This window comes from Saccopteryx bilineata, chromosome 9, assembly GCF_036850765.1.
Source record: "Saccopteryx bilineata isolate mSacBil1 chromosome 9, mSacBil1_pri_phased_curated, whole genome shotgun sequence".
Classification (NCBI taxonomy): domain Eukaryota; kingdom Metazoa; phylum Chordata; class Mammalia; order Chiroptera; family Emballonuridae; genus Saccopteryx; species Saccopteryx bilineata.
In genome coordinates, this window is record NC_089498.1 from 94,268,636 (window position 1) to 94,397,904 (window position 129,269).

Sequence of the window (129,269 nt, forward strand, 5' to 3'; positions counted from 1 at the left end):
GTAACCCCTTGCTGCAGCCAGCGACCTTGGGTTCAAGCTGATGGGCTTTTCCTCAAACCAGATGAGCCTGCACTCAAGCTGGCGACCTCAGGGTCTCAAACCTGGGTCCTCTGCATCCCAGTCCAACGCTCTATCCACTGCGCCACTGCCTGGTCAGGCGAGCATTCTAAATCTTACAGGGGCAAAGGCTGGAAGCAAGTGTTAGCAGAGTCCAGTGAGTCTTGCTCTTATGAAGGAAGGGCCACTGCATAAGAGATACTGTAACTACCAGAATTATAACACCAAATAGTTGGGCCTCTGGAGAACTCGAGCAGAAGCCATCTGCAGATAAGCCTTGGTGAGCACAGAGAAGGTCTGGGTGGAGCCAATGGAAAATAAGCAGCACAGTGTTTTTGCATTTCCTGTAAATTCCTATGTAAAGGATCAGTATTAGAAATTTACTCTGGTTGAGAGATGTGTTTCTGCTTTGTTGTGCTTTTGTGTCATGAGTAAATTCCTTTTGGAACTGAGCACTATAGCAAGTATTTCCTTTCACGTGAAGTGGACATGTATAATTGCACTCATATGTCCATCTGTGGTGTTTGTTGCTACATGTGGTATGAGGTAAGCAGCTCTCTGTTCTTCGAAATAGCTAGCCAGTTGTCCCTACACTATTTAATTCACCCTGTTTCCTGTTGGTTTGATACAGCATTTTTATCACATCCTTTCAGGACATTTGATCCTGTCCAAAATGTCTGTTGAGACATTCAGTCCATGCCAAAAGATCCTTGATGTTTGGTGCTGCCAAAACGTCCATGGAATTTGGTCCATGATTCATTAAGCTTTGTTAAAATTGTTATTTTCATTATAATTCATGATGAATTTTGGATTTCATATTTATTCTTGTTTCTTCTTTGCCGCAACCAACTCAGCAATGGGTGTGCACAAAAGGAAGATGCTGTTGGACTTAAGAAAAACACACAAGACAGACACAACATAGAGAAGAGATGGGTACAGGGGACTCCCAGCCACAGTCTACACCAAAGACTTATCTCAGGACAACAGTCTAATTACCAGCCACTTTCTTACATATTTCCTTTTTTGTTTTTATATAGCCACATAAGTTTGTTTAGCCTCCTTTTGTATTAATTATCAGAGGGTTTATTGCGAGCACCTGAGGAAGCTACTGCAAGAAGGGGCCTTCACCAAAGGCTGCTCCAATTGTTTCTCTGCTTCTTGGCACAGATGTTTTATCTGCCTCCAGGTTGGAAGAGCTGCCTTCTTCGTTGTTTGCATCAGTCCCACCAGACAGGTTGTCATTGAGGGTTAGTCCCTCCATCTGCATGGGTGGGGGTTCTAGGTTGTAGAAAGTACCCAAAGTAGAGCTTCATAGAAGGTGAGATATAAGCAAAATCCTGTCCCCGTTTTAACAATTGTCTCATTGCCCAAAGATTGGTCATCAGATCCTGTCACCATATAAGTGGATATTCTGAAACAAGATAAGGAAGAAGCAGAATAATGTTGATTGTCGCTGTGGAGGGCAAAGAAGGTGGATGATTAAAAAAATTAAGAGTAAACAATGCTTTTTTGTATGTTAAAAACAGCTTGAAGCTGTGCAACATTTAAGATTATGACGTCAGACGCTATTCCAAGCGAGTCTCACTATAACTGTGGGGTTACACAAAATGAGGTGTGATTCCAGTCACATGAAGTTTGAGCTGTATCTTTTTTTTTTTTTTCTTTTTTCTTTTTCTTTTCTGAAGCTGGAAACGGGGAAAGACAGTCAGACAGACTCCCGCATGCGCCTGACCGGGATCCACCCGGCACGCCCACTAGGGGCGACGCTCTGCCCCTCCGGGGTTTCGCTCTGCCGCGACCAGAGCCACTCTAGCGCCTGGGGCAGAGGCCAAGGAGCCATCCCCAGCGCCCGGGCCATCCTTGCTCCAATGGAGCCTTGGCTGCGGGAGCGGAAGAGAGAGAGAGGAAGGAGGGAGGGGGTGGAGAAGCAAATGGGCGCTTCTTCTATGTGCCCTGGCCGGGAATCAAACCCGGGTCCCCCACATGCCAGGCGGACGCTCTACCGCTGAGCCAGCCGGCCAGGGCCTGAGCTGTATCTTTACAGTTAGCAGTTCTTCCCTGAGCAGCAACACCGCATTTTCTAAATCTGCTAGGCATGTGTTGATTTCTTGATCAAGGTGAATTTGACTTCCCCATGCTAAACTAGCATTTTCATGCCATTTTTAAATAAATTCAGTAGTTTGGATACTACAACAGGCTACTACTACTCCTGATACCCGTGACAGCATGATAGCAGCGATTAGCATTCCAATAAACCTTTTGGACCGTGATTGTTTACCAAAAGATGAAATGTGTGTCACATCCATCTGCCAAATGTGATTTGGTTCCCAGCCTCGGGGATTAATCCCAGGAGGTGATTATTTGGGATTGTTAATAATTTGACATTTAGGACAGGTACGTACAATGTCTTTAGCCTGTTTCCAAGACAGCTGAAATCTAGCTCGGAGTCCTGTAGAATTAACATGAGTCAAGTCATGAAACTGACTTGCCTCTGTAAAAGCAGGCATAACCAGTTTGTCAGCTGTAGCATTACCTGTAGCTAAGGGTACTGTAATGCCTTGATGATGTTTGCCAGTGCCACTTCCCAGAATACATCCTTGCTGCTTCATAATTTTATGGCTTTGTTTGTTGTGCTGTGGGAAAGTGGGAATATGAATTTCTGCTTGCCATTGTTCTAAAAGATCTCTTCCCCAAAGATTGATAGGAAGTTCTGCAACACAGGGCTGTAATGTTGCAGGCTGACTATCTGGTCCAGAGCAAGAATATACATTAACTCTGTTTTAAACCTTTTGCTGTACCTAGGCCAATTACAGAGATATCGGCCTCTTAAGGGTCCAATTGCGAGGCCAGGAATACAGTACTGATAATAGATATATCTGCCCCTGTATCAATTAGACCCTTAATTTTTTTTTATTTTGTATAGTAATTTCACAGGTAGGATGTTCTTCTAAATTTTTTTTATTTTTATTTTATTTTTTAAAATTCATTTTAGAAAGGAGAGAGGAGAGAGAGAGAGAGAAGGGGAGAGGAGCAGGAAGCATCAACTCCCATATGTGCCTTGACCAGGCAAGCCCAGGGTTTCGAACCGGCGACCTCAGCATTTCCAGGTCGACGCTTTATCCACTGCGCCACCACAGGTCAGGCCTCTTCTAAACTTTTGTGTGTGTGTATTTTTTTTTCTGAAGCTGGAAACGGGGAGAGACAGTCAGACAGACTCCCGCATGCACCCGACCGGGATCCACCCGGCACGCCCACCAGGGGGCGACGCTCTGCCCCTCCGGGGCATCGCTCTGTTGCGACCAGAGCCACTCTAGCGCCTGGGGCAGAGGCCAAGGAGCCATCCCCAGCGCCCGGGCCATCTTTGCTCCAATGGAGCCTCGCTGCGGGAGGGGAAGAGAGAGACAGAGAGGAAGGGGAGGGGGAGGGGCGGAGAAGCAGATGGGCGCCTCTCCTGTGTGCCCTGGCCGGGAATCGAACCTGGGACTTCTGTACGCTAGGCTGATGCTCTACCACTGAGCCAACCGGCCAGGGCTCTTCTAAATTTTTTTATGTTCTAAAGATCCCTGCTTATCCAGGGCTCCCAAATCCTTGTGAGCCGTGGACCTCCTGACTTGACCCAATTGGGATATAGGACAACAATAAAAATTGAGAAATCTGTTCTCCAGCATCTGCTTTCCATGGGATTGAGGAAGACATCAGGACTAAAATTCCCCAGTATAGTCACTGTCAATAACTCCAGTATGAGCTCAGACTTCTTTTGATGTTAAACTGGAATGTTCTAGCAAAAGTCCTACTGTATTAGGAGGTAGTGGGCCACATAAACCAATCTTAACCTTTACAGGGTTCTGTCCAGGGGTTGAAAGAATACCCTCTCTGGTAATAACATTGCTGCACTCCCTGCTGTGGCTGGGGATAATTCCAGGACACGGTGGAGTGTTAGTGCTCCTGAGGAAGCCTGGAAGCTTCCTGCTGCACCGGGTAGGCTCCCTTTGGAAACGGTGTGGGAACACACCCCGCTGGTGGTTTCCCTGAAGTAGTGTTCCAGACCAATGCTTACCTTTCCTACAACGTGGACATACTCTCGGCGGCTTTCCTCTCTCATTCCCTTGTTTTTGTTGAGTTATTCTATTGCCTTTTTTATTATAATTATTTTTAGTATGTCCTAACTTGCCACAATTATAGCATTTTCCTGGAAATTTTTAGTTTGACTTTAATCCTGCCGTAGCTTGAGCCACCATAGTAGCCCTCTAACTCTCAGTACCAACTCCTTGGCAAATTTTAAAGTATCCAGTTAAGTCTAATTTTCCTTTCATTGGGCCAAAAGCCTTTTGGAAATCTTGGTTAACATTTTCAAATGCTAATAGTTGGAGTATAGTATCAGCAGCTTCAACATTGGTAATTTGTTTTTTTAATAGCCTCTTGGAGCTGGGCAATGAATTCAGTATAGGGCTCCGTTGGTCCTTGCAATACCTTTTGAAAAGAGACAGCCGTTTGTCCCTTAAGATTCAAGTTTCTCCCAAGCTTGCAAGCAACATTTCCTAATTTGGGCAATGGCCTGATCGTTATAGAAAGTTGATTTGGGACACCTGCCCCTGCTCCAGAGCCCACCAATTGTTCTAATGAAATAGGAATGTTATGGGCTTTGTTATGTGCAGCTTGAGTTTTGGCATGGTCATGCCACCAAGTCTTAAATTGCAGAAATTCCCCAGAACTTAATACAGTTCGAGCCAAAGTATCCAAATCAACAGGAATTAAGCGAGAATCTTCAGCAAGATCCTGAATCAGGCCATAAGTGAAAGGAGTATTAGTTCTGTATTATTGTGCGGCTAATTTCAATTCCTTCAATATTTTTATTTATTTATTTTTAAACATTCTTTTTTTTATGTTTTTCTTTATTTACAGAGACAGAGAGAGAGGGGTAGACAGGGACAGACAGACAGGAACGGAGAGATGAGAAGCATTAATCATTAGTTTTTCGTTGCACATTGCAACCAACACCTTAGTTGTTCATTGATTGCTTTCTCATATGTGCCTTGACCGTGGGTCTTCAGCAGACTGAGTAACCCCTTGCTCAAGCCAGCGACCTTGGGTTGAAGCTGGTGAGCTTTTTGCTCAAACCAGATGAGCTCACGCTCAAGCTGGCTACCTTGGGGTCTCGAACCTGGGTCCTCTGCATCCCAGTCGGACGCTCTATCCACTGCACCACCGCCTGGTCAGGCTCCTTCAATATTTTTTAAAATGTTTATTTTACTGATTTTAGAGGGAGAGGAAGGGAGAGACAGAGACAGAGACAGGAACATTGATCAGTTCCTGTATGTGCCCTGACCAGGGATGGAACCAGTGACCTCTGTGCTTCAGGATGATGCTCTAACCGACTGTGCCATCTGGCCAGGGCTCCTTCAATATTTTAAAAGCAATCGACTCATGGGTGAATTCATAAACACCACTAGGATTTGGGGATCCACCCCAGGAGCTACTGTCTCTGTAACTATTACTAGGAAAGCCGTCTGTAATGTATCCAAATCTCCCTCTTTGGGCCTGTAATATTCCTTTATGAAGAGCCAATAACTGGTGGAGACTCCCTAGGCACAAAAACAGGCTGTGGCAGGGGCAGCAAAGGTTACGCAAAATCAATGAAAGGAGCAGATGGCGAAGAAGGTTTGTCAACTTTCGGAGCACTTTCAGGCTCAGTGTATTTAATCTCAAATTCTTCATCTCCCTCATCATCATCATCAGTTTGTAAAGGTTCTAAAACCGATTTTACTAAGGTCCAGGTTTGCCAGATAGTAACCGACAATGGAACACCTACCTTAAGTATATAATTCTCTCAACTCTTTTCCAAGTCATGTAAATCTAGACTTTCTAAAGTAGGGAACCAAGTACAATGCTTTTCAATTACTTGTAATAATTCTAAAAGTTTTGCTTTGCTGGCTTTAGCCCTGCCAGCCTTCAACAATTAAGAGACAGCTATAGGGATGGCATTTCATAACACTGTCCCTGTTCCCCAATGTTACCTTGTATTTTCCTGAGGATATTGTTGCAGTAATATAAGGTTATAGTAATTAAATATATAGAAATATAGACCAATATGGAAGATATATAAAAATAATTAAGATATAATATTAAAAGCAATTAAGGAAATTAAAGTTATGCTGTCTGGACAGGAATTAATATAGTGTGTGCAGAAATGATAAACAGACTGTCTTTCATGCAGGGCCCAGTTAGTGTGTGTGTGAAGTTATATACAGATAAGTGGCTTGATGTCATAACTCTGTAGATTAATGTAAACAAGAAGCTTCCCTAGGAATACCTTAAAAGTGGCTTGATGTAACATTTCAGTATATTAACATAAAAGAGCTCCCTGTGAGGAACTCCCAAAAAGGTGGTTTGAGGTGATAATCCTGTAGGTTGACACCTGTTAGAAAGCCTTGCTCAGAAAAGCTAAGCCCCACCCCCACCCCCGCTGCAGTAGTTGCCCAGACTCCAAAGTTGATGTGGACTGTCTCCATGCTGCTCTGAGCTCTGGCCAAAGACAGCCAAGAGGAGCACGCCAATGGGGCCCCCTTAAGCTGTACCCAGGCACGCCAAAAGGATTTGTGAGTAATAAACTGCCTGTGTGATTCTTGCAACTAACTGTGTGTCAGGCGTGTCTTTTCTCCAGTGGCAGTTGGTCTCAGCACTGATAAGTAGAATCCTCATAGCCACCTCGAGTAGTCTTGAAGAGGCTGCCAGCCCTGCTGATGAGCAGGAGTGTCCCACTGTGCAGGAAAGTCAAATCTGGGACGCCTGATCGATGTAGAGCTTGGGCTCTACTGGGACAGATGTCCTTACCACTTTCCTGTGTCAGGCTGAACTGAGGCCTCTATTTCCCCTTAGGATTCAGCAGTTATATCCTTACTTTAATGCTCTGGCAATCCTTCTTCCAATTGTTTCACTGTTCCAATTGGGTCCCTGTTCATCAGGTCCCTGTACAGGCACCACTTGCCGCAACCAGCTCAGCAGTGGGGGTGTATGAAAAGAAGACACTGCTGGACTTAATAAAAATGAACACACAGGGCACAACATAGAGAAAAGATGGGTACAGGCGACTCCCAGCCTCTGGGCCTGAGAGCCCAGATCTCTGCAGCCTTATCGTATTTATTCATGTCTTTATTCATCAAGCAAATTAGCAGAGCCTGGGTCAAATTAACCTAGAACGGATTCAGGTGCAGAGAAGGATGATTAACTAATAGCCTTCAGGTTTGCAGGAAAAGGCCATAAGGACCAGCTGTTTCCTATAAACAATCTTATCAGTGCTTGCCTGTACAGTGTTCTGCCCCCGCAGGACTTGGTGTTCCAAAGTCCACACCAAAGACTTGTCTCAGGACAACAGTCTAATTCCTGGCCATTTTCCTACACTCCTTGTCACGACATTTGGCAGGGTTGCTCTCAAGAATATATCAACCTGGTTATTGGCTTTATATTTGTTATATCTGTTAACAAATTTGGTTATATAGATGTGATTTTGTTATCATCATTGTGAAGTTGGTGGCTATATTTGTGACCACCAAGAACCTGGGTGATAAGTTGATTGCTTGTTAATCTTTCAACATTTCAATAAATTTCCAAATTGAAAGATGATACATTACCATCAGTTTTAAAATATGCAGTGCCACCCCTCTACTGTTACCATGATCGACCTTAGGTACTGATCTGTATATGTTCCAAATTTCTGGTGGAAATCTTGAGCTTCTGTTCATCTGCCTCTGCTTCACCTTCCATGGACATGCACTTTCTTAACGTCTATTAGGTCATCTAAATTTTTTCCACAATGTCCTTTTATTTACATCTTCTAAAGGCATAAATAGACATCCAAACAACCTGGATGCAGTTACAGGTGTTACTATTTTTATTTTACTTGCATTTTGGAGCCCAAAAAGGTTATTCTTCACTATGTAGTGAGGTACCTAAAAGCTGCAAAATTAATATTGATATTTTAGAAGGAAAGGTCAGGCTTTCCTGTCCTGTCCTTCCTTTGAGGAGGGGAGGGAGAAGAATGTAGAAGTTTCTGGCTTGCAAGGACAATGGGTCATTTAGTTTTAACTATAGAGTAAAGGCTGTCTGAGGAACTTTTCTTTTACAATAAGAGACAGAGTTTACATACCACCCTACATTGATTTTGGCTCTTTCTCCATTCCTGGAATCCTGAGAGTAACAGACTTCTAGGCAAAGGAGGGGAAATAGACACTGAAAGATTTGTAAATGTCTTTGATTGTGTTACCTTAAAAGTTTTAATGTTTCATCTGGCCTGTGGTGGCGCAGTGGATAAAGCGTCAACCTGGAAACGCTGAGGTTGCCGGTTCAAAACCCTGGGCTTGCCTGGTCAAGGCACATATGGAGTTGATGCTTCCTTCTCTCTCTCTCTCTCTCTCTCTTTCCCCCTCTCCTCTCTATAATGAATAAATAAAATCTTAAAAAAAAGTTTTAATGTTTCTATGGATTTCCTAAACAAATGTTAGAAGCTTGTGCCATGATGTCATGCTCCCCCCAGCCGGTGTGTGATCAAGGGTATATAACCAGCCTCTGAGATGTATTTGGTGTGCATGATTTGGATCTGCAAATGCCCCGTGTTAGTCATATGCAGCCAGCATATTAATAAATCTCCTTTTAATAAAACCCTTCAAAATTCATCTGGACTTGGTGTCTCTACGTAAACCCATGGAAGTGAGGTACAGTACTTTACAACAACTACAGTGACTGTGCAACAAGTATCCTTTTAGTTGTGCATTTTCATATGGTAGTAGTTGAAATCCATTACACACAATGAAAGGTTAATGCTATTTTTTCCTGTGCAGATACATCTGTGACTTCTCATCTTTCATTGTTAAGGCAATGGAATAATATAACCCAGTACTACACCATGCACAATAAAGAACTGAGTTGTGTTGGTATTGTCTTGAAGGTGCCATCATTGAACAATGTGGTACAGGCACTTAAATAATGAATATTGTTTGAAATTGTATAATAAGAATTCTTTCATCATCTTGAGCACCAGGATTGTGCATAAGAAGTGGTCTCTGATCTGGTCACTTTATACTCCTCTGTAATTTCAATTTCATGCGACAAAGTTGGGTTTGTAGATTGATGTTGGTTTGAATTCTTTACTTGCCTCTTTAATGAGTTAGTTTCTGGTAGCATTAACAGGATCTCTTTATCATGAATATCATGGTAAACTCTTCATAGTACCTGTGATGGTGTAACATTTGGTTCTTCTGCGTATTTTACCTTATTTAGGGTTTTCCTTACCACCACCCCCTTCAGTATCAGTGTTCTGCTGACGTTTTTCTTTCCTATCTTGAATGTATCCAAATCTGACTCGTTGTACATTGGGCATTGCAGATTCTCCTGTCTTCACAGTATCTTCACAGCACCAATACCTTTTAGTACTATCTTTGTTAAAGGAATGGAAATGGCAACAAAAACCATTATAATGAGGCATTGGCTTTTCTTCCATATTGTGCAGAGAATCTTCATGTAAAAATATCATATTGCCAATGAAATATATTTTTTTCTTTTCTAGCTGACCAATGATTGCTGATTTACTGGTAGGGGAAATCTTACTAATGTGTTACTGAATTGATACCTGCTTTGGCCCCACTGGATCAGCCAGTAGGTAGGCACCAGGCAAGGGCATAGTGGTCTGCACTGTCAAGTAAGTGCGGGAGTCACACCTACTAAAGCCTCTCCAAATAATGGCAGACTCTTCTTGCAGTCTGCTGCAATCATACCTTTGTAGGACATTCATTCAAGGAAAACATCAGGCATTAACCCTGGGCAATGGGATAGCTTTAGGGGGTTCATTGGATGTCCGATATTTCCCCCATGACAGTTTCCACAGCTGACTGCTGTGTGGTGGGAAAGCCACACCCATTTTCACTCCTGAACAAGCCAGATGCTCTCTCTGTTTAACTAAGTTGCTCCTTTATTGTCTACTGCTACTGAAAACATGGCCACTGTACCCAAACAAATGCCCAGTGACATAGTAACATTACCATGTGTCACAAGATCCCACCCATGACTTGTTACCCTCTGTGCATTTCTCTGTAGGAATCTTCCTCAGTACACAGAGCTAATTCAAATCCCATTCTTATGCACAATTTGAACCCTGACTCATTTACCTAACCCATGTGCCTTTACCAGTTGGTATACTGAGGCAAGAAGGGTACTTACTCCTCTGATGTTACTAAAAGTATACAAAATGTTGAATACAGTGGTTAACAGACAGAAGCAGAAAACTGTAAATGTTCTTCAGAGAAGAATATTAAATACCTAAATATAATATAAATGCTAATAAGGACAATAAAAATAACTATACTGCAATTTGGTAACAAATGTACAACATAGAAAAGTATAATTTGCAACAGCAAACCTAAAAGTAAAAAAGAGAAAGAATAAATCAGTGCAGATTAATAAAGATAATAGACAATCAGAAGAGCCCTCTCTGATAGCTTAGTTAGAGCATCGTCCTGAAGTATAGAGGTTACATTCAATTTCTGGTTAGGGCACATACCGGAACAGATTGTTGTTCCTGTCTCTGTTCCTTCCTCTCTCTTTGAAAGCAATAAACATTTTTTCTTGGTTTTGTATTTTTCTGAAGTGAGAAGTGGGGAGGGAGAGACAGACTCCTGCATGCGCCTGACCAGGATCCACCTGGCAAGCCTCTTGGGTGTTGTTCCATTGTTGTAATCAGAGCTATTCTAGCGCCTGAGGCAGAGGCCATGGAGCTGTCCTCAGCACCCGGGTCAACTTTTCTCCAATGGAACCTTGGCTGCGGGAGGGGAAGAAAGAGGGAGAAGGGTGGACAAGCAGATAGGTGCTTCTCCTGTGTGCCCTGGCCGGGAATTGAACCCGGGACTTCCACACACAGGGCCAACGCTCTACTGCTGAGCCAACCAGCCAGGGCCTAATAAAAATAAACACTTTTAAACAAAAAAAGACAATTAAAAGAAAAACTATTTTATGTATGAGGTTTATAAAAACAGTGACTACAAAACTAAAATCCAGATCTGAGACTCAAAATGTAAAAAAAAAAAAAAAATGAAGACAATTTAAAAATCATAGAAGCCACTATTCTAAAATAGCAAACAACCAGAAGGGAAAAGAAACAATGAATATTTGGAACCAGAAAACAAAAACTAAAATGCGTATAGTAGTGGGCTCTCTCTGGAGCATGCCTACATCTTTCTTTCCCCTTCAGGTATGCATCTTTACTTTTCTCTCCTAAATTCTATGGGCTCCATGAGACTTGCAACCAAGGGAGCAGCAGGAAGTGGCAGCTTATCTCAGCTACACTCCTGAAAATCTTTTTAATGCCCCCTTAACTGACTGAGGTAACAGCAGCCATGAATTGGCTCATGTCTTTCCTATAACATTACTGGAGTGCAAAACATGACTGCCTAGGATCTCTCTTTTTGCTCCTTCTACCCTAAGTTCTTCCTTTGTTTCACTGTCCCCAGCTTTATTTTTTTTTTATTTTATTTATTCATTTTAGAAAGGAGAGAGAGAGAGACAGAGAGAGAGAGAGAAGGGGGGGAGGAGCAGGAAGCATTAACTCCCATATGTGCCTTGACCGGCAAGCCCAGGTTTTTGAACCGGCGACCTCAGCATTTCCAGGTCAACGCTTTATCCACTGCACCACCACAGGTCAGGCTTCACTGTCCCCAGCTTTAATGAACATACTCTCAAAATGTAAATGGGCTTAACTCACCAATCAAAAGTCACAATAGCAAGATGGATTAAGAAATAAGACCCGCCTAACCTGTGGTAGCGCAATGGGTTAAGCATCGACCTGGAATGCTGAGGTCGCTGGTTCAAAACCCAGGCTTTCCTGGTCAAGGCACATAAGGGAGTTGATGCTTTCTGCTCCTCCCCCTTTCTCTCTCTCTGTCTCCTCTCTAAAATGAATAAATAAAATCTAAAAAGAAAAAAAAGAAAAAGAAATAAGACCCAACTCTATGTTGCCTTAAAGAGATCCATCTCGGCTCTGGCCGGTTGGCTCAGCGGTAGAGCATCAGCCTGGCGTGTGGAAGTCCTGGGTTCGATTCTCGACCAAGACACACAGGAGAGGTGCCCACCTGCTTCTCCACCCTTCCCCCTCACCTTTCTCTCTTATCTCTCTCTTCCCCTCCTGCAGCTAAGGCTCCATTGGAGCAAAGTTGGCCCAGGTGCTGAGAATGGCTCCAGTTGCAGTGGAGCTAAGGCTGGGATGGGCAGAGCATCACTCCCTGGTGGGCATGTCGGTTGGATCCCGGTTGGGCGCATGCGGAAGTCTGTCTGCCGCCCCCTGATTATCACTTCATAAAAAAAAAAAAAAAAGACCCATCTCAGCTTCAAAGACAAACATAGGATCAAAGGAAAAGGTAAAAAAAAAATACTTCAAGCAAATGGTATGCAGAGAAAAGTAAAGCAAATGTAGCAGTACTTACATCAGGGAAAATAGATTTAAATTAAAAAGAAGGTAACAAGACACAAAGATGGAATTTTTATAATAATAAAGGATACAGTTTATCGAGGAGACATAACACTAATTAATACATATGAACCTAATTTGGGAGCACCAAAATATATAAAGCAATTACTTACAGACCCAAAGAAAGAAACTGACAAAAATACAATTAAAGTCAGAGACTTGAATATCCCACTTACTGCAATGGGATCAGAGAAAGAATTGGCCTTAAATGACACATCAGATCAAATTAATTGATACTTATACAACTTTCCACCCCAAAATGATAGAATACATATACTTCTGAAGTGCACATGACATATTTTCAAGGATAGATCATATGTTGTGACACAAAACTAGTCTCAATCAATTTAAGAGGATAGAAATCATAACAAGCATATTTTCTGACCACATGGTTGAAACTGAAAATTACTCATAAGAAGAAAGTGGAAAAAAAAGTGGAGAATAAACAACATACTATTAAAAAACTATGGGTCAAAGAAAAGGGGATCAAATGATATATATAGGAAAATATAAAAATTATAAAATACCAAAATTTAGGAGATGCAGCAAAAATGGTACTAAGAGGAAAAATTATTAGCATAACAAGGCCTACCTCAGAAAACAACAAAAAATCTCAAACAAGCTAACATTGAACCTTAAAAACCTAAAGAAGAGCCTGACCAGGCGGTGGCGCAGTGGATAGAGCATCAAACTGGAATGCGGAAGACCCAGGTTCAAGACCCCGAGGTCGCCAGCTTGAGCACGGGCTCATCTGGTTTGAGCAAAAGCTCACCAGCTTGAGCCCAAGGTCGCTGGCTCAAGCAAGGGGTTACTCAGTCTGCTGAAGGCCCGCGGTTAAGGCACATATGAGAAAGCAATCAATGAACAACTCAGGTGTTACAATGCACAATGAAAAACTAATGATTGATGCTTCTCATCTCTCCATTCCTGTCTGTCTGTCCCTGTCTATCCTTCTCTCTGACTCTCTCTCTCTCTGTCTCTGTAAAAAATAAAAATTTAAAAAAAAAAAAAAAAAAAAAAAAATAGCCTGACCTGTGGTGGTGCAGTGGATAAAGCGTCGACCTGGAAATGCTGAGGTCGCCGGTTCAAAACCCTGGGCTTGCCTGGTCAAGGCACATATGGGAGTTGATGCTTCCAGCTCCTCCCCCCCTTCTCTCTCTCTCTGTCTCTCCTCTCTCTCTCTCTCTCTCTCTCTCTCTCTCTCCCTCTCCTCTTTAAAAATGAATAAATTAAAAAAAAAAACCTAAAGAAGAAAAGGTCAATAAAAGGAAAGAAATAAAATTACAGTGGAAAAAATGAACAAAAAGGCAATAGAAAATTAATGCAATGAAAAGCTGGTTTTTTGAAAAAATAAAATCTACAAACCTCTGGCTAGCTTCACCAATAATAAAAAGAGAAGATTCAGAAATAAATAAAATCAGAAAATAAAAGATATTATAATTGACAACACAGAAATACAAAAAAATTATTCAAGAATATTATGGCTTGGCCCTGGCTGGTTGGCTCAGCGGTAGAGCGTCGGCCTGGCGTGCAGGGGACCCGGGTTTGATTCCCGGCCAGGGCACATAGGAGAAGCGCCCATTTGCTTCTCCAACACCCCTCCCCTCCTTCCTCTCTGTCTCTCTCTTCCCCTCCCGCAGCCAAGGCTCCATTGGAGCAAGGATGGCCCGGGCGTTGGGGATGGCTCTGTGGCCTCTGCCCCAGGCGCTAGAGTGGCTCTGGTCGCGGCAGAGCGACGCCCCGGAGGGGCAGAGCATCGCCCCCTGGTGGGCAGAGCGTCGCCCCTGGTGGGCGTGCCGGTGGATCCCGGTCGGGCGCATGCGGGAGTCTGTCTGACTGTCTCTCCCCGTCTCCAGCTTCAGAAAAATACAAAAAAAAAAAAAATATTATGGCTTGATCAGATGGTGTCACAGTAGATAGTGTCAGACAGGGATGCAGAGGACCTGGGTTCAAAACCCCGAGAGTGAGACATCAGTGGAGGAGACAGCCTTGGCCAGGCTTAGGTCTTACCTGACTATGATCTGCTCTAAAGGGGAGGGTCGGAAGGAGGAAAGATCCAGAGTGGGAGGAGGCCCCAGGCCGGGGAGTGAAGGGCCTGTTACAGGAACATCTCGCAGGAAGGAGATTGTAAACTCATGTCATTTTTTCCTGTAAATCTTGTAATTTCATGCTCCAGGGGACACAAAGTAAGAGAGTTGATGGGGGAGTCAATCCAGCTCCCCAGCCACTCTCCCCCCATTTTCCCCTAGAAGCCTCCCTGCTGCCCACCTCTCCCCACCAGGAAGCAGATGCTTCCTTTCCCCACCCTGCCCATTGTCCCCTCCGACTTGCCTGGGCTGATCAGCTCCACTGAGCCATTCTGTACCCCCACCTCTTCCCCTGACCCCTCCACCTTCCAACACCTTTGGAGGACAAGGAGTATTTGTCCAACCCATGTCATTAGATGGGGAGGGGTTATTAGAAGCAAGGCAGGCATCGCCGTGGGGACTCCTTACTGGTGATCCCCTGGCCACCTACCTCTCTCCCCCTCCACACCCCCTTCCAGCCTCTCAGAACCTTCTGATTTGGGCAAGTCAGACTTTACTTTCTGAATTGAATCTTGAGAAGAAACCCCACCCAGGACACTAATCCTGGTGTGAAGTTCAGGGGCAGGGGCAGGGTGGGGGAGGCCTCGGCTGGGTGAGGGGCTGCTGCGAGGCATGCCTTTCTGAACTCCAGGTTTGCTGGGAGACATGTACCCATAGATAGATATACCAGTGGGTATTTAGATAATCTCCTAAAGCAGCTGTCCTAAAGTAACCTGGATTTCAGCATCCAGGGAGGCACAGTGGCTCTGCAGAGGGGAGGTGTATGTATATATGCTCAGTACACAGGGGCATGCTCGAAGGGTTTGCTGAGGGGCAGTGCATGTGAGTGTGTCCATACCCACCTCACAGGGTCTTGTTGGATGATGCCTATGGTGAGGTAGGAGAGTAGACGTCCACGTGAGGACAGACAGGTGTGTGGGTGGACAGAGGTGAGTGAGCCACAGGTAGGCATGAATAGGTGCGCTGGGCATGAGGCTGCACTGGGTGAGGCTGAAGGAGGTGATGGAATGGTGAGAGATTCGTGAGAAGGGAAGGGGCAGACACTTCGCGAATGCTGTCAAAGTGAAGGCATTGGTCCTTTAATTCCTTTAGTACCTCAGAGTGCCCCAGTTTTGCAGGTGAGGAGCCTGAGTCAATAATGGAACAGCTTGTCCAAGGTCACACCACTGGTAATCACACTGGGATTCAAACCCAGGTCTGCCTGATGTCAGGGCCCCAAGTCAAAGGCCTGGACATGATGGCTCCAGTTCCCAAGGAGGTCTCTGAGAAACCGGGAGCAGACAGGCTTTGTGCTTCTGGAACATGGGTTCGGGACAGTCCCCACATCCCTTGCTCTGAGCCTCCCACTGACCCAGTAGCGGGGGAGTGCAGGGCTGGGCTGACCTTACAAGGACTTCCTGGGTCTCCCTGGTCCCTCACTCCCCTACCCAACCTCTCATCACCCATCTACCCACATTCCAGGCCCACCTATCTGAACTGCTCCTCCTGTAAATGCCACACACTTCCCACTCCTGTGACTGCTGGCTCAGCATCCACACCAAGCCAGTCATGGCCTCTACAAACAGACAAACACAGTCATAACTTGATATTTCACAAGCCCCTCCTTTCAGGTCTGGATTGAATTCCCTCAGTGCCATCCTAGATCCCCTAGACCCAGAAAGCCACCCTGAGCCTCCACCCTCATCCCTCAGCTGCGTGCTCTGATTCCAAGTGAGTGCTTCTTCCTTAGCCCCTAGACCTACCACATAGTAAGGCCTTGGAGCCAGGCTTCCTGGGCTCAAATCCTGGCTCTGACACCTCCTAGCTGTGTGATCTTGGGCAAGTTACTTCACCTTCATCTTCTGCAAAATAGAGCGGATGATCCCTATCTCACAGCCTTGCAGGAGAGAATTAAATGAGATTTTGCCTGTGCAGGGGAGCAGTGTTTGCCTCCCCAAAATATGCCAGCTTTGGGATGTTCATTATTTTAGGCTGGTTGATTTTAAGAACTAGCAGACCTGGGAGAAGCTCTGAAAACCAAATGGAAGGTATCCTATGCAAAAGGCATCGGTGAGGGGGCTTGCCACCTGTAAGGTGTTTCCCACATTGTGCCAGGCCTGCCATCACTGTCCATAGAGGAGCCGTGGCTTCAGTCTGCACAGCCACCTTCCCCTGCTCGCTGTGCTCTTCCTGGGAACCTCCATAACTGACTCTCCACCCCCAACATCATCTTTTGTCTTTAGCTGAAAGAGGTATTGAAGGGGGTGGTGAGCCACTCTGTTCCTATGTCTCTCCCATGTGTACAGGAAGTATACGTGCTATTAAACTTGAAGATTCTTCTCCTGCTCAAAAAAAAAAAAATACTAGCAAATAGGCACCAATGCACCAGCAAAATCATACATCATGATCAAGTGGCATTCATTATAGGAATGCTAAGATGGTAAACACTCACAAATCAATCTATGCGACACACAAGATTAACATCATGATAATATAAGTAAATGCAGAAAAAGAATTTCACAAGATATAACAGCCATTAATGATAAAATCACTCTAAAATGGGTATAAAGAAAAGTACCTCCACATAATAAAGGCCAAAAATAACAAAACCCTTAGTGAACATCACAGTCAATGATGGCAAACTAAAAGCTTCTCTAAAATCAGAAACAAGACAAGGAGGCTCACTTTTCTTACTATTATTCTACCTAGTACTGAAAGTCCTAGCCAAAGTTAATAATAAAAAATAAAATAAAATAAAATAAAATAAGTAAAAGGCATCCAAATTGGGAAAGAGATAAAGCTGTAGGTATTTGGAGATGACATGATTCTACAGATAGAAAACCCTAAAGACTCTAACAAAAAACACTTAGAAAAAAATAAACAAATATGGTAGAGTTCAGGATACAAAAGCAACATACAAATATCCATTGATTACTTACATAGATAGGAACAATAAAATATCAGAGAGATGAAAAAAACCCATTCATAATTACAATAGTAAGAATAAAATACATAGCTATAAACTTAACAAAGCAGGTGAAGGACCTGTATGCTGAAAACTGTAAGACATAATTGAAAGGAATTGAAGAAATGGAAAGATATTCTTTGTTCATAAATTGGAAGCATTAACATTGTTAAAATGGCCATGTTACCTATAGCTATGTACAAATTTATTGCAATTGTTACCAAAATCGCAATGGCATTTTTCACAGAAAAAAAATCTTCAAATTCATATATTATAACAAATGACCCCAATTAGCTAAAGCAATTCTGAGGAGGGGGGGGGAACAAAAAGCTATATACTACACAGGTACAGTAATCAAAACAGTGTGGTATTGGCAGAAAGATACAGAAACCAATGAAACAGAATTGAGATACCAGAAATAAACCCACGTGTATGTATATGGGCAATTAAATTTTGAAAAGAGGCCAAAAACATAATGGGGAAAAAAGTCTCTTCAATAAATGTTGCCAGGAAAGTCACTTGCAAAAGAATGAATATAAAGTATTTGACATTATACACAAAAATGAACTCAAAATGAATTGAAGACCTAAAATAATAGCCTGACCAGGCAGTGGCTCAGTGGATAGAGCCTCAGTCTGGGATGCAGAGCACCCAGGTTCAAGACCTCTGTGTTGTAGTAATATAAGGTTATAATAATTAAATATATAGAAATATAAAAATATGGATGATATATAAAAGTAATTAAAAGGATATTAAAAATAATTATTAAAATTAAGTTATGCCAATTGAATAGGAATTAATATAGTGGCTTAGTGCCAAAACTCTGTAATGTGATAAACAGACTCTGACTTACAAGCAGAGCCCAGTTAGTATGTGTGTGAAGTTATACATAAATAAGAAGTGGCTTGGTGTTATTTACATTAACTTTGTAAATTAATGAAAATAAGAACATTTTAAAAAGTGGCTTAATGTAAACATTTCAGTAGATTGACATAAAGGGGGTTCCCTGCGAGGAACTCCCAAAAAGGTAGTTTGAGGTGATAATCCTGTAGATTGACACCTGTTAAAAGACATTGGCCAGAAAGGGTACTAAAGCTGAGGGGCCCCCTGCTGCAGTAGTCGCCCAGACTCCAACGTTGATTGGACTGTCTCCACACCACTCTGAGCTCTGACCAAAGCCAGCCGAGAGGAGCACGCCGACAGGGCCCCCTTAAGCTGTATCCAGGCACGCCGAAAGAATTTGTGAGTAATAAATTGCCTGTGTGATTATTGCAACTAATTTGTGTGTCGGTCGTGTCTTTCTTTCGGTGGCATTTAACAGTAGCATCCTCATAGCTGCCTCAAGAGTAGTCTCAAAGAAGCTGCCAGCCCTGCTAATAAGCAGGAGTGCCCCATTGCAGGGGGAAGTCGAATCAGGGACGCCTGATCGACGTAGAGCTTGGCTCTACTGGTACAACCTAGTTAGAAATAAGCTCACCAGCTTGGACCCAAGGTCACTGGCTCCAGCAAGGGGTTACTCAGTCTGCTGTAGCCCCATGGTCAAGGCACATATGAGAAAAGCAATCAATGAACATATAAAGTGCCACAACGAAAAACTGATGAGTGATGTTTATCTCTCTGCGTTTCTGTCTGTCTGTCCCTATCTATCCCTCTCTATGACTTTCGCTCTCTCTGTAAAACAAGTAAAAAAATAAAGTACTCTTTAAAAAAAAAAAGACCTAAAATAATAAAACACATAGAAGGAAACAGCCACTAAACTTATAGACCTTGGTCTCAAAGGGGTTGTTGTGAACTTGATCCCAAAGGCAAGGAAAGTAAAAGCAACAATAAATAAATGACCCTATGTAAAACTAAAAAGCTTCTGCACAGCAAAAACAAACAACTGACAACGAAAGAGAAAGGCAACCAGTTTGTCCCTGTCCTCAGAGTCTAACAGTCCCAGCAAAAATGGGAATTACAGCAAGGACGGAGCCGGAAAAATGTCCAGCTCTGTACTTAAGAAGAGCAAGGGGACGAGCCACAGCAACTATCAACCGAGTGAGAGTCGCTAGACCAGTCGGGAAAGCGCGGTTTCTCCACGGTGACCAGAACTGAACGTCACTTCCGGTTCCCGTCCTGCACTGGAATGGGATACCGGGCCGCACGATCTCTACGGCCTCAGGGGCCGCTCAGGCGCGGTGCCCGGATTTCCGCATGACTAGCCCCTCCTTGAGTGCTACGCTGCGTGGTTACCGCAACCAGATTCCTGGGGCGGGGCTGCCATGCACCTTCAGCCAATCAGAAGTCTTTCTTGCGTCTTCCCTCCGCGGGTCTCTTTCTTCTGCCCTCGCCTAGTTTCCCCGGCGAGTAGAGCGCGCGCACATGGCGCTCTTCCGTTTCCGGCACTGTCCACGCGGATCTGAAGAGGAGTTGCTGTGAATGTGGTGACGGCCGCGGTGGCGGTGGGGTCTCCGAGGCAAGATCGAGAGTGGAGCGCAAGGTAAGGCCTCGGTCTGTGTCTCGGACAGTCCATCCCCGTGATGCGCAGGCGCCGGACAGGCGTTTTAGTCCCTGCGGGAGTCGTGCTGTGAGGTTGCGGGAGGCGTGGGTGATGCACTTGTGCAGACACCCTGGAGGGGAGCAGAGGGCGGGGAGAACTGGGATCGTGTCCTGGGAGCAATCCTAGTCAGTGGCTTAAGACCTTGGCCAGATCTATTCTTTCCAAGATGCGCTGCTACCCCCCCCCTACCCCGCCCCCAAGGAGAAAGGCATCGGGGATGTACAAGTTCGACATCAAGGTATAGCAGAGAAGGAACATCGTGTCCTGAAATCGCAGCTATTTAGTTTCAAAATGCCCCTGGAGCCCAGCTCTCCTAAATGCCGGGCAGTAGCATTTCTTGACGTTGTGCTGGTGTCTATGGACTTTCTATTTCCGCTGCTTTAGGGGAGACTCTCACTGACCTTCCGCGGTGCCGCCTTGTGATGTGGCCCTCACTATCGCTGAAGACTTGAGTTTGAATTCCCTCTACTGGTCAGGTCACAGCTGTAGCCATCTTCTGGCACAGGTTAGGCAGACACACGTATTTATTGAACTGAAGATAATTCAGTACCTTAATTACAGGAGGTGATTGCCTCTCGCTCCTCTTTTTTTGTTAAACATGTGCTCATATTGTATGCAGCCAGATTTCTTAAAAAAACTTAATTCATTTGTTCCCGGTTTATGGGCCATATGAATTTTGGGGACGCCCAGAAGTCGTAAGGGTTTCTGCATATCGCTGTGGCCCCCAGTCATAGTCCACTGCCAGTCACATCTCACACAGGTAGATATTTAAGTGTGTATAGGTGATTATTATAATTTAAAAGTTTTACAGAATCAAACTAAAAGTAATACTGTTATCATGTTGGCAAGTTGTCAGACTGCTTTAATTTTTAAAAGTAAAATACCTTAGGCCCTGGCGGGTTAGCTCAGTGGTAGAGTGCCGGCATGGTGTGTGGAAGTCCTGGGTTCAATTCCCAGCCAGGGCACACAGGAGAAGCGCCCATCTGCTTCTTCACCCCTCCCCCTCTCCTTTCTGTCTCTCTCTTCTCCCATAGCCAAGGCTCCAGGGGAGCAAAGTTGGCCCGGGCACTGAGGATGGCTCCGTGTGGCCTCCACCTTGTGCTACCAATGGCTCAGGTTGCAACGCAACAGCCCAGATGGGCCGAGCATCACCTCCTGGTGGGCATGCCGGGTGGATCCCGGTAGGGCGCATGGGGAAGTCTGTCTCTCTGCCTCCCCGCTCTCACGTCAGAAAAATACAAAATAAATAAATAAATACCTTAAAAAAGATTTTAAGTTTGGAAGCCACTTTAGTCCAGTTAATATTTTGGGCTGATGATATGGTAGCTACTAGTCACATATGACTGTTTAAACTTAGAATTTAATTAATTAAAATAAAATTTCAGTTTCTCAGTTTCATTTGGTCCATTTTAAGTTTTCAGTAGCCACAGGTGGTTCGTGGCTGCTGTGTTGAAAAGTGTAGCTATACAATGTTGCCATCACTGCAGAAATGGACAATGCTGATACAGTAAGTGAAGATGGTATACAGACAGAACTGATTTATAGCTGAGCACAGCAGTGAAACTGGGCATCATATTAAGCAATTTCTACCCCTTTGGGTGAACAAATACTTATCTCTTTTTAAAGAAATAAATGTACTGTTTTTTCCTGTTTGTTGTTGGGATTGTAAAATGCTTCCCCTACCCCCACCTCACACAATGTAGGTTAGAGTTACTTGTGAATTGGTAAAAAGCCACCATGGAGACTAAGGACCAGAAGAAACACAGAAAGAAAAACAGTGGACCTAAAGCGGAGAAGAAAAAGAAACGGCATCTGCAGAATCTCCAGCTTGGAGATGAAGAAAGTGCCCAGAAGAGAAACCCCAAAGCTTTTGCAGTCCAGTCTGCTGTGCGGATGGCTCGATCCTTTCACAGGTATATTTAGCTGGATCCTAGTGGTTCTTTCATTTTTTTTCTTTATAAACAGTAGAGGGGTCTCTCCAGGTGACATTTGGATACAGTAGTCTATTCAGCTGTAAAGGACATGGAGGTGCATGCCATGTTTTCTATTTACTAAAATGTAAGAAATCTTTCCTGTGGAAGTTGCCTTAGCTTCGCATCTGTATACTGATTGGCTTTTTTTGCCCAAGAGAAAAGCTTAAGAGTTTTTCTTTATAGAATTTGTTTGTTCGTAAACATTAAACAACTTCTGTGGTAATAGATGTGCTTATGTGTTTCTCTTTTTCCTGGATATGCTTTATATAACTGTAATGTGCAATATTAAATAGCTTATTTAATAGAGCCTTATTATATGCCAAGAAGTGGGAGAGCCAAATTTAACTCCATAGATTCTGCTCTTTAAAATAAATTTTTTAATTTTTAAAATTTATTGATTGATTTTAGAGACAGAAAGAAACATCAGTTTGTTGTTCCACTTATTTATGCATCCATTGTTTGATTCTTATAGGTTCCCTGACCAGGGATTGAACCTGCAACTTTGGCATATCAGGTCAATGCTCTAACGTAGTGAGCTACCTCACCAGGGCATAGCTTCTGCTCTAGTCCATTATGATACACTGCCTTCATCCTTTTTTTCCTTTTTAACTACTGTAATCAACTAATAATGCAACCAATTTTAAAATTTGTATAGTTTTGGCCCTGTCCAGTTGGCTCAGCAGTACAGCATCGGCCCAGCGTGTGGAAGTCCCAGGTTCAATTTCTGGTCAGGGCACACAGGAGAAGCGCCCATGTACTTCTCCACTCTTCCCCCTCTCCTTCCTCTCTATCTCTCTCTCTCTTCCCCTCCTGCAGCCAAGGCTTCATTGGAGCAAAAGTTGGTCCAGGTGTTGAGGACGACTCTGTGGCCTCTGCCTCAGGCGCTAGAATGGCTCCGGCTGCAACAGAGCAACGCCCCAGATGGGCAGATTATCGCCCCCTGCTGGGTGTGCCGGGTGGATCCCGGTCAGGCACATGCAAGAGTCTGTCTGACTGCCTCCTGGCTTCTAACTTTGGAAAAATACAAAAATAAAAATAAAAATAAATTGTATAGTTTAAACATTCTGCACTGTTGAAATCAATCTGTTATATATTACCAAAGTGGTTATTTGGATTGGAGCCAGAAGTTAGCAAGTTAAGTTCTGCTCTCTTTAAAATCTTTACTTATAAGAATAAAACCTTTTATATTTTGAAAATAAATTTACTTTTTTTTTTTTTTTTTTTTTTTTTTACAAATAGAACTCAGGATTTGAAGACAAAAAAACATCATATCCCAGTGGTTGATCGAACTCCACTAGAGCCCCCACCAATAGTGGTGGTGGTGATGGGGCCTCCAAAAGTTGGAAAGAGCACTTTGATTCAGTGCCTCATTCGGAATTTCACCAAGCAGAAGTTGACAGAGATCAGAGGCCCTGTAACAATTGTGTCAGGTAGGAGGGTGTTACCCCAGACTGAAATAACAAGTGTTGCCATTTGAAAAGCATGTGTGTCATGGCCTTATTGAACTTTTTTTTTTTTTGACTGGCAAATGCTGTGGTAATATTGTCACTTCATACTACCTCTTCTGTAGTTTTTCTAAGTTGGCTGTATCTTTAGAAAAAGGTTAAATTTACCTTACTCTGACTGCAGTGTGGATTTGCTAGTGTTCCCCTCTGAATGGTGGCAGGCCTGGACAGGGCAGCAGGGTGAGCACCTGCATTTCCTATATGGCAGGTGCTTCCATTCTGGAGGGAGTAAGGAAGTTTTCCTCTCTTTTTCCTGCATTGATAGATGATGACTTTTCTAAATTTGAGGGAAGATGAAACAAATTCCCAAAATGGCAATGGTAGAATCTGAACTCTCTTATTATAGCTAATAGACAGTTGACCCTTGAACTGCACATGTCCACTTATATGTGGGTTTTTTTCAATAAATGTATTATTGGCTCTCTGTATCCCTAGGTTTCAACTTTATAGATTCAACCAATCATGGACCAAAAGAGTATTTTCTGTTCATGGTTGGGAATCCGCACATGTGGAGGCCAACTCTATGCCTTGTTAAATGTTACCATTTTAAAGATTTTTTTTTTTTATTTATTCATTATAGAGAGGGGGAGAGAGAGAGAGAGAGAGAGAGAGAGAGAGAGAGAGAGAGAGAGAGAAGGGGAGAAGAGCAGAAAGCATCAACTCCCATATGTGCCTTGACCAGGCAAGCCCAGGGTTTTGAACCGGCAACCTCAGTTTCCAGGTCGACGCTTTATCCACTGCGCCATCACAGGTCAGGCAATGTTACCATTTTATACAAGGGAATTGAGCACCTGTGGATTTTGCTACTTGTGGGGGTCCTGGAACTGATTCATCATGTATACCAAGGGATGACTGAAGTTTTCTGGGAGTGAAAAGTTACATGCAAGTTTTCCACTGCACAGGGGTTGATATCCTTAACCCCTGATTGTTCAAGGGTCATCTGTGGTTGGATTGAGGCTTTTCTTTGTATTTAATGGATTTTTGTTATGGTGGTGATTTCTTTAAACTTAGTTTAGAGATAATGATTGTTCCATGAACATTCTGTTACATTAGATTTGAGGATGTTTTTAGCTATAATGAAAACACAGGAAGCTTTGATGGAGATAGAAGCCTTAGCCCACTGTTGAACAGCAGGATCAGGGTCATCATGAAGCCTACTTGTCTGCCAATTCTTGTCGGAATTTTACCTGTTTGAACACTTTATTCAAATGAATAGGCTTCTGGTGATATTTAAAATTAGAGAACATAGCAAGAAAACCAATATGGAATATATTTTATAAGTTTTCTCGTGTGAAATGAACTTCTGGTCTACTCCTGTAAGTGTATACAGTATTTTACTGATGTATTAATATATAGTTAAAAATGTTAGAGTTAACAGATAACAGTTTTCTAAGATTTTTAAAAAAGCTTAATTTTCATCTTCCACTTATAGGTAAAAAGCGCAGACTCACCATTATTGAATGTGGATCTGACATTAACATGATGATTGACTTGGCTAAAGTAGCAGATTTGGTAAGTTACTGTGGTCAGTGTAGGTTTATGACAGGGACTTATAGCAGTGTGGTAGGTGTTTATCCCATGTTGAAGGAATTAAGGTTTGTGATTATTAAAGAAATGATATTATCAGGGATGCAGTAGTTGTATTGGAAATGATGATGGTCATAATTATAATAAAAACGGAGTGTGCATAATGAAATGTATTCTAAAATCTAAAAGCAAGTCATAGGGCAGAGAAAACCTTTAACAGACATAGCTAATAAAAGCTCATTAAGATATACATACATACATACATACATACATACAGTAATAAGCACCATTTCTTGGACCCTTTCTGGGCACTGTGTTAACACCTTTCTATAAACTTAGCTCAGCTGATCCCCAGTATGCCTTAGATGTAAATAGTTATTATCTCCAGTTTGCATACGATGAATTCAAGGCTCCCAGAATTTGTCAGAGGATGGGAACTCTGTTCTTGGATAGTGCCAGAACTTCCATTCTATATGATAAAATAAATACATGGATTGCTCTGGAGAAGTCAGTTTATAATAAATCATCTGTGCAGTACTCAGCATATGGAAATTGTACAGCCTCATTGACATTTACAGAAATGATGTAGTTCACTAATTACTTTTTAAACCAGCAAAAATAAAGACAAAAAAAACCGATTAAGTCATATTGATCAGAAAGTATGGGATAACAGATAACCTTGGTGTGTGTTTGGTTTTTTTTGTTCTTTTTTTGTTTTCTTTTGTTTTTAAAATTTTTTAAATTTTAATTTTTGGGTGTACCTAGATTATAGTGTCCCCCTGAATACCTCCCCCCCTTCCCCTATGTTCCCTAGAACATCCCCATTGCCCTCCTCCCCTCAACGCTCTCCTCCAGGTTTTGCTTTACTGCTCTCATTCCATTGTATCATCCCCTTTCCCTCTGGACCCTTTGATCCCACGTCTGTCTCTATTCTGTTCCTCAGTTCATATTGTTCATTGGATTCCTGAAACAAGTGAAGTCATATGGTATTTTTCTTTCTCTGCCTGGCTTATTTCTCTTAACATAATAGTTTCAAGGTCCATCCATGTTGTCACCAAAATTTCCTCCTTTTTCATGGTACATTGTGTATATGTACCACTGCTTTTTAATCCATTCGTCCACTGTCGTACACTTGGGCTGTTTTCAGATCGTGGCTATTGTAAACACTGCTGCCAAAAACATGGGGATGGGTGCATTTCTCCTTTTGAATCATTGGTGTGATGTTCTTGGGATATATTCCTGAAAGTGGGTTAGCTGGGTCAAAAGGCAGTTCGAAGTTTAAATTTTAGAGGAATCTCCATACTGTTTTTCACAGTGGTTGCACCAGTCTGCATTCCCACCAGCAGTGCAGGAGGGTTCCCTTTTCTCCACACCCTCTCCAGCACTTATTCTGTGTTGTTTTGTTGATGAGTGCCATTCTGACTGGTGTGAAGTGGTATCTCATTGCGGTTTTAATTTGCATTTCTCTAATGATTAATGATGTTGAGTTTTTTTTTTCATATGCTTATTGGCCATCTGTATGTCCTCTTTGGAGAAGTGTCTATTCATTTCTTTTGCCCATTTTTGAGTGGATTGTTTGTCTTCCTGGTGTTGAGTTTTACAAGTTCTTTATAAATTTTAGTTATTAACCCCTTTTATCAGAAGTATTGTCGAATATGTTCTCCCATTGTGTGGTTTGCCTTTTTATTTTGTTCATATTGTCTTTAGCTGTGCAAAAGCTTTTTAGTTTGATATAGTCCCATTTGTTTATCCTGTCTTTTATTTCACTTGCCTGTGGAGACAAATCGGCAAATATATTGCTGCGAGAGATGTCAGAGAGCTTACTGCCTATGTTTTCTTCTAAGATGCTTATGGTTTCACGACTTACATTTAAGTCTTTTATCCATTTTGAGTTTATTTTTGTGAATGGTGTAAGTTGGTGGTCTAGTTTCATTTTTTTACAAGTAGCTGTCCAATTTTCCCAACACCATTTATTAAAGAGACTACTTCATTGTATGCTGTTACCACCTTTGTCAAATATCAATTGTCCATAAAGGTGTGGGTTTATTTCTGGGTTCTCTGTTCTGTTCCATTGATCTATATACCTGTTCTTATGTCAGTTCCAGACTGTTTTGAGTACAAGGGCCTTGTAGTATAACTTGACATCCGGAAGTGTGATACCACCCACGTTATTCTTCTTTTTCAAGATTGCTGAGGCTATTCGTGTTCTTTTTTGGTTCCATATAAATTTTTGGAATATTTTTTTCTATATCTTTGAAGTGTCATCGGTATTTTAATAGGCATTGCATTGAATTTATAAATTGCTTTGGGTAATATAGACATTTTAATGATGTGTATTCTTCCTAACCATGAACACGGCATATGCTTCCACTTTTTGTATCTTCCTTGATTTCTTTTATCAATGTTTTGTAATTTTCCGAGTACAAGTCTTTAACCTCCTTGGTTAAATTTACTCCTAGGTACTTTATTTTTTTTTATTGCAATAGTGAAGGGGATTGTTTTCTTAATTTCTTTTTCAGACAGATCATTGTTTCTGTATAAAAATGCCTCTGATTTCTGAATATTAATTTTATACCCTGCCACTGTGCTGAATTCATTTATCAGGTCCAATAGTTTTTTTATTTGTTTTATTTTTGTATTTTTCTGAAATTGGAAACGGGGAGGCAGTCAGACTGATTCCTGCATGCCCCTGACCAGGATCCACCCGGCATGCCCACCAGGGGGTGATACTCTGCCCATCTAGGGCGTTGCTCTACCAGAGCCATTCTAGCGCCTGAGGCACAGGCCATAGAGCTATCCTCAGCACCCGGGCCAACTTTGCTCCAATGGAGCCTTGGCTGGGGGAGGGGAAGAGAGAGACAGAGAGGAAAGAGAGGGGGAAGGGTGGAGAAGCAGATGGGTGCCTCTCCTGTGTGCCCCGGCCGGGAATCGAATGCGGGACTCCTGCACACCAGGCCGACGCTCTACCACTGAGCCAACCAGCCAGGGCCCAGGTCCAGTAGTTTTTTGACTGCGACTTTAGGGTTTTCTATGTATAGTGTCATATCATCAGCAAATAATGATAGTTTTACTTCTTCTTTTCCAATTTGGATGCCTTTTATTTCTTCTTCTTGTCTGATTGCTGTGGCTAGGACTTCCAGAACTATGTTGAATAAGAGTGGTGAAAGGGGCCACCCCTGCCTTGTTCCTGATCTTAAGGGGATTGCTTTTAACTTTTGTCCATTGAGTATGATGTTGGCTGTGGGTCTGTCATAGATGGCCTTTCTCATGTTGAGGTATGTTCCCTGTATTCCCATTGCTGAGAGTTTCGATCATAAATGGGTGCTGGGTTTTATTTTTTTATTTTTTTGTATTTTTCTGAAGCTGGAAATGGGGAGAGACAGTCAGACAGACTCCCGCATGCGCCCAACCGGGATCCACCCGGCACGCCCACCAGGGGCGACGCTCTGCCCACCAGGGGGGCGATGCTCTGCCCCTCTGGGGCGTCGCTCTGTCGCGACCAGAGCCACTCTAGTGCCTGGGGCAGAGGCCAAGGAGCCATCCCCAGCGCCCGGGCCATCTTTGCTCCAATGGAGCCTCGGCTGCGGGAGGGGAAGAGAAAGACAGAGAGGAAGGAGAGGGCGAGGGGTGGAGAAGCAAATGGGCGCTTCTGTGTGCCCTGGCCGGGAATCGAACCTGGGACTTCTGCACGCCAGGCCGACGCTCTACCACTGAGCCAACCAGCCAGGGCTGGGTGCTGGATTTTATGGAATACTTTTTCTGCATCTGTTGATATTATTTGGTTTTTGTTCTTCCTTTTGTTTATGTGATGAATCACATTGATTGATTTGTGAATGTTGTACCAGCCTTGCCTCCCCAGAATAAATCCCAGTTGATCATGGTGTATGATTTTTTTTTATGTACTGCTGTATTTGCTTTGCTAATATATATATATATTTTAAAGATTTTATTTATTTATTGTAGAGTCTGGAGAGAGGGAGGGGAGGAGCAGAAAGCATCAACTCCCGTATGTGCCTTGACCAGGCAAGCCCAGGGTTTTGAACCGGCAACCTCAGTGTTTCCAGGTTGACGCTTTACCCACTGCGCCACCACAGGTCAGGCCCTGGTTTGTTAATATTTCGTTGAGAATTTTAGTATCTAAATTCATCAGGGATATTGGCCTATAGTTTTCTTTCCTTGTGTTGTCTTTGCCTGGTTTTGGAATCAGAATTATGCTCACCTCATAAAATGAGCTTGGAAGTTTTCCCTCTTCTTGAATTTTTTGAAATAGCTTGAGAAGGGTAGGAGTTAGTTCTTTGAATGTTTGGTAGAATTTGCCTGTGAAGCCATCTGGCCCAGGGCTTTTGTTTGTTGGGAGTTTTTTGATAAATGTTTTGATTTCATTTGTTGTAATCAGTCTATTTAGGTTTTCTGATTCTTCTAGATTGATATATATTTTTTTTACAGGGACAGAGAGAGTCAGAGAGAGGGATAGACAGGGACAGACAGACAGGAATGGAGAGAGATGAGAAGGTCAATCATCAGTTTTTTGTTGGGAGACCTTAATTGTTCATTGATTGTTTTCTCATATGTGCCTTGACCATGGGCCTTCAGCAGACCGTGTAACCCAGGGGTCTCAAACTCGCGGCCCGCCGAACAATTTTGTGCGGCCCGCAGACTAATCCACGAAGTTCAAAATATTTTGGATAAAATTAAGTAAGCCTAGGGGCCTACTTGTATTTTTCATTTCTCTAGCATCCTAGCTAGATATTAGCTTAGTTAACAGCAGTTGTGATGCGAACTACAGTTTCTGGTCGTTTTGTGACACTGAATAAACTGCATGTACGATTGTGCTTGTTGTACTGATTTTTTTTTGTTTTCAACTGCAGTGAGAAAAGTGTTGTGTAACTGTTGCCTTTTGTAGTCCTAGTGCGGCCGCCGAACGGCTGTGATCTTGCTCTGCCCACATGCTGAGTTGAGTTTGAGACCCCTGGTGTAACCCCTTGCTCGAGCCAGAAACCTTGGGTCCAAGCTGGTGAGCTTTTGCTCAAACCAGATGAGCCCGTGCTCAAGCTGGCGACCTCAGGGTCTTGAACCTGGGTCCTCCGCATCCCAGTCCAATGCTCTATCCACTGTGCCACCACCTGGTCAGGCTCCAGATTGATTTTTTTTTCTTCTGTGTGCCTGACTACTAATCAAACCCAGGACATCCGCATTCCAGATTGATTTTTTAAAAGATTATAATTTTCATGGAATTTGTCCATTTAACCTAGGTTGTCTAATTTTTTGGCTTACAGTAAGTTCTTCATAGTGTTTTCTTACAATCCTTTGTATTTCTGCTGTGTCAGTTTTTACTTCTCCACTCTCATATCTACTTTTATTTATTTGAGTCCTCTCTCTTTATTTTTTGGTGAGTCTGGCTATAAGGGTTCATCGATCTTGTGTACCTTTTCAAAGAACCAGCTCTTGGTTTCATCGATCCTCTGTATTGTTTTTTTTGTCTCTGTCATTTATTTCTGCTTTGATCTTTATTATTTCTTTCATTCTACTTCCTCTGGGCTTTTCTTGCTGTTCTTTTTCTAGTTCTTTTAGATACAGAGTTAAATTGTGTATTTGAGCTTTTTCTAGCTTCTTGAGGTATGCCTGTAATGCTATGAACTTCCCTCTCAGGACTGCTTTTCTGTTTCCCATAGATTTTGAGTTGTTGTATGCTCATTTTCATTTGTTTCAAGGAAATTTTTTATTTCTTTCTTAATCTCATAGTTAACCCATTCGTTATTTAATAACATGCTATTTAGTTTCCAAGTGGTTGAGTGTTTTTCAGTTTTTCTGTTGTGTTTGATTTCTAGTTTCATGCCATGTGGTCAGAGAAGATGCTTGATATGATTTCAGCCTTCTTAAATTTGTTGAGACTCATTTTATGCTCTTATATGTGGCCTATCCTAGAGAATGTACCATGAGCACTTGAAAAGAATGTATATTCTGCTGCTTTAGGGTGAAAAGTTCTGAAGATATCTATTAAATTGAGTTGATCTAGTGTGTCCAATAAGTCTGCTGTTTCTTTGTTAATTTTCTTTCTTGAGGATCTATCTAGTGATGTTAGTGGGGTATTGAAATCCCCTACTATGATAGTATTATGTTGATCTCACCCTTTATGTCCAGCAAAGTCTGCTTTATATATTTAGGTGCTCCTATATTAGGTGCATATTTATATGGTTATCTCTTTCTGTTGGAATACTCCCTTTATCATTATGTAGTGACCTTCTTTATCCCTTACCATATTCTTTGTTTTAAAGTCTATTTTGTCAGATATAAATATTGCTACCCCATCTTTTTTTTCATTTCCTTTTGCATAAAATATTTTTTCCATAAATATTTTCATAAATATTTTTCAGTTTATGTGTATCTTTTGTTTTGAGGTGGGTTTCTTGGAGACACCATATGTACAGTTCCTGTTGTTGTTTTTTTATCCATTTAGCTATCCTATGTGTTTTGATTGGAGCATTTAATCCATTTACATTTAAGGTTATTATTGTTATATACTTGTTTCCTGCCATTTTCTTTTTTAAATCTACATTTCTCTTTAACTAGATTTTCCCCCCACTTTGTTCTGTCTACAACAGGCCCCTTAACATTTCTTGCAGCTTTGGTTTGGTTGTGATGAATTCCTTGAGGTTTTTTTTTTGTTGTTATTGTTGTTTTTGTCTGAGAAGCTTTTTATTTCTCCTTCTATCTTAAATGGTAGACTTGCTGGATAAAGAAGTGTTGGTTGTAGGTTCTTGTTCTGCATTACTTTGAATATTTCTTGCCATTCCCTTCTGACCTCAAGTGTTTCTGTTGAAAAGTCCGGTGTCATCCTTATTGAGGCTCCTTTGTAGGTGATCGACTGCTTTTCTCTTGCAGCTTTTAGTATTCTTTCTTTATCTCTTAGCTTTGGTATTTTGAATATCATGTGTCTTGGTGTGGGTCTGTTTGGGTTCTTTTTTAATGGGGTTATCTCTGCTTCTCGAACCTGTGTAGCTCTTTCCTGCATCAATTTAGGGAAGTTTTCAGCTATAATTTCTTCAATCAGGTTCTTTATCCCTTGTTCTTTCTCTTCTCCTTCAGAAACCCCTTGTTTCTCTTCATGTTGTCACAGAGCTCACTTAGAGTTTCTTCAGACTTTTTTATTCTTTTTTCTTTTTGCTGTTCTGCTTCCATGCTTTCGCTTATCTTGTCTTCTGTGTAACTGATTCGATCCTCTTCTTCCAGCCTGCTTTTAATTCCTTCTAGTGTAGTTTTCATTTCTGATATTGTGTTTATCATTTCTATCTGGTTCTTTTTTATGATTTCAGTGTCCTTTTTGATGCTTGTTTTCTCTTTGTTTAGGTGTTGATTATGTCCATCCATTGTTGCTCTCAGATCTTTGAGCAGTCTAACAATCATTATTTTAAACTCTGCATTCAGTAATTTGGTTATTTCCATCCCACTCAGTTCTTTTTCTGGGGATTTCTCTTGTTGATTCATTTGGATTGCATTTCTTTGTCTTCCCATTTTGCCTGTGTATAGACTTTTCCTTTGGGTGTGTTGTTTGTGTAGCTAGCTGAGTGAGTCTGGGGTTTGTATTGTCTGCCTCCAGTTATCAGTTGTGTTGTTTCTAGGTCCTCTTGGGTTGGCATCAGCTGTTTTTTGTAATCTGCTGTAGACTACTTATCTGCTATCACTATTCTTTTTGCTATTTGTGTTGGCATTTTCTATGTCTTAGCTGGGTCAGGTGTGAGGAGCCATTCCTTAAGCTTCCACTCTAACATGGGTTGTTAGGTCCTGAACTGATGCTCTCCATATCTGGTCACTGGATGTGCCAGCCCTGGACCTCTCTGGCCAGAGCTTGGCACAGATCAGTGGGGGTCACTGCCTATGACTGGCTCTTAACAACCTTTTTGGAGCTACAGGTGATCCAGATCTTGTGGCTGCCTCTGGTGGACCTTGGTGCTGTTGTAAATATCAGTTGCACTCTTAAGTTGGCTTTTATATACTCTTGGCTTGGGGGAAGTTCCTTTTAAAGTTCAAGTTCCCCTGAGATCTGCTTTCTGCTGCCTCTTATTGCTGGGTACTTGTTCGGCTCAGTAGTGTAATTAGTTATTTTGTATGGCATTAGATGTTGCTTGCCCCTTAGCCTCAGGTGTTTTTTTTTTTTTGTATTTTTCCGAAGTTGGAAATGGGGAGGCAGTCAGACAGACTCCCGCATGTGCCGGACCAGGATCCACCGGGCATGCCCACCAGGGGGCGATGCTCTGCCCATCTTGGGGCGTTGCTCTGCCGTAATCAGAGCCATTCTAGCGCCTAAGGCAGAGGCCACAGAGCCATCCTTAGCACCCAGGCAAACTTTGCTCCAATGGAGCCTCAGCTTCGGGAGGGGAAGAGAGAGACAGAGAGGAAGGAGAGGGGGAGGGGTGGAGAAGCAGATGGGCGCTTCTTCTATGTGCCCTGGCTGGGAATAGAACCTGGGACTCCTGCATGCCAGGCCGATGCTCTACCACTGAGCCAACCGACCGGGGCCTCAGATGTCTTTTTATCCAGACTTTATTTATTTTATTTTGTTCTTTTTTAAGCACTCAGAAGTGTGTGGTCACAGAGGTCCAGTGGGTGTGGCCTTTGTGCTCCTGATGTGTTGTCTATCTCCGGGCTTCCACTGTTGGGGCCTCCCACGTTTGGGCTCAGGCGCTGCTGGTGCCAACCCATCTCTGCAGCCTTCCTGGCTTCCTCCACCCCTGGTGGGTCCGCCCCAGCCACCGCCAAGGGTGGTATCATGCTGCGGGCTGGGTTGCCCGCAAGCTCAGACCTCCGCAGCAGCTGCCTCTGACTCTGCAGGTGGGGTCACCTGCAGCTGCTTAGACCACCTTCGCTGTGGCCCGGGCCCCCTCCACCTCTAAGAGTGGGTGGGGTTGTGCAGGAGCTCGCACCTCCGCAGAAACCTCTGAGGCTCACATGGCTCCGCTCTTGCCTCAGCAGGTGGCCCGCACACGCCCGCTTGGACCATCTTCGCAGTCACCGGGGCTTAGCCACGGGCAGGCTTTTGCATTCGCTCTAACCTTCTCAGCAGGTGCCAGGGTTCCTGCCTCTGTGTGTGTGTGTGTGTGTGGGGGGTGGGTTACGCCCTCCAGCCCGCTGGCTGGGTCCGCCTCCACATTCGTGCTCCCAGCGGGCCTGTGGGACCGCTGCAGTGGCTGCTGCGGTTTCTGCCTTTATAGGTGGGCCCAGGCGCACTGGCTCGGACTGTCCTGGCTCCTGCAGGCGTCGTCGTCATCCGTGCCCCCCCCCCCTTTTCCCGCCACGCAGGCAAGCCCTCAGCAGCATGAAGGACGGTGTAGCTCAGACCCCAGCACTCACTACCTGTTTCCCTAATGCGCTTCCTGCCTCTAAGTGCCTTTGTTCTGACCGGAGCAGGAGAGCCTCTGATGGGTGGGGTAATTTCTTCCCTTTGCTGGTGTTGCTGCTGTGAGGAAAAATGTTGACTTTAGATTTGGGGTATGATTCAGCCCAGGGGGTTAGTGTGCCCATTCCTCATAGTGTCTCCCCTGTTCCTCTGAGACCACACCCTCCCTTGGCAACTCCAGTTCTCCCAGCGCTCCCCTCTCCCAGATCCCTGGGCAGGTGGCTGTGAGCTAGGCTCTCCATGCAGTCCCTTTAATACCGAGCCTGGGTCTGAGAGTTCTGACTTCTTCTTTCAAACAGTATCTAGGCTCCTTTCTTAGGCAAATACAGTCCATTCGCCCCTTCCAGGCTCCAGGGCTCTAGGCTGGGACTCCAGTTCTGGGGCTGAGGACCCATAACCCACAACTCGCCGGGCACTCCTCCCCACCTCCAGAGTCCCTCCGGGCCGCCATTCACTCCCTCGAGCGGGGCAGGTTTTTCTGCGTCCCTGCCTTTCCTACCAGTCTCAGTGTGGGTTCTTTGGTGGTCCTTGGCTTTAGAATCCTCTTAGTTTAGTCCAAAGTTGGTCTTTCAAGATGACTGTTCTCAAAATTAAGTTTTAATCCACTTTGGTTCTGGGATGTGGGAGTCGGAACATCCGCCTACTCCGTGGCCATCTTGTCTCTGTGTTTGTTTTTTACAGAGACAGAGAGAGAGTCAGAGAGAGGGATAGACAGGAACGGAGAGAGATGAGAAGCATCAATCACTAGTTTTTCTTTGCACATTGCGACACCTTAGTTGTTCATTGATTGCTTTCTCATATGTGCCTTGACCGCGGGTCTTCAGCAGACTGAGTAACCCCTTGCTGGAGCCAGCGACTTTAGGTTCAAGCTGGTGAGCTTTTGCTCTAACCAGATGAGCCTGCGCTCAAGCTGGCAACCTCAGGGTCTAGAACCTGGGTCCTCTGCCTCCCAGTCCGACGCTCTATCCACTGCATCACTGCCTGGTCAGGCTGTGTTTGTTTTTTAATTGAACACTTTCTGGATAGCTGTTTGGTGACAGAGCTACAGATTTTATCCTTTGACCCAGGAAATCTTCTAAAAGATAAAATAAAAAGTAGTTTAATATAGGTGTAATGGCTATGCTATTTTACAATAATATCGTCTTAATTTTAGAAGAAGGCATATAAAGAAACATACCTTTCATATGCATCTATCCCGGTGGATATTGTCTCATGTTTGCCTTTTAGAGCAAGTCAAAGGGTGGTTTTGCCTCTGTTGTGGTCATTCCTTACTAATCATTTGCTTTAGTCCAGAGCAGGAGTTAGCACTTTTTTCTGTAAAGGGCCAGATAGTAAATATTTTAGGTTCTATGGGTCATAGTTTCTGTTGCAACTACTTAATTTTGAAGTTATAGCTTAAAAGCAAATGTAGACAGTATGTCAGTGAATTAACATGGTTGTGTTCCAGTAAAATTTTAGTTATGAAACAGGTGATGGACTAGAGTTGGTCCATAGGCCATAGTTTGCTGATGGTCTGTCTGTTTTGGGATCGTTTCCTTGAGAAACTGTGTCTTCTGTTTTTAGGTTTTGATGCTTATAGATGCCAGCTTCGGGTTTGAAATGGAAACATTTGAGTTCCTAAACATCTGTCAAGTACATGGCTTTCCTAAAATTATGGGTGTTCTCACTCACCTAGATTCCTTCAAGTATAATAAGCAACTGAAGAAGACAAAGAAGCGATTGAAGCACAGGTTCTGGACAGAAGTCTACCCGGTAGGAAAAGAATATCAAATACTAACATGGTAATCCTCTAACAATAGACTGGGTGAGTAGGAGAGATTAGCAAGCATCTCTGTAGGAATTGCCTCCTGAACTTCCTTTACACATCTGTTGATAGTTCCTGGCATAGTTCCTTGAGATGGATAGTCCTGCTGGCCTCCTTGGCATGTTTCATTATCTCTGTCGTCCAGCACTGGGTAGTGTCTGGCTCTGAGTGTTTTAGGTTTGTGACTTAATAGAGTTTGTCCACAGTTTATTGTAGGCATAGAACCAGTAATGGTAGTACATATGTGCTGCCACTCCTCTCTCCCCTCCACATTGAGTGGACCTTTGAGTCACTGTTTTTTGTGCCTAGGAGCCTCGCTGCCATGTTCCACACACGGCCACAACTTGACTGGAGAGCAGTCTTGAAACTAATGTATCTATAACTCTGCCCTCACAAAGCCCCAGCAAAGTGATTCCTGAAAGAAGCCAGAGAGGCTCTGGGAGCACTGGTGCAGTGGTTTGTGAGAAGTCTCCCACGCCTTTATTTTAGTGCAGTTTTAATAAGAATTTAGTTGAAATTAATTATTTATTTTTTTACTATTTAGGGTGCCAAGTTATTCTACCTTTCTGGAATGGTACATGGAGAATATCAAAACCAGGAAATTCACAATCTGGGCCGATTTATTACAGTTATGAAGTTTGGGCCGCTTACATGGCAAACCTCTCACCCTTACATCCTGGCAGACAGGTAAAAAGTGAACGTACATTTTTTTTTCCTTGCCCAGATATTTCAGAGCTTAAGTTGGTTAGGAAAGGAATAATAGTAGTAATTTTGTACTTATTTTTGAATAGTGTGGGGAGAAATGTAGTTGATGGAAAATACTTTTTTTGTATCATTACTTAAAGATGCTGTGGCTTTGGGAATAAAATATGAAATGTTTAGAAAAACGTGAGGATTTTGAAGCATTTAAAAAGCCGCAGGGTGTGACTCCATCATGCTTTTCCAGCCTTTTTGGATCCTGGTGTTTCCGTCACTCAGATGTGTCCTGTGTTCTCCTTCCTTTGTACTTTTATTCATATTGTTTTCTCAATCTGGAATACCTTTCTTCCACCAGCCAGAACCCAAGCCACACTAAAAACCCACATCTAAGCTTAATCTTCCATAAAGGGTGTTTCTGGGTATGTTTTTACTCTTCCCTGACCCCAGGAGCATGCGCCTGCTGTTTCTGGGGTCCTGCTTACGGGATGTATACTACAAAGAGTCTAAGAGAGGTGCAGTCGTGTCTCTTCTGCTTCTGGTGGATAGGAACTGTGCTTCCTTCTGTATTTTCTGTAATTTCTCAGCATGTTTAGTGAACTAGTGAATGTGGTGAATTGACCCGTGACTGGGGAGGTACAGGAACTTCTTTTTTGAAGAGGTTTTCTTTAATATTTTATTTTTTTTATCTTTTTAATTCATTTTAGAGAGGGTGGGATAAAGAGAGAAAGAGAAGTGGGAGGAGGAGCAGGAAGCTCAACTCCCGTATGTGTTTTAACCAGGCAATCCCAGGGTTTTGAACCGGCAACTTCAACGTTCCAGTTACAGGAACTTTGACATTCACTTCCGCCAGATGATTGGGTTTTATTTTTCTAGGATGGAAGATTTGACAAACCCAGAAGCTATCCGAATGAACATCAAGTGTGACCGAAAGGTATCTCTTTATGGTTATTTAAGAGGAGCACACCTGAAAAATAAAAGCCAAATTCACATACCAGGTATTCTTTTGTTGTAAAATGTACTAGATTTGTAGCACTTTTGAGATGACTTCATTTCTCAGGAATACATGTATTGAAAAATGGCCAAACTAGACAGCCATTTTATTGGAGGTTTTAAGAGTAACTCAACTCTGCATTGGCCAGCAAATATACTGATTTGACCGGGCCTCCTGCACTCCGCTGTGTTATTTAGCTAGAGAGGCTCAGTGTGTGTCAGATGATGTCCTTGTCATGGCTGAAGCTTTCTGACTGTGGGCCATTTCTGCTGACAGTTGATTTGTCAGCTGAAGTTACCTTCCTTTTTATTTCTAGGTGTAGGAGATTTTGCTGTGAGAGATATCAGTTTCCTACCAGACCCCTGTGCCCTTCCTGAACAGCAGAAGAAGCGCTGTTTAAATGAGAAGGAGAAGTTGGTGTATGCGCCTCTCTCTGGAGTTGGTGGTGTGCTGTATGACAAGGACGCTGTCTATGTTGACCTGGGCGGCAGCCATGGCTTTCAGGAATCAGTGAGTGTGAAGTTGCAGGACGTAATCTGGCCAGCTTTTATTTACTGAAGCTTTTTAATCTTTATTCATATTTATGATAATGCCTGTTGTAAATATGAAGATACTTAACTGCACCAAGCAGAAAATAAGAGTCATTTCCTCCATACCTCCTTGTTGCAAGGTTCTCAGAGCATCCCCGTTTCCCACTGCAAGCACTGAAGGCAGACTGGTGCCTGTACTTCCATTTCTCTTTATATAAAATAAATGGGTTTTCTAGCTCTCTTTGGTCTTTCTCCTTTTTTCTCTCTAGACATATACATGTTTATTTAGAATATTATACTATATGTAGTGTGGGCCTGATTGGTGGTGGCACATTGAGTAGAGCATTGACCTGGGACGCTGAGGTCCCAGGTTCAAAACCCGGAGGTTGCCAGCTTGAGCACGGGCTCATCCAGCTTGAGTGTGGAGTTGCCAGCTCGAGATCACTGGCTTGAGCAAGAGGCCATTGGCTTTGCTTGAGCCTCTCACCCTGTCAGGGCACATTTGAGAAGCAATCAATGAACGACTAAAGGTGATGCAACTACGAGTTCATGCTTCTCATCAATCTCGCTCCCCCCCTTCTCATTCTCTTGCAAAAAAAAAAAAAGCTGTAGTGTGATTGATATCTGTGTGTGGGTGTGTGTAAGAAAAGTGATATTTGTTATATGGGATACAACTATAAATGCTTTTTACAAGTTTTGGGAGCACCTAAGAATATGTGATTCCATTGTTCCCTGTTAGTATTTGTAGAGCTGCTTTTGTTGATATGCAGTTGTGTAGTGTTTCATTGTGTGGATAAAACTCATTTACTAAAGCAGTCTTTGGAGTGCTGAGGGGCTCACTCCTTCCCCGTTTTGAGCAGTGATGCAGTGAGAGTTTGCACATGTTGCTTTGCTCACTAGGAGGGATCTGAATATGCAATAAATTCCTTGAAGTGAAAGTTTTGGATCAAAAGGTAGCAAAGTTTTTAATGGACTCCATATTTTTATTTCTTTTACTGTTCCTTTTTTAAATTGATTTCTGTGGGGAGGGAGAGAAAAAAACATTGAACTGTTGTTTCACTTATTTATGCATTCATTGATTGATTCTGTTTTTAATTGTATTTATTGGGGTAATACTGTTTAATAAAGTTATTTAGGTTTCAGGTGCCCAATTGTACAACACACCTCTTGTACACCATATTATGTGTTCAGTAACCCCCACCCAAGTCAAGTCTTTGCCTATCATCATTGAAACACAGTTTACCCTCTCTATACCCTCCTCTATAGTTGATTCTTCTATGTGTCCTGACCGAGGATTGAACCAGCAACTGTATTGCACCTGGTTGATGCTCTAACCCAGTGGTCCCCAACCTTTTTTGGGCCATGGACCGGTTTAATGTCAGAAAATATTTTCATGGACTGGCCTTTAGGATAAATGTATCACGTGACTGAGACAAGCGTCAAGAGTGAGTCTTAGACAGTTGTAACAGAGGGAGTCTGGTCATTTTTTAAAAATAAAACATCGTTCAGACTTAAATATAAATAAAACGGAAGTAATGTAAGTTATTTATTCTTTCTCTGTGGACTGGTACTAAATGGCCCACGGACCAGTACCGGTCCGCGGCCTGGGGGCTGGGGACCACTGCTCTAACCAACTGAGCCCAGCTGGGGCTCATTTACTGTTCTGAAATGGGATTTTATTGGGCTGAAACGAGTGCATTCTGTAACATCAGCACCTAAGGCTTCTCTAGCTAAGTATTTAGGTTATCAGGTTGTATGCTTTGTGAACTTTAGAAAAGTTCAATGAAGACAGAAATCAGCTTTAGGCCTTGTTATAAGAATTTTCTTTTCTTTCTTGAGACAGTAGGAAGGGTTTTCAGGAACTCTGTTTAAGGTGATTTTGAGAAAGGAATTGAAACTGGTGTGTTTCTCTTCAGAATCTTTGTGCATTTCTCACTGTCCCTTTCCTGGTCACCTTGACAGGACGAGGTGAGGCCCACCCATGAACTGGTCCAGAGCCTCATCTCCACCCATTCCACCATTGATACCAAGATGGCTTCTAGTAGAGTGACACTTTTTTCTGATTCCAAACCACTGGGGTCAGAAGATATAGATAATCAAGGGTAAGTTTGCTGATGATTTATATTAAAAAGTTGTATTGCAGAAGATATCACCCATAGCTGCCGTCATAACATAATATGGTGGGATTCACTCCAGGTTGTTTGTTTTGCTTTGCTTTGTATGTGCATGTGGTTCTGAGAGCTCTTCACTTAGGTGATGCTTCATGGTGACATTACGTGACATTTCTTTATTTATTTTTTCCATGACATTTCTTGAAGGAGAATTGTGTTTTTAACAGACCCAGACTATTCCTTAACACAAAGTCTTTTCCACAGATTGCTTTTTAGGAGACATGAGGCCACTTGGCTTTTCTTAATGGTCAGAATAGCAGAATAGGCAGTCAGGGAACTTGTTTGTGTGTCTGTTCAGAAGCCATATGTCATGTCTGTAGTAGAAGTTTTATTAAAGTTGTGTTGTAGTATCTCTTGTGGGTTTATTCCCAGTGTTTTGTGACTCAATGAATGATTTTCAGTCTCGATTGGGAATTTGTATACCTTGTACATAGTGGGTATTTTGGTTTTATTGTAGTGAAGTATGACTCCCAATAAAAATCAGTCTGAAAATGATTGAGATGATCTAGTTTATAATTTATTATAAATATATAAAAATGAAGGAAAAAATCATCTGCTGCCCTCTAACTAGCATGGTAATTGAGTGCAGTAGGCTATTAGGGGAAATTCTCTCTAAGCCACAGTCTCATAATTTCTCATAGGAGTTGTGATGATTAAATGCAATAGTGTACATAAACTATTTAGAATGATGCAGATAACGAGTATTCACTAAAAGATCCCTGTTGTTATAATCAGTGTTATTAGCTATTTTTATTTTTAAGTGTTCCTCTGGTCATCCTTGTCTCCATGGATACTCTCTAACATAACTACAGTTATAATTTGTATAAAATTTCTATGTCTATATTGTGAACATTTCTTTTTTTTATACAGTCTTTTGTGTGTGTGTGTGTGTGTGTGACAGAGACAGAGAGAGGGACAGATAGGGACAGACAGGCAGGAAGGGAGAGGAGAAGCATTAATTCTTCATCGTGGCTCCTTAGTCTTCTTAGTTGTTCATTGATTGCTTTCTCATAGGTGCCTTAACCAAGGTCCTACAGCAGAGCGAGTGACCCCTTGCTCAAGCCAGCTACCTTGAGCTTCAAGCCAGAGACCTTTGGGCTTAAGCCAGCAACTCCATACTTAAGCTGGCGACCTTGGGATTTCGAACTTGGGTCCTCCGCGTCCCAGTCCGATCCTGTATCCACTGTGCCACTGCCTGGTCAGGCTTTATATGGTTTTTTTTACATAGTCATCATTTGGTTATTGGTATATTCTAATCTGTCCATTCTCTTTTAGTACAGTTTTAAGTATTTTCCTGGTAGGTTCTTTTCACAGTATTAAGTGCATTAAATAGATTCATAATTTTTTATTTTATCCCGTGATTTTAGCATCTGGGTGATGATATTTTATCAAGTGTTGCATTGGTGATTCCAGAATGGCAGTGCCCTTCATCTGTTACTCCCTCTGCAGGTGTTAGCTGCCATTCCTTAGCAAGGGGCTTTCATTCCACCCTTAATTCTAGTGTCACTATTGACCAATGGGCTCTGTTTCTTACATTGGTTATTATCCTGTCACTGTCATTATTCTTTCTGATGCTTCTATTGTCCTTTTAGTCTGTCTTCTATGTCTTTCTAGTCTTTGAGTACTTCCTGGCTTGCTGACACAACAGGTTCTAGGCTTACTTTGTACTTTCCTTTCTGTGGACTGAGTTTGAGTGACAGTTTTCTAAGGATCACCTGTTTCTAGCTTGGAAATGATCAGTCTTCTAAAAGATCTATTAAACACTTGTTTCCATTTTGAGCAGCTTTTTTTTAAAATTAGTCTTTATTTATTTATTTATTTTCTGAAGTTGGAAACAGGGAGGCAGTCAGACAGACTCCCACATGCGCCCGACCAGGATCCACCCGGCATGCCCACCAGGGGTGATGCTCTGCCCATCTGGGGCGCCGCTCTGTTGCAACCAGAGCCATTCTAGCGTCTGTGGCAGAGGCCATAGAGCCATCCCCAGCGCCCGGGCCACCTTTGCTGCAATGGAGCTTTGGTTGCGGGAGGGGAAGAGAGAGAGAGAGAGAGAGAGGAAGGAGAGGGGGAGGGTTGGAGAAGCAGATGGGCGCTTCTCCTGTGTGCCCTGGCTGGGAATCGAACCCGGGGCTCCTACATGCCAGGCCGACACTACCACTGAGCCAACCAGCCAGGGCTAAAAATTAGTCTTTTTTTTTTAAGGTTATTTCTTTATTGTTGCTAGGGAACTGTACCTGAGTTTGCTTATTAATTGGTCTCATATTTATCTAGTATTTATTTTATATTTCTTTGCATATTTATTGACTGGCCATTTCTAACTTAATGGATTGTTGTACAAACTGAATTATTTTGCTGTGCTTGGTGATAATAGTCTGTGGATGCCGAAGGAGGAAAAACATGTGGATGTGGAAACGAATCGAGTACGGCGGAAAGCGGTTTTTGGAGATGAGCAGGATGAGTCTGGAGATAGTGATACTGAAGATGATGGAGAAATGTCTGATGGTGATAGTCTGGAGAGCAGCTCTAGTGATGAAGCAGAAGAAGAGGAAGATGCCAATGTGACTGGCAAGGTGTGTGTGGCTGGTAAAGGTGTCAGATGTCAGAGACTGGAAGAGGTGGAAGAAGACATTGAGAGGGACATGCCAGCATTTGCTGACAGTGATGATGACCTCGAGAGGAGTTCAGAGGGGGAAGGAGAAGCAGAGGGAGCTGATGAAAACAGCGAGGACGAGGGTTTCAGTGCAGAAGAAGAGAGAGCAATTTCAGAATCAAAGGCTATAGAGAAAGGCAGCAAACCAGGCCCATCATATAGTGATGCTTTGAGTGTTGAGGAGACAAGGAGAAAAGGAACCCACACAATGTCAGATTCAAGCCCTTGCACACCTGAAGAGGTATTTGCCTCTGAAGATGGATCTGAAGAAAGCTCCTCGCTCAGTGCAGAGGAGACGGATTCAGAAAGTGAAGAGGTTATTAGGAAGTACCCAGAGCCTTCTCGAGTGGTCAGGGGTCAGCCACTGGAGTCAGAGAACTTAACTGATGAGACTAGCGATGTGGAAGACTTACTCAAAGAGCAAGATGACTACAAAGAAGAAAATAATTATTCCACAGAAACTTCAGGTATGCCTCAATTTAATTTGACTGCCATTATAAACTCAGCACTGAAATGTTCTACAGATAGTATGTCTACATTCGGGGACCTGCTTTTTTGGATATTTTGTTAACTGTTCAAACACTGTACTTCATAAAGGATTTTAAGATGAAGGAGCATTGAGCTTGAAGCAGAGACAACACGTAAGGAAGCCTAATTGCTATTGTCCTTGGTCCTTTCAGGTGCCCTCAAGTGGAAAGAAGACCTTTCCAGGAAGGCTGCTGAGGCCTTTCTGAGGCAGCAGCAAGTGACTCCAAACCTTCAGAAGCTTATCTATGGGACAGGTAAAGAGCTGTGGTTCAGAGTCAGGAGAATTACAGCTTCTTAGACTGTTTTCTGAAAAGGCAGTGAGGAGATTGGTTGAAGGTTTGAGTGGTACTTTTGACATCCATAAGATATTTCTGGATGACATAGTTTGTATTTAGCAGATGTGTTTTGGTTTATGAAAACCATAAATTAGGTCATATGAAATAGGTTTAGGGTTCGCTGCAAAACTTTTGATGAGCATTCTCTCCATTAGGACATTTTGTACCTTATACAAAGTCCTTTATGGGATTATTTTTTGTAGAATTTAGTGCCAATAAAATATAAAGTGGTGAACTTCCTATAGTGGTCCTCAATTACTTCATGGTGTAGGCCAAAGGAGTATGTCTAAGCTAGGAGCCTTGAATTAGAGGTTGGTGTATACTGATTTCCATTCAGCTGTTGCTTATGTATTTAGTGATGAGGGACTCGACATTTTCCCAGAGAGACCTTTCATGATAATTGAAAGTTTTCCCTGTAAATGTCTGTCCTTCCCCCGGCCCTCTTTCCCCTTCAGTGGACTCTTTGCTGCTGCCTTGCAGGAAAGTGGAAGTCTTCCAGACCTGTTAAGCAATGGTTTTCTAGCTTTTCTCTGGCTGATGTGCTCAGGGGCACCACCATATCTACCACAAAGACGGACCCACAGTTCCCAGCCCCATAGGGTGTAGATTTGTTCTCACTGTCCTATCGTGGTGGTCTCTTTAGTGACAGAGGATAACAAAGAAGATGGTGATGCCGGGGAAGAACTCGGAGGGTTGTTCCGTGTCAGCCATCCGTCCTGGGAGAGCAAGCACAAGGCTGACTCTCTGGACTGCTCTAGGTTTCACCTGGACGTGTCCCACAGCTGGGACTCAGAGGAGGTAAGGCTGAACATGAATGGTATGTTTGATTTATGAGAGGCTTAGAGAATTGTGCTAAAAGAGGGTCATGTGATTTTAATATTACTTACTTGTTGTTTTATAAAGTAACAAGACATTCCCCAGATGTTGGAGTAGGTATTTTATGCATCCTAAACGCTACCGTGTTCTGAGTTGAGTCAGACTGTGTACATGTGTTACAGAGAAAAGGAAAATGCTCAGCTGTGAGTGTGGATAGTACTTGAAGCATTACACATGAGTATTATACATTTAAAATACTTTGTTTTATAACTAGAGTAAATCCAGTGTCCCCAAGTTAACATTTATAATTTGCTGTTTGCAAACAGATGAATCTGTGACACTGGCAATAAGTGCTCTCTCTCTGCTTGCCACTCTCTGGTCACTGTAGTTCATTCAGTTCCCAGACCTGCTGGGCTCAATCCCATCGTGCACCTCTGCCTTACTCCTTTCTTCTCTGGGATGTGCTGATCTGCCCAGGCTGGCTTCTTTGATCATTCAGTGTAGCTTCAGTTACTGCTCAGAGAATTCCACTCATTATCACATTTGCTGTTTTAATTTACTTAGTAGCTTTTATTTATGAGATTTTATATAAATATTTATTATGGTAGGTCCTGGTCAGTTGGCTTAGTGATAGAACTTCGGCCTGGCATGTGGATATCCTGGGTTCAGTTCCCGGTCAGGGTACTCAGGAGAAGTATCCATCTGCTTCTCTGCCCCTCCCCTTCTCTCTTTCTCTTTCTCTCTCTCTCTCTCTGTTCCTCCCCTCCTACAGCCATGGCTTGACTGGAGCGTGTTGGCCCTAGGCACTGAGGATGGCTCCATGGCCTGCGCCTCAGGCGCTAAAAAACAGCTCCAGTTGCAAAGGAGCAAGAGCCCCAGATGGGCCGAGCATCGCCCCCTGGTGGGCTTGCTGGGTGGATCTCGGTTGGGGTGCATGAGGAACTCTGTCTCTGCCTCCCCTCCTCTCGCTAAAAAATATTTTTAAAAAAACAACAAACATTTATTATGGTAAACTTTAATACAGATTTTAAAAAGCCACATAAAACAGTTGTTTAATTGAACGGATTGTGTCTGTCCTCGTCCTTCATTGTAGTCCTTTCTCTTCCTGCAGAAGGGACTGTGACTTTGGGTAATCTCTTCCTTCTTTATATGTGCATCCTCCAAGTTTGCGTCATTAAACACTCTATTTACTTTTACCAGGTTTTTGGGGATTTGTTCTTTACTGTGCCTTTTACATCTTTAAATGTATAGTTTTTTTTCCTGCCCATCTCCCCCTCCCTTCCTTACATTTAATTTGTTTAAGAAACCAAGCATTGCCTGATCAGGAGGTAGTGCAGTGGATAGAACATCGGACTGGGACGCAGAGGAACCAAGTTTGAAACCTCGAGGTCGCCAGCTTAAGTGTAGGCTCATTCTGCTTGAGCACAGGCTCACCAGCTTGAGTGTGGGGTCATAGACATGACCTCAAGGTTGCTGGCTTGAATTCAAAGGTTGCTGGCTTGAAGCTCAAGGTCGCTGGCTTGAGCAAGGGGTCACTTGGTTTGCTGTAGGCCCCTGGTCAAGGCACATATGAGAAAGCAATCAGTGAACAACTAAGGTGCAGCAACAAAGAATTGATGTTTCTCATCTTTCTCCCTTCCTGTCTGTCTGTCCCTATCTGTCCCTCTCCCTGTCATACACACTCAAAAAGGAAAGAAACCAAGCATTTGGTGTGTGGAGTTTCTCGTATTCTGGACTTTATGAATTCCATTGCATCCCCAAGTGCAGTTTATCAGGATCATCTGTCCTCTGTACTTTTTATAAATTGGTGCAGGAAAATAGCATATATCTCTGATGATGGAAATAATCTATGTGTAAACTGGACATGTGGCTATTTGTTGTTCTTGAGCACTTTAAATGTCTACTGAGACAGAAGAACTAAATTTTCTATTTTATTCTTTTTTTTTTTTTTTTTTTTTTCTTTTTCTGAAGCTGGAAACGGGGAGAGACAGTCAGACAGACTCCCGCATGCGCCCGACCGGGATCCACCTGGCACGCCCACCAGGGGGCGACGCTCTGCCCCTCCGGGGCATCGCTCTGTTGCAACCAGAGCCACTCTAGCGCCTGGGGCAGAGGCCATCTTTGCTCCAATGGAGCCTTGGCTGTGGGAGGGGAAGAGAGACAGAGAGGAAGGAGAGAGGGAGGGGTGGAGAAGCAGATGGGCGCTTCTCCTGTGTGCCCTGGCCGGGAATCGAACCCGGGACTTCTGCACGCCAGGCCGATGCTCTACCACTGAGCCAACCAGCCAGGGCCTTCTATTTTATTCTTAATTAAAATGTAAGCAACCATGTGGTTGTAGCTACTCTGGATAGCACATGTGGAAGTTTGATTGGATTTAGGGGTTTGTTTTTTCAGCAAGACTGACTCCTAGCTAATAGTATTTTTTTTTTTATAAATAAATTTTTATTTTAATGGGGTGACATCAATAAATCAGGGTACATACATTCAAAGAAAACATTTCCAGGTTATCTTGTCATTTAGTTCTGTTGCATACCCATCACCCGAAGAGAGATCGTCCTCTGCCACCCTCTATCCAGTTCTCTCTGTACCCCTCCCCCTCCCCCTCTCCCTCCTTCCCTCCCCCCACCCCCCATAGCCATCACACTCCTGTTCATGCCTCTTAGTCTCGCTTTTATGTCCCACTAATGTATGGAATCCTGCAGTTCCTGTTTTTTTCTGATTCGCTTATTTCACCCCGCACAATGCTACCAAGACTCCACCCTTCCGCTATAAGTGATCCGATGTCACCCTTTCTCCTAGCTGAATAATATACCATGGTGTATATGTGCCCCATCTTCTTCATCCAGTCCTCTATTTTTTTTACAGTGATTAACAGCCTTTAAGCAAACTCTTGGCCAATACAGCAAGAATCCATGAATGAGTAGTGTCCTTAACATGTTCCCCAAGTCCAAGTTGGCCCCATCACCATGCCAAATCCCTGAAAAATGCAACCCAACCACAGTTCAGTCTGTTAGGAGCTGTCACAGGGAGCAGGAGTCCAGGAAAGTTCCCCACAGGAAAAGTCCGCATGGCACTGGATTTGTTGTCACCATTCTATGCTTTGCAGCTCATGTCCAAGTCCCAATGACCGCTGCTTCTAGCTGGTAATGATTCAGGCAGACTGGAAAAAGCCATTTGCAGCATGCGTGGATATGGAGCTTCTGTTCTCCTCTGCCTGGAGAGTTGAAACCAGGTTGCTTTTCCCTGGAGCTCTGTGACTGTGGCCTGGTAAAGAGAACCTTGGGATACACTAAGCTGGGTGGCAAAGGTAAATTCATAATACAAGTTGGCAAAAGGAGGAAAGAGAGCTCTAAATTAAGAGTAGGTCTCAGCCTGAAATATGAGTGGGGCATTGAGGTAGGAGGGATAAAGGAAACACTATATATTAAGCAAAGCAGCAGAAAATAGGACTATCAACACCCACAACAGAGATCTTTGAGGGAAGAATAAAAAACCTGACTATTCAGGCAAAACATAGTTAAGTGGCCCTTGTGCGAATAAGATCAGTTTACCTGCTTCTTGGAAGAAATACCCTAGGCTCATCCACAGTGTCATAGATGGGGCCGACGGCCCTGGGCACCTTCAGCCTTCAGTGGCAAACCCCAGCATTCTGGGCAAGGTTAGGTCATAGGTGGCTGGAGCAGGGCTGGAAGAGACTGAACCCAACCTTAGAGGAGCGAGGGGGAAGCCCACCTTCCAGTGTCCCTGTTTCCTCACAGCAGAGGCGTGTAAGCCTGGCAGGCTTTAGCTCAATGACCTTCCTTTCCACTATTGAAGCAGGACCCAGATGGCATCCTATGAGACCCCTTTGGGGTGTTGGAGCCTTTAAGGGTGTATCCTAAAAGCTGGTAGTTCCCCTGATCTCTATTGGGCTTTTTCTGCCTCTAGGTATCTTAAAAGCCATTCTCAGAAGATCTCGCTGAGGGGTTTGAGGATCCCCTTCCGCCTATATAAATCTTTTCCATATATCTGGAGCTATTTGGAAAAAAGACAGAACAGTGTTATTAGCTAGATCTAATAAAGAAGGTAGTAGTTTGCAGGCGAAAAAGATTTGGTGTCTCCTGTTCATCAACATTCAAAAGAAATGTAAATTTTTTTTTTTTTTTTTTAAGTAAAAAGCATGATATGGTAGACCCGTCGGAGTCATTGGCCTGGTGTGCAGGATTCCCGGGTTCGATTTCTGGCCAGAGCACACAGGAGAAGCGCCCATCTACCTCTCCACTCCTCCCCGGCACATAGTTATCTTGTGATGTTAAAGGCTGTTGATCCTCGGTGCCTAGATCCATTAATTTATAAGGATGTAAAATAATGATGGTCTGTTCGAATTTCTCTGTATCATTTACGAACTAGAATACTTCTATAAAGAGATACTTCCCCTCATCTACTGTTTGGTGGCCCAGTTCTGTATAAGCAGGATAAATGCTTGATTCTTTTTATCAGTTTTCAGAATGATTCTCCACAGGTGACATTTAAAAAAAGTATTTTGCACTCACAGATTTGAATCGAGTTCAGTGTTTGCTTCCACTGCACTTGTCATCTTTATTGGTGCTCACATTGATTTCAGCTGTGGCCAGTGGGAGTTTTTTCATGTTGGTCCCTGAGTTCTTCTGTCATGACTCTACTGCTCCTTGACTGCTTGCTGTCTGATATGATAAGGTGTTCCAGCATCCCCTTGTTGTATTTCTGATGCCAGACTCGGAAGCAACCATAAAAAGCCCTCAATCCTAGGCATCACGATCTAGACATAGAAATATTCATCACTATAGGTTGGTCATTGTTATTTGGCAGGATTCATACAGGTATTTCCAAATCAGGATCAGATTCAGAATGGTAGGGTTTTTACTTAACTTTTTTTATCTTAGATTTGTAACTTTTTCCACTAGAGTAATGATCCCGATTGGTGAAAGTAGAAAATTGTATAATTACTCATTTGCTTTCTTTGATACATTATACATGAAACAGCATCAGCATACCATTACATTACTATTAATATGATTACTAAAACTTACGTTAAAGTTTTTCCTCATATGTTCTTCCACTTCTCTTTTCAAAAGTGACTGAATACACCATATTACATTTCTACCAGTGGTGTGTGTGACTGCAGATTTCTCCACATCCTCACCACTTTTAACAGTTTTTATTATTATTATTATCATCATCATTATTGCTGTTGGAGGGGTGTGAAGTGGTATCTTATTGTGGTTTTGACTTGCCTTCCTTGATGGCTGATGATGTCAGGCACCTTATCATGTGCTTATTGGCCATTTGTGTGTGTTGAAGAAATGTCTATCACATTATTTTTTCATTTTAAAAATTGAGTTATTGTCTTTTTATCTCTGAGTTGTGAGAGTAGTTTATATATACAGGATAGAAGTTCCTTATCATACATGATTTACGGACATTTTCTCCCATTCTGTAGGTTGTTTTTTCTGTGCCCTTTGAAATACAAAGTTTTAAATTTTGATGAAGTCTGAGTGTATCTATATTTTTGCTGTTGTTTATGTCCAAGAAATATTATATCCAAGAAGCCAGCACCAAATCAAGGATCAAGAATATTTACTCCTGTGTTTTCATTTAAGAGTTTTAATATTTATCTTTTAAATTAAGGTCTTTACTTCATTTTGAGTCAGTTTTTGTATTTGGTGTGAGATAAATTCAGCTTCCTTCTTTTGCACGTGAAGATCCAGTTGCCCTAGCACTGTTTGTTGAAAAGACTTTCTCCCCATTGCCTTGTGTTGGTACCTTGGGCAAAAAAATCACTTGACCATCAGTATATGGGTTTATTTATTGACTCTTAATTGTATTCTTATGCCAGCATAATCCTGTATTAGCGTTGTGTAGTAAGTTTTATATCAGGAAGTGTAAATCTTCCAACTTTGTTTTTTTAAGATCGTTTTGTCTATTCTGGATCTATGGGTTTTCTATATTTTAGGATCAGCTTTTCTATTTCTACAAAGAAGTCAGCTGGGATTCTGGTAGGGATTGCATTGAATCCATAGATTACTTTGGATAGTATTGCTATCTTAACAATAGTAATTCTTCCGATTTATTAACATGGGATACCTTTCCACTTATTTGGACCTTAAATGTCTTTAAAGAATGTTTTATAGGTTCTGGCCGGTTGGCTCAGCGGTAAAGTGTCGGCCTGGCGTGCGGGGGACCCGGGTTCGATTCCCGGCCAGGGCACATAGGAGAAGCGCCCATTTGCTTCTCCACCCCTCCCCCCCTCCTTCCTCTCTGTCTCTCTCTTCCCCTCCCGCAGCCAAGGCTCCATTGGAGCAAAGATGGCCCGGGCGCTGGGGATGGCTCCTTGGCCTCTGCCCCAGGTGCTAGAGTGGCTCTGGTCGCGGCAGAGCATCGCCCCCTGGTGGGCAGAGCATTGCCCTTGGTGGGCGTGCCGGGTGGATCCCGGTCGGGCGCATGCGGGAGTCTGTCTGACTGTCTCTCCCCGTTTCCAGCTTCAGGAAAATACAAAAAAAAAAAAAGAATGTTTTATAGACTGACTAGGCGGTAGCATAGTGGATAGAGCACTGGACTGAGACGCAGAGGACCCAGGTTCAAAACCCTGACATCTGGCTTAAGTACAGGCTCACCAACTTGAGTGCGGGTTCACTGGCTTGAGTGTGGGATCATAGACGCTCCATGGTCGTTGGCTTGGGCAAGGGATCACTCGCCCCCCCCACCCTCCCACTCTACTCCCCAGCCCCTTCAAGGCACATATGAGAAAGCAATGACTAAGGTGCCACAATGAAGAATTGATGCTTCTCATCTCTCTCCATTCCTGTCTGTTCCTGTCTCTGTTACCAAAAAAAAAAAAAATGTTTTATAGTTATCAGAGTGTAAGTTTTATACTTTTGTTGAACTTATGCTGACCATTTTATTCTTTTTGATACTATTATAAAAGGATCTAGTTTTTTAAAAAAATTTTATTTCTGGATTGTTCATTACTAATATATAGAAATGAAATTTATTGTTCTGTATTAATCTAGTATTTTACAACCTTGTTGAACTCATTTAGTAGTTCTGCTGGTGTTTAGTGGATTCCTTAGGATTTTCTGTGCAGCCACATTATAGCATCTGAATAGAGAATGCTTTCCTTTCTCAGCTGGGTGCCTTTCTTTTTATTTCTTGCCTAACTTCCCCAGCTAGAACAACCAGCGAAATTTTGGCTAGAAGTGAAAGCATATATTCTGTCCTGCTCCTGATTTTAGGAGAAGGCTCAGTCTGTCACCATTAAGTATGATGTTAGCTGTGGCTCTTTAATGGCTGTCCTGAATCATGTCGAGGAAGTTTCCTTCTCTTCCTAGTTTGTTGCGTACTTTTTCATGGAGGCACTATTTTTATTTATTTTTTTGACAGAGACAGAGAAAGGGAAGCCTTCATTACTACACCTTAGTGGTTCATTTATTGCTTTTTCATATGTGCCTTGGCCAGGGGGCTCCAGAAGAGCGAGTGGCCTCTTGCTCAAGCCAGCAACCTTGGGCTCAAGCCATCTACATTCCCACACTCAAGCCAGTGACCCTACGCTCAAGCCGGTGAGCCCGCACTTAAGCCAGATGAGCCCGCACTCAAACCGGTAACCTCGGGGTTTTGAACCTGAGTCTTCCGCATCCCAGTCTGATGTTTTATCCACTTCGCCACTGCCTGGTCAAGCAAGGCACTGTTTTGTTTGTTTTATTTGTTTGTTTGTTTTGTTTGGTATTTGGGTCCCCTGAGTCCTTTATTTAGTTTAATGAAATAAGGATCATCTAGGAACAGTTTGCCTACAGAACTTTTTGGCATAAAATAGATAATGTTAAGTAAATATTTAGTGAGTGATGGTGGATGTAAAGGAATTGAGTAAATGAACAGATTTGGTTTTGCATCCATTGTGATCATGCTAGCCTCGAGGCTCCTCTTGGAGAGTGAGGTTGTATAGAAAAAACACAATTCATAACCAGAAGATGACTCAAGTGAAAGCCCAGGTCTATTTAAGATTTCTGTTAAGTGTGGTTTCGAGGCCTCGACAGTGGATAGCATGTGCTGTCGTCTGTCAGGTTCCCGGGGAAACAGACTGAATGGTGAGTTGTGTGCAAGGTTGTAATCTATGTTTGAGAGGTACCCCAAGCACCCAACACTTCTATATCCTAGACCAGGGGTCCTCAACCCCCGGGCCGCAGACCGGTGTCAGTCCGTGGGCCATTTGGTACCGGTCCACAGAGAAAGAATAAATAACTTACATTATTTTCGTTTTATTTATATTTAAATCTGAACGATGTTTTATTTTTTTTCTGAAGCTGGAAACGGGGAGAGACAGTCAGACAGACTCCCGCATGCGCCCAACCGGGATCCACCCGGCACGCCCACCAGGGGGCGACGCTCTGCCACTACCAGAGCCACTCTAGCGCCTGGGGCAGAGGCCAAGGAGTCATCCGCAGCGCCCGGGCCATCCTTGCTCCAATGGAGCCTTGGCTGCGGGAGGGGAAGAGAGAGACAGAGAGGAAGGAGGGGAGGGGGTGGAGAAGCAAATGGGTGCTTCTCCTATGTGCCCTGGCCGGGAATCGAACCCGGGTCCCCCCGCACGCCAGGCCGACGCTCTACCGCTGAGCCAACCGGCCAGGGCCCGATGTTTTATTTTTAAAAAAATGACCAGATTCCCTCTGTTACATCTGTCTAGGACTCACTCTTGACCCTGTCTCGGTCACGTGATACATTTATCCATCCCACCCTAAAGGCCGGTCAGTGAAAATATTTTCTGACATTAAACCGGTCTGTGGCCCAAAAAAGGTTGGGGACCACTGTCCTAGACGACCTGGCAAGTGTGAGACCAGGAACCTCATCAGTACTCTTCACATGGCTGTGCTCATAAGAGGCATTCACTCTTTGTTAGAATGTTATTATTGGTCAAAATAATTAAGTTTTCAAACAGCCACAATAAGTCTAGAGTAGCAAATAATAAGATCAACTTTATAAAAATGCAAACTGTATTGCCTTAAGAAAACTAATAAACTTTGAAAGTCAGTTGAATTACTGTATTTCTCCATTTATAAAATGCACCCTTTTTTGAAATATTTGGTGTCTAAAAACTGGGTGCATCTTATACAGTGGTTGTAGATTTTTTTTTTTACTTGCATTTCCCACTTTTTCACGTGGATTAGGAGTTGTATGAATTTTATGATGAATAAAACTTGAGTTCAATAACTTTATGTAATACATTTTTTTTCTTCAAATTTCAGGCACCAAAATTAAAGTGCGTTTTATACATGGGGAAATATGGTAGTAACTATCTGTTTACCTATTATTTAGTCAGTGGACTAATAGGGCTTTCCCTACCCACTTTAACCAAGTGCTGGTATTTCTGTGTAAGGCTATGAACAGTATCAGAGACTGCTTTGTGACTGGGAACTGGGAAGAGGACAAAGATGCAGCCAAGGTGTTAGCAGAAGATGGTAAGTAAAGGGCTATGTTCTCCAAAGATGACTTCTTTTTCTCTATTTTCTTCCTTGTTATTAATGGCTGAAAATAGTAGTCCATTGTGAAATGAGTGTCTATGGGTAATATTCTGGTGTTTCATGGTGACCTATTTTTTCTCCCTGGTTAACTGACTCATTAGATACGGATCTTGCAGAAAAGGAGGAAATTTTCTATACATTTTATCATGTATTTGTTAAAAATAGATTTTTGTGTGTGTGTGAAAAATGTACTCACATTTTTTTTTTGTATTTTTCTGAAGTTGGAAACGGGGAGGCAGACAGACTCCCGCATGTGCCCGACCGGGATCCAACCGGCATGCCCACCAGGGGGCGATGCTCTGCCCATCTGGGGTGTCGCTCTTTTGCAACCAGGGCCATTCTGACACCTGAGGCAGAGGCCATGGAGCCATCCTCAGCGCCCGGGCCAACTTCGCTGCAATGGAGCCTCGGCTGCAGGAGGGGAAGAGAGAGACAGAGAGGAAGGAGAAGGGGGGGGGTGGAGAAGCAGATGGGCGCTTCTCCTGTGTGCCCTGGCCGGAAATCGAACTCGGGACTCCTGCACACCAGGCTGACACTCTACCACTGAGCCAACTGGCCAGGGCCCTCATATTTTTATTTTTAATGATAAAGGTAGTGTGCATTATAAAATGTTTAGAATAAAAAGTTAATCTACCATAGTCACCACCACCTGTAAAAAAAATCTTTTGTTAATCTTTGAGTCGTTTAAGTCATATATATATATATATGTAAATATTTTTAGTATATTTTTATATAGTCATTAAGTTTTCTTGAAGATTTTGTGTGGGTTTTTTTGGGACAGAGACAGAGAGAGACAGAGAGAAGGACAGATAGGGACAGACAGCCAGGAAAGAAGAGAGATGAGAAGCATCAGTTCTTCATTGCAGCACCTTAGTCATTCATTGATTGCTTTCTCATATGTGCCATGACCTGGGGGCTCCAGCAGACTGAGTGACCCCTTGCTCAAGCCAGCCAACTTCTACTAAAGCCAGCAACATGGGGTCATGTCTGTGATCAATGATCCCACACTCAAGCCAGCGACCCTGCACTCAAGCTGGTGAGCCTGTGCTCAAGCTGGATGAGCCTGCACTTAAGCCGACGACCTTGGGGCCTCAAACCCAGGTCCTTTGCATCCAAGTCCAATGCTCTGTCTACTGTGACACCACCTGGTCAGGCATATTTTTTATTTTCAGAAGTTAGATTCATTAGAGTGAGAATGGGGATGTAGACATTATTTGTTACATATGTGGAGCTTCAGGAATGACTAAATGAATGAATGAGCTCCCTGTGGGCTTAGCACTGTTCTAGGCACCCTCTGCTGTCATCTACAATTCCCCTAGCATGTTCCATAGTTATATGCTGCTGAGCTTCCTGGTGATACTGTCACAGGTGCTGTCATTTAAGCCATGGGTTTTTAAGTCACTCTCTGCACTTCTGGTTTTGAGGTCCTCACCTGCAGGGCCATGTGTGCTCCTGTGTGCATCTCTGCTGCCATGTCTGTGAGCTGTACTGAAAACGTGGCTCGGGGCTGTGTGGAATGTTGAAGTAAAGTTTTGAAATGTGAATTAGGTTTGTTTACTTAACCCAAACAGGTGCTGAAGTACAGTTTAGCAAGAAAAAGAAGCTTATGTAAGTGCTGGATTTTTCTGGGGTGTGTAGCAGTAGGACAGTAAATATGAAGTTTGGGTTGAGGAACACACTGCATCTGGAGCTGGTTGGTGCTGGTGTGTCACGTACAGGCCCTGCTCACGAGTGATTACTTGGACGTTCTTTTCCCAGAGCTGTATGGTGACTTTGAGGACCTGGAAACGGGGGATGTGCACACGGGAACATCAGACCTGGATGCTCAGGTAGGACTTAGCCACTGACCCCTGATCTGGGGTCAGCATGTTCTGAGAGGGGCCTATTCTGCGGAATTATAACTTGTTTTCCTTGTGGATGAGAGACTGGAGGGATTCCTTCCTGAAAACGTGGAGGGTGGGGATAGATCAAAGGTTGTTGGTTTCTTTGTTCTTAGTCTTTGGAGCAATACCTGTCCCCTTCTTGTGATTATTCAGTCATTAAAGTTTTAGCTCCCAGGTTGCCATCTCCCTCTCCACCATTCCTTTTGCCATCATTCTCCTCTTCTTAAATCATATGTAGAATCTAATGAGCAAAATAAGCCAACAAAGTAGAAACAGACTCAGATATAGCACAGGTTGGGGCACTGGGTAGAAAGGTGAAGGGATTAAGAAAAAATATGTCATGGCACAGACAATCAGTAGTATGGTGATTACCAGAGGGAGATGGGGGGAGGGGGAGGTAAGAGAGGGGAAAGGGACCATAAATGGTGATGGAGGGAGACTAGACTTGGGATGGCGAACACACAATACAATATAGAGATGATGTGTTATAGAATTGAGAATTGTGCTTGTGCACCTGAAACCTGTATAATGTCATTAACCAATGTCACGCCAATATATTCAATGAAAAGGAAAAAAAAAAAGAAAATACTTGTATCTAAGCAAAAATAAATGAATAAATGCCATTTAGAAAAATGAATTTCCTGTTCTAAGATTTCTTTACAACAGTATCAGGAAGCCACCTGGATTGTGGATACTTGCTGTAACTTTATCCCCATTTGGCATTCCCGGACAGACTAAGGATAGCAGCTCATTAGAATGCAGACATCTCAATGTCTCTCTCTGGTAGCAATACATGTTAGAGACCAAGGCTGTGTTTTGTTTTGTTTTCGTGATGATCATAACTTAGATTTTTGTAACTCATTAGAACTTTTAAAATCTTCTTTAAGTTTAAGAAAAGATGACCACAAACTTTTACAACATTTTCTCATCTGGAAATTTAAGATTGAAGATGTAGAGGAAGAAGTTAAGGAAGAAGCTGACCCCAGTGCAGAGGAAAGTGCCAAGAAAAAGCATTTGGACGAGAAGAGAAAGCTGAAGGAGCGGTTTAACGCAGAATACGACAAAGGAGAAAGCACGTACTTTGATGATCTTAAGGAGGAAATGCAGAAACAAGCACAGGTAAGAAACTCCAGTCCCTGAGCCTCATTTCCAGGCTGCAGCACGGGGTTGTTATTACCAACTCCTGTGGCTCTCCACTCCCTGACCTCCTCTGTGCCTCTTACTTGAACTTTGAGGTCAAGGTGCTGATAGTGAGTTGATTCCTGCGGCCGTCTGTTTCATCAGTCAGAAGTTCGCCACTTTTGTACTAACCAGCATTAAGTGCTGAGGAAACAGGTGGCTGAGACACTACCACCACTTGTGAGGCTCTCAGTAGGTTAGTTGTAGAGGCAGCATTGCCTTAGCATTCACGCCACTGCTCCCTGTAACTAATCACATCATTTGAATGAGTAGGTGATTCCTGGCCTGTGTGGCTTATGCACACACACCGGTGTTCTTCAGGAAGGGTTTTCTGAAAGCTCGCCTTGGTCAGCATTTAGGGGTTATTTCAATGTGGGGATTAAGGAGGTGTGTGGAGTGCTGAAAGGTGGATAGTCTAGCCCTCTCGCCTGGGGATGCGGAACACACTCTGAAAGACACAGAAGATCTGTACACCATAGATGGTGAGCACCTTGACGAGGGGGCCTGGCAGTCTCTTGTCAGCTGGAGTGTACCATAGTGGGCCTGTGCAAGCTATTGTGTTCCCCCAGGCATAAAGATGCACCTTTCTTCGGAAAATTTGGGGTCTAAAAACTGGGTGCATCTTACACAGTAGTTGTAGTTTTTTCTACTTGCATTTCCCGCTTTTACGCACTTGTTTTTGTGCTCATTGTTGAAGACAGTGATTCGTCATCAGAGACAGATGAGGACCAGCTAATGGATAGGAGTTTTGACAGTGATGAGGAGTTAGTTGTATGAATTTTATGGTGAATAAAACGTGAGTTCAATAACTTTATGTAATACTTTTTTTTTTCCAAATTTCGGGCCCCAAAATTATAAACTGAGTGCGTCTTATAAATGGGGAAATACATAAGTATATAATTTGTGAGGATGTCACCAAGAGGCTTTGCTTGACATAGGCTTTTCTCTAGTCAAAGAAGTATGTACTGGCTAGTTTTGAACACAGTGGTTCCAACTTTGTGCTGGCCTTTGACAGAAGTACTAAGAAATAGAAAGCTAGTTCTTTAGACATTTAAAATTTTTAATCACCTAGAACCTTGTGGGCCATTATAAAGGACTTCGACCTTTTTACTTCAGAAAATGGGGCCCATTTGAGCAGAGGAGAGGTCTAAGTACCTTTGAAAGGACTGCTGTGGCAAGAATGTACTAAGATGAAAGTAACTCCCACTGCTGGGTAGGAGGTGTGTGGAAGTGAAGGTGAGAGAGTCATATTCTGAGTGCACTGTATTGAAAGGTGGATCAGTAGGATTTCCTGGTGGATTAAATGAGTGAGAGAGAAGGATCATGTACTGGAAGAATTGGGTTTCATGAGTAAGGTAGAAGCTTCTAGTTGGTGTAGGTTTGTCTGGGAAGATGAAGTTTAGATCTGTTAGGTTTGAGTTGTCTTTGAGACAAGTAGAGTGTCAAGTAGTAAGAGAGGAGTTCTGGAGAGACATTGGGGCCAGGGACTTGGAGTAAATGTATGGCCAGTAGGCACGGCCACCATCACAGCCGCCTGGCCCATGCAGGTTCGCATTTGATTTGGACAGACGGTAATGAAACAACGGAGCCAAGAACTGGTGGGCCGTTAACTTTAATCCTAGCTTGCACCCGGCAGGCAAGAAATACAGTGGGAAAACACTTCCCTTTCCATTCAGGGCTTCCAAAGCCACTGACTTACCCGAGTTTCCTAGAATCAAAGGTTTCTACCTCACCAGCCTTATTCACCTCTGTTCCCCATCTCCTTCCTTCTCCCTGCACAAACTCTGCACAAACTGGCTTCTCCTTCAGCACTCCGCCATCGTGGCTGCTCTCCTTCACTTGGCCTTTCTGTGCTCTCCTCTCTAATGCTAATCTCAGGAACTGAGAGAGAGTAAGCTCCTGGTCTGCCCCATTTTATAGTGTAGAAATCAAAACATTTAATCCAATATACAAACAAGGAAGTCTCTGATACAAAGTCACTTAGGGTGGGAAAGGCTTAGTCTTAAAACTAAGCCTTAGGGCAGCGGTTCTCAACCTGTGGGTGTATTGTAAAATAAATGTATTTTCTGATGGCTTTAGGCGACCCCTGTGTTTTGGACGTTCGACCCCCACCAGGGTCGCGACCCACAGGTTGAGAACCACCTGCTTGTTTACAGCCTGTTCCCCACACTCAATGCAAACTATAAGCGAGCAAACCTATATATCATATTTACAAACTTATTTGACCAACAGTGTGTGTAGACAGCAGAGGAGGCCCCAGGACTAACCCTTTGCTGTGAGAGGCTGGGCAGGGAGGACGAGGCAGCAGCAGGGGCAGAACAGCACTCAGGAGATGTGAGAAGTCTCAGAGGATACAAAGTATCACTATAGAAGGAAGTGATGTTATTTCAGATCTTGCTGATGTGTTAACTGTGACTTAAGACAAAAATGACCATTGGGTTAGGAATGTCAAAGCCTTTAAGTGAATCTGGCAGGCATTTTTGTGGAGTGTGGGTTCAAATCCAGCTTTAGGGAATTGAAAAGAATGGGAGCAGAAGAAATGGAGACTAAAACTGTATAAAGCTACTGTGGCATTTTTCTTCAGAAAGAAGCAGAAAAATGGGAGACTAGTTGAAGGAAGTGGATGAATTATAGGATGAGTGAAGTAACAGTCAAGATGTGTTAGAATAACATCCCAGAGTAGGGGCAATGGCTCGAGTGCAAGTGAAGTCTGACATTAGATGGGTTGACAAGTCGTCTTTGGTAGCCACCTGGTAGAACTTTCCGGGACCAGGGAGACGAACCGCTGTGCTGCACTGTTGCAGCCATTAGCCACAGGCAGGTACTGAGCACTTCAGATGGGCCTAAGGAAATGCGTTTTAAAATTTTTATTTAATTTTAATTCATTTTCATTTAAAAAGCCATGTGTGGCTACCATACGAACAGTGTAGAGCTAGCTTATGGGTGTAAACTCTGAAGTACTTTTAGATTGCTTAGCTTTCGAGTGAATTAGTAAACAGCAGCTAAGAATGAAAATGAGGGGATGGATATGGGGTGTTGTGAAGTAACTGGAGGGTGAGAAAACACAGTGTGGACTGGGGAAGTGGAGGGTGTTTGCAGGCCAGCATTAAGGACTCCTTTTTGGCGGCTCTCCCTCTGGGAGCACAGCCATACCCCTCCTCTCTCTCAGGTGTGCATCTCCTGAACTAAGGGTCCCCATAAGACTTGCAACCAGGGAGCAGTGGGCATGGCAGCTCATCCCTGGCTAACCCCTGAACCGATCCCCAAAGCCCCTTTTCCCTGACTCTTCTCTGACAGCAGCCCCGCCTGGCTCCCTTCTGTCGCTGTGACCTGTTTCTCAGGGAGCCGGAGCAGCCTTCACTCAGGCTCTACTGTGGCTTCTTCTGTCCAAAGCCCGCCCTTGTTTTACTGTCCCCAGCTTTAGTAAATGTGCTCTTAGAAAAAAAAAAAGTGGGGGCACCTTTCTGAGTTGTCCACATTTGGTAACTATGGAACAACAAAGAAGAAAATTGTTGGGACATATACTGACCAAATTATCAAAATAGAATATGTATTGTTCTTAATTAGGATAAAGCCAAAATCTGTTTGATTCTTTTATTTTGAAATTGCTCATTTTAAAATTATTAATCTTAACATTTATTAAAAACAACAGCATTGTGGGATTTTTGTCTTTTTTTTCACTCTCATATATAGCTTAACTGGGCAGAATTTGAAGATCAAGATGATGAAGTCAGAGTCCAGTATGAGGGTTTTCGACCTGGAATGTACATCCGAATTGAGATAGAGAATGTTCCCTGTGAATTCGTGCTTAACTTTGACCCCCATTACCCAGTCATTCTGGGTGGTTTGGGCAATAGTGAGAACAGCGTTGGGTATGTACAGGTAGGTACCCTCCACTGTGTGATTGACAATTGAGGTTTTTGGGACATAATTTCCTTGAATAATCTCATTGAAACCTCTTTCCCCTCAGATGCGTCTGAAGAAACATCGTTGGTATAAGAAAATCCTTAAGTCCCGTGATCCAGTCATCTTTTCTGTAGGGTGGCGGAGGTTTCAGACCATTCCACTCTATTATATTGAAGATCACAATGGAAGACAGAGGCTTCTAAAATATACCCCTCAGCACATGCATTGTGGAGCAGCCTTGTGGGGTAAATGTGGTTAGAATAATTTGTTTTTAGGTTAATTTAAACCTTTTCGGCTCTATCATTATAGTTTTGCTTTTTTCCTTTTATGAAATCCCGATTCATAAGACTTTTGTCCGTTTTTAGATTGGAGCATGTATGTAAAACAGATTCTAGGTGTTGTGGTTCACTGTGTATTATTTTCTGTGGGTTTAAGGTCCGATCACTCCACAAGGAACTGGAGTCCTGGCGGTGCAGTTTGTAGATGGCATAATGGTAAATATCTCAGATGTTCTATTTTATGTAGTGTCATATTGTGTTTGAGATGTATCTTGAATATGGGATATATGTACATGAAACTTTGTTGATAATTACTTAATTTTAGTGTGTATAGTAAATTGCTTTTTGCTTTTAATTTTTCTACATCTTTTTAAGTAGATTGTGAGAGGATAAGAGGTAGGTGGAGGAAGAATTATAATGATACTCAGGACTATATATATTTATGCACTTTTTGAACTTATTCTAAAATATTTAAGCAGTGATTACCATGTGCAGAGTACTGTGCTAGGTTCTAGGGATATAGGGGTTACTAATGGGACATAAGACTAGATCTCCTCCTTACCAGGTAATGGCACAGTGGATAGAACGTTGAACTCTGGGACGCTGAGGACCCAGGTTTGAAACCCCAAGGTCGCCAGATTGAGCGCGGGCTCATCAGGTTTGAGCACAGCTCACCAGCTTGAGCCCAAGGTTGCTGGCTTGAGCAAGGGGTCACTTGGTCTGCTATAGCCCCCGGTCAAGGCACATAGAATAAAGCAATCAGTGAGCAACTAAGGTGCCACAACGAAGAATCGATGCTTCTCATCTCTTTCCCTTACTGTCTGTCTGTCCTTATCTGTCCCTCTTTCTGTCTCTCTGTCTCTGTCACACACACAAAAAAGACTACACCCCCATAATGTTGGTTCAGCAAATGTGTTCATACAGTCTTAATTTGATCAGTGAGAGCAAGTTTTATTGGCCCCAAAGAATAGAAAAGAAAACAGAATAATGAACAGATGGAACCCACCCTGGAGATCCAAACTTTAATTTCTTAAACATCATAACCAGATTTTTATGTTCATTTTTATTCCTAATAGGTCATTGTTGTGAAATTATGTTACTATGAAATCACCCTTAGGAAAATACTGACGATATCATTAGCTTGGCTTACGTGCATTTAAAGTTTCAGATTGCTCTTGTTGAAATATTGTTTGCATTTCAGATATTTTTTTTGTTTTAAATTCTTATTATGTGAGAGATGGGGAGGCAGAGACAGACAACCTCATAGGCACTAACTGGGATCCACCTGGCAAGCCCACTGGCAAGTGATGCTCTGCCCATCTGGGGCGTTGCTCTGCTGCTCAGCAACTGAGCTCTTCTTAAGGAGGCCATGGAGCCATCCTCAGCACCTGGGGCCAACTTGCTCAAACTGCTTGAGCCATGACTGTGGGAGGAGAGAAGAGAGAGAGAGAAAGAGGGAAGGGTGGAGAAGCAGATGGTTGCTTCCCCTGTGTGCCCTGACCAGGAATCAAACCCAGGACTTTTATACGCTGGGCCAACGCTCTACTTCTGAGCCAATGGGCCTGGGCCCAGATATTTTTTTTTATCATATCACAAAGAATTGTAGTTTTTCTGATGCTGATATTATTTCTGGATTCAAATTTTGGCGGTTTCCTTTTTAGCCCGATTTCCGGATAGCTGCCACAGGAATTGTTCTTGATCTGGATAAATCCATAAAAATTGTGAAGAAATTAAAGCTGACTGGTTTTCCATTTAAAATTTTCAAGAATACTTCATTCATTAAGGTCTGTATATCTGTACATTCACATATTTATGAATGCATGTACCAGGGCTGGGCAAAAGTAGGTTTACAGTTGTGAGTACATGAAATATAGTGGTACCTTGATACGAATTTAATTCGTTCTGTAACCGAGCTTGTAAGTCAGTCAACTCGTATATCAAACTGCCAATACTGGACTCGTGCGCCAACACGCCAACTAGCGGCAGCTTCCCAAATCACGACGCGTATCTCGGAATTTCGCTCGGATCTTGAACAAAAATACAGAGTCACAGCTCGTATCTTAAAAATTCACATGTTGGTCTGTTCGTATCTCAAGATACCACTGTAGTTTATTCTTGCATTGTTATTTTATTATTTATTTGTATGATATTATAACTGTAAACCTACTTTTGTCCACCCCAGTATTATTAAAGGAGAAATGAAATACTTCTAAAATATAGGTCTAATCATGTTTTCAGGAAAGGATTTTAAATCTTTTATAATCTTGGTCTTTGCTCTTTTAGTTTACTTTCTGTTGGTCTCTATGTTACTTAAATATGCTTAGAAATTTTAAGGTAAAGTAAGAGATCTTCAGTAATTGGGTTATTGCCCTTAATTTCCATGTGGACCATCCTGGAGCTAATATTGAAATGTGTAATTATTTACTGGGCTTTGTTTCCTACCTTTTTGGTTTGTGTTAAGAAAAGAGAGGGCCCTGGCCGGTTGGCTCAGCGGTAGAGCGTCGGCCTAGCGTGCGGAGGACCCGGGTTCGATTCCCGGCCAGGGCACACAGGAGAAGCGCCCATTTGCTTCTCCACCCCTCCGCCGCGCTTTCCTCTCTGTCTCTCTCTTCCCCTCCCGCAGCCAAGGCTCCATTGGAGCAGAGATGGCCCGGGCGCTGGGCATGGCTCTGTGGCCTCTGCCTCAGGCGCTAGAGTGGCTCTGGTCGCAATATAGCGACGCCCAGGATGGGCAGAGCATCGCCCCCTGGGGGGCAGAGCACCGCCCCTGGTGGGCGTGCCGGGTGGATCCCGGTCGGGCGCATGCGGGAGTCTGTCTGACTGTCTCTCCCTGTTTCCAGCTTCAGAAAAATGAAGAAAAGAAAAAAAGAAAAAAAGAAAAAAAAAAAAAAAAAAAAAAAAAAGAAAAGAGAGAAGTTATAGGTTTATGAAACAGAATAATAGAAAAATAGGCAAAGCAGTTCTCGAAATAATTGTTGGCAAGGGTATAGAGAAATGGACACTTATGCACTGAAACACAGGAAGTGGTTTGAGTGACATTTATTGAACATTTCATTAGCAGGGGTGTTTCCATTACCACAGAGTTAGGATGATAATAAAATTTTCTTATACTGTAACATCTGTCTAGCTCTTTTTCTTTTCTGAGTGTGTGCACCTAAATACTAGGAACTGAGCTGCAGCCCAGCCCTGTGAAACAGCAAAGGCTATTTAGTCTCGTTCAGCCTAATATCTTTTTCATCTTCTATTCTGCAGTGATATCAGTGATGGGTATGTTAATGAGCCCAATGTAGAGTCTTAATTAAGTTATTTTGGGAAAAATAAAATCGAATTGTATTCTTTTTGACCTAGTAATTTTACTTTAGGTGGAAAAATGCATTTTGATTATCACTGTTACCACTATCAGTGATAAAATCAAGGATGTATTTGTGAACTAAGAAGTAAAGTATCTCATTTTGTGCATGTGCATTTTTTTTATATATACCTGTAGGGAATGTTTAATTCTGCCCTGGAAGTGGCCAGATTTGAAGGTGCTGTGATCCGCACTGTCAGTGGAATAAGGGGACAGATCAAGAAAGCACTCCGAGCTCCGGAGGGAGCTTTCCGGGCCAGCTTTGAGGATAAGCTGCTGATGAGTGGTAACTATCCCCTGTGGTGTGTTCAGAACAGCATGGCTGTTACTCGCCATTGGTTTCTAGCTAGTGTCGAGCTGAAGGTGTAGCTGGGTCTTTGGAAAGCTGGAGTCAGCTCCGGGCTCCCTGATCTGGAGCATCTTGGACAGTGTGCCAACTCATGCTATATCTGGAGCCATGTGGGTCACTCCCAGTGAAAGTTTTGTATGTTCAAAGGTGGTTCACTTGGTGAACTCTGCCTCCAGATATTGTGCAACCAGCTAGAGAAGTTGGGGTGAATGTTTTATCCCATAGTTTGACAGATGGATGTGCATGTTCTTCTAAAAATGTTAAGTTTCCTCTCCTTCCAGATATTGTCTTCATGAGGACTTGGTATCCTGTCTCCATCCCAGCCTTTTATAACCCAGTAACATCTTTGTTGAAACTAGTTGGTGAAAAAGATACCTGGTCAGGAATGCGGACTACTGGTCAGCTCCGGCTCGCCCATCATGTCAGACTAAAACCCAACAAGGATTCTCTGTATAAGGTATAGTCACGCATGTGCTCTGAGAACAGGTCTTTCAGATGCTATGTATGTAATATTTTCTGTGCTTTGAATTTTCAGGTAGAAAGTCTAACATTAAATTTGAATGAACATGTTGTATATTCATTCATAGACTGTTTCAGAAGGAACACAGGAAAAGTGGTAATAGTGGTTTTCTGTGGCTTGGAAAAGAGACTCAGACTTTTCACTGCATATTCTTTTGTACTGTTTTCCCATCATATATATATATATTACTTTTAAAAACAATGTGCTAATTCTTATTGAAGCAATGTGGGTTTAGGGGAAGGTTTTTTTATTGATTTTAGAGACGGGAAGGGAGGGGGAAGAAAGAGAGAGGGAAAGAGAGAAAGAAACATTGATCTGTTCCACTTATTTATTCATTCATTGGTTGATTGTTGTATGTGCCCTGACCAGGGATCAAGCCCACAACCTTATCATACTGGGATGACACTGACCACCTGAGATACCCGGCCAGGGCTAGGTGCAAGTTTCAATAAACATGTTTTTTCTTCTTTTGTTTTTTTTTTGGGGGGGGGGTGGCAGAGACAGAGAGAGGAACAGAGAGGGACAGACAGACAGGAAGAGAGAGAGACGCGAAGCATCAGTCATTCACTGTGGGACCTTAGTTGTTCATTAATCACTTTCTCATATGTGCCCTGACCAGGGGGACAACAGCAGAGCAAGTGACCCCTTGCTCAAGCCAGCGACCTTGGGCTTCAAGGCCATGACCTTCGGGCTCAAGCCAGTGATGATGGGGTCATGTCTATGATCCCACGCTCAAGCCAGCGACCCTGTGCTCAAGCTGGTGAGCCCATGCTCAAACCAGATGAGCCTGCACTTGAGCTGGTTACCTTGGGGTTTCAAACCTGGGTCCTCCGCGTCCCAGTCCAACGCTCTGTCCACTACATCATCACCTGGTTAGGTTCAATAAACGTTTTTATTGAAGTGTTAACATACCTACAGGAAAGTACACAAGTCAGAGTGTACAACTCTGATTTTTAACACACCCAAATGTGAAGAAATAGAATTACCAGCACAACAGAAGCCCACATGGAGACCTGCCCCCATAACTACCCCTCCTCCACCTTAGACAGTCACTGTCCTGACTCCTGATGTGTAAGTTAGTTCTGCCTCTTCTTGAGTTTTGTTAGACATAGCATATATTTTGCCTGGCTTCTTTCAATATTGTATTAGGAAATCCGTCCATGTTCTTGTATATAGCAGACATTCATTTGTTGTTCTTGTTGAGTAGAATTCTGTTATATGAAGATGTCAGTTTTTCTACTGATGGTCTTTAATTCCAGTGTGTGGCACTATGAATGCTGCCCTGAGCACACATATGTGACTTGTGTGCATGAGCACCCCTTTCTGTGGCACAGCTCCACAAGGTTCACAGCAGTGTTCTACTTCAGTGTGTGGTGCCTATAGTATTCCCAAGTCCCACCAGGCTAGGCTCCCATGGACAGCTCCTCAGAGTTCTGGCTATTCCGTGTCCTTGCTGATAGTTGGCCCCATGAGTGTTTTTTTATCTTAAGTCTTGGTGCCTGTCTGCATTCTCGTTTTCATTTAGAGTTTGGTCTCAGAACTTTCATTATTGTCTTCACAGGTTAACAATATCTTTGAAGTAGTTGTGTGTTTTAATGCAGAATATTTGTTTTGTAATAAGATGGTAAGAATATCCCGTATGCCATTCTGCTTGAGACAGAAGTTTCCCAGGCATCACTTTTTCTTTAACAGAGTTAATAATAAAATTTGAATCATGTTACATGAAGGTCTCTTAAAACACACTACACTTCATAACGTGGTAGCTTTCATCTGGTCTGTGGTGCTTAGTCTTTTTGGAAAGGTGATTTCTTTTATCCTCAAGCATTTTAGATTCCTAAACAGAATGTTGAATATTGTGGATAATGTCTTTAAGCCTAAATTTAAGGACAGTGGAAATATTCTTTATACAGGAGATGTTGACTATGGTAAAGCTCTAGGGCACAACTCTGAACTATTTCTGAGGCAGTTAAGAATTTTGGTCATCTCAATTTAAGCACAGAATTTAAGGTTATTTTAGAATTGAATGTAGAGTGCCTGCTTCTGCTGTTTTCTCAGCCGGCCTTTCAGTAGAAACAACAGTTAAACTTCTCAGGGAGAGCAGGCGTGGGGCCGTGGCTCTGAGTAGAGGGAGAGCCGTGTCCTTGAATCCAGAGAGGCTGATGCTCAAGATGTGAACAGTTACATTATTCTTGTTAGTCTAGAAAAAATCACCACAGTTACTCAAAGGTAAGGCCTGAATTTTTCATTAAAAGAAACTTTGGATTCATCTGCTCTGTTGAGACTCCCATAGTCCCTGCTGTAGAAATGGACACAGTTGAATTCTTGCAAGAACTGTAAATATTATTATATATATTTTGCTGTTTTGCCTAGTGCTGTGCATGCATGTCTATTAAGGCAATCCAAGTTTGATGGATAATTGAATCCTTATTATTATTATTTTTATTTATTTTGTTTTTTAATTTATTAGGCTGACATGGTTTTTTAAACTGTACAGGTCTCAAGTGTACAACTCAATATAACACCAGATACACACCTCAGTGTGCGCCCCCCGCCCAGGCAGGGTCTCTCTCTGTCCTCACAGATACACACCGCAGTGTGCGCCCCCCGCCCAGGCAGGGTCTCTCTCTGTCCTCACAGATACACACCGCAGTGTGCGCCCCCCGCCCAGGCAGGCTCTCTCTCTGTCCTCACAGATACACACCGCAGTGTGCGCCCCCTGCCCAGGCAGGCTCTCTCTCTGTCCTCACAGATACACACCGCAGTGTGCGCCCCCCACCCAGGCAGGGTCTCTCTCTGTCCTCACAGATACACACCGCAATGTGCGCCCCCCGCCCAGGCAGGCTCTCTCTCTGTCCTCACAGATACACACCGCAGTGTGCGCCCCCTGCCCAGGCAGGGTCTCTCTCTGTCCTCACAGATACATACTGCAGTGTGCGCCCCCCGCCCAGGCAGGGTCTCTCTCTGTCCTCACAGATACATACTGCAGTGTGCGCCCCCCGCCCAGGCAGGCTCTCTCTCTGTCCTCACAGATACACACCGCAGTGTGCGCCCCCTGCCCAGGCAGGGTCTCTCTCTGTCCTCACAGATACACACCGCAGTGTGCGCCCCCCGCCCAGGCAGGGTCTCTCTCTGTCCTCACAGATACACACCGCAGTGTGCGCCCCCCGCCCAGGCAGGCTCTCTCTCTGTCCTCACAGATACACACCGCAGTGTGCGCCCCCCGCCCAGGCAGGCTCTCTCTCTGTCCTCACAGATACACACCGCAGTGTGCGCCCCCTGCCCAGGCAGGCTCTCTCTCTGTCCTCACAGATACACACCGCAGTGTGCGCCCCCCACCCAGGCAGGGTCTCTCTCTGTCCTCACAGATACACACCGCAATGTGCGCCCCCCGCCCAGGCAGGCTCTCTCTCTGTCCTCACAGATACACACCGCAGTGTGCGCCCCCTGCCCAGGCAGGGTCTCTCTCTGTCCTCACAGATACATACTGCAGTGTGCGCCCCCCGCCCAGGCAGGGTCTCTCTCTGTCCTCACAGATACATACTGCAGTGTGCGCCCTCCACCCAGGCAGGGTCTCTCTCTGTCCTCATAGATACACACCGCAGTGTGCGCCCCCCGCCCAGGCAGGGTCTCTCTCTGTCCTCACAGATACACACCGCAGTGTGCGCCCTCCGCCCAGGCAGGGTCTCTCTCTGTCCTCACAGATACATACTGCAGTGTGTGCCCTCCGCCCAGGCAGGCTCTCTCTCTGTCCTCACAGATACACACCGCAGTGTGCGCCCCCCGCCCAGGCAGGGTCTCTCTCTGTCCTCACAGATACATACTGCAGTGTGCGCCCTCCGCCCAGGCAGGGTCTCTCTCTGTCCTCACAGATACACACCGCAGTGTGCGCCCTCCGCCCAGGCAGGGTCTCTCTCTGTCCTCACAGATACATACTGCAGTGTGCGCCCCCCGCCCAGGCAGGCTCTCTCTCTGTCCTCACAGATACACACCGCAGTGTGCGCCCTCCGCCCAGGCAGGGTCTCTCTCTGTCCTCACAGATACATACTGCAGTGTGCGCCCCCCGCCCAGGCAGGCTCTCTCTCTGTCCTCACAGATACACACCGCAGTGTGCGCCCTCCGCCCAGGCAGGGTCTCTCTCTGTCCTCACAGATACATACTGCAGTGTGTGCCCTCCGCCCAGGCAGGGTCTCTCTCTGTCCTCACAGATACACACCGCAGTGTGCGCCCTCCGCCCAGGCAGGGTCTCTCTCTGTCCTCACAGATACACACCGCAATGTGCGCCCCCCGCCCAGGCAGGCTCTCTCTCTGTCCTCACAGATACACACCGCAAGGTGCGCCCCCCGCCCAGGCAGGCTCTCTCTCTGTCCTCACAGATACACACCGCAGTGTGCGCCCCCCACCCAGGCAGGGTCTCTCTCTGTCCTCACAGATACACACCGCAATGTGCGCCCCCCGCCCAGGCAGGGTCTCTCTCTCTGTCTGTCCTCACAGATACACACCGCAGTGTGCTCCCCCCGCCCAGGCAGGCTCTCTCTCTGTCCTCACAGATACACACCGCAGTGTGCGCCCCCTGCCCAGGCAGGCTCTCTCTCTGTCCTCATTTGTCCCCCCTTTGCCCTCCTCCCTCTACCCACCCTGCCCCTTCTCTCTGTCTCTAGCTACCCTGTTGTCTCTGTGATATATATGTTTTTTGGTTAATCCCTTCACCCTTCATCTCTCTCTCCTCTGACAATTGTCTGTCTGTTCCCTGTGTCCATACCACAGTTTCTATTTTATTCGTTAGTTTATTGTGTTCACTAGATTCCACATATAAGTGAGATCATATGGTACTTGTCTTTCTCCGCTTGGCTTATTTCACTTAGCATAATAATCTCCAGGTCCATCCACACTGTCACAAAAGATAAGATATCCTTCTTTTTTATGCCCACGTAGTATTCCATTGTGTAAATGTACCATAGTGTTTTTATCCACTCATCCTTGATGGGCACTTGGTCTGTTTCCAGATCTTAGCTATGAACATGAGGGTACATGTATTCTTTCAGTTAATGTTTTGGGATTCTGAGAATATATTCCCAGAAGTGGGACTGCAGGGTCAAAAGGCAGTTCCATTTTTAATTTTTTAAGGAAACGTACTGTTTTCCACAGTGGCTGCACAAGTCTGCATTTGCAACAGTGCGCAAGGATTCCCTGTTCTCCACACTCTCCTCAGGAATTGTTTGTTGATTTGTTAATGAAAGCCATTCTAACAGGAGTGAGGTGATACCTCACTGTGGTTTTAATGTGCATTTCTCTGATGATTAGTGATGTTGAACATTTTTTTCATGTGCCTACTAAGCATCTGTATATCCTCTTTGGAGAAGTGTCTTTGGAGAATCCTCTTTGGATTCAGGTCTTTTGCCCATTTTTTATATTGGGTTGTTTACCTTCCTGGTGTTGAGTTTTGTACGTTCTTTATAAATTTTGTATATAAAGCCCTTATCAGATGTATCAGCAAATATGTTCTCTTATTCAGTGTGTTGTCTTTCAATTTTGTTGATGATTTCTTTTTCTGTGCAAAAGCTCTTTAGTTTGATATAGTACCATTTGTTTATTTTGTCCTTTATTTCACTTGCCTAAGGAGATATGTCAGCAAAAATATGCTATAAGAAATGTCTGAGAATTTACTGCCTATTCTGAATGGTATAAGTTATTGGTCTAGTTTCTTTTTCTTTCTTTTTTTTTTTGCATGTACTTGTCCAGTTTTCCCAGCACCATTTATTGAAGAGACTGGCTTTACTCCACTGTATGTTCTTGCCTTGCTTGTCATTTATTACTTAATTGAACACAAGGTGTGAGTTTATTTCTGGGTTCTCTGTTCTGTTCCATTGATCTATATGCCTGTTCTTATGCCAGTGCCAGCCTGTTTTGATTACAGTGGCCTTGTAGTATAACTTGATATCAGCAGGTGTGATACCTCCCACTTTGTTCTTCATTCTCAAGATGTCTGAGGTTACTCAGGGTTTTTGTTTTTTGTTATGTTTTGTTTTTGGTTCCATATAAATTATTGGAACATTTGTTTAGATCTGTGAAGTATGCCATTGATATTTAAATAGGAATTATATTGAATCTATAGATTGCTTTGGGTAGTATAGACATTTTTTTCCATACTTACAGTGAAGTATTTTTTTAAATTAATTTTAATGGGGTGACATTGATAAATCGGGGTACATATGTTCAGAGCAAACATCTTTAGGTTATTTTGACATTTGATTATGCTGCATTCCCATCACCCAAAGTCCAATTGTCTTCCGTCACCTTCTAACTGGTTTTCTTTGTGCCCTTCCCCTCCCCCAACCCCCACCCTTTCCTCCCCCCCCCGTAACCCCCACACTCTTGTCCATGTCTCTGAGTCTCATTTTTATGTCCCACCTATGTATAGAATCATATAGTTCTTAGTTTTTTCTGATTTACTTATTTTGCTCAGTATAATGTTATCAAGGTCCATCCATGTTGTTGTAAATGATCCAATGTCATCATTTCTTATGGCTTAGTATTCCATAGTATATATGTAACAAAGCTGCTTTTTAAAAATTATTTAATTATTATTATTATTTTTTTGTATTTTTCTGAAGTTGGAAATGGAGAGAGGCAGTCAGACAGACTCCTGCATGTGCCTGACTGGAAGCCACCCGGCATGTCCACCAGGGGGCGATGCTCTGCCCATCTGGGGTGTTGCTCTGTTGCGACCAGAGCCATTCTAGCGCCTGAGGCAGAGGCATAGAGCCATCCTCAGTGCCCGGGCCAACTTTGCTCCAATGGAGCCTTGGCTGCGGGAGGGGAAAAGAGAGAAAGGAAGGAGAGGGGGAGGGGTGGAGAAGCAGATGGGCACTTCTCTTGTGTGCCCTGACCGAGAATCGAACCCGGGACTCCTGCACGCCAGGCCAACGATCTACCACTGAGCCAACCGGCCAGGGCCTGTACCAAAGCTTTTTAATCCACTCGTCCACTGACGGACACTTGGGCTGCTTCCACATCTTCGCTATTGTGAACAATGCTGCCATAAACATGGGGGTGCATTTCTTCTTTTCAAACAGTGCTTGGTGTTCTTGGAGTATATTCCTAAAACTGGGAAAGCTGGGTCAAAAGGCAGTTTGATTTTTAATTTTTTGAGGAATCTCCATACTGTTTTCCACAGGGGCTGCACCAGTCTGCATTCCCATCAGCAGTGCAGGAGGGTTCCCTTTTCTCCACATCCTGGCCAGCACTTATTCTCTATTGTTTTGTTAATGAGTGCCATTCTGACTGGTGTGAGGTGATATCTCATTGTGGTTTTAATTTGCATTTCTCTAATGATTAGTGATGTTGAACATTTTTTCATATGCCTATTGGCTATCTGTATGTCCTCTTTGGAGAAGTGTCCATTCATTTCTTTTGCCCATTTTTTGATTGGATTGTTTGTCTTCCTGGTATTGAGTTTTACAAGTTCTTTATAAATTTTGGTTATTAACCTCCTATCAGAGGTATTGTCAAATATGTTCTCCCATTGTGTAGTTTGTCTTTTTATTCTGTTCTCATTGTCTTTAGCTGTGCAGAAGTTTTTTAGTTTGATATAATCCCATTTGTTTATCCTCTCTTTTATTTCACTTGCCCCTGGAGATAAATCGGCAAATATATTGCTGCGAGAGATGTCAGAGAGCTTACTGCCTATGTTTTCTTCTAAGATGCTTATGGTTTTACGGCTTACATTTAAGTCTTTTATCTATTTTGAGTTTATTTTTGTGACTAGTGTAAGTTGGTGGTCTAGTTTCATTTTTTTGCAGGTAGCTGTCCAATTTTTCCAACACCTTTTGTTGAAGAGGCTGTCTTTACTCCAATGTATGCTCTTACCTCCTTTGTCAAATATCAGTTGTCCATAAGAGTGTGGGTTTATTTCTGGGTTCTCAGTTCTGTTCCATTGATCTATATGCCTGTTCTTATGCCAGTACCAGGCTGTTTTGAGTACAATGGCCTTGTACTATAACTTGATATCCAGAAGTGTGATACCTCCCACTTTATGCTTCCTTTTCAAGATTGCTGAGGCTATTCGTGTTCTCTTTTGGTTCCATATAAATTTTTGGAATATGTGTTCTATATCTTTGAAGTAAGTCATTGGTATTTTAATTGGTATTGCATTGAATTTATAAATTGCTTTGGGTAATACAGACATTTTAATGATGTTTATTCTTCCTAACCATGAGCATGGTATATGCTTCCACTTGTTTGTATCCTCCCTGATTTCTTTTATCAATGTTTTATAATTTTCCGAGTACAAGTCTTTAATCTCCCTGGTTAAATTTATTCCTAGGTACTTTATTTTTTTTGTTGCAATGGTGAAGGAATTGTTTCCTTAATTTCTCTTTCTTACAGCTCATTGTTAGTGTATAAAAGTGCCTCTGATTTCTGAGTAGTAATTTTATATCCTGCCACCTTGCTGAGTTTATCTATCAGGTCCAGTAGTTTTTTGACTGTGACTTCAGGGTTTTCTATATACAATATTATATCATCTGCAAATAATGATAGTTTTACTTCTTCTTTTCCAGTTGGGATGCCTTTTATTTCTTTTTCTTGTCTGATTGCTGTGGCTAGGACTTCCAGAACTATGTTGAATAAGAGTGGTGAAAGGGGGCACCCCTGCCTTGTTCCTGATCTTAAGGGGATTGCTTTTAACTTTTGTCTATTGAGTATGATGTTGGCTGTGGGTTTGTCATAGATGACCTTTCTTATGTTGAGGTATGTTCTCTGTATTCCCACTTTGCTGAGAGTTTTGATTGTGAATGGGGGCTGGATTTTATCAAATGCTTTTTCTGCATCTATTGAAATTATCATGTGTTTTTTCTCCTTCTTTTGTGTATGTGATGAATCACATTGATTGATTTGCAAATATTGTACTAGCCTTGCCTCCAAGAATAAATCCCACTTGATCTTGGTGAATGATTTTTTTCATATATTGCTGGATCCAGTTTGCTAATATTTTGTTCAGGATATTTGCATCTAAATTCGTCAGGGATATTGGCCTATACTTTTCTTTCTTTGTGTTGTCTTTGCCTGGTTTTGGAATCAGAATTATGCTTGCTTCATAAAAGGAGCTTGGAAGTCTACCTTCCTCTTGAATTTTTTGAAATAGTTTGAGAAGGATAGGAGTTCTTCTTTGAATATTTGGTAGAATTCACTTGTGAAGCCATCAGGCCCAGGACTTTTCTTTTTGGGGTAGTTTTTTGATAACTGTTTCAATCTCATTTGTTGTAATTGGTCTGTTTAGGTTTTCTGATTCTTCCAGAATAATTTTTGGAAGATTTTGTTTCAAGGAATTTGTCCATTTCATCTAAATTGTCTAGTTTTTTGGCATAAGTTCTTCATAGTATTTTCTTACAATCTTCTGTAGTTCTGTTGTGTCCGTTGTTGTTTCTCAACTGTCATTTTAAATTTTATTTATTTGAGTCCTGTCTCTTTTTTCTTGTTGAGTCTGACTAAAGGTTCATCGATCTTGTTTACCTTTTCAAAGAACCAGCTCCTGGTTTCATTTATCCTCTGTATTGTCTCTTTAGCCTCTATGTCATTTATTTCTGCTCTGATCTTAATTATTTCCTTCCTTTTACTACCTCTGGGCTTTATTTGCTGTTCTTTTTCTAGTTCTTTTAGATGCAGGGTCAAGTTGTTTATTTGAGCTTTTTCTAGCTTCTTGAGGTATGCCTGTAATGCTATGAACTTCCCTCTCAGGACTGCTTTTGCTGTGTCCCAATAATTTTGAGTTGATGTATGCTCGTTATCGTTCACTTCTAGGAATTTTTAAATTTCTTCTTTGATCTCATTGTTAACCCATTTGTTATTTAATAACATGCTATTTAGTTTCCAAGTGTTTGAGTATTTTTCAGTTTTCCTGTTGTAGTTGATTTCTACTTTCAGGCCATTTGATCAGCAAAAGTGCTTGATATGATTTCAGTCTTCTTAAATTTGTTGAGACTGCTTTTGTGCCCTAACATGTGGTCTCATCTAGAGAATGTACCATGAGCACTTGAAAATGTACATTGAAAAGAATGTATATTCTGCTGCTTTAGGGTGAAAGGTTCTGAAGATATTTATTAAATTAAGTTGATCTAGTATGTCCTTTAAGTCTGCTGTTTCTTTGTTAATTTTTTTCTTGAGGATCTATCTAGTGATGTTAGTGGGGTATTGAAATCCCCTACTATTATAGTATTGCTGTTGATCTTGCCCTTTAAATCCATCAAAGTCTGCTTTATATATTTAGGTGCTCCTATATTAGTTGTGTAGATATTTATAATGGTTCTATTTTCCTATTGGATTGCTCCCTTTATCATTATATAGTGACCTCTTTATCTCTTACTATAGCCTTTGTTTTAAAGTCCATTTTGTCTGATATAAGTATTGCTACCCCAGCTTTTTTTCATTTCCATTTGCAGGAAATATTTTTTTTCATCCTTTTACCTTTAGTTTAAGTGCATCTTTTGTTTTTAAGGTGTGTCTCTTGTAGACAGCACATGTATGGGTCCTGTTTTTTTTATCCACACAGCTACCCTATGTCTTTTGATTGGATCATTTAATGCATTTACATTTAAGGTTATTATTGGTATGTAGTTGTTTATTGCCATTTTATTCTTTAAAATTGTATTCCTCTTTTGCTATTTTCTTTTTCTCCTTTGATCTGTTTACAACAGGCCCCTTAGCATTTCTTGCAGCATTGGTTTGGTTGTAATGAATTCCTTGAGTTTCTTTTGACTGGAAAGCGTTTTATTTCTCCATCAATTTTAAATGATAGCCATGCTGGATAAAGTAGTCTTGGTTGTAGGCTCTTGTTCTGCATTACTTTGAATATTTCTTGCCATTCCCTTTTGGCCTCAAGTGTTTCTGTTGAGAAGTTGGAAGTCATTCTTATGGGGGCTCCTTTGTAGGTGATAGTCTTCTTTTCTCTAGCAACTTTTAATATTTTCTCTTTATCACTTAGCTTTGGTATTTTAATTATGATGTGTCTTGGTGTAGATTTCTTTGGGTTTCTCTTTAATGGAGTTTTCTGTGCTTCTTGAACTTATGAGACGTTTTCCTGCTTTAATTGAGGGAAGTTTTCAGCTATGATATGTTTGAACAAAGTCTCTATCCCTTGTTCTTTCTCTTCTTCAGGAACCCCTATGATGCGGATGTTATTTCTCTTCATGTCGTCACAGAACTGTCTTAGAGTTTCCTCAGACTTTTTGAGTCTTTTTTTTTCTGCTTTGCTTTCGTGCCTTCATTTATCTTCTCCTCTAACTCACTGATTCGATTCTCAGCTTCATCCATCCTGCTTTTAATTCCTTCTATTGTGTTCTTCATTTCTGATATTGTATTTGTCATTTCTGACTGATTCTTTTTTATTACTTCAATGTCCTTTTTTATATTTGCTATCTGTTTACTTAGGTGTTCGTAATGACCATCTATTGTTGTTCTAAGATCTTTGAGCATCCTAACAATCGTTATTTTAAACTCTGCATCTGGTAATTTGGTTATATCTGACTCATTCAGGTCCTTTTCTGGGGCTTCTCTTGATTCATTTGCATTGCATTTCTCTGCCTTCTCATTTTGTCTGTGTAAAGTAAGGTTTTGGCCACCGGAGTCCACTGGGTGTGGCCTCTGTGTTCCCTAGGTGTGGTCTGTCTGCAGGCCCACTACCCTCTCTTCTGTTGCTGCCTAGGGTGTTCGGGTATGGGCTTGCCGGTGCCTGCCCACTGGGGCTGTTGCTGTGGTTTCCACCTGTCCTTCACTGGAGTGGCTGTGATCACGTGCTCAGGTGTACAAGCCTTGGTGGCCTTGTCTTTCGTCCCGCCTCTTCGAGTGGTGTTATGCTCGACCCTGTGGGCAGGGGTGAGCACCTTTGCTCAGCTGCGGGTCTCTGCCTGATTTCAGGCTTTCACCCCGCCCTTGCTGGAGGAGCCCACTCGTGGGAGGGCTGCAAACCTTGGCTCCACAGGCCAGTCGGGACTCCGCTTGTTTTGGGCTTTTGGCTCCACCCCCGCGGGAAGAGCCGGCTCCCAAGTCAGGCCACAAGCCTTGGTTCCTGGCCTGGGCGAGGCTGCGCTCCTGCGCCCTTGCGCAAGGGCGCGTCTCTTCCCCTTCTGGGGCTCCCGCCCTTCCCCCGCAGGCTGGATTGCAGCAGCCCGCATTTGGGCTTGACCACTTTTGCACGTCCCCTCCTCCCCAGCCGGGCAAGACTGATCTCACACCTGGGCCTCATAGTAGCCAGGTGGCTTCTGCCCTTGCAGACAAAACCGCCACCCGCCCTCGGGCGAGCCCTCAGCCGTGTGGGTGGGGACGATGCAGCTCAGACCCTGATACTCACTACTGTAGTCCTGAAAGCCCCCTCCTTCTAAGTGACTCTGCTCTGAGTGCCGTGGGAGAGCTTGTTTGGCTAAGGTACTGCTTCCCTTTGTCGGTATTGCTGTTTCCAGGGGAAATATTCACTTCAGATTTGGGGAGTGACTCGTCCCAGGGGTTAGGGTGGCTGTCTCTCAAAGTATTTCTCCCTGTGACTCTTAGATTACACTCTCTTCCTGCTACTCCGGTCCTCTCCTCTCTCCCTGTCCCCGGAGCCCTGGGTGAGTGGTTGTGAGAGAGGTTTTCTGCGTGGTCCCTTTAAGAAGAATCCTGGGTCTGAGAAATCAGTCTCTTTCTCACAAACAGTATCCTGTCTTGTTTCTAGCTAAATACTGTTCATACCCCTCTTCTAGGTTCTGGGGCTGCAGGCTGGGGCTTTGTTCCTGGGATTCAGGACCTTCCCCTCTCTGCTAAACTCACTTCCCGCCACGCGAGTCTCTCCCAGCTGCCGTTCGCTCTGGGGAGCTGGGCAGCCCTCTCCGCGTTTCTGCTTTTCCTACCAGTCTCAGTGTGGCTTCTTCAGTGTTCCTTGGTTGAAGAGTCCTCATAGTTTAGTCCAAAGTTGGTTTTTCCAGATGATAGTTCTTAAAATTAGTTTGTAATCCACTTTGGTTCTGGGGGATGGAAGTTGGTATGTCCGCCTAATCCATCGCCATCTTGTCTCTCCACCAGTATGGACATATTAATGATGTTAATTCTTCCTGTCCGTGACCATGGTATATGCTTCTACTTGTTTGTATCTACCTCGATTTATTTTTCCAATGTCTTATAATTATCCCAATATAGGTCTTTTACCTCCTTGATTAAATTTATTCCTAGGTACTTTATATTTTTTGTTGCAGTAGTAAATTGAATTGTTGCCTTTGTTTTTCTTTCTTTTTTCTTTTTTTTTAATTTAGTGAGAGGAGGGGAGGCAGAAACAGACTCCCGCTTGCACCCTACTGGGGATCCACCTGGCATGTTGCTCCATTGCAACTGGAACAATTTTTCAGTGCCTCAAATGGAGGCCATGGGGCCATCCTCAGCGCCTGGGACCAATTCACTCTAATCAATCCATGGCTATGGAGAGGAGGAGAAGAGAGAGAGAAGCAAGGGGGTGAGGGTGGAGAAGCAGATGGGCGCTTCTCCTTTGGCTCAATTTCATTTATTGTAATTGTTCTGCTCAGGTTTTCTGAATCTTTCAGATTCAATTTTGGAAGATTATATGTTCCTAGGAATTTATCCATTTCGCCTAGGTTGTCCAATTTGTTGGCAAATAGATTTTCAGAGGATTTTCTTACACTCCTTTGTATTTCTTTTTTTTAATGTTTTTCTTTTTTTTGACAGATAGAAAGAGAATCAGAGAGAGGGATAGATAGGGACAAACAGACAGGAAGGGGGAGAGATGAGAAGCATCTATTCTTCATTATAGCACCTTAGTTGTTCATCAGTTGCTTTCTTATATGTGCCTTGGCCAGGGGCTACAGCAGAATGAGTGACCCCTTGCTCAAGCCAGTGACCTTGGGCTCAAGCCAGCAAGTATGGATCATGTCTGTGATCTCACGCTCAAGCCAGCAACCCCATGCTCAAGTCGGATGAGCCTGCACTCAAGCCGGCAACCTTGGGTTTTTTGGTTTTTTTTTTCAGTTTTCTGAAGCTGGAAACAGGGAGAGACAGTCAGACAGACTCCCGCATGCGCCCGACCGGGATCCACCCGGCACGCCCACCAGGGGCGACGCTCTGCCCACCAGGGGGCGATGCTCTGCCCATCCTGGGCGTCGCAGTGTTGCGACCAGAGCCACTCTAGCGCCTGAGGCAGAGGCCACAGAGCCATCCCTAGCGCCCGGGCCATCTTTGCTCCAATGGAGCCTCGGCTGCGGGAGGGGAAGAGAGAGACAGAGAGGAAAGCGCAGCGGAGGGGTGGAGAAGCAAATGGGCGCTTCTCCTGTGTGCCCTGGCCGGGAATCGAACCCAGGTCCTCCGCACGCTAGGCCGACGCTCTACCGCTGAGCCAACCGGCCAGGGCCAACCTTGGGGTTTTAAATCTGGGTCTTCTGCGTCCTAGTGTGACACTCTGTCCACTGCTCATCACCTGGTCAGGCTCCTTTGTATTTCTGTGATGTCAGTTGTTACTTCTGTTTTATTTCTAATTTTATTTATTTGGGTCCACCCTCTTATTTTCTTGATGAGTATGGTTAAAAATTTGTCAATCTTATTTACCTTTTCAAAGAACCAGCCATGCTTTTTTTACCTAGGTCCCACCAACAGTCCTCCTTTGGGAATGGTGCCCACAAGTCTTATAGAAGGGGAGCTGGGACCTCTACCCCTTCCCAGAGTAGCAGGGGCTGTGCTCGCAGGGAGATAGTGGTTACACCCCTGCGATGCAGCTACACACCCAGCTCCCACCCATGTGGTTCCTGGGAAAAAGCTTCTCTGGGGACAGGTGTGCACGAGAGGGTGAGAGGCTGGCCGTCTTTCCAAAGCCCTAGTTTAATCAGTGTTTGCGCCTCCAGCAGTGGCTTCCCCGGAAAAGGGGCAGTGCAACTGGCACTGCTAGGACTGAGCACAGCCGAGCGACCCCAGTGGCGCTGGGATGGGCTATGCACTCCGCTGGCTGGTCCTATGATCATAGGAGTGCCAGTACTGGAAAGGTGCACCTGGGTCTCTGATTCTCAGCACCAGATGCTATGCAGATCCTCTTCCCATCTGTTATTCTGGGTTGAGGATCCCCACGTGGGGTAGAGACCCCACACTCCTAGGGGGAGGGGGCTCCATGCCTGTGATATCCCTCTGGCTTCTAAGCTGCTGCACATGTGTGCAGGGGTTGGGAGGGACAGCTCTCACCCTTCTTACCAGTCTCTAGCTTTTTGTGTAAGTCAGCTAGCTGTCAATTGGTTATTCAGGTTGATTGCTTTATATTTTAGCTGTAAATTTGGTTTGGGGCTGGGAGCTTGTGAGTGTAGCATTCAGGTACTCTGCAGCCATCTTGGAATCCCCTGAATCCTTATTTCTGATAGACAGCAGATTTTGGTGTTACTGATCTTGTGGAAAAAGTCAGCAATCCATTAAGAAGATTTTATGCAAGTTTTAAATGCATGTAGATCATAATTTAAATGTTACAGTCTTTTTTTTGTTTCTTTCAGCTGATTGTGAGGCAAAAGAAGCATTTTAATTCACTGCATATTCCGAAAGCCTTGCAGAAGGCCCTGCCCTTTAAGAACAAGCCTAAGACCCAAGCAAAGTCAAGCAAGGTGCCAAAGGACAGGCTGAGACCAGCTATCATACGGGAGCCTCACGAAAGGAAGGTACTGTTAATAGGCGGCTTCCTGCATGTTGCTTTTAGATGTGAAAATAATGCTTTCAGTAGAACACTTGGCATTTCTGCTGTATTCTCATTTCTCATCAGGACAGGGTAAGGGCCAGACATATTTGAGGCTCTGGAACTGGAAGTTAGAGGAAGGGCTGGAGTCCCGTCCCCTTCTGTTTAGCTATGCTCTGTCTAGCCCATTTTCATCGGGAGCAGTGGGCACACAGATGGCTGAGCACACTGTCTTAATTGGTTGCACATAGTATCTAAGAGTGATTAACAAAGTAGTTTTATGGTAAAGGCCATTAGTAAAATATTTTGCTAAGTAAATAGGCTCCGATTTTTATCTTCATGCAAATTATAATTTCCTAGTTCAGGATAAACTTTCACTAGGTTAATATTCATTTATATCATGAATTGATTCTAGTTTTGATAAGTCAGCTAGGTGCTTAGACCCCGTGACATGCAGAAGGAGAGCGTGCTGTAACTCTGAGAACATTCTGATTGGGCTTGTCCTTGTCAGGTCCTTGCGCTGCTGGATGCTCTGAGCACCGTACATTGTCAGAAGGTGAAGAAGGCCAAGGAGCAGCGGCATCTGCTCAATAAAGAACACTTCAAAGTGAAGCGGAAGGAGGAAGAAGAGAAACTGAAGCGACAGAAAGATCTCAGGAAAAAGCTCTTTCGAATTCAAGGTCAAAAAGAAAGAAGAAATCAGAAGTCCAGCCTGAAGGGGCCTGAGGAGCCAATGAAGTGAGCTTCAGACAGACAGACTGTCATGTGGGTCAGCAGGGCTGGTGGTTTCAAATGCTGAAGGACTCGTCTGTGATAGGCCAGTCCTGCAGCCCAGGAATTTGTCACGAGGGATGTAAACCTGCTGAGAGGACAGACACATCTTTATTTTCAGCATCCAGGTTATATCAAGATGTAAAATGATGTAATTTATGGTTTTGTAGCTTTCCTCAAATTTCATTTTCTTTTTTTTTTAAGATTTTATTTATTGATTTTACAGAGAGAGGAAATGGAGGGAGTGAGAAGCATCAACTCACAGTTGCTTCACTTTAGTTGTTCATTGCTTGCTTCTCGTATGTGCCTTGACCAGGGACTCTAGCCCAGGGTTTCAGTCCAGCGGACTCCGTGTTCCAGGCTGATACTTTATCCACTGTGCTACTGCGGGCCAGGCTCAAATTTCTGTTACCTATCTCAGTTTATTTTTTTTGTTCTAAAAAATGTCATTAAAATATGTTTCTGTTAGTTTTGGCTTAGTGGTTTTCATTAGCTTGATGATTGTGGTAATTACTTATTCTGCCATCTTCATGATGAGTCTTCCAGAGGGGAGAAAGGTTTGCTGGGAGCCTCAGCCTTGGGGAAGGGTGCACGGACAGCACACAGCAGGTCTCCTGCAGGCCGCCTGATTGCAGTCACGCAGCAGCCCAGCTACAGGTTGAGAAGTGCAGCGTCGTCAGTGCAGCTCGAGTTAAGAGACTTGTAAAAATGTAACACAGTGCTGCTTTCCTACAGATTGTGGGAAATATTTTCAGAAGAATATGCTATTTATGGTACCATATTATTTTTCTTTGTTCTTTTAAAAATTATTTTTTCTTAGCTCTAATTTCTTACATAATAAAAGTTGATAGCTGCAATAGACATGAAGAAAAGCTCTGAGGACCTCTATCATTGGTAAGGGTTTAACGGTCTTGAGATCCAAGTGCCTGGGACCCACTGCCCTGAGTACTCCCTCGTGAGGTGACGACCTGTGCTGCTTACCACCAGGTACCCAGAGCCTAACTGTGGGTGTCAGACACCTCCAGGTGGGCTGTAAATAGGGTGAAGTCACGCACACCTGCTCTGTCACTGAGGGTGCCTCCAGTGTCTTTTCCCTGTGAGGGTGCTGCAGCCGGCAGCCAGGGCACAGGGAAGCAGCGGCTGCCATTGGGTTTCCTGTCCCCGTGCCTTGCAAGCACACCTCGCCTGCCCAGGACCCCAGGTGCGTTGGGTGGCCGCAGGGAGGACTCGGTGTGATGACTATAAGGTTAGTAGAGGAGCTGTGGTCCAGGTGCAGCTCTTCAGATCGTCTCAAGTGTCCCTCCCCTCGAGTAATCCTCACTGAAGAGAGGACAGACGGCCAGCTGTAGTTCGCAGAGCTGGCCTCACATGCAGAGAGTGCCAGCTGCCCATCACTTCCTTGTGCTCAGGGGCAGCTAGGGCCCCAGCCGGGAGGCCTGTGGGACTCAGCCTTCCCTTCTCCTCGCTGCTCTCTGTGCCACCTGGTGGAAGCACAGTGTTGTCTCAGCGACGGAGGAGGAAACGGGTGAAATGCATTTTCATATTTTTATTTTTAAGTCAATATATCTAAAGTATTATTGCAACATAGAACTGATATAAAAAACCATTAATGAGATATTTGATATCCTGTTTTTTGTCAGGCCTTTGAATTTGGTATGTATTTTATAGCACTTCATATGCTAACTTTTGTGGAAGGTAATTGATCTGTATTAATATTTTGTAAGATTTTCAGTTGAAAAAGTAAGATTCACATAGCCCTAGCTATTTCAAATAGTACTAGTTTTTAAATTAAAATAGAAATTAATAAAAATTAAATGTCCAGTTCCCCAGCAGCAGTTGCACATTGCATTTTCTTGGTGGCCTGTGTGGCCAGTGGTTGTATTGAGGACGGTATGTTTGTAGACATAGTGTAGGTTAGGGAAGGGTACCTTAAAGGAAGCAAGTGACCTTTGACCCATGACCTAAAGAAGCAGGTTAATTTGGCCAAGGGTAGGGGTTAAGCAAGGGGAGGACCACAGTGTGTGAGGCTGCAGCAATGTCAGCACAAAGGGTCTGTGGCACTGACCAGTGTGGTTGGAGCCAGGACAGGCAGAGCATTGCAGGGAGCTAGGGGAGGATATGGGGAGGCTGGAGTTACGAGGCTGATTTATAAGGTCTTTATCCCGAGATAGTGGGAAGGCCTTAGAGCAGTGGTCCCCAACCTTTTTTGGGCCACAGACCGGTTTAATGTCAGAAAATATTTTCACGGACTGGCCTTTAGGGTGGGACAGATAAATGTATCACATGACCAAGACAAGCGTCAAGAGTGAGTCTTAGATGGATGTAACAGAGGGAATCTGGTCATTTTTTAAAAATAAAACATCATTCAGATTTAAATATAAATAAAACGGAAATAATGTAAGTTATTTATTCTTTCTCTGCGGACCGGTATCAAATGGCCCACAGACCATTACCGGTCTGCGGCCCGGGGGTTGGGGACCACTGCCTTAGAGGACACTTAGCCGGGACACGTTGGTCAGCTTAGCATTTTTGAAAAATTCCCTTGTTTGGAGCAGGTCCAGGCATAAAGTCCTAGGCGAAGGCTAATACAGGAGTGTGATGGGTGGGGATGAGGTGCAAAGAGGCAGAGGTGGTGGGTGTGAGGGCTTTAGGGGGTAGCTGGGAGTATGTTGGATCTGGGGGATGTGAGGAACAAAGGGTTTTCAGAGAAAACCCCTGGCCTCCCAGGTGTCTGCACTGCTCTGAACTGGCTGCAATGCTAGGTAAAGTGTGGGATGGGCCTGTGGAGACATCAGTGGACATGGTTAGGAAACTGTAAAGCTCAGGTTGATACGCTATCTGGGCTTAAAATGCACTTCTGACATCAGTACCTCCCTAGAAGTGGGTGAAGCCATCTAAGGAGGTTCAGGATGGAACACAGGTGGTTCTCAGTTTAGCGTTCTTTTTTTTAGTTCCATGTCTTCACATACCAGAGTGAGCCCCTGCATGCAGACCAGTGCCCCAGCCTCTCTGTACAGCCCAGTGCCTCAGGAGCCCAAGTGATTCTGAGGTTCACTTGACTGAAAGCTGAGCAAGTCCAGCTTCTAAGCAAGGCTGTGTATAGAAGCCAGACCTGTGAGCCGCACCAACCCAGATGGAAGCCTGTCTTTCTGATATCCCAAACTGCATAGTAACACACAGAGGATGATCCCAGTGCTAGGGTGCCATGAGGGTCTGGTCAGAGGACTCCAGGCTCTGCTACTTACTGGGCAACTTCCTGAGTATCTCTTTTTTTTTTTTTTAATACAGAGAGTGATAGATAGGTACAGACAGATAGGAACGGAGAGAGATGAGAAGTATCATCAGTTTTTCGTTGCGACACCTTAGTTCATTGATTACTTTCTCATATGTGCCTTGACTGTGGGCCTTCAGCAAACCAAGTGACCCCTTGCTCAAGCCAGCGACCTTGGGTCCAAGCTGGTGAACTTTGCTCAAACCAGATGAGCCCGTGCTCAAGCAGGTGACCTTGGGGTCTCAAACCTGGATCCTCCACATCCCAGTCCAATGCTCTATCCACTGCGCTGCCGCCTGGTCAGGCTTCCTGAGTATCTCTTTTAAGTTTCGAGTTTCTTGTCTGTGAGTTGGGGATAATAAACTGATCTTGCAGGTTGTGAGGATTTAATGAGACTACGTGCAGAGTGACTGGTACAGAAGTTTGTGTTTTTTATTTCCCCTTTTGTCTCATTTTAAAGAGATGTATGAATTTTAACACAATACGGATTCACGTAGCCACCACCACAGTCAAGATATTAACCAGTCCCGTCTCTGAAGTTCTCCGTCATTCTGTGTCTCCCAGCACTGTGCCTCCTCCAGCCTCTGCTCACTACTATGTGTTTCATCACTACAGCTTTGTAAGAATGTCATGGAACTGGAGCCACACAGTGTGTAATCTTTGTAATTGGCTCCTTTCTTGAGCATGATGCTTTTTGTTCTGTGTATCAAAGGTGTGTCCCTTTGATTACTAAGCAGTACTCACATGTACAAATAGACCACAGTTGATCACTCATCCATCAATGAAAGATATGATGTTTTCCAGTTTTGGCCATTATAACTATAGCTTCTGTAAAGATTTGTGTAGGGAAGTTCTCATTACTCCAGGATGAATACCCAGTTGTATGTAGGACTGCTGAGTCCTGTGGTTTCATAGAACCATCAAACTTCAGTGTGGCTATAGATTTCACATTCCCCCAGCAGTGTCGGTGAATTCCAGCGCTGTGCCTCTTCCCCAATACTTGGTGTTGTCAGGGACACTAGACCCTCCCACAAAGTCAAACATCTGCATATAACTTGATTCCCCCAAAACTTAACTACCAATAGCCTTACTAATATAAACAGTTGATTAGCACATATTTTGTATGTTATATGTAGTATTTACTGTATTCTTATGATAAAGTAAGCTAGAGAATAGAAAATGTTATTAAGAAAACATAAGGAAGAGAAAAAAAACATTTACAGTATTTAAAAAAATCCACATGTAAGGAGACCTGCACAGTTCAGTCCCGTGATGTTTAAGAGTCAACTGTACTTTCAATCTTAGCCATTCTAGTGGGTGTGTAGTGCTATCTCTTTGTGGCTTTAATCTGCATTTTCCTAATGGCCAGTAAAGAATATTGTGCATTTTTTCACATGCTTACTTGTCTTTCATGTACAGTGTCCTCTTTTGTGAAGTTTATGGTAAACCTTTTTTTTTTTCTCTGAAGTTCAAAACAGGAGGCAGTCAGACAGACTCCCGCATGCGCCCGACCGGGATCCACCCGGCATGCCTACCAGGGGGCGATGCTCTGCCCATCTTGGGTGTCGCTCCATTGCAATCAGAGCCATTCTAGTGCCTGAGGCAGAGGCCACAGAGCCATCCTCAGCGCCCGGGCCAACTTTTGCTCCAATGGAGCCTTGGCTGCGGGAGGGGAAGAGAGAGACAGAGAGGAAGGAGAGGGGGAGGGGTGGAGAAGCAGATGGGCGCTTCTCCTGTGTGCCCTGGCTGGGAATCGAACCCGGGACTCCTTCACGCCAGGCCGATGCTCTACCACTGAGTAGGTAAACCTTTTGCCTACTTTTTTTTTTGGATTGTTTTATTCTTGATTTTGAGAGATCTTTATATATTTTGAAATAAGTTCTTTCAGATATGTGATTTGCAAATATTTTATTCTAGTTAATAGCAGTCTTTTTATTCTTTTAACAGTGTTTTATGCAAAAACTTTAATGCTAAGTCTTATTATTTTTTATACATTTTATACATTTGATGTCATGTCTAATAATTCTTTCCTGAACTCTGGGTCATGAAAATTTTCAATGTTTTCTTCCAAAGATTTATACCTTTATGATTTTCATTTTGAATAACATAATAACATTATGAATTTCATTTTAAATATAAGGTGTGAGATTTAGGTTGGGGTTCTTTTTTAAAAAAAACTTATAGACAGCAAATTGTTCAAATACCACTTGTACATGTCGTGCTAGATTTGTGCCTAAGTTTTTAATAATTTTGGAGTCATTGCAAATGATACTAATTATGTAAATTACGGTTTCAAATTGTTCACTGCTAGTTTTCAGAAAAGTGATTGATTTTTGTGTGTTGAACTTATATTCTACAATCTTGCTAGACTCAGTTTTAGGTCTTTATTTGTTCAGATTCCTTCAGATTTTATACACAGTCTTGTCTGCAAATAGGGACAGTTTTTATATCATTCTAACTGCATGCCTTTTTTTCTTTTTTTTTTTTTTGTATTTTTCTGAAGCTGGAAACGGGGAGAGACAGTCAGACTCCCGCACGCGCCCGACTGGGATCCACCCGGCATGCCCACCAGGGGCGAAGCTCTGCCCACCAGGGGGCGATTGCTCTGCCCCTCCGGGGCGTCGCTCTGCTGAGACCAGAGCCACTCTAGCGCCTGGGGCAGAGGCCAAGGAGTCATCCCCAGTGCCCGGGCCATCTTTGCTCCAGTGGAGCCTTGGTTGCGGGAGGGGAAGAGAGAGACAGAGAGGAAGGAGAGGGGGAGGGGTGGAGAAGCAAGTGGGCGCTTCTCCTATGTGCCCTGGCCGGGAATCGAACCCGGGTCCCCCGCACACCAGGCCGACGCTCTACCGCTGAGCCAACCGGCTTTTTTTCTTGATTTATTGCACTGGCTAGAAATTCCATATAATGTGGGATTGGAGTGGTGAATAGGGGCATCCTTGCTTTGTTCTCAATTTTTGTAGGTGTTCCCTATCAGTTTGAGGGAGTTCCTTTCTGTGATTAGTTACCTGGAAGTTTTTTATTATGAATGAGTGTTGAATTTTGCCAAATGCTTTTTCTGTATCAATTTGTATAATATGGTTTTTCATTTTTAGGCTATTCTTAGATAAGAAACCACCATTGCGCTTGGGTTGTGGTATGTTACTCTTTTGATATCTTACTAGATTTGATGCACTGATGTTTTGTTGAAGATTTTTTAATCTGTATTTATATCTTTGATAGGTACAGGGCTATTCAGACAATCTGTCTTATCTTAGATTTTTTTTTTTTTTCATTTTTCCGAAGCTGGAAACGGGGAGGCAGTCAGACAGACTCCCGCATGTGCCCGACCGGGATCCACCTGGCATGCCCACCAGGGGGCGATGCTCTGCCCCTCTGGGGCGACGCTCTGTTGCATCCAAAGCCATTCTAGCACCTGAGGCAGAGGCCACAGAGCCATCCCCAGCGCCCGGGCCATCTTTGCTCCAATGGAGCCTTGGCTGTGGGAGGGGAATAGAGAGACAGAGAGGAAGGAGAGGGGGAGGAGTGGAGAAGCAGATGGGCGCTTCTCCTGTGTGCCCTGGCCGGGAATCGAACCCGGGACTCCTGCACGCCAGGTCGACACTCTTCCGCTGAGCCAACCGGCCAGGGCTAGAATTTTTATAGATCGTTAAATAGAATTGATTTCATCTAAGGTGTCAAATTTAGGGGCATAGAATTCATTTTAGGATTTTGTTATAAATCTTTTATTATTTTAGGGAGTCTGTAGATATTGCCTCCTTCGTTTTTTTTTGTTTTTTTTTTCTAATTAAGTGAAAGGAGAGGCAAAGAGACAGACTCCTGCATGTGCCCTGATTGGGATCCACCCAGCAAGCCCACTAAGGGGCAATGCTCTGCCCATCTGGGGCACTGCTCCAATTGCTCAACAACCAAGCTCTTCTTAGCTCCTAAGGTAGAGGCCTTGGAGCCATTCTCAGTGCCCAGGGCCAACTTGCTCTAATTGAGCCATAGCTGCAGGTGGGGAAGAAAGAAAGAGAGAGCGACAGAGGGGAGCGAGAGGGGGAGGGGTGGAGAAGCAGATGGGCGCTTCTCCTGTAATCCTTGATTGGGAATCAAACCCAGGACATCCACATGCTGGGCCGATGCTCTACCACTGAGCCAACCGGCCGGGGCCACTTTCATTCTTGATATTGGTAATTTGTGTCTTTTCTACTTTTCTACTTTTGTTCTTTGTCAATCTTACTGGAGGTTTGTTAATTTTATTGATTTTTTTTTTTTAAAGAATGAGCTTTGGTTTCATAGATTTTTTTTTCTTCTTTCCTTTTTTCTTTTTTCTGTTTTCAATTTCATTGGTTTTTGCCCCTTTATTATTCCATTATGTATATGTGAGAGCAGGTGTGTGTGTGTGTGCATGCCATAATTGTATTCTGCTCTTTTTCTAATGGCTTAAGGTTAAAGCTGAGATTAATAATTTGAGATTTTCCTTCTTTTCTAATATATAAGCATTTAACAGGATACATTTCCCTGTAATCACTGTTTAGCCGCACGTTGCAACTGGCCTTCTACTTCTATGGGTGTGGCCACAAGATCAGTTCACTTTACAAAGCCCTAGCAGTGCTGTTTGGGTCAACCCCTTGTGCGCCACCCAGTGGTCTTCTTGGAACCTGGATGTAGATCTCTCTCTTGGGTCCATGTGCAAAGTTATGCTGTTTAGTGTGGGATCTATGCAGACAGCTTAGGAGGGAGTCCAGGAGCTCATAAACAACATTTTGGGGATCAATGTCCTGAAATCTCCCTATTTATCTCCCTAGTACTTCTCAGTTCCGTGGGACTCTCTGTTTTAGCTCTCTATTCAAGAAACTGGGGCTTTATGTATCACACTCTGCAACTTCTTTACCAAGACTACACCCACATACAGGATGAAGCATTAAAAGAACAGAGGGTAAGAAAACAATAGTTTAAGACCCTGGCCAGTTGGCTCAGTGGTAGAGCATCTGCCCTGCGTGTAGAAGTCCCGGGTTCAATTCCCAGTCAGGGCACATAAGAGAGGTGCCCATCTGCTTCTCCACCGCTCCCTTCCCCCTTCTCTCTCTCTCTCTCTCTCTCTCTCTCTCTCTCTCTCTCTCTCTCTCACACACACACACACACACACACACACACTTTCTCTCTTCTCTTCCTGCAGCCATGGCTCCAATAAGCAAGCTGTCCCTGGGCGCTGAGGATGGCTCCATGGCCTCACCTCAGGCACTAAAATGGCTCAGTTGCCGAGCAAAGGAGCAGCAGCCGTAGATGGGCAGAACATCAGCCCCAGACGGGGACTGCCGGGTGGGGTTGTCAGGGGGCATACAGGAGTGTGTCTCTCTGCCTCTTATTTGATAAAAAAGAAAAGAAAACAATTGTTTAAAAAAACAAAAACCCACCCTACTTGGATCACAGCTTTACCTATCAGAAAAAGAGGTGTCTGTGGGCTGCAGGGCACCAAGGAATGGAAAAGTGGAGTAAAGGAAAAGGTGAGGGCCTGGGAAGGCCATTTCTCACAGTCTGGGTGTCTGGGGACACTTTTCTGTTCCTCAGCCTGAACTGGAAGGCTTTGCTGGGCTGTTTCCACCGATGTCCACCGATGTCCACCTCTGTGGTTACAGTTGACTGAGGACAGGCTGTGAAGCTGTGCAACTCACAACCTGCCCAGTTTTACTTTGAATTACTGACTTCTTTCTCAATTCTACTGTTCCTTGATTTTTAAAACACCTCAAATATCTTCTCCATGCATTCTATTTAAATTTTATAGTTTCATTTCAGTGGGAGACACGGAATGAAATGTGCTTACTTCATTTTTTCCTGAATTGAAATCCCTCTCCCCCTTGCCTTTTTTTCCCCTTAAATTCCTACAAGTGAGATACTGAGGCCATTATTCAAAGTGCTTTTTCTTTCAAAATATAGATTCACAGGAAGTTTCTTGTGTTTTTTCCCCAGCACTAACATCAGGCACCACTACAATATTATATCCAAATCATTGCAGTCTACAGAATTACTCAGATGCCACAAGTTACTCATCTGTTCTTTCATGTGTCTGAGTGTATTGCTCCGTGCAATATTGTCATGCTTGGAGCTTTGTGTCCCTACTGCCACGGTCATGATACATAATTTCCATCACCATAAAGCTTCCTCATGCTGCCACCTTAAAGCCTCACACTCCTCACCCCAACCCTATCCTCTAGCAGCTATCAGTTTCTTTTACATCTCTAATTGTTACTTCACAATTTTAAAGAGGCAGAATCACATATTATGTATCCTTTTAAAATTGGTTTATTTCAGCCTGACCAGGCGGTGGCGCAGTGGATAGAGCATCGGACTGGGATGCGGAAGACCTCGAGGCCCGGAGGTCGCCAGCTTGAGCGCGGGCTCATCTGGTTTGAGCAAAAATTCTCCAGCTTGAACCCAAGGTCGCTGGCTCAAGCAAGGGGTCACTCAGTCTGCTGAAGGCCCACGGTCAAGGCACATATGAGAAAGCAATCAATGAACAATTAAGGTGTTGCAATGTGCAACGAAAAACTAATGATTGATGCTTCTCATCTCTCCATTCCTGTCTGTCTGTCCCTCACTCTGACTCTCTGTCTGTCGCTGCAAAAACCTTGGCATGTGCTGAGAATACAGAAATAAACTTAAAAAAAAATAATAAAATAAAATAAAATTGGCTTATTTCACTCGGCATAATTTCTTTGAGTCCATCCAAGTTGCCGCCTGTATCAATAGTTCTTTTTAAATACTGGATAGTATTCCAGTACCACAGCCTGTTTAACCACTCCCCACTGAAGGACATTTCAGTAGTTTCCATTTAGAGGTATTACAAATAAAGCTGCTGTGAATATTCATGTAAAATATTTTGCATAAAAGTAAGTTTTTATTTCTCCAGTATAGAAGCCTAAGGTTGCATTTCCTGGGTCACATGGAAAATCCGTTTTTAGTTTTAAAAGAAGCTACCAAACTATTTTTCAGACTAGCAGTTTACATTCTTATCAGCATTATGAATGCTCTGGCTGTCTGCATTCTTACCAGCATTTGGTGTTATTCTTTTTTTCTTTTCCTTTTAGCAATTTTAATAACTGTACAGTCATACATACGCCATGTGGTTTAGTTTGCACTTCCCTAATGGCAAACGATGTCGACCATCCTTTCATGGGCTTTTTTTCTTGCCATCTGTATATCTCTTGGGTCATTTATCTCTTCACATCATTTTTTTATTTTTAATTTTGCTTACTTAATGTTGAGTTCTGTTTATATATTCTAGACACAATTTCTTTGTTAGATGTGTGACTCACAATTATTTTATCCCAGTCTAATTTGCCTTTTCATCATCTTAGCAGGATCTTTTGCAGAGCAAAATAAATTTAATACGGTCCAATTTATCAATTTTTTTTTAATATGGATGTACTTTTGGTGTGAAGTTTAAGAACCCTTTGCCTAGTCTAGGGGTCCCCAAACTTTTTACACAGGGGGCCAGTTCACTATCCCTCAGACAGTTGGAGAACCAGACTATAAAAAAACTATGAACAAATCTCTATGCACACTGCACATATCTTATTTTAAAGTAAAAAAACAAAACGGGAACAAATACAATATTTAAAATAAAGAACAAGTAAATTTAAATCAACAAACTGACCAGTATTTCAATGGGAACTATGCTCCTCTCACTGACCACCAATGAAAGAGGTGCCCCTTCCGGAAGTGCGGCGGGGGCTGGATAAATGGCCTCGGGGTGGCATGCGGCCCGCAGGCTGTAGTTTGGGGACCCCTGGCCTAGTCCTTTCTTCACCATCCCCCCACTAGTTCTGCCAGTGCCTTGATCTTGGACTTTACAACTTCCAGAACTGTAAGAAAGAAATTTCTGTTGTTTAAATCAGCCAGTTTATGCTATTTTTATTATAGCAGATGAAACGGAAGAAGAAAACCATGGAAGAACAAAATCCAAGAATTCAGTGCAGTGTCACTCCTTAAATCCTGGGCTTCCTGGACAGGCTGCTGTCCTCTTCACTGTCTGTCCTTAGATTATTTCCAGTGCATTGTATTTAGAGGGAAGGAGCAGGGACAGGTGAGTCTACCATCTTCTCGTGGAATACCCAAGCCATTTTTCAGGCATTTGAAATGTTTTGTCACAATGTTTGTCTCCTATGGAGGGCAGAGCAATTTATGCTCCTACTAGCAACATCTACATGCATCTATTTTCTTCACCCATAAAAACATCTAATGTATGATACTTGTTTTTAAATTTTGCTTTTGGTTCCTAATAAGATGAAAGCTCTGAAGCCAAGATGAAAACCCATGAGAAGCCCCTGGGGAGGCACAGCCCAGTGTGGTCCAGGTAGGAGTTGGGGCACATTTTGGAGTGGAAGTGGCTACTCAGCCCACCCAGAGTCAGGCAGGAGCAGCTCCTCTCCTATCTGTGCCACCCTGGGGTCAGTGCCAACCCAGCACCGCTCTCTTGAGGAGATCCGGTACCAGACACAGGTGTACAGGCAATGCTACAGCAGTCCAGAACCTACCTACAGTGAGTGCCACACCTTGATAGTTTAGCTGACTGCCTCGTGACACTTCCCTATACCAAGGAACAGTCAACTATAATGTTGGTGGGCAGCCCCTGGACAAAGGCAGCACCCAGGCTGAGAGGACAGGGACGTTCCCTGAGGGCCAGATTAGCTCTGTGAGGATGAGTGGAAAAGAGTAGTTGAACCACATTATCTTGCTCTATGCTGTGACCTCATTAGCACCTTGGCCACATTCCCTAAGCTAACATGGAAGGTGTTGCCTGGCAATAGGGCTTTCTGTCCCTCCTCCCAAGTATACTTTACTAACCAAGGTGGCTGCCCTTCCCCAGGGAAAGCGAGTGGCCCTACAGGGAAAGTGAGACACATGAGAAGAATAAACTCCAAGAAAGACCACAAACTGAACACCAGAGGAAGCAGATAAACAGACATGGCAGAAAAGCATTTCCATGTGTGTAATAAACATCCTCAGGAGGATATTGGAATGATGAGACCAGACGAGGCGGTTATGAAGAACCAGCTGGGGGTATTGCATATGAACAATGTACACACCGAAATGATGAACTTGATGGGAAGATTAAAGGGCAGAACAAATGAATGAATGGGGATCAGGTTGGGGGTTCTTATAGAAGAGATGGGGAAGGGGCCCATGAGGTGGAGAGTTACAGAGGGAAAGAGATGAGAAGGAGATATATTCACCTTTACCTTTATCTGAGGGTCAGAAGAAGAGGAAAAAATCAGTAGATAAGAGGAAATCTCTGAAAAATAACAGAATTTCCAGTGGTGACTGTGCTCAAAGTTTTTAATTTTTTTTAGTCTGGTAGGCACAAATATTTCATTATGGTTTAAATTTGCAATTTTATTAAATAACTAGAGGGCTTTAGCATATTTCCAATTGTTTATTAGCCATCCTTACGTCTTCTGTGATTTGTGCATAGCCTTAGTTCATTTTCTGTTGGGTTATTGTACCATATTGATTTAATAAAAGATTCTTATATTCTAGATATAATTCGTGTGGCTGTTTAGAAATCTCATAAATATTTTTCCTCATACGACACTTGTCCTTTGACAAGTGCACAATGCCTTTCTTTTTTAGGTGTTTTAAATGTTCATACAATCAAATTTTGTATTTTCCTTTTTGGTTTTGAGGTTTTTACATCCTGTTGTGGTGAATCAGTTCTACCTCTTTAATTACAAAAATGACCTTCTATATTAAATATCTATTATAAAAGCTGCTTCTACATGTTTTCTAAATTTTTAATGTTTATTCTTTAGCTTAAAAATATTTAAGCAATTAAATATTTGGAAATTATTAAAGTGTTACTTTTCAAATTAGTATTATTATTGATTATATTTATTTACTTTTATTGCTTTTCTTTTAGTTTAATTTGATAATTTTGAAGTAACATATGAATATATTTAGTTTGTAAACATTGCAGCAAGAAAGGAATAGTGTAAAAGGACATTTCCTCTTTAACTCTCCCCCAAACCTCTAATCTTACTCGTCTCTATTACTAACTGTGCTGATCTGTCTGTCTGATATGTGTCTCAGATCTCTTCCTAGTAGACACTTACTCATACATTGTTATTTTCCTCCATGTAGTGTCTTTAAAAAACAGACACAAATAGGATTGTTTTATTTGGAAACTTTTTTTTTTTTTTTTTTACAGAGACAGAGAGAGAGAGAGTCAGAGAGAGGGATAGACAGGAACAGAGAGATGAGAAGCATCAATCATTAGTTTTTCGTTGCACGTTGCAACACCTTAGTTGTTCATTGATTGGTTTCTTATATGTGCCTTGACCACGGGCTTCAGCAGACTGAGTAACCCCTTGCTTGAGCCAGTGACTTTGGGCTCAAGCCACTGAACTTTTGCTCAAACCAGATGAGCCCGCCCTCAAGCTGGCAACCCCGGGGTCTTGAACCTGGGTCTTCCGCATCCCAGGCCGACGCTCTATCCATTGCACCACTGCCTGGTCAGGCTTATTTGGAAACTTTTAGACTATTACAAGTGCCTTGGAGGATCTTTCTTTATCATTGCAGTGCATGATCAGGTGCACGTGTGTGAATGTGTAATATCCTTATTCGGTTCATCTTGTAGGAAGAACTGGGGAGCTTCGCATTTTCTCCTGTGACTTGGTAAAATCCATTGCAACAATCCCCTGTCTCTGAAGGCAGATGGACCCACTCTAACACCTTTGTTACTTGTATAGTTTTGTCTATGTTTATTATTCATTTCAGGTTTTCAGCCTCCTGTTAAGCCATTTTGTTGGTACAGATATTTCAAGAAAACCTTTCATTTCATGCAGATAAAACAAAATTAACCAGAGTGGAGCTGTACCTATCTTCTTATGGTTTAAAACATTTCCTTCATAGCTGTAGTCATGTCACTTTTTTAAGCCTAACTTTTCAAATTTCTACCTTTTCTTTCTTTTATTTTTCTTTTGCTTCACTTCCAGAGGTTTGCTTATTTCAATGCTGTTTTCAAAGAATTGTTTTTGGGTTTTATTTATCAAGCCTACTTTTATTATAGTTGTTTTAAACTTAAATTAGTTTATGTATTATTTATTTCTTTTCAAAAAAAGCTTGTGTTATTTGCTTAGTTATAATTTTCATATATATATAGGCTTATGTATATATGCTCAGGGTTATATAATTTCCCCTGAATACTTATTTGAACCTATCCCATAGGTTTTGACAGGTCATGCTCTTGTAGTCTGTTTCTAGAGTTTTTCACTTCAGTTTTATTTTTTTCTCTTTAACCCAAGTTGTCATTAGCGTTCTCCCTTGCCCCTTTTATCCTGTTTATTAAAAGTCCACTTGAGGATATAAATTTCCTTCTAAATACCAATTTTGTTGAATTTTATCATTTTTATATAAATACCTATTATTATTAAGTTTCAAATATTTTATAATTTTCATTGCAGAATAGAAATTAATTTTGCTTCCAAATTGCATCTTTACCATTGTTTTCTTTCTTTCTTTCTTTCTTTCTTTCTTTCTTTCTTTCTTTCTTTCTTTCTTTTTTTTTTTTACAGAGACAGAGAGAGAGTCAGAGAGAGGGATAGACAGGGACAGACAGACAGGCACCGAGAGATGAGAAGCATCAATCATAAGTTTTTCGTTGCGCGTTGCGACTTCTTAGTTGTTCATTGATTGCTTTCTCATATGTGCCTTGACCGTGGGCTTTCAGCAGACTGAGTAACCCCTTGCTGGAGCCAGCGACCTTGGGTCCAAGCTGGTGAGCTTTTGCTCAAGCCAGATGAGGCCGCGCTCAAGCTGGCGACCTTGGGGTCTCGAACCTGGGTCCTTCCATATCCCAGTCCGATGCTCTATCCACTGCGCCACCACCTGGTCAGGCCACCATTGTTTTCTTATTGCTCTAATTTTACTGCAACCTGGTCGGCGCGTGATGGTGACAGGCACTGAGATGCCTTGGCTCCTGTAGCACAGTGTCAAGGTTGCCAGAGGCTCTAAATGAGCTGGATAAGAACATATAGCTTCTGTTGGGTACGGGTTCAAGTCTTTAAGTAAAAATGAGTTAGAGATACTACAATCTGTTCTGTTTTTTAATGCTTTACATGTTTAGTTTGCTCAGATGTTTGGAGCTAGAGTGAATCTTTTAACATATCCAGGGTTTTTGTTTGTTTGATTGCTTGCTTGCTTGCTTAAGCTGAAAGGGTGAGGAAATGAAGAGAAATCTGGTATCTGTTGTCCAGGACTGGCACATTTTCATTTGCTGTTGTGTCTTGCTAGGCAAGCACTCTGCAGTCTCAGCGAGCTCAGTGAGCACTGTGGTGATAGTTGCATGGGGAGGTGCATTTCCCTTGGGGGGCGGTGAGGTGGACAAGTGCACCTCTGTTTGTTTTTGCAAGTGAGACAAGACCCTTTTCTCTGCTTCCTGATAGATCTTGTTGGTCAGCTGGCTCCTACCTGGTGTGGGCTCCTGGCCAGCCCACTGTGAGGAAATGGGACTAACAGGAATGAAGAAGACTAAATGACAGTCTCTTGCAAAAGCACCAACACCCTCCCCCTACACTTCCCACTAGCCCCCCCCCCCCCACAGAGGGCCTCATACCTGTTCTCCAATGGGCTTTCCTCCTGGTAGCTCTCTGGGCACCCCTCAGCCTGCAGCCCTCTGTCCCTTGAACTTCATCTTGCCCAGCTCCTTCTCCTTCTCATTTTCTGCTCTCCCACACTGATTTGCATCTTCCTTGGGGTTTATGGGAGCTAATTCTACATAGTGTTGAGTGTGGATTTTTGAAAGCAGGGAGTCAAACAGATATTTGCATACCCATGTTCACAGCAGCATTATTCACAATAGCCAAAAACATAGAAGCAACCTTAGTGTCCATCAGTCGATAAGTGGATAAACAAATGTGATTATATCCAAAAAATGGAATGTTATTGAGCCTTTAAAAAGGAAGGAAAACCTGACACCTGTTACAAAATGATGAACCTTAAAGATACTATGCAAAGTAAAGTAAACCAGACACAAAAAAAACAAATGCTATATGATCCCACTCACATAGAGCTTGCAGACTAGGCAAATTCATAGAACACAGAACAGTGGTTGCCAGGGGCTCTGTGGGGGGAGGGAGAATGGGGAGTGTTGTTCAATGGGAACAGTTTCAGTTGGGGAAGATGAAGAAGTTCTGGAGATGGATGATGCTGGTTGCACAACAATGTCAATGCACTGAATGCCAGTGAACTGTATGCACATTTAAAAATAGTTCAAGTGGTAAGTTTTGTTATGTCTATTATACCATAATGTTTCTAAAGGCATGGTGTTTGGAACCAGTCTGCCTGTTTTATTTTTTAATTTATTTACTGATTTAGAGAGAGAGAGAGAAAAAGAGAGAAACATCAGTTTGTTGGTCCACTTATTTATGCATTCATTGGTTGATTCTTATATGTGTCCTAAAGGGCTCCAACCACAATCATGGCATATGGGTTCATGCTCTAACCAACTGAGCTATCTGGCCAGGGTACCAGTCTGCCTGTTTTAAAGCAGATAACTAACCCTTGTGCCTCAGTCCTCATCTGTAAAATGGGGATTCTACCATCTGAAGCATGGCTCTGGGGTTAACATAGTCACAGCAGTTGGCGGGCTGGGCCCTGACTCAGTGACAGCCACTGCTCCTCTACCTGGGCCCTTCCACAGGAGTGCGGAGAAGGGAGCTCTGCTCACATCTCCTTTATCTCCAGCCATCCTTAAGGAGGGTTTTACCATGTTCTTCCCCTTCAAGCCTCAGCACCACCTCCCTACTCATCATTCGTACTTGTGGAACACCTCATTTTTCAAGTTCAACTCCAGAGGTGTCTCCACCAGCCCCGGACTGGGGGTGTTGCCCTTCCCAGCAGCTCCGCGCAGGTGCCATTCCTTCTCCCCTAACACTCACTGTTACGGCTGTTTGTTGTGACACCTGATCCACCCCCCCCACACACACACACACACAGACACTGAAGGCTAAGGTCCTAGACAGACTCCTTGGCTGTGACTGGCAGGGGTCGTGGGGGCCCTTCACTGATCTCCCCAATCGCAGAACTGACCTCAATGTCAAGTTCCCTAGTGCCCCATCAGCAAACACTGCAGGACTGGACACGGGGTATCGTTTTTTTTCTTCTTTTATTTTAAAGATTTTATTTATTGATTTTAGAGAGAAGACAGAGAAAGGGGTTGGCTGGGAGAAGGAAGCATCTACTGGTAGTAGTTGCTTCTCCTATGTGGACAAGCCCAGGGTTTCAAACCGGCGACCTCAGCATTCCAGGTCGAGGTTTTATCCACTGTGCCACCACAGGTCAGGCAGGGTGTTGTTTCTCTTGGCCTCATTTCCCCCATCTATGCTATAAACTGGGGCCATTAGCTCTGATGCTGTACACCTTTACTGCTGGATGGTAAGTGTGGGCAGCTGTGTGAGGCTTGCTCTCAGGGTTACTGGCTGCAAGCACTTTGCTTGATTAGTGTGTGAGTGCATGACAGTGCCACGTGTGTGTGGCCTATAGAAGGTACTTGTGCTTGAGAGAGATGGGGGGCTGCAGATGGCAGATTGCCTGCCCACCACTGTGAGGGGCCATTTTACTGTTTGTGTGCCTGAGAGGCAGTTTCCCCTGCCTGTGTGCTTGTCCACCATTGTGAGACTTTATTAAACAAAATGGCCCAACCCTTTCTGGCTCCACAGTTTTTCTACCATCTGCCTGAATCCAATGTGGACCTGCCTGGCCTTGGCCACTAGCATTACATCTGGCGTAGTCGACAGGGTTCAGAGCAGATGGGTATGGAGCTGCTGATACCCTTGAGGGGTGGGGTAGAGGAGTGCTGGTTGTTCTCCAGCATATGGTTCCCCATGGCTGTCCTTTCGGGGCCATAGGCTGGCATTTTTTACAGCCCTGCGAGAGGAAACCAAGAGCTCTGTGTCAGAGGCTGAGCGGGTTCGAGAGTTACACTGTGAGGTGCAGGCTGAACACCAACAGCACCTGGAACTGGAGCAGTCTCCGGAGAAGGAATTGCAGGTTTGTGAGTTGCAGTTTGCCTTGGAATCTGAATGTTGGCAGAGATGGCTGTTGGAGAAACAACTGTGGGTTCAGGAGCTCAAGAGTCAGCTTCAGGCTGAGAGCCGGCAGCCACAGGAGCCGAAGCGGACGCGGAAGATGGAGCTGCATTCCTACTGGCGGACTGGCTCTGAGTCAGCAGGAGCAGGCGTTTCTGAGTCCTCTGCTTCCGAGGAGGAGGCTCGGGCTGCAACTGCCATCTGCAGACTCAGAGCCTGGCATGTGGTTGCTAAGAAGGTAAAGACCCAGCAGCAAAGAGTCCCTCAGGGGCAACCACAGCCTCCTCCACAGATAGTGGAGCACTCTGTGGTCCAGCCCTACACCCAGGCAGAGCTGACAGAGTTGGGGGCACAATTGAGGCAGAAACCCATGGAGCCTGGTCACTGAGGTTGTGGGACATAAGGGTGGATGGCATCATGCTCTCCAGAACAGAGGTGAAGAAATTGGCCGCCATTACCACACACTCCTCCTTTAGGCAGCATCTTCAGAATTGTCATGACAACCCCGGAAACCATACCCTATTACAGGGGTCTCAAACTCAACTCAGCATGTGGGCCGCAGAGCAAGATCACAGCTGTTTGGCGGGCCGCACTAGGTCTACAAAAGGCAACTGTTATGCAACACTTTTCTCACTGCAGTTGAAAACAAAAATATCAGTACAACAAGCACAATCGTACATGCAGTTTACTCAGTGTCACAAAACGACCAGAAACTGTAGTTCGCATCACAACTGCTGTTAACTAAGCTAATATCTAGCTAGGATGCTAGAGAAATGAAAAATACAAGTAGGCCCCTAGGCTTACTTAATTTTATCCAAAATATTTTGAACTTCATGGATTAGTCTGTGGGCCGCACAAAATTGTTCAGCGGGCCGCATGCAGCCCGCGGGCTGCGAGTTTGAGACCCCTGCCCTATTAGAATGGATGATGGCTGCCATTTGTTTGGTCTGGCAGAATGCTGAGGACTTGCCAGGGGCAGTGAGTCGGTGGCAGTGCTACAGTGAGTTAGTAAAGGTCCTTTGGGAACCAGGTATGAAGAATGCTGTTTTCAACCCTGGGTCCCGTGAGCCCGATAAGAAAGTGTTTACGGCTAAAATGAGGGACTTTATTCTTGCTAGCACCCTGTCAGCCCTTTTTGGGTCACTAGTGGCTATCCTGGGCCCCTATGTGGGGCAGCCCATCAATGCAGTTACACAGATGGTAGCAGATTTGGGGGAGCTGGAGGCAGTGCAGAATCACAATGCTGTGAGGGTTGCTGCCCCTCTCACTAGTAAGAGTAATGGGCCTGTGAAAGTTACCCGAACACAGATGTGGGTAGATTTAATTGCAGCTGGGGCAGATAGGGAGAGATTGGATGACAAGCCTAATAAGGTTCCTTTGGAGCTTTGGCAGCAGCTTAAACCAGGACAGAGGTTCCAGCCACTGAGATGAACTGCCTAGTAGCTACCAATAAAACAATTGGTGTGTGAGGAGCACAGTTACAGGATTATAGGATAGAGACCACTGAAGGAGAGGAGGACCCCCAAGACCTGCTGTTCCAGTTTGAATAGGGGGAAGGCCGAGGGACCTGTCTAACAGAGACGGGCGGGGACCAGAGGCCACACATGGAACTGACTATCCACTGGTCCCCTTCTAAGGTACAATGGGTATTGGCCTTGGTGGATATTGGTGCAGAATGTTCCCTCTATGGGAACCCAGACTGATTTTCTGGGATCCCAGTGGCCATTGACGGGTATGGGGGCCAAACTCTTCAAGTGAAGCCAATAACTATTCCATTGGGGATAGGAAGACTGTCTCCTAAGCCATATAAGGTGTATGTATCTCTCATTCCTGAGTATATTTTGGGAGTAGATGTCTTACAAGTACTGTGGTTGGAAACTACAGCTGGGGAGTTCCGGCTGTGGATCAGGGTTGTGAAGGCTGTATTGCAGGGACATGCATCACATTCCCCTTTGCAATTACCCATTCCCCAGCATGTGACTAACAGCAAGCACTACCGCCTGCCAGGTGGTTATGAAGAAATCACTGGGACAGTCCTCAAACTAGAAAAGGTGGGAATCATCTGGCCAACACGCAGCACTTACAACTCCCCAGTATGGCCTGTGCGCAAACCAGAGGGAACCTGGTGAATGACAGCGGATTACAGAGAACTTAATAAAATTGTTCCCCCTTTGCACGCAGCTGTTCCCTCAACAGCTAACATGATGGATTGGTTAAGCCATGAGTTGGGGACATACCACTTTGTAGCAAATTTAGCTAAGGCCTTTTTCTCTATTGATATAGCTGCAGGGAGTCAAGACCAATTTGCCTTAACTTGGGAAGGGAGACAATGGACCTTTACAGTGTTACTTCAGGGCTATTTGCATAGCCCCACCTTGTGTCATGGGCTGGTGACTGCTGAACTGGCTAAATGGAAACAGCCAGAGGCAGTTTGTATGTATCATTATATCGATGACATTATGCTAACTAGTGACTCTCTTCCAGAATTGGAGCAAGCAGTCCTTACCCTGCTAACCCACATGAAAGTGTGTGGCTGGGCAGTCAACAAAGGCAAATTACAAGGACTTATCTATTAAGTTCTTGGGAGTTGTCTGGTTGGGTAAGACAAAGGTTATCCCTGATGCATTTATAGATAAGATCCACTATGGCAAAGCAGTTATAACTGTTATAGCAGCGGTTCTCAACCTGTGGGTCGCGACCCCAGCGGGGTCACCTAAAGCCATCGGAAAATACATAATGCATATCAGGTATTTACATTCCAAATCATAACTGTAGCAAAATTACAGTTATGAAGTAGCCACCAAAATTATTTTTTGGTTTGGGGTCACCACAACATGAGGAACTATATTGCGGGATCAGGTCACGGCATTAGAAAGGTTGAGAACCACTGTGTTATAGGAATTCCTAGGTCTGTTAGGGTATTGGCGAGCATTTATACCCCATTTGACTCAGTGCATCTCTTATATCTCCTTATTCAGAAGGGGGTTTGCTGGGATTGGACTGAGCAGGCACAAGGTTCATTTGCAGCAGCTAAGAGAGCTGTCAAGGTGGCACAGGCCTTGAATGTGTTTGATCTTGCCAGGCCCTGTGAGTTTGATGTCCATGTAACCTCGGAGGGGTTTGGATGGAGTTTGTGACAACGGACAGAGCTCCTATAGCAATCTATTGGGTTTTGGTCCCAATTGTGGAAAAGTGCTGAAGTCCATTACTCATTAGTGGAGAAATAGTTGGCAGCTGTGTATGCTGCCATCCTAGCCCTTGAGAGTGTTATGACCACAACTCCAGTTATGGTCAAGACCACATACCCTATTGCAGGATGGGTGAGACATTGGGCAACCAAACCTCGTAGTGATATGGCCGAAATGTCCACCCTGGCCAAGTGGGGCGCCTACTTGCAACAATGCTGTGCTCTTAGCACCAGCCCATTGAGAGCAGAACTGCAGGAAGTCTTGGGTCCTGTCACCTATGCGACCTTAGAGTCAGGTGCAGCTGGGGCTCAGGAGGCAGAACCTGAAGTCAGTCCCTACCAGGAGGGGTGAATGCCCATCCTCGAGGATGCCTGGTATACTGATGGTTCCAGCAGGGGCCAACCTGCCAAGTGAATGGCCATAGCTTTTCATCTGGCCACTGACTCTGGATGGATACCAGACTGACTATCTTGCTGCTTACCCTGCCTGTAACCTAGACCAAAGGGCTGTCATACAGGCTCTGGACTGCCTGAGTGCTGAGTGCAGGTGGCCGCTGGTCCTTGAAAGTGACAATGGTACCCATTTCACTGGTTCAATGGTGAGGCAATAGGCTCAAGACCTGGGGATGGACTGGAAGTACCATGTTCCCTACCACCCCCAGGCTGGACTCTTAAAGCAGGGACTGCGACAGGAGGGGGGCACTAGCTCCCTTACTGGATGGACACACTGCCGGATTTTGAATGAGAGACCTTGATGGGGAAGCCCAGCTCCAGTAGCAGCCCTCCTGCATTGGGTAGCTGTTCCTATCCAGTTGCAGATACGCACTAAGGACATTTTGCTTAAGCCGGGCTTTGGACAGCAGGGCAACATGTTCTTGTCTGCCCTATCAGCCCTTCTTAAAGGCCAACAGCTTCAATGGACATGGCCCTGGACTGTACAGGCCCGCCACTTACAGTGGACGGCCTTGATGACACTGTGGGGTAGGGGGCTAGAAGTGGACCTCCAGTTAACTCCCTGGGCAACCAGCACCTGGCCACCTAAGGTAGAAGTGCTCAGGGGGACAGCATTATGAAGGACACCTTTGTAATTTTTCTATGGCCAATAATGAGTTCTCCCATTCTGCTGCACATGGAACCAGCAGATCCTGGTGTGCAGGCCAATAAGGTTTGGTATGCCCGCCCGGGGTGGCCTCTTGTACCTGCTACTATGCTGTCTGCAGACAGAGCTCTGGCTTGGATTCTACCAAAAGAAAAAGATTTGCCTCTCTTCGTACCACTGACCACTCTATCATTTCGCCCATAGCTGTGTTTGTAATTCTGTTGCTGTAGACCAGTGATGGGCAATCTTTTGAGCTTGGTGTGTCAAAATTTGCCAAAAAAATGGGCATAACTCAGGTGGTGTGTCACTTTGAGAAAAAAACCATAATTTCGTGATATTTATAGTTTAAATAACAAAAATGTATAATTGTAATATATAACTATATTTAATAAACCAAAAACTAATTATTTAACTTACCTGCTTAGTGACTTCTTTGTTCATCTGTCAGTCGGTTTCTTTTGTTGATCTTGATATTATTTAACTTGTGTGGGTGCCGTGAACTAGGATAAATGAGGGGGAGGGGGAATTCTTTAACTAACCTGCCTATTAGTGACTGTTTCGTTGCTGAATTTCATTGGCTAAATCTTCAATTGAAGGTTGGTATTTTGTACACTTCAAGCCCAAGCAAGCGCTACTAACTTCATCTGTCAATCTGTTTCTTTTGTTGGGTTTGATATTATTTAATGCTGAGAATAGGTCTCACAAAAGTACGTAGAGAGAAAAATTGTGAGTAAAGCCATTGTTATATTTTTCAGGGTGCTAAAAATGTCTGGTAATCAGTTCCAGGCACTCCAAATTTCCTGTTCATAGGGGCACTCCTCTTGATTCTCCAAGCAGCACCTTTCCAGATTCTCAAGCTTTGACCTCAAGTCGACAAACACCTGAGCCCAGATGCTGTCTTGAAATTCTGCAAGTTGCATCTTATGGAAATTAAGGTGGCTGCCACTATTTCTAATGGGGGGAAACAGCACCCATAGCACAGGCCCTCACCTCTCCCAGCCTCCCCCTCACTAATCTCAGTAATGATGGTCAGTTAGAAATCCAGACACCCCAGAACAGTAGATTGGATGATGGTTGCTGTGGTTATGTGGTTGCTGGTAATGGTGATCACAGGGCCCCCAGAGATGCATCCCCGTGGCATTCTGCTTCTCCCTGCTCCACCGGCCGGAAGTGAGGTCAGAGATCCCCTAACGGCCTAACCGGAAGTCCCAGAACTAGACGCTCTCTGCCAGAGTTCTGTTGTTTTGGTCTACACACCTCCGGCACGGAGTGTCTACACTACAGCAAATGTTTTATCCTCAACTACTGCACCTGGCCATGCAGGAGCCGAGGATAAAACGTCCTTCTTGCCATGCAGCCCCATACTTCTGTGGTATGTGGTCGTGCCATCGAAAATGGCTAAGCGTGTCAGTGCTGACACGCATGTCATAGGTTTGCCATCACGGCTATAGACTGTACTGTTTTGGTTTTGTAATGTCCCTCACTCCTTGCACAGGGACCATCACAAAGAAACCTGTCATGTAGATTGTGAGACGAGCAACCCTAAAGGAGTGGAATGTGGGGCAGCTGTGTTAGGCTTGCTGGCGGGTTTACCTGCTGCAAGCACTTTGCCTGATTGGTGCATGAGCACGTGGCAGAGGCCCATGTGCATAGTCTATATAAGGCTATGGGTGCTTCTCCTGGGCAGTGGTTCTCCCAGATCGGTCTCCTGTCACAGTGAGGTGCGGTTTTCTTTGCTTCCTTGTCCTTACTGTGAGTAGCAGATTTTTTTTTTTTTTTTTTTTTAGTAGCAGATTTTTTATTAGCTCTTTTCCTTTTGTTGTTTATTTGCTCACCTGTCTTTGTGAGCCTCCAATAAACAGGTATGGCCCAATCCTTTCTGGCTCTGCAGTTTTTCTACGGTTTGCCCGAATCTGGTGTGAACCTGCTTGGCTTCAACCACCGGCATTACACTAAGCCAGGTCCGGCCGGTGTGAGCCTGGTGGGCCCCCTAGGTGCAAGGGCATATGCACATGCCCGTGTGGATGCACAGGTCTGAGCTTGCGTGCCTGCAGGTGGTGGGGCTGTGAGTACAGTGGGGGCCCTGCAGGTGGTGGGGCTGTGAGTACAGTGGGGGCCCTGCAGGTGGTGGGGCTGTGAGTACAGTGGGGGCCCTGCAGGTGGTGGGGCTGTGAGTACAGTGGGGGCCCTGCAGGTGGTGGGGCTGTGAGTACAGTGGGGGCCCTGCAGGTGGTGGGGCTGTGAGTACAGTGGGGGCCCTGCAGGTGGTGGGGCTGTGAGTACAGTGGGGGCCCTGCAGGTGGTGGGGCTGTGAGTACAGTGGGGGCCCTGCAGGAGCCAGAGCACTCTGTTGGCACCAAGTGCGAACCCCTCGGTGAGCACGTGTGCTCCCGACCAGCAGGGGGCGTCACCATCGAGTGGCTGTGGAGGGAGGGGGGACCCCAGGGCCGACAATGAGGACAAGTATTCATCTTGACAGCCATTGCTAATTTAGCACCCGTGCTCCCGGGAAATCAGCTGACCGAGTAACACTCGAGCTCTTACTTTATTTCCCCAATCTGCCACCCGGTGTTTGTCCCTTTGTGATTACAGCACACCCAGGGGAGAGCTACCAGGGATAGAGCTGCATTCTGCCGTGCAGTTGTGTGGCTCTGGGCTATTGTTGAGCCTGAGGTTCTTTTACATAAAATAGATTTTTTTTAAGCATAACTGCGTGTGAGTGTGTGCATATGTGTGTGTGCGTATGTGTGTTTGTTTGCACACGTGCATTACAGGCATCCTGGAGTGGAGCTGAAGAGTCAGGGGGAGGCCCGACAGTTGACACCAGGAGTTTGGTGTTCTCACCTCATGGTCTGGTAGATGGTTGGTGGCTGTTAGCATCAACTTTACACCAACAGGAATCCCCAGTTTGGGGGCAGGTGAGGAAGGAAACTATTTAGTGCAAGCAGCTCAATTGTGATGCAGCACAGCTGAGAACAGCTCAAGAGTGTTACAGCTCAATATATATCAGCACAGCTGTGGACAGGCTGCGGGGCAGGTAGCTCCATTCTGCTGCTCCTGCTGCTCCAGACCACTTCCTGCCAGAAGGGAAAGTACACTTTCTTAGCCAGAGAGGAGCTGGCTTATATAGACAGAAGTCCCCACTGCTGGTTCTGGAAACTGGATGGGGACAGCCTCAGTCCTGTTGGTTGAAATAGGATCCAAGGATGTCCTCTATAGGAGCTGGCTCAGATGGCAGGGAAACAGGGCAGAGCCAGGAGGCTTAGTGCAGGCTTCTTCCTGAAGTGCCAGGCTGTTTTTTTTTTGTTTTTTTTGTTTTTTTGTTTTGTTTTTTTAATAGCAAGAGAGAGACAAAGAGAGAAACAGAGAAAGAATGACAGGAAGGAAGAGAGATGAGAAGCATCAACTCCTAGTTGTGGCACCTTAGTTGTTCATTGATTGCTTCTCATATGTGCCTTGACCAGGAGGTTCCAGTTGAGCCAGCTCCCCTGGGGAGCTCAAGCCAGCAACCCCTTGCTCAAGCCAGCAACCTCTGCGGCTCAAGCCAGTGACTATGGGGTCATGTCCCATGCTCAAGCCACCAACCCTATGCTGAAGCTGTTGAACCTACACTCAAGCCAGCAACCTCAGTGTTTCAATTCTGGGTCCTCAGCATCTCAGGTCAAGCTGGGCTACTACACGGTGAAGTTCAATCCTTCTTAGTAGGTATCATTTTTGTCAGGATCCACAATACCCAGGAAAGAAGCCATACTCCAGGATGCATCCTAGGGGTTATGTTTGGGAGCAGTAGGCCTGGGGACTGTAAGGCTGGGTGCCATGGTCATGCAGGTTCACATTGAATTCAGGCAGATGGTAAAGGAACTGTGGAGCAAGAGAATGGTGGGCCATTTCGTTTATTAAAGTCTCACAATGGTGAACGAGTAAGCAGGGAAACGGCTTCCCTCTCTCTCTCCAGACTTTCCAGCAAAACAGGCCAGGGGGGAAAAACCCTTTTCCGGCAAAGAATAGCAAACAGTGGCCCCTCCCAATGGCAGCAGGCATCTGTAATTTGCAATCTGCCACCCTGAGAGCTAGCACCCGCAGCCTTCCATAGACTACACACATGGCACTGCCCATGCTCATGCACCAATCAGACAAAATACAAGTGAGCAAGCTTAAACACACTTGTAACACACTTGTTTGACCAATAGGGACTGTTTATAGCAAGAAAAGAGTAGCACTAGGGGTAGGACCAGAGCAGGTCTACGCTTCACGGGAGGTGGAGGGCACATGACTGAGAAGGTGAAGAGGGTAATTGAAGAAGGAGTGGAAACTGGAGAAACCAGGAAATGCACAGGCTGCCTGACCTGTGGTGGCACAGTGAATAAAGCCTCCACCTGGACTGCTGAAGTTGCTGGTTTGAGGCCCCGGGCTTGCCCAGTCAAGGCACATGAGAGAAAGCAACTACAAGTTAATGATTCCTGCTCCTCCCCTGCCACCACCTTTCTCTCTGTGTCCCCCTCCCTCCTCTCTCTAAAAGTCAATAAATAAAATAGAAAGAAGGGGAGAAAGTACACAGGCTGCCAAGAGGGCATCTTGGCTGAGGCTGCCACTCAGGAAGGAGCTGCTCAGGGGCTGTGCTCACAGGGCAGAGCAGTGCCCAGAAGGAAGCCACATAGTCTGAACAAGCAGGCAGGCAACAATGGCAGTGCCATTTCAGGTTGCCACTGAAACAGGAGAGAGATGGGTTACTCAAGCGTGGTTGGGACAATTGGTTAATCCACTGGAAAAACAGACTCGCTCTTCACCTCACACTAGGCTTCAAAATAAATTCCAGATGGATTAAACCTTTTAAATGTAAAAAAAAAAAAAAAAAAAAAAAAGGAAACCATAAAATGAAAGAAAAGGCTTGTGCGCAGGTGGTTAATTTGAGCCCAACAAGCAGGGGTGAGGGAATAAAGATGAGAGGGTTGAACAAGTCACTAACCACAGGCTTCTAAGGACCACACACAAAATCCCCAATGGCTGTGGGGTATGGGGGCTGCTTCTGCCAATGCCCCCAAGAATTCTTTCTCACTTTGGACACCTCACACATCCAGTCAGGAAGGCGATATGCTGAGGTCAGACATGTGGAAGTGCCGGGTTCGATTCCCTGTCATGGCACACAGGAGAAGTGACCATCTGCTTCTCCACCTCTACCCCTTTTTTTTCTCTCTCTTTTCCTCCTACAGCTATGGCTCAAGCAAAGTTGGCCCTGGGCACTGAGGATGGTTCTATGGCCTCCCCTCAGGCTCTAAAATGACTCAGTTGCTGAGCAACAGAGTAACACCCTAGACAGGCAGAGCATCACTCCCTAGTGGGCGTGCCAGGTGGATCCTAGTCGGGGCTCATGTGGGAGTCTGTCTCTCTGCCTCCCCATCTCTCAATTAAAAAAGAAAGAAAGAAAGGAAAAAAGATCACAAGGGCCATGGAGAACAACCTGGCACAAGCAGCACCACCTGCTGCCACAGGTTTGAGAAAGACAAGTCCTGACCCCAGCCTGACTGGTGGGGGCACAGTGGATAGAGAATCAGCCTGGGACACTGAGGAACCAGGTTCAAAACCCCAAGATCACCGGCTTGAGAGTGGGTTTGCTGGCTTGATCATGGGATATTGACAACCCACGGTCACTGGCTTGAGCCCAATGGTCACTGGCTTGAAACCCAAGGTCACTGGTTCAAGCAAGGGGTCACGGGCTCAGCTGGAGCCCTCAGTCGAGGCAAATATGAGGAAGCAATTAATGAACAACTAAAGTGCTACAACTACTAGTTGATGTTTCTCATCTCCCTCTGCTTCTGTCTGTCTCTCTGTCTCTCACTAAAAAAGTCCTGACCCCCAAGACTATGGCCTATGGACCTACTTAAACTTGTGCAGACCCTTCCATGCTTTTTTCAGGCTTGCATATTTTTTCTATAGTTACAATAATGGAAAGGTATTTTAAGTAATATGCACTTATCCAATTAATTTTAACACTTGGATTTGTTTTCTTCAGATGGTGTACTTAGTCCTGGTATTGCTGTTGCTGAAATGTAGCTGGTGGCTAGATGTTTAGGTTCTTGTCAACATTCTGCTCTCCATGTCATAAGTTTTCTGCAGGTGGCTCCCTGTGGCCAGCTGACATGGACAGTCCCAGTGGACCACACTCTGGCTGTGCTGCCCTCTCCATCTCCACCGTCCCCATCCTCATCATCCCTGACAGCATTGATGCAACAAGCCTAGTTTCATGGGCATTACAGGAATTTTCTCTCAGGCCCTCTTTCTAGAACTAGAGTGTGGCTGTCCCCCCATTGACCAGTGAGGTGCTGGCGTTTGCGGAGGTGAAGTAACAATACCACGGGTGTCCCTGTTTCCATCCCCTCCTCTCCAGTTTGCCCCAGCCCAGCCCTTCTCCCTGTGCACACTTCCCTTCCAAACTTATCAGAAATAACTACCAAAAGCCTCTTTGGGTCCATTCAGGGGGCTTGGGGGGCTCCATCAGCCCATCAGCCCCTAGCTTCCCTGAGGTGCTGCAGCTGACTGAGCTCTGGGAATGTGGACTGCTAAGCATGTCTGGCTTCCAGGGTCTCCGCAGAACCTGGCCTGGGGCTTGGACCCCATTAAGGGAGCCAGAACTGCTGGCTCAACAGTAATCTTGCACTGATTTGGTTTAGAGTGAGTCCTAGACCTCATTCTATGACCCTCCCCGCACCCAGAGCCCCTCCCTAGCACATGTGCAGACACACATGCACATATATACATGCACATGTGCACCCCATGCCATCTTGTCTCTGTACAAATTATTCCCTCCCTTGCCAGCTTGCCCACCCTTCCAGGCTACACTCAGAGCCATTCAGCTCTCTCTGCCCCTCTTTCCTTCCCTTCCTCTTAGAAGAAGTGATACTCTTCTCCGTTACCAAGCATTTTCTAGGTGCTCACTATATGCCAGGCCCTCCTGCACCAGGGCAGCTGCTGTCTGTGTGCCAAGGCAGGTTCCTCTGTGAGTCCAGGATCATGTGAACCTCATCAGACAGAGGAGAAGACAAAGGCACAGGGAGGCCACGTGACAGAGCTGGGTATACACTCGGGCTCCAGAGCTAAGCCTTCCTGCTGTGTATGGGTGAGCAGAACCAATCCTTCTCCCATAACTCAGATGGGAGAGGGGGATGGGAGAGGTAGATGAGCCACATTCTGGGAGACACGTGGCTGCAGGGCTGGGAGAGCAGACAGTAGGAAGCTGTGAGCATCAGGGAAGGACTCCTGAAATCCCCGGGCAGGAGCAAGCAGGAGCAAGGAGCAGATGTGTGAAGGGGGCCGATGCTGGGGAAAGGCAAGAGAAGGTTGGCCCAGGTGACAGAGGCTATGCTGGTTAGGACAGGAGATTAGGGGTGCTGGAGGAGATGGAGGCCCACAGTGAGCGTCCGCCAGCACAGCAGCGGGGGACTGAGCTGTTTCATGTCACATCTCTAGTGTGTCCTTTGTCCCTGCACTTGTACATTTGTTCAACAATATAACTTTCTCTCCATGGTCAGGGCATAGGAATATATAGCATTAGCCACTCCTGGAACTTTTATAAAATGTATTCTTAGAAACGAAATCAGGAGCTGTCGCTCTAGGATACTGTCCTTGCTTGTGTCTCTGTCTCCTGTGGTTGGGGTAGTAGGAATTGTGCTCCGGGGTGCTGGGACTACAAAGTGAAGGGAGCAGACTTTGAGAGCACTCACACCCTGACCCAGCCACTAGCTGGTGGTAATGGTCCTGTCTCATCTTTCTAACAGTAATCAACTTAGCAACGGTCACTATCATCCACGGGGTGCTTTCTCTAGGCCACACTCTGTGATTAGTGCATTACATACACTCTGTTATTTTAAACCTCAGAACAGCCCTGTGATTATCCCCATTGAGGAAACTGAACCCTAGTGAGGTAAGCAGACCCTCCTAGGGGTCCTAACCAGTAGGGAGCATTGCCAGGGTTGGCCCGGCCTGTGGCGCTGATGCTCTCACCCATAGCCCTATATAATGCAGTCTCTGTTCCAGGGTTTTCTGTGGCCCTCACAACAGCCTCAACAAGCACATGTGATTAGTCCTGACCCACTGAGGCTGAGAGACCACTGGAACTGGGATGATGGAGCTGGAATGAGCTATGCTGGACTTTCCCAAGTGCAGACCTCATCTCTGCCCAGGGAGGAGAGAGTGGACTCAGATCCACCCCCACCTGCAGCATGAAGCTTTTCTAGTTTCCCCTGCTTACCTGGAGGGCCTATGACATGAGACAGATGTGCAGGTAACTGGGTCTTCCCAGGCCCGCTGCCTGTACACATGACACATGGTCACTGGAAAAGGCCCAGAGACAAACACTGCTCACTGACTGCCACTCATGAGCCTTGGAGGGGTGCTCCTTTGACCTCCCACCCTGGCTCCTGAGTCCGGGATTCCCCTCTTTCCACTCTGTCTGGCCCTGGTGGCCCTAATTCTGCCATGTGTGAGCAGCAGCCCTGTGGAAGCCATATCCTCCGGAGAAATCTGATTATGTCCTGTGCCACCTCATTCCTAATTTAATCAGGAAGTTTCTCCAAGACTTCAGCTGCTTTGCTGGCAGCCGGCCTGGCTCTGCTCATGGGCGCCCAGCTCCTCTCTGGGCCGGAAGGGCCTCATAGACCCTCCACCACCTAGGTCAGAGGCCACAGGGTGAGGCCAGCTTTGGTCAGGGCCTTACCAGAGTGCCTGGTGGTTACCCTCCTTCCTTCTTCTTTAACTTAGGTCTTTGGCTCTGATTTCACTGAATCATCAAGAGACTCTATTTGTTTAGATAAAGCATTCATCAATGAAGAACCAGCACTTTGGAAAACATTCCAAAAATCAGCCATTTTCCATCAAGGTTGAGCTCTTATCTGAAAATTTTAAGGAAAGAGGTAATCTGGGGAAAGTCCAAAAATACTCTTCACTATGATAATAAGCTGTAACTGGCTGTGTCAATTCCTGTGGGTTCTCTTCCCAGGATGGCCCAGAGTATGTGAGTCAGGGTGAGAGGGGCTGAGTAGGAAATAGGCTCAGGGAGGGCCGGGAGGGGTGACACCTTCCTCCTTGGTTTTGCTGTGCTCCCACCTCCCCAAATGAGTCTGCACCCAGGACTGACCCCAAAGGCACCTCAGTATCATACAGTTTGAAAACACAAGGACAGGACCATATAGACAGAAGGATGAGCAGGAGCTGTGGCCAAGTACAAGCAGGCAGCGGTCAGGGTCTGAGGCCAAACTGAGAGTCTGGGTTTTCCCAGTGAAGCAGGGACTAGAGGTTCAAGGTGAGGAAGCTGCAGGAGAGCAGATTTCTCAGACAGTGGCCAAAAAACAGCTTCTCCAGCTGCATCCATGTGACTGGGTGTGGCACTGAGGGCACACAAAGCCTGATGTGCCCCACATGCATTCATATGCCTCCACCATGGCAACCAAGTGGAGTTCGGTCTGAGTTGGCTTCAATGGGGCTGTGCACTCATGGGCAGTCACCCTGTGGTTTCTGTGAGTAGAAGTCTTGTCAGGAAAGAGATGCCAAGTGATGTCAGTTGTCTGCATGGGATTTCTTTAAACCTGGGTTCTGGGTCTGGATCAGCCCCATGGGTGAGGGTCCCCAGACAGATTTCACTAGCTTTAGCAGAATTACCCACAAACTTGCCCCTGGCCCAGCCATGCAGAGTAGCAGCAGCTGCTTGGATGGAGAATTGGCAAGGCCTTGGATGCAGGGGGATCATTGTGAGGATGTTGATGATGATGTGGTTATATCATCAGTAATTTGCCCTTTTGACGACCCTTCCCGCTGGACACTTTAAATCATACCTGTGACTCCCCTCCAGGTCTGTAGTAGAAGGTGGGTGGGTATGGTTGCTCTCTATGAGGGTCAAGATGATGAGGGTCAAGATGTAACCCAAGAAAAGAGAAAGCAGGAGCTTTACATTATCATGAAAACCATTAAACAGTCTTGCAGATTATACTCCCTACCCCCCCCCAGGTGACACAAGAGGACACAGGGCTCCAGGATGCTCAGTGACCCACCACAGGTGACCCATCCCAGAGGACACAGCTCATGTGGAGATAAGGCTGTGATTGGAGCCATGTCTCCCCAGGCACTCCCCGCCCCACTCCAAGTGGCTATTCTAGGAAAGGGTAGGGAGTGTCGGTGGAGGGCAGGACCAGGTCCTTTGGAAGAGCCATGTCTGTGTCCTGTCAGCCTGCATCATGGTGAGAACTCATGGAGAGAGCGTCAAGGTCTGGGAATTCCCCTCCTTCATGCTGCCTGCCTGAGACCTCTGGCCCCTAACAGCCACACAGTAATAAGGTATCCTGTACCCTAGAAGGACCCAGGGTAATCATGTGGCAGACACCCAGCCACATCCTGGCCCAGAAGCCCAGGACTTACTTGCTGCTCTGTTATATAAGTCCCCCCATAAGTTCATGCCTGTTGTGGAATGGAAAACAAGGCTGTCAGAAGACAGATTAAGATAGGTTGAGGCCCCAGACACAGAAGAAAATATTGGGCCCCTTAAAAAAAAAGAGAGCCTGACCAGGCAGTGGCGCAGTGGATCGAGTGTCAGACTGGGATGTGGAGGACCCAGGTTTGAGATCCCGAGGTCGCCAGCTTGAGCACGGGCTCATTTGGCTTGAGCAAGGTCCACCAGCTTGGACCCAATGTCGCTGGCTCAAGCAAGGAGTCACTCAGTCTGCTGTAGCCCCCCGGTCAAGGCACATATGAGAAAGCAATCAATGAACAACTAAGGAACCACAATGAAGAATTGACGCTTCTCATCTCTCTTCATTCCTGTCTGTCCATCCCTATCTGTCCCTCTCTCTGACACTCTCTGTCTCTGCCCCCCCCAAAGGAGGGAAAATAAAAATACATGTTAATCATATTTTTAAATAAATAAAAAGTATGTACTATTAACGTTAAAATTGCACATATGAAACCAAACTTGGTGTCATTCGAAAAAAAGTATAAAGTTGGGGTTTTGCAGGGCCCTTCAGAAATTGGGGCCCAGGGCATGCACCTGGGGCACCCTCCATTAAATCCGCCTCTGGCTGTCAGGGAACTGGGGTGGCAAGTCAAGACTGTCACCTGTTTCTGACAGTGTTTACTTGTGGATGAGTTCGGAAAGTGATCTACTTTGATGACGTTTCCCACAGAAATGTTTGAGAGAACCAGAACTTAATGTGGTGTTTTCCTGAGGTTGGGTTGAGATCAGGTCCCTTGAAGAATGTTCTCATGTTAACCAGGAAGCCACCGGAGATCTGCCAATGTCCTCAGAGCCTTTGTGTGAGCAAATCACAGTAACAAGTCTCCTGAAGTATGGTTAGGAAAACTGGTCGCAGACGGTTATGGCTTCTTGTCTTGGATAATTAGAGTTAAAATATAGCCTCCCCCTTTTTTTCACCTTGGCTTCCAGGAAGCTCAGGGCTAAGTTTTCTACTCAGCTCCAGATGTACTCTCCTTGGGTTGGTTCTCTAGGACAGCGAACCAGAGAAAGTCTCTCTCTACTCTTCATCATAAGAGCCTGTTGTGTAATTGTGTCTCTCAGAGCTGACGGTGGGACATTCCTCCTGGACTGAGGCAGTGCAAGTAAAAGGGAAGGAAATAAAGAGTAAGCAATTATGGGAGGTGACTATGTCTAAAGGGTTCTTTGCAGAGGACAGGTTAGGCACATGGGCTGGGAAAGAAAAGGGCAGACTGAGGGCCTGAGTGATGGCAACCAGAAAGCAGGTGCCAAGCAGTGCACACTGATGATGACATCGTGGCATGTCATGCGACATAGACACATGGAGTAAACAGAAGTGTTGCAGGTTAGCATGAATAAGCCTCACAGGCACAGAAGGGAAACCATCTGCAGCCCCTGTGCAGCTGTCGCTGCCCTCATCGTTCTTGGCCGTTGCAGCCTGTACCTGAAGCCATGCGAATGTGCTTATGCTGCGTTTCCCTCACTAACCTTGTGCCAGAAGGAAGCTTCCGGCTCTACATGAGCCTGCCTTTGCTGGGACTCGCTCACATTGTCCCTAGTTCTTTTTTTTTTTTTTTTTTTTTCTGAAGCTGGAAACGGGGAGAGACAGACAGACTCCCACATGCGCCCGACCGGGATCCACCCGGCACGCCCACCAGGGGCGATGCTCTGCCCACCAGGGGGCGACGCTCTGCCCCTTCGGGGCATCGCTCTGCCGTGACCAGAGCCATTCTAGCGCCTGGGGCAGAGGCCAAGGAGCCATCCCCAGCGCCCGGGCCATCTTTGCTCCAATGGAGCCTTGGCTGTGGGAGGGGAAGAGAGAGACAGAGAGGAAGGAGGGGCGGGGGTTGGAGAAGCAAATGGGCGCTTCTCCTGTGTGCCCTGGCCGGGAATCGAACCCGGGTCCCCCGCATGCCAGGCCGACGCTCTACCACTGAGCCAACCGGCCAGGGCCTTTTTTTTCCTTTTTTTTTTTAACTGATGAATATAGTGCTGCAGTAAGTCTACTAGTGCCTGTGCAGCATTTCTCTTCTTTTAAATCATGTCCAACTGGGTAATAGCTCAAATGTGGGATCAGTGCCCAGGAGTCTGTATGCTTGAATGCAACTGTGCATGGGGTTGGCCCAAAAAACTGAGCCAGTTTCCAAGCCCCTGACCCCAGGGGCTGGATCCTGCATGCCAAACTCATCACTATTGGGTTTGGCATTAAGACATTAATTTGGTATAAAACTGGATTCAATCTGAATTTCTTTGTTATGTGTTTGAACAGTTCACTCTACTTTTTTTAAATGACAGTTGACATTCAATATTATTTTGTACTACTTTCAAATGTGCAGCATAATGGTTAGACCAGTGGTTCTCAACCTGTGGGTCGCGACCCCGGCGGGGGTTGAACGACCAAAACACAGGGGTCACCTAAAGCCATCGGAAAGCGACCCCTGTTTTGGTCGTTCGACCCCTGCCGGGGTTGCGACCCACAGGTTGAGAACTGCTGGGTTAGACAATCATATACTTTACAAAGGGTTCCCCCTGATATTTCCAGTACTCATCTGGCACCATACATGGTTATCACAACTCTATTATTGATTTTTATTTTATTCAGAGGAGAGGAAGGGAGGCAGAGAGACAGACTCCCACACATATCCTGGCCAGGATCTACCCAGCAAACCCACTAGGGGACAATGCTCTGCCTATCTGGGGCAATGTCCATTGCTCAGCAACTGAGCTCTTCTTAGAGCCTGAGGCAAGGCCATGAAGCTGTCCTCACTGCTGAGGGGCCAATTCACTCAAGTTGTGACTGCAGGAAAGTAAGAGAGAAAGAGGCAAGAGGGGGAGGGGTGGAGAAGCAGATGGTCCCTTCTGTGTGCCCTGACCAGGAATCAAACCGTGACATCCACATGCCAGGCTGATGCTCTCTACCACTGATCCAACCGGCCAGGACCTGTATTATTGATTACATTCCCAATGTTTTTAATATTTTTCTCTCAGGTTTTTGGCCTTTTATATATATATATATATATATATATATATATATATATATATATATATATATATGTGTGTGTGTGTGTGTGTGTGTGTGTGTGTGTTTCATTCTTGTAAGCTATCTGTTCATACTCATTGTATCTTTCTTTATCAATCAAAGACAATGAATTCATTAAAATGTGAGGGGAAATTTTATATATTATAAAATTAGCTGTAGGTAGGTCTGTAATATTTGATATAAATTACAACTATTTTTCTAGCTTGTATTCCTTTTTTTTTTAGAGAGTGAGAGAGAAACAGGAAGGGAAGGAAGAAAGAGATGAGAAGCATCAACTCGTAGTTGCTTCACTTTAGTTGTTTATTTATTGCTTCTCATATGTGCCTTGATGTGGGGGTGATTTAGCTGAGCCAGTGACCCCTCTCTCAAGCCAGCAACCTTGGGCTTAAGCCAGCAATCCTGCACTCAAACTGGCAACCCCTCACCATTCAAGCCGGTGAGCCCATGCTCTGATGACCTCAGGGTTTTGAACTGGGGACCTCAGCATTCTGGGTTGATGCTCCATCCACTTCATTACCACTGGCCAGGCAGTACTCCTTCTTCTGTTAGCTTTTCTCCCAGAAATTCAGTGTCTTCTAGTTAAGCAATGGTCCTGTCTTTGCCAGTGAATGGGGCTGTCCTATCTCAGTTCCCAGCCTGAGCTTGGAGGCCAGCCCAGGGGTTACCAAGTCTGGCTGAGCATTGTGTTGGAGGCAAGTCTTGTGCATCTGAGGCTTATACCTGGACCCTGCATTGTGATTGCCCCTTGGACTCCAGAGCCGGGATAATCCATGTCTGGACAAGGGTTTTGGGCAGCACCATCTTGGATCTGACTCAACTCAGGGAGAGCAGGCACAACAGACTCATTACCTGGCTCGAAGGCTCTCCAAGTCCACCCCCACATGAGAAAGGTGGTCCCAAGGACACATCCTGCAGTGGCCAGGAGAGTCACCCTGTGGGGTTTTGTGAACCAGAGTCAGACAGGGACGGACCTGTCAAGATGCTGACAAGACCTCTTCTAGCCCTTCCTGTACTACAGACCTCCACACTCAGCATCTCCCTCCTGAGCATTGTGCCTGTCTGTTGGGCGCCTTCCGGTTCTTCTGCCACCTGCCCTTGCTGGCTGCTGGTCAATCCCAGGCCTCTGCACAGCACCCCCTGGTGGTGCATCCCGAAGGACTCCTGCTAGAGGTGACCCTGCAGGCACCTGCGGGCTGGGTATCTGGCCCACAGAAAAGTGCAGTAGGTAGCTGTCAGACTCAATGCGTGTATTGGACAGTTAGACCCCAGGGTCTTGTCCCTGCAGATCTCCTTGCCATCTTCTGATGTGAATTTAGCATTCGAGGGTGCTCTGAGTGGGGTGGGAGCCTGGGAGGGATGCCCCTCCTGCCTCACTGCAGAGCCTGGGCGCAGCTCAGGGAGGCAGCAAGCCATCACGCCCCCTTGTCTCTGGCCTCCTTTGTGTGTGAGTCACCATCTGGAAGTGTCCTCCATTTGTTTTAATTTAACGGCACTCAGCTCATCCTGGGAGCACTGCCACTGGTTTGTCCTTTCTTTCCCTGCAGCATTATACTCTGCAGAGGAAGGGGGCTGGGTGCAGAGTGCTTCTCCATAAAGCACTTTCTCCTCATCGTCTTTTTTTAGATAATTTTTTTAGCAGAGGCAATGGGAGAAATTTACTGGCCTGTCAGGAAAGCCATTTCTCATCAGACTGAAGAAAGAAAAAGCAGAGGTCATCGATTTATGGGCAGTGTCCCAGGAAGGGATTAAATCATTTAGCAACATGTCCTTATGAAATCATTGAAGCCTCACACTGCACTTTCTTTTCCTCGGCCTTCCCATCAAATGCATTTTCTTAATGCTAACTCAGTCCAAAGGTGATGACCATTTTCCCCAGCTGTTCAAAAGTTGCACACACACCATTCCTGGTAGAAGACTGGGCAGAGCTGTGTGGGTGGGGGAGGGGTGCGAATGATACACAGACATGTGCCAACGAATAGGTGCTGTGTGACTGATGACAGAAACATGAACACCACCGTTGTCTAGCTGTGATGGTTTTCAGTTTTCTTGTTTGTGTTACATTTAAGTTGCCACACATTCATTCAGATAAATAAAAGTATAAACAGCTAAGTGCATAGCTACAGGAGGCCAGAAGGCTTGTTGGAATCCTTGGGGTGTGCTTCTGTAATGTGCAGGGATCTGCCTGGCACGGTGTTGTCTGGTGTCCAGAGGGGAAGCTGCAAACCACACCAGACTCATGTGCCTCTTGAGAGTCAGTGGGCCAGTGGTGGGGGCCAGTGGTGGGAAGCCTTGGCCAGGGGTGGACTTGGATTCGAGTTCAGCTCCACACTAGCGAGTTGTGTGATTTAGCCTCTTAGGGCTTTCCTCCTAGAGCCACAGGGAACTGGTGTGTGTGGTGCTGCGACTGATGTTCAGCTTGATGGATGAGGGTCCTTTGGTGGTTCATGTGCTTGAAATTCTAACCACCTGTCTCAGCAAGACAGCCTGTCCACCAAGACAAGCATGAGGCATGAGGTATGGGTAACTAAATGTTGTGGTTAAATTTATGCATCAACTTGTCTGGGCCATAGAGTGCCCCAATAAAACAGGAATTCTGGGCGTGTCTGTGAGGGTGTTCCCAGCAGAGAGTAACATTTAAATTGGTAGGCTGAATGAAGCAGATTGCCCTCCCCAATGTGGGTGGGCCTTATAAATCAGTTGAAAGTCTGAATAGAACAGAAAGTGAAGAGGGGGCGGATTCATTCACCTCCTTCCTCCCTGCTGGACTGGGACACTGGTTTTCTCCTGCCCTTGGACTGGGGCTTATGCCATTTGCTCTCTGGTTCCAAATCCTTTAGGCTCAGATAAGAACTGCACCACTGGGTCTCCTGAGTCTACGGCTTGCAGACGATAGATCATGGTACTCCTCAGCCTTCAAAATCACATGAGCCAATTCTTCATAACACATCTTTCATTTTCTGTTGGTTCTGTTTCTCTGGGGAACACTGACTAATACAGATGCAAAAGTGGTCAGCACAACCCAGCCACTCACAGGAAACAAAACCAAACAGAGGAAATAGCTTTGTTAGAATTAAACAGGAAGATTTTCTAAGCACTAATTGCCCTGCTTTGTACATCCAACAAACATCTGCTGAACACCTTCAATGTCAGGCCCTGGTTCAGAGATCCAGGGGTGTACTGGCTACCTGTCTGTCCTTGTGGGGCGTGGGTTCCTGAGAGGTGAATAGAGAAGTGCAGAACATGGCCACCTCACAGGCAGCAGGGCTGTGGCAATGGGAAGCTGAGGACAGATGTGCTCTGCACAGTGCATGAAGGCCAGAGCGTGGCAGGAAACCTGCCTTGTGCAGAGCAAACCTGGGCGGGAACACCCTGCTCAGCAGGTCTACGGAACAGCAGGGGCTGGGGGAGCTGCCAGCCCACCAGGAGTGGCCCTGGCAGGACTCCTGGCTGTGTTGAGTTGGGACTCAGAGCCATCCTTTAAGTCAGGCGTCCCCAAACTACGGCCTGCGGGCTGCATGCGGCCCCCTGAGGCCATTTATCTGCCCCCCCCACCGCACTTCCGGAAGGGGCACCTCTTTCATTGGTGGTCAGTGAGAGGAGCACTGTATGTGGTGGCCCTCCAACGGTCTGAGGGACAGTGAGCTGGCCCCCTGTGTAAAAAGTTTGGGGACCCCTGCTTTAAGGCATTGGAACTCCACCCTTGGGCGTCACCCCTCCCCAGACTCTGGGGCTCATGACCCAGGCTGAGCTTCCTCCAGTCGTTGTCCCCCCTGTCCACCCGCCCCGCCGGTGAATATAAGTCACAAGAATCTTGTCACTAGACAGATTCTTCTTTTTCTCTGGAGAGTGACTAGGGGCGGAGTTCAGAGAAAAACCAAACCTATCTTCCATGCTTATTAAACAAACTATAAGTGACACACATCCCTGTGCCTGTGGGTACTAACCAGATAGGGGAAACAGAGTGTATGGAATCAAAGTATACAGGGACAAGGCGCTAAGTTCTTGGGAACTGTGGGAGCATACAGGAGCCCTGCCCAATAGGGGACGGAACAGCAGTCTTCCTTGAAGGGAAGAGGATGACCAGGCTGAGGCAACACCTAGCACAAGACCAGGCATGGGAGACATGCTGGGCATGGCGTTACCAGCTCATCTCTATGCCCTATGCCCAGGAATATTCTGGCTTTAACACTGAAAGTCCCACAAGTCAGGAACTTGCTCCAGCCTGGCCTAGCTGAGATGACCGGTCCTCCCTGAAGGAGGCAGGACATGGGTGTGAGAGGAGTGACCAGGAAAGCAGGCCAGGTTCAGAGGGTGACAAGCACATGTAGGAGCTCAGACTAGGCCCTTGTGGGTGGTGTGGAACCACAGAAAGTTTAGATCCAGGGACCACAGGATCAGACTGTGCTTCTGAAGGCTCCTGAGACTGTGTTTGAGGATGGTGGGTAGGGGCCAGGCATGAGGCTTCTTGTGATCAAGGCCAGGCACAGAAGGCCCTCGGGCTGGGCTGTAGCAGGGGAGCAGAGGCATGGAGGAAGCAAGAGGAGGAAATTGGGGGCCCAATGGAGGTTGTGGTGAGTCAAGGGTCCTCCCCAGAGTCACAGCTTGGGTGTCCAGGGACAGGCAGAAAAGATTTGTTCCTTCAGGGAAGCTGGTGAGCTTTGTGTTGGACATGTGAAACAGGAAGTGTCCTTGGTGGGTGAGAATTCCAGGCTAGAATTGCTGTAATTTAAGGGTTCCCAGTGAGTGGATCACTGAGCGTCCAGAGGCCCTGGGATTACACAAGATGGGCTAAGGCTGAGAGCGCCTGCGTGTGTGGGGAAAACTAGGGGTCTCAGAAATTTGAGTTAGGAAACATGACAGCCAGAGGGGAGAGAGTGTTAAGTGTGGTGGTCATCAGGGCCGTGGAGGGACAATGGGCAGAAGGGGTCCTTCAGGTATACCAGCATGCTGCTTTACCAGGAGACCAGTGTGGATCAGTGGAGTCAGTGGGTGTGACTCCTGTTTCCTCAGAGGGGTTCCCTGGGGCATAAAAGTGCTATATGGAAACCAGCACTGAGACCAATTAAGTTCAAGAATATTAAATCTTGCAATTTATCCTACTAAACAGCTTCCTCACTGGTGACCACTCAGATCTGGAACTTAGTGCCCATCTGGGCTTCCACAAGGGTCTGGGGCAGGGGTCCCCAAGCTTTTTACACAGGGGGCCAGTTCACTGTCCCTCAGACCATTGGAGGGCCAGACTATAAAAAAAAACTATGAACAAATCCCTATGCACACTGCACATATCTTATTTTAAAGTAAAAAAAAAAAACGGGAACAAATACAATATTTAAAATAAAGAACAAGTAAATTTAAATCAAGAAACTGACCAGTATTTCAATGGGAACTATGGGCCTGCTTTTGGCTAATGGGATAGTCAATGTTCGGTTCCATATTTATCACTGCTAGCCCTAACAAGTGATATGACGCACTTCTGGAGCCGTGACACGTGCGTCCCATGTCACTGGAAGTAGTACTGTACGTGAGCAGTGCCACGCTTTGCGTACAGTACTCTCACTGGCCACCAATGAAAGAGGTTCCCCTTCTGGAAGTGCAGCAGGGGCTGGATAAATGGCCTCTAGTTTGGGGACCCCTGGTCTGGGGCGTCAATGGTGTTCAGGGTACAGGTGGGAAGAGCGGGCACAGGCTCTGCTAAGAAGCTGGTTGCAGTGGGAAGATGAAGAAGTCAGAGCTGGAGAGGGATGTGGGACTGAAGGAGGCTTCTTATCCCCATCTCCCTTTATTTTAAAGAGAGAAGTAATTTAAGCAGAATTGTGTGTATTAAAGAGCAGAGTGGGAAAAGGGTGAAGTCAGGATTGAAGAGGGAGAGTCAAAAGGGTCCCAGAGCTCACAGCGAAGTGGGCCTTTGGCAGAAGAAAAGCTGCCTCATTCCCTCCCTCAGTGGTGTGAGGGTGTGTGTGTGAGAGCCAGTGTGTGTGCAAATGATGTCTGAGTGTATGTGTGTGAAGAAGATGGCAGGATGAGAGTTCTAGGGAATGGAGACGTTTGCAATGCCCGTTTGGTACAGTGAGGACAAAAGCACAAAGCAAAGAGGAGCTAAGTCCAAAGGTGAGACCATGGAGGTCAAAAGTCATGACTTCACAGTGACTCTAACAACAGTTGTGTCCTTCCAGGAGCTGAGAGGGTAGATGGTTGGGGATTCGGGTGGGAGGCCTTGCCAGGGGTCAGCAGAAGCATCAAAGGTCATAAACAGCCATATTCTTCCTCTTCCTTAATAAGATTATGGAATATCAAAGTTTTTAATGTTATTGCATTTTGACAACGTAAGTGCAAGATAAAGAACCATAAGTAATGATAAGCTAGATATAGATATAGATTTTTTTTTTTTTTTTTAGATTTTTTTTTTGAAAGAGAAGCAGGAGTATGTACCTGTTCCTGTATGTGCCCTGACTGGGGAATCGAACCAGCAACCTCTGTACTTTGGGATAATGTTCTAACCAACCAAGCTATCTGTCCAGGGCTTAATTTTTATTGAATTTTAGAGAGACAGAGAGAGGAAGGGAGAAGAGACTGCTGTTCCATTCATTCATGCATTCTTTGATTTCTTTCTGTATGTGCCCTGACCCAGAATCAAACCTGCAAACTTGCCACTTTGGGATGACACTCTTAACTGACGAGCTCACTAGCCAGGGCCAAGCTAGGTCTATTAAAGATGCATATTAAATCTGGAACCTTTATTTGCAAAACAGGTAGTTCCAGAATCAGGCGTAAAAGTTGATGAGCAGCTAGTTGCTTTAAAAGGACATTTTCTATTTTAGGGAAATGTGGAATAAAAATTTGAGTTTACTAAATTTAGATTTTTATTACAATTTCTAATAAAATTGTACACACACACACACACACACACACAGAGTCATGAACTGTGTTCACAGCCTGGTGAGAATGGAGATAGAGGAAATCTGAAATCTTCTCATGCTAGACTACAGGAGGAACTCTCAAGGGATGCTGGCAGCCTCTCCCAAAGCAGCCCAGGAAATGCTAAAGAGAGACCCAGAGCAAATGTGAGACTAAGGGTACCTGGGAAGACAAATGGGTCAGTCCGATTCTTGAAGACATGACAGGTACAGAGGGAGAATGGAGGGAAAACTCAAAGTAACTCTGGGTTCTCCCGGTCACCAGCTTATGGGGAAGGAGCCAACCCCACTCTCACCTTGGAGGGGCCCCTCAGCACTGGGTGCAGAGAAGACAGGAAGATCAGCTATGAAGCAAAACTACAATAACTCCTGCTCAGGCACTCACCAGTTGCTCGTCTGTCCCTTCAGCCTTGCCATCACCCTGCCTGCAGATAAAGCATCTCAGTGGGCTCTTCAAAGAAAGTAACTTTCCTAGAGATCTAAGAGTATTTGTGGTAAATTGGGAAAAACAGACTATGTTTATCAGATCTCTGTGCTTTTCTGAATAGTGTCTGCATCAGATGCATGTCTCTCCAGGGCCTCTGACAATACTTCATGCACAGGAGGTGAAGAATAAATGTGAAACAAAAGAGGGAGTGCTTTTTAATTAGGAAAATGTATGCTTTTCCTGATGTAGCAAAAACTGAGGCAGGAACTCCACTGATTTTACTTCTCTGGAGAATTGTATCAACAAGAGTGATTGGTACATTGCTGAGAGGTGTTTGTTTGTAAACCTTTCCGGAAGGTGGTTTGGCAATCTTTATGAAAAGCCGCAGAATGATGCATGTCTTTAATTTTACTTATGGAAATCCTAAAGAAATAATCAGGAGTGTATGACATAAGTTTAGTCATCAGGCTCACCACCTTTGCAAGTGCTATTTATAATAGAGAAAAGTTCAGAACAACCCATGAGTCCAACAATCAGAGAGTGATTAAGTAAATTCTGGGCTCTGGCCGGTTGGCTCAGCAGTAGAGCATTGGCCTGGTATGTGGAAGTCCCGGGTTCGATTCCTAGTCAGGGCACATAGGAGAAGTGCCCATCTGCTTCTCCATCCCCCCTCCCCTTCTCTCTCTCTCCCCGCCCACCTACAGCTATGGCTCCATTGGAGTGAGTTGGCCTCAGGTGGACAGGCATTGAGGATGGCTCCATGGTCTCGCCTCAGGAGCTAAAATTGCTCCATTCAGAGCAACAAAGCAGCAGCCCCAGATGGGCAGAGCATCGCCCCCTAGTGGGCTTGCCAGGTGGATCCCAGTTAGGGTGCATGTGGGAGTCTGTCTCTTTTCCTCCCTGCTTCCCTGCCTCTCACTTAATAAAAATTTAAATAAATAAATAAAATTCTGGAATTTATATACCAATGCAATTCTTTAACCACTAAATTTATTATTGAAGTACATTTCTGGTATGGAAAAGGAGTCATATTAGGTTATGAAACTGAGTTATATTACAAAATAGTATGAACTTTGAGGAAAATTTTTAGAGCAAAAATGTATCTACATACATATTTTCAAACATCTATCAGGGCCTTGCCACTGAAAATGTGGGCCCGGGCCTCCCAGCCTCTGCCTCACCCAGCAGCGCGTCGGGAACACAGAGCCCTGCACAGCCCAGCCCTACTCAAACTCGACGCTGTGTGTGGGGCTATGAGGGATTTCTACTCCTCATTTTTAAAAATGTATTTGAGACACTTGTATATTGTTAGAATAATGAAGAAAAAAGAGGAAAGCATGTTCTACAAAGCACATAGATGGGCCTCATTGTCATCAAATCTTTCTTGATTCCTTCTAGTCTGAAAGTCGGGCAGCTGGTCCATGTCACTGAAGCCTGGGTTCCTGCTGCCCACTTTCATTTTAAGCCTCGGTCCTTCTTGGGTGCAGTTCACTCTTCCAGATGGCCTCTTGGCTTAAGGGGTGGCATTTTCAGAGCCACCACTGCTTTCCAAGGGGCTCTGCTGTTTCTGATGCAGGGCATAGGGTGGAGGGTGCCCTCTGCCCCAGGTATCAGCCAGGTCCACTGTGGGCCTCCCCATCCCACTGCATGGTTTTCCCATGACGCTTCTGGCTGGCTTGGCAGATTAGGTAATTTTATTTCCAGAAAGTGATTGGGCTGCTTCTGCATTTTCTTACAATGCCAATGCCAGATGCATTCCTCAGTCCTCCCCCACTGGTGGCACGGCACCAGGAACAGACCGTTTTCACCTTCCTTACACCAATCTTTCAGGTTTTGGCAGATTGAAAGCCCTTGTTCCTGGCTGTCCAAATCATGGTCTGTCCCTAGCCCCAGTAACATCAGACGTGCTCCACCTGTGGCTGGGAACAGCTGCTTCTCTGCAGTGCAACTCTGTGGTAGGAGCGAGGGTGCACAGTGGGAGCATGCCGACCATGCCAGTGCTCAGTGTGCAGTCACAGAGGCCGGCAGCGTTCTCCAGAACCTCTGGAACAGTGAGGTTTTCATCCCCTTGGCTGAGGGGTAGACCAAGCCCTGCTGTTCCTTCTAGTTGAGTATGCAGGGACCTGGGTGCCTGACCCACTCTAGTTCTGAGAGCAGGTGCCCTGCAGCGCAGTTGCCAGCACTAGTATATTATTATGGTTTATGGGTCCATGGTCATGGTGACCATCGTTTTAAGACCCCAAGAAAATGCTGAGCCCAGTTACCTGCCTTCAGGTTCAGGGCCAACGTTTGTGGGGAGGCTTTGGGGCTGGTAGAGAGAACCAATACTCCTGAGTTTGCACCTCAGGGAGCCTGTCTTATAGATGGGAATGTCACGCTAGCTGGACAGCACCTGGGATAGGCCTCGCTCACACTTTTGCCCACATCTCTGGGGAATCCTGGGGAAATACAGATCCTGGTCAAGGGTGGGGAGTGAAGCTGGTCTAGGCCAAGTTCACGGTGCTAATGACGTGGCTGCTTTAAAGACACATGCTGAGGAACCAGGTGTGGGAGCACAGTTGGGCTCATTTTCAGAACCATTCCACCCAGAAAAGGGGAGGTTCCATGCACACAGCTGTGGTGGAAGGGCCAGCGAGGGTCTGTGACACAGGTGGAGTGGGGAAGGTGTGAGGTTAGGGTTTTCTCCCTGCTCTTTCCTCTTCTGTCACGTCACACACGCAGCCCCTGCAACCGGCAAAGGTTCCTATGTGACCTACGTCAGCCTAGGGTGTTATAGGGGGATCTGCCCCTGCATGCAGCACTAGCAGGGCTTGTCCTGCCACTCATCCAGGGACCTGGCCCTGCACCTGGCACTTCTCAGGGAAGCCCAAATTACCCCGCTGACTGTCACCAGAGCTGCGTGGGCATGGAGCCAGCATTGTCAGAAAGACACAGGGAAGGGCATGCCATGTTTTTCTAGCACTTTCCCGTGTGTTCCCAAAATGTCTGACCAAACCAGAGGACACGTCAGGATTCCTTGGCAACTCCTTCTCTCTCCTCCTTTATTTTACTGTCTTCTGCTTTTTTCCTATCCCCATTTCTTACCACCCCTCACAGAGAATACCTGTGTTGACCCTCTGAGCCCTGGTATTCTGCTGACTCTTGTGCAGACTCATCGATTCCTTAGATAATGGCTCACCTTAGGGCTGAACTCCATACTTCATTAAATACATCGTTTAATGAACCCCCAGACTTAAACAGCAACATTTATTATCCTGATAAATGTGACCCCTTGTAGTCCATGTATGAAGATG

The 129,269-nt window shown here is 44.8% G+C and overlaps 1 protein-coding gene across 1 annotated transcript; it reads left to right on the forward strand.

Moving 5' to 3' along the window:
- The first annotated feature begins 19,943 nt into the window (after positions 1 to 19,943).
- BMS1 (BMS1 ribosome biogenesis factor) lies at positions 19,944 to 82,967 on the forward strand. The gene is made up of 23 exons (XM_066242984.1): positions 19,944 to 20,075; positions 21,839 to 22,048; positions 23,348 to 23,538; positions 25,046 to 25,125; positions 36,098 to 36,286; positions 36,883 to 37,025; positions 37,911 to 38,032; positions 38,345 to 38,538; positions 40,521 to 40,660; positions 43,101 to 43,846; positions 44,060 to 44,161; positions 44,886 to 45,040; positions 54,444 to 54,525; positions 56,347 to 56,417; positions 57,414 to 57,590; positions 61,344 to 61,532; positions 61,621 to 61,801; positions 61,992 to 62,050; positions 63,496 to 63,618; positions 65,322 to 65,469; positions 65,814 to 65,989; positions 81,553 to 81,714; positions 82,240 to 82,967. The coding sequence occupies exons 2-23, from the start codon at positions 21,873 to 21,875 to the stop codon at positions 82,468 to 82,470; spliced, it is 3,837 nt and encodes a 1,278-aa protein (XP_066099081.1). The 5' UTR covers positions 19,944 to 20,075; positions 21,839 to 21,872; the 3' UTR covers positions 82,471 to 82,967.
- The last annotated feature ends 46,302 nt before the right edge of the window (positions 82,968 to 129,269 follow it).

Bases quoted from the DNA above. Each gene is read 5' to 3' on its own strand.
- BMS1 (XM_066242984.1), top strand. From the start codon at position 21,873: ATGGAGACTAAGGACCAGAAGAAACACAGAAAGAAAAACAGTGGACCT. The intron at 36,287-36,882 runs GTAGGAAAAGAA...TTTACTATTTAG, and splicing joins TCTGGACAGAAGTCTACCCG to GGTGCCAAGTTATTCTACCT. The intron at 38,539-40,520 runs GTGAGTGTGAAG...TCACCTTGACAG, and splicing joins GCCATGGCTTTCAGGAATCA to GACGAGGTGAGGCCCACCCA.